The 125,485-nt window shown below is 48.0% G+C and overlaps 5 protein-coding genes and 2 pseudogenes across 37 annotated transcripts; 3 read left to right on the top strand and 4 right to left on the bottom strand.

The window, feature by feature from the left end:
• Positions 1-8,916: 8,916 nt before the first annotated feature.
• Positions 8,917-16,411, bottom strand: EBP (EBP cholestenol delta-isomerase). Of its 3 annotated transcripts, XM_005593461.3 has the most exons (6): positions 16,338-16,411; positions 15,728-15,956; positions 14,179-14,561; positions 10,590-10,626; positions 10,335-10,465; positions 8,917-9,400 (listed from the first exon to the last, which is right to left on the bottom strand). In XM_005593461.3, exons 3-6 carry the CDS (start codon positions 14,501-14,503, stop codon positions 9,177-9,179), a joined length of 717 nt encoding a protein of 238 aa, XP_005593518.3. In that variant the 5' UTR covers positions 14,504-14,561; positions 15,728-15,956; positions 16,338-16,411; the 3' UTR covers positions 8,917-9,176. The 3 variants fall into 3 exon arrangements, with proteins under 3 accessions (XP_005593518.3, XP_073886094.1, XP_005593519.1); XM_074029993.1 differs by lacking the exon at positions 14,179-14,561; XM_005593462.4 differs by lacking the exon at positions 15,728-15,956.
• Positions 16,412-17,443: 1,032 nt separating this feature from the next.
• On the bottom strand, positions 17,444-29,721 carry PORCN (porcupine O-acyltransferase). 8 transcript variants are annotated; one of them, XM_005593463.5, is made up of 16 exons: positions 29,610-29,721; positions 29,048-29,289; positions 28,758-28,930; positions 27,232-27,424; positions 26,783-26,826; positions 26,212-26,393; positions 26,001-26,131; positions 25,868-25,885; positions 24,576-24,590; positions 24,352-24,477; positions 24,093-24,193; positions 22,816-22,892; positions 22,656-22,719; positions 22,464-22,549; positions 21,307-21,417; positions 17,444-17,876 (listed from the first exon to the last, which is right to left on the bottom strand). In XM_005593463.5, the coding sequence occupies exons 2-16, from the start codon at positions 29,218-29,220 to the stop codon at positions 17,775-17,777; spliced, it is 1,596 nt and encodes a 531-aa protein (XP_005593520.2). In that variant the 5' UTR covers positions 29,221-29,289; positions 29,610-29,721; the 3' UTR covers positions 17,444-17,774. The 8 variants fall into 8 exon arrangements, with proteins under 8 accessions (XP_005593520.2, XP_073886082.1, XP_005593524.1 ...); XM_074029981.1 differs by having other exon boundaries at positions 27,232-27,353; XM_005593467.5 differs by lacking the exon at positions 29,048-29,289.
• Positions 29,722-29,808: 87 nt separating this feature from the next.
• SLC38A5 (solute carrier family 38 member 5) lies at positions 29,809-81,704 on the top strand. Of its 16 annotated transcripts, XM_065538664.2 has the most exons (21): positions 29,809-29,994; positions 30,095-30,260; positions 42,396-42,506; positions 57,565-57,747; positions 65,607-65,738; positions 70,363-70,431; positions 71,823-71,876; positions 71,963-72,038; positions 72,673-72,788; positions 72,878-72,951; positions 73,428-73,520; positions 73,657-73,735; positions 76,974-77,056; positions 77,648-77,706; positions 77,795-77,932; positions 78,142-78,221; positions 78,852-78,952; positions 79,174-79,289; positions 80,046-80,190; positions 80,283-80,386; positions 81,214-81,704. In XM_065538664.2, the coding sequence occupies exons 7-21, from the start codon at positions 71,824-71,826 to the stop codon at positions 81,313-81,315; spliced, it is 1,419 nt and encodes a 472-aa protein (XP_065394736.1). In that variant the 5' UTR covers positions 29,809-29,994; positions 30,095-30,260; positions 42,396-42,506; positions 57,565-57,747; positions 65,607-65,738; positions 70,363-70,431; position 71,823; the 3' UTR covers positions 81,316-81,704. The 16 variants fall into 16 exon arrangements, 15 of the variants coding, with proteins under 15 accessions (XP_065394736.1, XP_065394737.1, XP_073886087.1 ...); XM_065538665.2 differs by lacking the exon at positions 42,396-42,506; XM_074029986.1 differs by lacking the exon at positions 42,396-42,506 and having other exon boundaries at positions 73,657-74,881.
• Positions 52,826-62,817, bottom strand: FTSJ1 (FtsJ RNA 2'-O-methyltransferase 1). 9 transcript variants are annotated; one of them, XM_074029991.1, is made up of 13 exons: positions 62,621-62,817; positions 60,985-61,192; positions 60,635-60,704; positions 60,446-60,536; positions 60,037-60,115; positions 57,942-57,994; positions 57,803-57,856; positions 57,617-57,719; positions 57,430-57,513; positions 56,640-56,743; positions 56,352-56,549; positions 56,118-56,159; positions 52,826-53,433 (listed from the first exon to the last, which is right to left on the bottom strand). In XM_074029991.1, exons 2-12 carry the CDS (start codon positions 61,103-61,105, stop codon positions 56,127-56,129), a joined length of 990 nt encoding a protein of 329 aa, XP_073886092.1. In that variant the 5' UTR covers positions 61,106-61,192; positions 62,621-62,817; the 3' UTR covers positions 52,826-53,433; positions 56,118-56,126. The 9 variants fall into 9 exon arrangements, with proteins under 9 accessions (XP_073886092.1, XP_073886093.1, XP_015298770.3 ...); XM_074029992.1 differs by having other exon boundaries at positions 56,640-56,737; XM_015443284.3 differs by having other exon boundaries at positions 62,748-62,817.
• A 1,937-nt stretch (positions 81,705-83,641) lies between the features above and the next one.
• LOC102124830 (ornithine aminotransferase, mitochondrial-like) lies at positions 83,642-94,298 on the top strand (annotated as a pseudogene).
• Positions 94,299-97,417: 3,119 nt separating this feature from the next.
• Positions 97,418-113,462, bottom strand: LOC102124177 (protein SSX3). The gene is made up of 8 exons (XM_065538796.2): positions 112,817-113,462; positions 112,534-112,656; positions 112,266-112,380; positions 111,616-111,711; positions 109,724-109,773; positions 107,626-107,761; positions 98,776-98,880; positions 97,418-98,004 (listed from the first exon to the last, which is right to left on the bottom strand). The coding sequence occupies exons 1-7, from the start codon at positions 112,883-112,885 to the stop codon at positions 98,780-98,782; spliced, it is 690 nt and encodes a 229-aa protein (XP_065394868.1). The 5' UTR covers positions 112,886-113,462; the 3' UTR covers positions 97,418-98,004; positions 98,776-98,779.
• Positions 113,463-115,904: 2,442 nt separating this feature from the next.
• Positions 115,905-118,601, top strand: LOC102122422 (ornithine aminotransferase, mitochondrial-like; annotated as a pseudogene).
• The last annotated feature ends 6,884 nt before the right edge of the window (positions 118,602-125,485 follow it).

Below are 125,485 nucleotides of genomic sequence, written 5' to 3'. Positions count from 1 at the left end.
GCTCACACTTGTAATCTCAGCATTTTGGGAAGCCGAGGTGGGAGGATTGCTCGAGCCGGGGAGTTCGAGACCAGCCTGGGCAACACAGGAAGACCCTGTCCCTACGAAATTAAAAAAAAAAAAAAAAAAAAAAAATTAGCTGGGTGTGGGTGCGTACCTGTGCTCCTAGTGTTCGGGAGGCTGAGGTGAGAGGATTGCTTGAGCCTGGGAGGTCCAAGCTGCAATGGAGCTGTGATCACACCACTACACTCCAGCCTGGGTGACAGAGTGAGACCCTGATTCAAAAAAAAAAAAAAAGCCCACAACATGTTAAGGTTGGTCCTGCTCTTAAACAGTGTATGTCTACTAGATATTGGCTGAATTATTAAATATATCTTAGACTTTTCTGAGAAACTTTATGTATGGCAAAATGCAAAAAGGCAGTCTTCCCACTTAATGGCACAACATCCGTGCGGTCTGGACAAAATACAGGCTGTACTTACAAATGTTAATTTCCAACAAAGGAGTCTTGTAAGATACTAGCACTCCAACTATTGTGTCCGTGTCATATGGATGCAACCCTCAAGGTTAACTTTTTAGGCAAGTCTACAATTCTATTTTGGTGTCTTTTAAGATAACATGTTGCCTTGGTATTAATATTAGATAGATATCTCTACTTTTAGAAGGTATAAATAATGGGGATTTTCTCTGAAAGCCAGAAAAGGATTATTGGCATGTCTCTCTTGCCCCATGTGCTTAGAGTCAAAATCACCTATAGCACTGCTGGATTTTCTGATAGAGACAAGGAGTAAGAGTCTGCTTTTCATTTATCATAGGGTGGGATGTGCAAACCATTAGCCTGGAGTTTGGAATCGATCCTGAGGGCACTGGGGCAAAGGTTTAGACAGGGGTATGATGTGGTCAGATGCCTCTGTCTTGGTCCTGGGGAGAGCCTTGGATGGAAAGATACTGGAAGCAAGAATATCAAAAAGGAGGTCCTTCCCATAGTTCTGGGGAGAACTTTCTTTTTTGTTTATTCATTCTTCCATTCAACAAATACAAAGTGTATGCTAGACAGTCTACATAAATTAATTCTTATAATCTGCATAAAAACCCTATGAGGTAGTATCTTAGTCCATTTTTCTATTGCTGTAACCAAATACCCAAGACTGGGTAATTTATAAAGAAATTTGGGAGGCTGAGGTGGGAGGATTGCTTTGAGGCCTGTTCAAGACCAGCCTCGGCAACATAGCAAGACCCTGTCTCTACAAAAAATTTTAAAAATTAGCTGAGCGTGGCAGTATGCCTGTAGTCCTAGCTACTTAGGAGGCTGAGGTAGGAGGATTGCTTATGCCCAGAAGTTTGAGGCTGCAGTGAGCTGTGATCACACCACTACACTCCAGTCTAGGTGACAGAGTGAGACCCTGTCTCTAAAAACAACAACAACAACAACAACAACAAAAAAACAAAGAAAGAAAAGAAATGAATTTCTTACAGTTCTGGAGGCTGGGAAGTCCATGGTCAAGGGGTCACATCTGGTGAGGCCCTTCTGCTGGTGGGGCCTCTCTGTGGAGTGGCGAGGCAGAGCAGGGCATCACATGGTGAGGGGGCTGACCTTGCTAGCTCAGATCTGTTTCTCCTCTTAGAAAACCACTAATGCCCCACCCTTATGACCTCATCTAATCTAATCCTAATTACCTCTCAAGGTCCCATCTCTCAAATACTGTAGTCGGATTTCCCACCTCCTTAATACTGTTAAAATAGAGATTTAGTTTCAACATGAGTTTTGGAGGGCAGAAACGTTCGAACCATAGCAGGTAGGTGTTATTATTCTAAGCATTCTACAGATTAGAGTACTGAAAGCCAGGAAGAAACAAGCTCAAGGTCAAAGTGGGTAGTGACACAGAGAGTAGGCAGTGCAATGGACGGAACTTGGGGCTATGCCTGTTGTGTCTGAGGAAGAGCAAGGAGGTCAGTATGCCTTTAAGTACAGTGAATGATAGGTGAGTGACAGCAGATGAGGTGAGAATGGAGTGAGATCATGCAGGGCTTTGACCTTAACGGTAAGGCACTTCTCCAGAGCTATATACTGTAGGCCTAAGCAGAGCCAGGATTTGAACTGAAGTCCACAGGTCCTCTTTTTTTGAGACAGAGTTTTGTTCCTGTTGCCCAGGCTTGAGTGCAATGGTGTAATCTCGGCTCACTGCAACCTCTGCCTCCTGGGTTCAAGTGATTCTCCTGCTTCAGCCTCCCAAGTAGCTGGGATTACAGGTGCCTGGCACCACGCCTGGCTAATTTTTTTGTATTTTTAGTGCAGATGGGGTTTCACCATGTTGGCTGGGCTGGTCTTGAACTCCTGACCTCAGGTGATCTGCTCGCCTCAGCCTCCCAAAGTGTTGGGATTACAGGCGTGAGCCACTGCTGCCCAGCCTTACACAGGTCACCTGAAGCCAGTCTATAGGTATCTGTGGTTTTATTATTTATCATTTTCCATCTCTTCAAAACTTCTCAAGTACCCAACTGTTTTATGATGGAGGGTCTATAAGGTAATGATAGACTGCAGGATGAGTGATGGTGGTCTGTAGAGTAAGTGAGGGGTGTCTGTTGGGTGAATGATAGGAGGTCTGTGGGGAGAGTCACGGAGGATCTCTGGGGTGGATGGGAGTCTGGGTGCATGATAGGTGGACTATGAGGTAAGTCATGGGGATCTGAGGGGTGAATGATGGCATCTGTGGGTGAGTGATGGGGTGTATATGGTGGATGGTGGAGGATCATGAATTGAGAGATGGGATGGTGGTGTGAGTGATAAGGGGTCTGTGAGATGAGAGATGGACTCTGTGGGTTGAGTGATGGGTTCTGCAAGGGGAGTTATGGGATGCTTATAGGGTTAGCAAAAGGGCATCTGTAGGATGAGTGGTGTGATAGGGGTTGGTGGGGTGACTGACGAGGGGCTTCCGGGGTGAGTTGTGGGATCTTCAGAATGAAGATTTTGGGGGTGATGGGGCCTATGGGGGTGAGTGATGGGGTCAAGGTCTGTGTGGTAAGTTATGGGGTTTCTGTGGGGTCAATAATGGGCAATCTATGAGATGAATATGTGTTGGTAGGAAGAGTGATGGGTATCTTAGGAGTTGATGGGGTATGTGGGAGGAGTCATGGGGGTTCTGTGGAATTAGTGATGGGATGTCTGTGGGGCGGTTTAGCAGAAGCCAAGAGGCTGAGTGATGGAATGTGTGCGGTAGGAGTGTTGGGGGCTCTGCGAGGTGAGAGCTGTGGCATCTGTGGGGTGAGTGATAGGGAGTGTTATGAACTGAATGATGTCCTCCTACCGAAATTAGGTTTGAAGCCCTAATATCAGGGGGACCAGCCCCCAATATTTCAACGTATCACTATATCTGAAATAGAGCCTTTAAGGAGGTAATTAAGGTTAAATGAGGTTATAAGGGTGGGGCCCTAATTCAATAGAACTGGTGTCCTTATAAGAAGAGGGACACTGGGCATGAGTGCACAGAGAAAGGGCCACATGAGGACACAGCAAGAAGGCAGCCATCTGCAAGCCAAGGAGAGAAGCCCCACCAGACACCAACCCTGATGGCACCTTGCCCTTGGACTGTCCAACCTCCCAAACTGTGAGAAAATAAGTTTGTTGTTTAAGCCACTTGGTCTTTTTGTTATAGCGTTTTGTTATGGAAGCCAGAGCCAACTAACACAGGGGAGGATTAGGGTCTGTGGGGTTAGCGATTGGGCCTCTGGAAGGTATGATCGGGGGACAATAAACTGAATAATAGGGATCTTTGGGGTAGTGACGGGGTCTGTAGGGTGATGGGGAGCCTGTAGAGTGAATGATGGGGTATTGAGTGGCGAGTGACAGGATTCTGTAGGATTAATGATGGGGGCTGTGGGGTGAGTCTGTAGGGGGAGGGAAGGAGGTCTTTGAGGAATGGAAGAATCTATAGACGACTGATGAGGATCTGTGGGGTGATGGGGGCATCTGTGGGGTGGAAGAATGACTGGGGGTCTGTAGGGGTGCTGATGTGCTAGCTTGTAAGGTGAGGGGGCTTTGTGGTGTGACAGATGGAGGGTCTGTGAGATGAGTGGGAGTCACCTGTGGGGTTAGTAATGGGGTGTCAGTGGGGTGAGAGATTAGATCTCCGTGGAGTCAGTGATGAGTGAGTCAGTAGAGTGAGTGAAGTGATTAGGGGCCAATAAGCTGAATGATCCAGGGGTGGAGTCTGTTGGATGAGTAATGTGGCTCTGTGAGGTGAATGACATGAATATGCAGGGTTCACGATGGGGCCTGTGGGGTGAGTGATGGAGGATCTTTAGGGTTTGTGATGGGAAGTCTATAGGGTGGGTGTTGGTGGGGTCCATGTGGCAGCAATGCAGGGGGATCTGTGGGCTGAGTAATCAGGGCATGTGATGAGGGTCTATGGGGTGAGTGATGGAAGATCTGTGTTGGGGAGTGAGTGGAGTGAGCACAGAGCGATGTTACTGACTGAATTATATCTCCCCAAAATTCATGCTGAAGCCCTAACCCCTAATACTTCAGAATGTGACTGTGTTTGAAAATAGGGCCTTTCAAGAGGTGATTAAATTAAAATGAGGTTGGTGAGCACGGGTCCCAATCCAATCTGGCTGGTGTCCCTATAAGAAGAGATTAGGACACCGACATGCACAGGCAGAGGGAAGACTGTGAGGACACGGCAAGAAGGTGACCATCTACAAGCCAAGGAGAGAGGCCTCAGGGGACACTAAACTGGTTGACACCTTGAACTTGGATTTTCCGCCTCTAGAACTGTGAGGACATAAATTTCTGTTGTTTAAGCCACCAGGTCTATGGCATTTTGTTACAGCAGTCTTAGAAAACTGACACAGATTTTGGTCCTGGGAAGTGGAGTGCTGCTGTAACAAATACCTAAAAATGTGGAAGTAGCTTTGGAACTGGGTAATGGGTAGAGGCTGAAAGAGTTTTGAGGTACATGTTAGAAAAAGCCTATGTTGCTGCTATGGTCTTAATATTTGTGTCCCTCCCACCTCCAATTCCTATGTTGAAACCTAATTCCCAGTGTAATGATATTAGGAGGTGGGGCCTTTTGGAGGTGATTAGGTCATTCCCTTATAAGGGATGAAGGGACCAGAGTTCTACCCTCCCACCATGTGAGGGTACAGAGGGAAGGGGCCATCTGTGAGGAGGCAGGCCCTCACTCGACACTGAATTTGCCAACATCTTGATTTTGGACTTCCCAGACCTCAGAACTGTGAGAAATAAATATCAGTTGCCCATAAGCTACGCAGTTTATGGTATTTTGTCAGAGCAGTCCAAACAACTAAGACAATTATCTTGAAGGCTACTGGTAGAAATACGGATGTTGAAGGTGCTTCTGGTGAGGCCTCAGAAGGAAATGAGGAATATGTTATTGGAAAATGGAGGGAAGGCAAAGAACTTGGTTAATTGTGTTCTAGTGTTTTGTGGAAGGTAGAACCTGTGGGAGGTGAACTTGGGAGATTTAGCTAAGGAGATTTCTAAGCAGCGTATTATGCGGCCTTTTCCTCTTTGCTGCTTCTAGTGGAATGCAAGAGGAGAGAGAGAAATTGAAAAAGAAATTGTCAGGCAGAAGGGAACTCGAATGTGAAGATAAAAAAATTCTCAGCCTATCCAATACCGCAAAAGCTGAGAATGTGTTCTGGTGAGAAGACAAAGGGTGTGGCTAAACAATCATGCCACAAAGAGATCATGGGTGTGACTCACTGACCTAATCAGCCATCTTGGCACAAGCCAGGAATAGAGATGGGTAATACCAGCAGGAACACGGCCAGCTGGGACTAAAGAGGACAGAGATGGGACAAAATGAAAGAAGACTGTAGGACTTCTGGGATTCAACAGGACACGACAACAGAGCTTTCTGGCTGTGAACATGCATTATACTTCAAGAAAAAGGGAGAACGATCCCAAAGGTGGAGCTGTCTCCTCCTCAGTTCCAGAGGGCAGAGAGGCCTCCTCTGTTTCAGTGGGCCAGGCTGCCACCCAGGGCTCCGGGAGAGACACCACCTCTCCAGTGAACCAGGAAAGTGGGGCCCCCAATCTGGTGGGCCCAGAGGACAGAACATAGAGCCAAACCGGATTATTCTCAAGCCTTAAAAATCTAATAGAATTTGCCCTATTCGGTTTCAAACTTATTTGGAACCTGCGATCCCTGTTTTTTCTCCTGTGACAGGGTCTCGCTCTATCACGCAGGCTGGGGTGCACTGGTGAGATCAGGGCTCACTGCAGCCTCTACCTCCTGGGCTTAATCAATCCTCCCGCCTCAGCCTCCCAAGGAGCTGGGACTATAGGAGTGTACCACCATACCTGGCTAATTTTTTAGTTTTTTGTAGAGACGGGGTTTCACCATGTAGCCCAGGGTGGTCTCAAATACCTGGGCTCAAGTGACCCTCCCATCTCAGCCTCCCAAAATGCTGGGATTACATGCGTGAGTCACCATGCCTGGCCTGTGATCCCTTTCTTCTTTCTGATTTCTCCTTTTTGGAATGGAAATATCTATCTAGCTTATGCTTGTCCTACCACTGAATTTTGGAAGCAGATAATTTATCTGGTTTCACGGGTTCACAGCTAGAGAATTTTTGCATCAGGATGAATCATACCTCCAGTCTCATTTACACTTGATTTGGATGATATTTAGGTAAGACTTGGGACTTAAAGTTAATGCTAGACTCAGTTAAGTTTTCAGAGTGGCTTATGGCACAGTGACTTATGCCTATAATCCCAACACTTTGGGAGGCCGAGGTGGGCGGATCATCTGAGGCCAGGAGTTCAAGACCAGCCAGGTCAACATAGTGAAACTCTGTCTCTACTAAAAATACATAAATTAGTCAGGGGTGGTGGTGCATGCCTGTAATCCCAGCTACTTGGGAGGCTGAGGCAGGAGAATCAGTTGAACACAGGAGGCAGTGGTTGCAGTGACCTGAGATCGTGCCTTTGCACTGAACCTGGGCCACAGAGCAAGACTCTGTCTCCAAAAAACAGAAGAGAGTTTTGGGCTGCTGGGATGGGGGTGAATGTATTTTGCATGCAAGGACATGAATTCTGGGAGGCCAGAGAGAACAGAATGTTATAGACTGAACTGTGTCTTCCCCAAATTCGTATGTTAAAGCCCTAACCCCCAATACCACAGAATGTGACTATATTTGGAGATAGGGACTTTAAAGGGGTGGTTAAGTTAAAATGGGGCTCATAGAGTGGGCCTAATTCAATACAAATGGTGCCCCCTGCCTTTTTCGAGACAGAGTCTCACTCTGTTGCCCAGACTGGAGTGCAGTAGTGCCATGATGTTGGCTCACTGCAACCTCCACTTCCCGGGTTCAAGTGATTCTCCTGCCTCAGCCTCCCAAGTAGCTGGGATTACAGGCATGTGCCACCATGCCAGGCTAATTTTTGTATTTTTAGTAGAGACGGGGTTTCACCATGTTGGCCAGGTTGGTCTCAAACTCCTGACCTCAGGTGATCCACTTGTGTCAGCCTCCCAAAGTGCTGGGATTATAGGCATGAGCCACTGTGCCTGACTGGTGCCCACCCCCTTCCGTCCCCCTTTTTTTTTTTAAGACAGGGTCTCACCATGATCATGGCTCATTGCAGCCTACACCTCCCTAGCTCAGATGATTCTCCCATTGTGGCCTCATGATGCCCGGCTAATTTTTAAAAATTTTTTGTAAAGATGGGGTTTCACCATGTTGCCCAGGCTGGTCAAATGGTGTCCTCATAAAAGAAAATTTGGGCCAAGCATGGTAGTTCACACCTGTAGTCTCAGCTACTTGGGAGGCTGAGGTGGGAGGACCACTTGAGCCTAGGAGTTTGAGATCAGCTTGGGCAACATAGAGAGATGCCGTCTCTACAAAATATTGAAAAAACTTGCCGGGCATAATCCTGGCATTTTGGGAGGCCGAGGCGGGTAGATCACCTGAGGTTGGGAGTTCGCAACCAGTCTGACCAACACGGAGAAACCCCATCTCTACTAAAAATACAAAATCAGCCGGGCATGGTGGCGTATGCCTGTAATCCCAGCTACCCAGGAGGCTGAGGCAGGAGAATCGCTTGAACTCAGGAGGCGGAGGTTGTGAAGCCAAGATCGTGCCATTGCACTCTAGCCTGGGCAACAAGAGCAAAACTCCGTCCCCCCCAAAAAAAAAAAAAAAAAAAAAAAAAAAAAAAAAAAATTAGGCATAATGGCATGTGCCTGTTGTCCCAGTTACTTGGAAGGTTGAGGTGGGAGGATTGCTTGAGCCCAGGTGTTCCAGACCAGCCTGGGCAACATAGTGAGACTCCGTTGCTATAAAAAAAAAATAGCCGTGTTTGGTACTGCACACCTGTAGTCCCAGCTACTTAGGAGGCTGAGGCAGGAGGATCGCTGGAGCCTGGGAGGTAGAGGTTGCAGTGAACCATGATCACACCACTGCACTCCAGCCTGGCACAGAGTTAGGCTCTGTCTCAAAAAAAAAAATAAATAAATAAAATAAAAAAGTAAATAAAGGAAATTTGGACACACAGAGACACCAGGGATGCTAGTTCATAGAGACCATGTGAGGACACAGTGAGAAGGTGGCCACCTGTAAGCTATGGACAGGGGCCTCAGGAGAAGTCAAACTTGCTGACACCTTGATCTTGGACTCCAGAACTATGAGAAAATAAATTTCTGTGGTTTAAGCCTAGTCTGTGGCATTTTGTTATGGTAGCTTGAGTTAAGACAAGGGGACTGTGGGGCCAGTGATAGGGTCTGTGTGGTGAGTTATGGGGTCTGGGAGGAGGGTCAGTGATAGGGGTTTGTGAGGTCAGAGATGGGAGGTCTATATGATGCTGATGGGGGTCTGGAATAAGTGAATGATGGTGGGATCTGTGGGGTCAGTCATAGGGCATCTCTGGGGTTAGTAATTAAGGATCTCTCAATGTTAAGAGTCAAGGTCTTTTATTTCCTGATTTTAAAAATTGTCACCATCATAGACCTCCTGGCTTCTCTTGTATCTGTGTCCTAATGGCTCCCAGCAGTGCCTTCAAACAGCCCCTTTATTCCCCTTCTTGTGCCCACCCATGAGCCTGAGTGTGAAAGATCAATTAACTTTGTCCCTCCAAACTGTGGGAGCAGGACTAGACTCTTCTGGCAGGCGGAGAGCTCCTCCTCGGCCAGTGTTCGAGCCCGGTCCACCACTCCTCAGTTCTTCTTGCTCTTGGCTTTTGTGGCCTTGGCATCCAGCATGCTCTGGGCATGAGTGAGGTGCTTCACAGCATCAAGCACAAGGACTCCAGGCAGCACCAGCCACAGGGCATTCATGAAGACAAAGTAAAACCAGAAGTAGAGAGGGTGGCCCAGCTCCCCGTGCTGGAATCCGTCACGGTGCTCCGTCAGGAAGTAGAGCACATCCCCATAGATCTGGCCTGTGGGCGGCAGGAGGGGAAAGAGAAGCCCCAGTGAGGAAGGTAACAGTTTCCCCAATTCTCTATTCCAAGGCACTTTCCAAGTCATCATTCAAGGTCTCAGAGTTAAGTATTCTGAAATCATAGAGCTGAAAATCCGAGAAATCAGAAAAGTGAGATTCCAGACACCAGAGAGCTAAGAATTTCAGAACTCAGGAAAGCTCACACCTTCAGATTTAAGGAAGTTCAAAATCCTCGAATCCAAGACAGCTTAGGATTCTGGGACTAAAGATAACTCCTATCTCTAGAACTAAAGAAAGCTAACAATTTAATAACACAAGATGACTGAGGCTGGGAACAGTGGCACACGCCTGTAATCCCAGTACTTAGGGAGGCCAAGCCAGGAGGATTGCTTGAGCTCAGGAGCTTGAGACCAGCCTGGGCAACATGGCGAAACCCCATCTCTACTAAAAATACAAAAATTAGCCAGGCACGGTGGCACATGCCTGTAGTCCCAGCTACTCAGGAGACTGAGGCAGGAAGATCGCTTGAGCCTGGGAGGTGGAAGTTGCAGTGAGCCCATAGCACTCTGGCCTGGGTGACAGAGCCAGACCCTATTTTAAAAAAAGATGACTGAATCTTACATGAAGGGATCTCAGAGTCCTGATCCTGGAGGTTCCAGGGGCTTCTTACCACCCTGGGCCACCTCATGTAACCTTCACAAGAGACTCTGTGATGGAGAAGGAGGAGGAGGAAGAAAAATGAACCCTCCCCACCTGAGAGTACAGGCTCAGAGAAGGGCATGGCTGTTCCAGAGCCTCAGGAGGTTTGTCATTCAGTCTGACTCACCCCTGGAAGGGCACCATTGAGATCCCACCCACAGGGATGCACCTGTGTCTGTGGATTCCCATCAACCCCTCTAGTGCCCAGTGCCCCTCTAGTGCCCTCTCCTTACCCACAGAGACCACAAGCTGTAGAACGAAGCGGAGAGGATGCTGGCGGAGAAAGGCGATCACCACCCACAGGCTGAGTGGTCCCCACAAGCAAGCTGTGATGGTTTCCATGCACACTGTGAAGTTGTCAGCCCTGCAGGAGAAAGCATGAGGGGACACTGGCATCGGCTTGCTCTTCCTACAGGTTACCCCATTAGGGTAACTTACCACTCCACCAAAACCAATGCCAGTCTCCACTGACAGAGGCAAACACTTACAGGATGTATCGGCTGTCTCCTTTGGCATACTCTTTCCCTGAAGAAAAGAAGAGAGAGACATGAAGAATAAAGGCAGGGAAAGGAACACACATTTGTGACAGCTGGGGGTCCCTGCAAGAAGACAGACTTCATAACCTTCCCATGCGTCTGCTTCCTCATCTGTGAAATGGGGTAACTGTTTGGATTCTAGTGGTTTATTTATCTAAAACAAGGTAATATGTGTAAAGCCTGACACAAAACAGTGTGGCTGTGATTGGTACTCAAGAAATGTGTGTGGCATAAAAGGAGGCGAGTGTAGATAATGGAGTGAGTGAAGTAGCCAATGAGAGAGAGAGAATGTAGGTGAACAGAGGAGTGAATAAAAGAGTGAGCAGAGAATCAGTAAGAAAAAGACTGCCGGGTGCGATGGCTCACGTCTGTAATCCCAACACTTTGGGAGGCTGAGGCGGGAAGATGGCTTGCATTAAGGAGTTCAAGACCAGTCTGAACAATATAGTGAGACCCCCATCTCTACAAAACATACAAAAATTAGCTGGACGTGGTGGCACGTGCCTACAGTCCCAGGCTGCAGTGGGAGGATGTCTTGAGCCCAGGAGGTTAAGGCTGCAGTGAGCTATGATAGCACCATGGTGCTCAGCCTGGACAACAGGGTGAGACCCTGTCTCAGAAAAAAAAAAAAAAAAAAAAAAAGAAAGAAAAAGACCATCCAATATAAAAACAGGCAGAAGACTTGAATAGGTTCTTCACAAAGAGAATTTCTAAATGGCCAATAAGTATATGAAAGATGTTCAAACTTCCATTAGTCACTAAGGAAAAGCAAATTAAAACCATAATGAGATAGCACTCACATCTACTGGAATGATTGAAATTTAAGAAACATCTGACCAGCCAGGTGCAGTGGCTCATGCCTGTAATCTTTTTTTTTTTTTTTTTTTTGAGATGGAGTCTCACATGTCGCCCAGGCTAGAGTGCAGTGGCGTGATCTCAGCTCACCACAACCTCCACTTCCTGGGTCCAAGCAATTCTCCTGCCTCAGCATCCTGAGTAGCTGGGATTACAGGCACCTGCCACCATGCTGGGCTAATTTTTGGATTTTTAGTGGAGATGGGATTTCACTATGTTGGCCAGGCTGGTCTCAAACTCCTGACTTCAGGCGATCTGCCCGCCTTTGCCTCCCAAAGTGCTGGGATTACAGGCATGAGCCACTGCACCCAGCCTTGTTTATAATGGCAGAAGATTGAGGGAAAATGCCCATCAATACCAGACAAGTCAAGTAACTGTATAATGTCCATGCTTCAAAAGTTCTTTATGAAATCATGAGGAGTGACCTCATTGAAAAAAGCAGCCGGGTGTGGTGGCTCACGCTTGTAATCCTAGCACTTTGGGAGGCTGAGGTGGGCAGATCACTTGATGCCAGGAGTTGGAGAACAGCCTGGGCAACAAAGTGAGACCCCGTCTCTTAAAAAAAAAGTTGTTAAAAAAAATAACTTGGTGGGGTAACACATACCTATAATCCCCGCTACTAGGGAGGCTGAGGCAGGAGCATTGCTTGACTGCCCAGGAGTTCAAGGCTGCAGTGAGCTATAATCATGCCACTGCACTCTTGCCTGGGTGACAGAACAAGACCCCGTCTCAAAAAAGAAAATGGCTTCTTTGGTTTTCTTGTAAGGAAAGAAAGAAAAAGAGAAAAGATTAGAAGTATATATAGCACATGGCTGGGCGCAGTGGCTCATGCCTGTAATCCCAACACTTCGGGAGGCCAAGGCAGGCGGATCATGAGGTCAGGACGATGGAGACCACCCTGGCTAATGTGGTGAAACCCCGTCTTTACTAAAAATACAAAAAATTAGCTGGGCATGGTGGTGTGCGCCTGTAGTCCCAGCTACTTGGGAGGCTGAGGCAGGAGAATGGCATGAACCCAGGAGTCAGAGCTTGCAGTGAGCAGAGAGTGCACCATTGCACTCCAGCCTGGGCGACAGAGCGAGACTCTGTTTCAAAAAAAAAAAAAGACGTATATATAGCACGTTACCATTTGTGTAAAATGGGGAAAGTGCAAATAATGATAATAATAATAATAGTGAACAGTTACATGGCAACCACTGTTTGCCAAATACTGTTCTAAGTACCTTACATATATTACTATTATCCCCCTTTTACAATTGAGCAAATTGAGACTTATGTGTATAAATAAACTGAAAAGAAACATAAACAACTATCAACAGTGCCTAACAGTATTTGGGGACACTTGGTGGATAGAAAGCAGATTTTCACTGCAAATCTCTTTAAATGTTTTTTTGACCCATGTGAATATATATGCAACAAAAAAGTTAAATAATGCTGGGCACAGTGGTGCGCACCTGTCATCCCAGAATGTTGGGAGGCTGAGGTGGAAGGATTGCTTGAGCCCAGGAGTTAAAGAACAGCCTGAGCAACATAACAAGACCCTGTCTCTACAAAAAAGTGAAAATATTAGCCAGGCATAGAGGTGTGCACTTATAGTATAGTCCCAGCTACTGCAGAGGCTGAGGCAAGACAATTGCTTGAGCCCAGGAGTTAGAGGCTGCAGTGAGAAATCATCATGCCACTGCACTCCAGCCTGGGCAACACAGCAAGACCTTGTCTCAAAAATAAGTTATCTACCAGTTTTGGAGGAGAAGGGCAAAAAAAAAAAAAGAAGAAGAATACAAGAATACATAATAATTTTTTTTTTTTTTAAGACAAAGTCTCACTCTGTTGCCCAGGCTGGAGTGCAATGGCATGGTCTTGGCTCACTGCAACCTCTGCCTCCCAGGTTCAAGCAATTCTCCTGATTCAGCCTCCCAAGTAGCTGGGACTACAGGCGTGTGCCACCACACCCGGCTAATTTTTGTATTTTTAGTAGAGATGGGGTTCACCATCTTGGCCTGGCTGGTCTTGAACTCCTGACCTCGTGATCTGCCTGCCTCGGCCTCCCAAAGTGCTGGGATTACAGGCGTGAGCCACCGTGCCTGGCTAATTTTTGTATTTTTAATAGAGATGGGGTTTTGCCATGTTGACCAGGCTGGTCTCAAATTCCTGACCTCAAGTGATCCGCCCGCCTCGGCCTCCCAAAGTGCTGGGATTATAAGCGTGAGCCACCGTGCCCAGCCTATAATAAATTGTTTAGGCCGGGCGCGGTGGCTCAAGCCTGTAATCCCAGCACTTTGGGAGGCCGAGACGGGCGGATCACGAGGTCAGGAGATCAAGACCATCCTGGCTAACATGGTGAAACCCCATCTCTACTAAAAAATACAAAAAAAAAAACTAGCCGGGCGAGGTGGCGGGCGCCTGTAGTCCCAGCTACTCGGGAGGCTGAGGCAGGAGAATGGCGTAAACCCGGGAGGCGGAGCTTGCAGTGAGCTGAGATCCGGCCACTGCACTCCAGCCTGGGCGACAGAGCCAGACTCCCTCTCAAAAAAAAAAAAAAAAAAAAAAAAAAAAATTGTTTAAAAGGTTAAATAAAAATTTAAAATAAATCAATGGAAGAAGAATAGGTGGATAGGTAAACATGCAAGCCAATCCCTGCCCAGCAAATCCCATCCCACAGCACATGAAAAAACTCAGGACTCACAGAGTTGAGATAAGAAGGCTTGGTCTCCAAGCAGGTCCTCATAGTAGAGAATGAACCAGCCCTCGATCACCAGGTGAATGAACCCACACACTGCAAACCAGCACAGGGACAGTCGCCGCCAAGTCCCCAGTGGGACAACCGCAGCACGACCCGACAACAGCCATGTGGTCACGACTAAGACCCCTGTGACAGAGAAGAGGCCAGCCAGTATATGCCAGGTGGGGTGGTCATTAGGTACAAAGTTGTCCAGTCTTAGGTGCTGAGGCCAGTATGGGTGCAAAGGGCCCGCATTGGTAGTCATGTCTTTGTGGGCTGATGGCTGCATGTGGATAGGCAGGAAGTTGAAGGAAAAAAAAAAAAAAAAAAACAGGGAACAGAAACACCTGGACAAATAGAAAGCACAGAATGAGATAATAAAATCTAATTCAAATAGTTTACTATCATAAGAAATGTAAATGGACCGAATTTACCAGTTAACAGACAGGACTGTAACACTTCTAATTACATTCCGTTTTGTTTTGTTTTCAGATGGAGTCTTGCTCTGTCTCCCAGGCTGGAGTGTAGTGGTACAACCTCGGCTCACTGCAACCTCTGCCTCCCGGGTTCAAACGATTCTCCTGCCTCAGCCTCCCGAGTAGCTGGGACTACAGGTGCCTGCCACCACGCCTGGCTAATTTTTGTGTATTTTTAGTAGAGACGAGGTTTCACCGTGTTAGCCAGGATGGTCTCAATCTCTTGATCTCGTGATCCACCCGCCTGCGCCTTCCAAAGTGCTGGGATTACAGGTGTGAGCCACCGCGCCCGGCCTACATTTTGTTTTAAGACCATGACTAAAGGCCAGGCACTGTGGCTGGTAATTCCAGTGTTTTGGGAGGCTGATGCAGGAGCAGCACCTGAAGCCAGGAATTCAAGTCCAGCCTGGGCAACTTAGCGTAACTCTTCTCTCTAAAAAAATAAAATCAGTCGGGTGTGGTGACAAACGCCTGTAGTCCCAGCTAGTAGGTAGGCTGAGGCAGGATCGCTTTGAGCCCAGGACTTCAAGGCTGGAGTGAGCAGTGACCACATCACTGCACTCCAGCCTGAGACTCTGCCTCTAAAAAAGAAGGCCCGGCGTGGTGGCTCACGCCTGTAATCACAGCACTTTGGGAGGCCAAGACGAGTGGCTCACTGGAGCTCAGGAGTTCAAGACCAGCCTGGGCAACATGGCGAAACCCCATCTCTACTAAAAATACAAAAATTAGCCGGGTGTGGTGGCGTGTGCCTGTAGTTACAGCTATTCAGGAGGCTGAGGCAGGAGAATCGCTTGAACCTGGGAGGCGGAGGTTGCAGTGAGCCGAGATCAGGCCACTGCACTCCAGCCTGGGCGACAGAGCAAGACTCTGTATCAAAATAAAAAAGAAAAGAAAAAGAACATAACTGAAATATAAGGCCACAGAAAGACTGAAAGCTTGTTCCAGCCCTCTAGGAGCCATATTATGATGTGGTAGAAACAGTCCCGGTCTCAGCCCTCAGGGGTCAAAGTCTGGTGGGAGGCACATGGGAACAACACCTGATCCCAGCTCTCCCTGGTCAGTCTGGCGAGGGATATACAGGACCAGTCCTGGTGTCTTCATTCAAGGGTCACAAACTGCTCACGACCACCAAACCCAGTCCTGTGCTCCGGGGTCACGGTTTGGTAAGAGACACAGGAACCAGGCGAGGTCCCGTTGCACAGGTCAGCGTCTTGCACCGTTCAACAAAAAGCTATTCCCTCCCCGACGCAGTTCTGAAAACTGAGGCTGGGGGACAGAGGAAAGAAAACGAATCAGAGCTACAACCCTCGGTGCCAGCGTTTGGAAAGCCAGAGCCTCCCCGCGAGAGCATGCAACGCCGTCAACCTGCACGGAAGAGACGGATTTGGAAAGGGCGGTGTCTGGCGTGCAGCGCTAGAACGGAACACAAAGCCCGAACCAGAACCCTCCAATCCCGCTGCCCAATGAGAAGGCGGATCTTCTGTCGTCCGGACAACCGTGCGGTAGCTGGGGGTCTAGCTCAGGCGCCAGAGGGCGGTGGGGGGGTGGGGAGGGTGGCAAACGGTCTCGCGCTGGCACGCCAAGGGCTGGCCGCGTAGCCGGGGAGAGCTAGGGGAGGGAGCAGGGGGCCGGGTGGAGGGCACTCACCCAGCCGCGCGATGGCAGCGGCCTCCGACACGGGCTCCGGGACCTCTCTAGGCTGGCTCTCGCGCTCTGTCACTTCCCCAGTTCGGGCTCATCCCCTCTTGGGTTCTCTTGCCTGACGGAGCGGGCCAATGGTGAAGCGAAGAAGACGGCCCATGCCGCTCCCAACCAATGGGCACTCTCTGTGTGCCGCTGGCCCCGCCCCCACGCGTGGCGCCATTTTCACCTGAGTCAGGTTTGGGGTGGAGACTGGGGCGGGCCAAGGTTAGTGGGCGTTTTGGATCCGTAGCCACTTTGCATCGAGTCCTGGCTTCAATTTCCTCATTCCCTTATCAGTCGATCAAAACAGGGACTCATTAAGGTGTGTATCCTCTTCTTCCGCTGGTGAAATTAGCGTTGCGTTGCATCCTTTCACCTCCGCCCTTTTCTAAGTAGAGTAACCCTCAGCATGATGCAAAGAAACTGTTACAGGAAGATCACATGCTATACACTGCAACCACCCCCTCCCCAGCTCTTCAGTGCTCAGAACTCCTCAGTCCTAATAGCAGCGGTCATTCTCTCTTCTCCCGACCTCAGGTCAGAAGAATGAATCAGAACCCAGGCCTCTCAGTCCTACTGACCAATTGGCATGAAGACCCTCAATCTCCGTGTGCCAGTTCTAAAAAGCCAATCAAACGCCTAACCACTAGTGGGTCCCCAGATGGAGCAATCAATCAGAATCCAGACCCATCCCAGACCTCCCATCCAATTAGAACCCACAACCCTCAGTCCTAAGGACAAATAGGCACCAACCCTTCATCTCTCTTGCTTTCTCTCCTCTGTGTCCCACTCAGAGCAACCAATCAGACTGGGGATCCTTCAGTTTTCCAGCCAATCAGGCCTCCCCCACATCCAACTATGCAATCTGTCCCTGCCCTAATCAAACCAAGCAGGACCAGGATCCTGCCATCTTCAGGCTCTTCATCTAATCAAACAATCATAAACTAACCATGAACCAATCACAGTCTGCTCTCTCTTCATGGTTTCCAGCTTCCAAACCTTTATCCATGCTGTGCCCCCTTCCTCACTCACTCCTATTCGCCTCTGAGCAGTGAAGAAGAAGCCTACTGTATATTTCCTACTTTTATTTGACAATAACAAATTGTATATAAAAAGGAAGAAGGAAGGCGAGGAGGCCCTGGATCTCCCCCTCTCTGTTTCCCCAAGCATCCCCCACCCCTAGGCCCCAACAGGGACCACCCCCTTCCCGCCTTGTGGTGGGGTGGGGATTGACAGGCATGGAAATGGTGTGATTTGTGTGTGTGTGTGTGTGTGTGTGTTGAGGTGTTGGGGGTCAAGGATGGAGGGGGTCAGGGAGTAGAGAGAGGGCCTTCCCTCATCCCCCATCAGTGGCACCCTGAAAGGGGTCTTAAGAGGGTTATGAGGGTCCACAGATGTGCCTCAGCCTATGAGACGGTAGAAGATCCAGCATCCAAAAGTGACCCAGTGACTGGCCCAGCTGAGCTCTGACCACTTGTGGACAGTGTATGCCATGCCATAGCCCTGTGGGAGAGAAAGAGGTGATGGTCCCACTTAACAAGGACAAAGAAGTTCTCAGGAAAACCCATCCTTTGCCCAGGGACATTTCTGTGACTGCTCTAGGTGAGGCCCCACAGAAGGGCCTAGGTACATATGAAAGGTGACCAGATATAGTTTTTGTCTTCTTCTTTAAAAATCATTTTAAAAACAAAGTGATCCCATTCTCTGACCTGTTATCTCCCTAATATATAAAGAGCTCCTAAAAATCAATTTTTTGGAAAGAAAAATTGCCAGAGAAGGTGAAATAATGGGTCATTCCAGTAAAGGAAAAACAAATGGCTCTTAAACATATGAAAAGATGCTCAGCCTCATTCATAATCTTCCTCATTTTATTTAGTTTCTTTTTGAGACAGGGTCTCATTCTGTCACCCAGGCTGGAGTACAGTGGCACGATCTCAGCTCACTGCAACCTCTACCTCCCGGGTTGAAGCGATTCTCCTGCCTTAGCCTCCTGAGTAGCTGGGATTACAGATGCTGCACCACCATGCCCAGCTCATTTTTGTACTTTTAGTAGAGATGGGGTTTCACCATGTTGGTCAGGCTGGTCTCGAACTCCTGACCTCAAGTGATCTGCCCGCCTGGGCGTCCCAAAGTGCTGGGATTACAGGCATGAGCCACCCCGCCCGGCCATCTTCTTTATTGAAGTGGCAAACATATCCAGGAAGCTTGAGAGGCACTCTGTACTGGTGGGGCAGCAGGCACGTTCAGGCATTGCTGGTGGGAGAGCACAAAAGTACTACTCCATTGAGACTATCAGGAACAGATCCTACAGATCTGTCTGCACCTGTGTGGATCCACGTGGGTACAGAGTTCCTGCTGCAGCATCACTTGCAATAGGAAAGGACTAGAAATCACCTGATGTTCACCAATAAGAGAAAAATTAAACTGTGTCACTTCCTCATAGTGGAAAAAATGAATGAGGACACTATATTCTGATGTGGAAGATTTTCAAAAATTGCAGAACAGTATCATTTGTGTGTTATCTTTAGGGTAAAAACTGGCAAGGGGGTAGAATTAAAATATATTTTTATATTTGTTTGATATGTTTAAATTTTGGAAAGATATTTTAATAAAAGGATAAAAGTGGGCTTGGTGCGGTGGCTCATGCCTGTAATCCCAGCACTTTGGGAGGTCAAGGCGGGTGGATTACCTGAGGTCAGGAGTTTGAGACCAGCCTGGCCAACATGGTGAAACCCCGTCTCACCATGTAACCTGTAAGAAGGTAGCGGGCAGAGGGTGGGAGTAAGTCTTTTCTCTGAATATCTTGAATACTGTTTGGTTTTTGAACCATGTGATAGGCATTCACTATTTAAAAATATTTTAATGAAAACAAAACAAAAACTTTATTTAAAAAGAAGTGGGCCGGGCGCGGTGGCTCAAGCCTGTAATCCCAGCACTTTGGGAGGCCGAGACGGGCGGATCACGAGGTCAGGAGATCGAGACCATCCTGGCTAACACGGTGAAACCCCGTCTCTACTAAAAAATACAAAAAACTAGCTGGGCGCGGTGGCGGGCGCCTGTAGTCCCAGCTACTCGGGAGGCTGAGGCGGGAGAATGGCGTGAACCCGGGAGGCGGAGCTTGCAGTGAGCTGAGATCCGGCCACTGCACTCCAGCCTGGGCGGCAGAGCGAGACTCCGTCTCAAAAAAAAAAAAAAAGAAGCAAAAAGCCAGGTGTGGTGTCATGCATCTCTAGTCCCAGCTACCTGGGAGGCTGAGATGGGTGGATTGCTCGAGTCTGGGAGTTTGAGGCTGCAGTGAGCTATGATTGTGCCACTGCACTTCAGCCTGGGTGCCTGAGTGACAGAGTGAGACCATGTCTCAAAAAAAAAAAAAAAAAAAAAAAAGCAAATCCCAGATTTTGCACACTTAACCTGAATTAAAAAACTTTTTTAATGTCAAAAAACATGAAGTTTTGTTTTCAACTGAAACCTAACTAAAGGAGAAGCAAAAACCTGGATTCTGCAAGAGCCATATGAATAAATGTTATTTTTAAATCGTTTTTAATTTAAAAAGGAGTAAAATCTGGAATTTGCATACTCAACATGAACAAAAATAGTGCATACATTTTAATGAAAAATTTTTAAAGTGCAGAATCCAGGGTTTGTACACTCAACCTAAGTAAAATAAAATACATATTTTTTGGCCGGGCGCCGGTGGCTCACGCCTGTAATCCCCGCACTTTGGGAGGCTGAGGTGGGCAGATCACCTGAGGCCAGGAGTTCAAAACCAGCCTGGCCAACATGACAAAATCCCGTCTCTATTAAAAGTACAAAAATTAGCCCAGCATGGTGGCACATGCCTGTAATCCCAGCTACTCAGGAGTCTGAGGCAGGAGAATTGCTTGAACCCAGGAGGTGGAGGTTGCAGTGAGCCGAGATCGCACCATTGCACTCCAGCCTGGGCAACAAGAGCAAGACTCCATCTAAAATAATAATAATAATAATATATATATATATATTAATTAAATAAAACAAGGTGCTCATGCCTGTTATCCTAACACTTTGGGAGATTGAGGCAGGGGGATTGCTTGAGCCTAGGAGTTCAAGACCAGCCTGGGCAACATAGGGAGACACTGTCTCCACAAAAAAATTAAAAAAACATTAACCAGGCTTAGTGTCATGCACCTGTAGTCCCAGCTACTCAGGAGGTTGAGGCAGAAGGATGGCTTGAGCCCAGGAATGTGAGGCTGCAGTGGGCTGTGATCACGCCACTGCACTTTAGCCTGGTGACAAACCTTGTCTCAAAAAAAAAAAAAAAAAAAATTAAATAAGAAGTCTTGCAAATTCTACCTAAACGATAATGAAATGAAATAATTAACACAAGTAAAACCTGGATTTTCCACTCCATCTCTATAAAATGAATTTTTTTTTTTTGAGACAGAGTCTCGCTCTGTTGCCTAGGCTGGAGTGCAGTGGCATGGGCTCACTGCAACCTCCGCCTCCTGGGTTCAAGTGATTATCCTACCTCAGCCTCCCGAGTACCTGGAATTACAGGTGCGCACCATCACGCCTGGCTAATTTTTTACATTTTTGGTAGAGACAGGGTTTCAAAGGGTTGGCCAGGCTGATCTTGAACTCCTGACCTCAAGTAATCCGTCTGCCACGGCCTCCCAAAGTGCTGGGATTACAGGCGTGAGCCACCATGCCCAGCCTAAAAGTAATTTTATAAGTAAAATAAATAAACATATTTTGCATACTTCATCCAAATAAAAGACCTAATAGTGTGACTCAAGCAGAGGGACTATGGGAAAGGACCGAGGAGCACTGGCTGCCCAGGCGAAGCAGCACAGTCTGAGGAGCTCAGGCTTCAGCTTCCCAGCCTTTGTCCTCATGGTTTCCCCCTGCCAGGTAGCGCCACCCTTGGTTAACCACACAGCCCAGGGCCCCACCTCACCTGCTCCTCTGTGGTGTCGTCCACATCGACATCAAACAGGGAGCCCAGGTAGGCCAGGTGGAAGATGGCCAGGGCTCCAAAGAGCAAATTTAAGGCTCGCACCCCCAGGCCCTGTGGGGGACAGATGGATATATTTGGCAACTGGACCTACTCACTGTGTCCCACCTCCTCCTTCGTGGGGGAGCCCAGGGGACACACAGGGCACAATGGGTTCCAGGACTGAGAATGCCCAGGGTACCCCCTGAGATAGGGAAGAGATGGTTCAGGGAGCCTCCTATGGGAGTACAGAGGCATCCAAGGATGAGGGTACTGTTCACAGTGAGGGCATCCTGGGTTGGGGAGCTTCGAGTCTCCAGGCAGAGGAGGAAGAGTGGCAGGGCTTTGAGTCGGGGCTTTATAGTAATGAACGGGAGTCGGGTGGGAGACAAATATGAGGTTGTCTGTACTTCTTATTGCAAACAGAATGAAAAACACAAAACCAAACCAAACCAAATCCCCACCATGACCTAGCGAGCCCATGCCTCCCACCCATCTCCCCTCCCCACCCTACCTCTGCTCAAGCCACACTGGCTGCCTTGCTATTTCTCAAAGATTCCAGGCCCTCTCCTACCTCAGGGCCTTTCCACTGGGTGTCCCTCTGCCTGGAACGTTTCCCTCTCTCACCTCCTTCGGTTAAAGGCCTCAAACGTCACCTCACCAGGGAGGCTTCTCTGACCTCCCTATTTCAAATGGAAATCACCCCCATAAAGGAATCACCTTTTCCTTACGCATTTTCTCCTTAGTACTACTTGCAATCTGACACACTATTATTAGACTTTACTGACTCATTTTTTATCTACTGTCTGCCAGGTTAAAATGCTTGTCCCATAGTGCTGGGACTTCGGTCTGTTTCGTTCACCATGTCTCCAGCACCTAGAGCACCAACAGGCACTCAACGGATGTTCATTGGGGGAAACAAATGCCAGGTGTGTATACAGCAGATGCTCGATAAATGCCTGTTAGGGAAACAGATGCTAGCGAATAGAGGAGAGGTTATGGGGATGGCTCAGGCACCAAAAGAAGAAGTTGGGCACCCTGAGACAGATACAAGGTAGAGACAGAAGGAACATTTTTGACGGGGAGTGTTGGGCACAAGGTTGCCCAGGCTGAACCCTCACCAAGCGATGCTGGTGTGAACAGTCTGGCGGGCACCGCTTTGACAAGACACAGGCACTGAGGATCCGAGCCAGGCGCTTCCGGAGGACTGGGGCAGTGGGGAGAGGTAAGGGGGTCAGGTTAGCCTCAGGGGAGGCTGGCTCCAGCCCCCGACCAACCTTCTATCCATCGGCTGAGCTGGGCCCTGCACTCACCATGCTCCACGTAAGTGATAAAAGCCAGGGATAGCAGGACCGCAGCCAGGTGGAAGCTGAAGCCCTGGGGGAGTGCAGGGGACAATGGAATGAGTGAGGAAGAGGCCCTGCCACCCACCCCCACCCAGCTTCCACCCTGATCCTGCTCCACCCTGCTCACATGTAGGAGGGCGCTGGCTGCATAGGTGACCAGGACAGCTGAGAAGGTCCCCAGGCGGAGAGCATTCTTGAAAACATCTGGAGGGGAAGAGATGTGGGACAAAATTCTCCTGAGAGTCCCCCAGCCCCTCCTGGAAGGCCATCGGCAGGATGAGAATACCCACAACCTGTTGGAGCCCCCAGGATAAAGTCCTTAGATGGCCTCAAACTTCACATGCCCGAAGCCCAGCTCCTGATCTTCCCCCGAGCCTGCTTCTCCCAGTCTCATCAAGTTCAGTCAATGTCAACTCTACCCTTCCAGTTCCTCAGGGCAAAAACCTGGGAATTACCCTTCATTTGCCCTCCCCAAACTCCCACATCCAAATTCAGCAAATCGTGTGAGTTCCACCTTCAGAATATGCCACAATCTGAGCTCTCCTCTCCACATCCACTGCCGCCACCACCATCACTGGCCTGGTGATGGCAGTGGCCTCCTCACTGCTGCATCCTTGCCCCACCTTCAGAATATGCCACAATCTGAGCTCTCCTCTCCACATCCACTGCCGCCACCACCATCACTGGCCTGGTGATGGCAGTGGCCTCCTCACTGCTGCATCCTTGCCCCCTCCCCTCAGTCTGTCCTCACAGCAGCCAGAGGGATCCTGTTGCAACCTGAGTCAGCCCAAGGCCCTCCTCAGCTTGGAGCCCTGCCGTGGCGCTCGTCTCCCTCAAAGAAAAAGCCAAAGTCCTCTCTGTGGCCCACGAGACCCTCCAGGCCCTCCCTGACCTCACTGCCTGCCACTGGCCCCTGGCTCACTCTGCTCCTGCCCCCGCTGGCTTTCTTGCTGTTCCCCATGCACCAAGCAAGTTCCCACCTCAGGACCTTTGCACCTGCTGTTCCGGCATCTGCTACATTCCTCCCCCACATATCTGCACTCCCTGCTCCCTCACCTGCCTTGCGTCTTTGCTCCAATGTCACCTCCTTGGGGAGACTTGCCCTGGCTAATTTTTTACAATTGCAATATCCCACCCTCCCCACTCCTATCTCCTGCCAGCACTCCTGGATCACCTTTACCTGCTTTATCTTTTTTTTTTTTTTTTTACCATAGCACTTATCAACACCTGAGCTATTATGTATTTTTTTCTCTTATGTATCATCTGCCCCCCAGGAGAACTGCAGCTCCACAAGGGTAGGGATTTTGGGTGCCTAGCACACGGAAGGTGCTCAGTAAATGTTGTATGAATGTATGAAAGGGCCTGGATTACCAACATAGCTGGAGTGGTGACTTGGTGACTCACAGTTATTTAGCCAATAAGACATAGGCAGGTTCCAGCTTGTGACAACTTCCACCATTGACCGAGGCAGCTCCACATTCAGTGGCTTAGACACCGTCAGGTCCCTGTTGGCAGAAGAGATATGCACATCCATTTGGGATCTCAACTCATCTGACCACCACACTTCTGTCTTGGCTGTTCCCTCCCTGGGAGCACCCACCCTCCTCCCTGCAGCTCCTCTAGGCAGCACCCTGTGGGAGAGGGGGTCCCCAAGCCCTCCCACCATTCCAGGTGATCCTTCTTCTCGGTAAAGCCAGCCCCCGCCAACGTGGCTGTGGCCTCGGACAGAAAGCCCACAAAATAGTTGCTGAAGTGGAAGGAGACAGCACTCTCGTAGGCTCGCAGCCACCTGGGGAGAAAGGGGCAGGGGTGAGAGGCATCACGTTCAGGTCCCAACATGATACCCCACCACATGTCAGCATCCTGGGCCCCGCTCTGTAGACTCACCTTACCATGGTGCCCCTAGGGCCCCCAGGGGTCAGGAAGGCAGCAGAGAAGAAAGAAAAGAGAGTCAGAGAGGCCCTGGAGGCTGGTCTGAATTGTTCAGACAAGACAGACGAAATGTAACCGCAAAAAAGGTGAACTATGATGGTCACACACAGACATCCACCCTCAGGCAGTTAGTCTTATGTGGCTCAAACGGATGCATGAGCTGTCCTATAATATGGCATGTCTTATAATATGTCCTATAATGTGGCAGGCTCACATGGCCAGACGGCCAAAGCCAGCCACCATCAGAGGCCCGACTTCACAGACCTGCACCCTCTAACAGCCAGACACAAATATCAGACTCCCAGCCTTGCAGTGCTCTAACCTGACTCAGTGACCATAGGACAGCCAAAAATCCCTGAGCGGGGCACAGAGAACATCAAACACCCTGCTATGCACACACACACACCCCCTACTAGTTGCAATCAGACATGGTCAAAAACAGGCAGCATCTTGCATTGGAAAAAGTATAGGTTCTGAAGTTAGGCCTGGGATTCATGCCTGGCTGCTTAGCTGGGTGACACTGGTCAAGTCACTTGACCTTTTGGAGACTCATTTGGCATTAGACCTAAACAGCAGTCAGGGAGTGGGGCAGGGGCCATACGACCAAAGAGCCCGATCAAACCCTATATTCAAACCAGAGGCAGTCAGTCCTGTAGGCTGGCACAGACCAGAGTTGGGTACAACCCCTCAGCTAGACAACACCAAGCCATTAGGCAAGGCAGACACACAGGCAGAGGTAGCCCATGAACTCCACAGACAGGCATATGACAAGCCACAGTCAGATCCACTCCTGGCCAAAGCTACAAAAAATCACAGATTTATCTTATCCAATGACAGCCACGCACCCTATCATTGACGGTATAGCCAGACAGCCACTCACAGGCTTACATTCTGGGGGTCAGTGGCTAATAGACAAACAACCCATACATATCCCTAGCCAGAGTCACTGACAGGTTAAAGTCACCCAACGAACACATACTTGTCACTCTCCATGACAGTTATGTGACTCGCTTCTAACAGCGAGACAGCTGAACAGATGGACAGCCAGACACATAGTATGTGTTGGAGTGTCAGTCATACAGAGTCACAGAGCCAAGCTTGGTCAGCCAGCCAGCCAGCCACAGTCTCTGTCTAGTCATGGAGTTGACGGTCAGACACACTTGGACACACAGAACCCATTGGTCATGGGCTCTGCCCCCACTCACGTCAGCCCCACTCCACGCGCCCTCACACCTGCCCTCATTTACCTGGCTTTGCGTTTCTTGCTGTAGTAACAGAAGACAGAAAGAAGCATTAAGAGACAGGCTCAGAACTGGGGAAACCGTGGGTTCCTACCCAACCCCCTCATTGCTGGGCAGGGGCCTCAAAGGCTGTGCTCACTTGCGAAGGAGGCGGTCACCATCGAGGGGGATGAAGTACGGGAAGAGGTAGGGACCCACGCAAGTGGACAGCACAAGGCACAGCAGGGCCAGTGCCAGGCTCCGGGCCACCTTCTGCAGCCATCGGCAGCTCTGTAGGGATCAAGGCTCCATGAGTGCTGCCCCAGGGTGGCTCCCACAGTCCCTGCCCACCCATCCACTCAGGACCTCACCAGTGGGCGGCCTTGGACAGCTTGTAGGTAGCTGTGGAAGGATATCCAGGGCCCGAACACGATGGTGCCCACGAAGTAGAGGTAGCCCATGAACTCCACCGGCGAGGGCACCGCACCCACCTCGCCCCGGTCCAGGTCAAAACCCAGAGACACCGCTTTCATGGCCACAATCATCTGGGCCCCTATGTATGGTGCCCATGGTCAAGTGGATGGGCAGAGAGCAGATCAGCATGGCAGGGAGCAGGTGCATCAGGTGAGATGTGGTAGGAAAAGGGGGCACAAGGATGGATAGGTGGGCATGGGACAGATAGGCAGGTGGGCAAGGAAGCCCAGGACAGATAGATGCCCTTACTCCAGAGAGTCAGGCACGTACATGACACGAGACAGACAGACTTTGGGAAAATGCACAGTGGAAAGAGACACGGACCCGAGGGTAATGTGAGGTCTGCATGTGCAGTGGGGTGGGCAGGTAAAAGCAGGGGAGGAAAGGCACAGGGTGGGGGCAGTTAGGAGACACGGAGTGGGGCAGGGGGGTTGGGCAGGTGAGAGGAGCAGGGGCAGGGCTACCTACCTCGCATCTTGTGCCATGTCACGGTGTCTACCATGTGCATCTCACTGAGGAAAAAGGTGCTGGTCTTGGTCCCATGACACTCATGGCCTCTGAGACCACGGGGGATGGGGGAAGGGGGGACCAAGGTGCCCAGAGGGTTCTGCCTCCTCCTATCCTACAACAGTCTCATGGCAGAAAAATTCTCCCAGGCTTCCTCCTCCAGGGGGAGCCCATGCCCAACCTGTCCCTTACAGTCCTGTGAAAGGACAAATCTCCCAGATTCCCTTCTCCAGGGACACTCCACACCTTCCCTGTTCTGTTTCTCCTCATAGGCAAATGATTCTCCCAGACTCCCTTGTTTCTCCAGGGAATCTCACCACCCTCCCTGTCTTGGACAACTTCATCAGGGGCCTGGGGACCCGCCCACGCACTTCAGCCAACAGTGTGAGGATAAGGATGCACACTCATACCCCATGAGTAGGTAGATGAGGATGGTGACAGAGAGGAAGACGCCTCGATGGGAGGAATGTCGGCAGAGGAACAGCACGAGGTAGCACAGGAGGCTGAGCAGCACGACCCAAACCATGTGCAGCTGGAAGAAGTGGTAGAGGCTGAAGAACCCGCCTGCCACGGTGCTTGCATGCTTCAGGTAGGATGGCAACCCTTTGGGTGAAAGGGAGAAAGAAAGGGAGAGAAAGAACGAGAAAGAGAGAGAGAGGGAGTGGGAGGAAGGGAGGAAAGGAGGAAGGGAGGGAGGGAGGGAGAGAGGGAGAACAAGAAAGAGAAGGTTGGTGGGCTGGTAGGAAGGGGAGGATGACCTGGGCAGAGGGCGTAGCCAGGGCAAAGGCCTTCAGGCTGGAATGTAGTGGGATTGGAGGGGCCAAAGCAGGTGTTGGGGAGCTGGAGAGGGTGGCAGGGCCTGGGTTTAAAGAAAAGAAACATCTGTAAAGGGCATTTGGGGGACCCTGGAAGAAATTCAGATATCAATTTATATAGGATAACATTATTGTATCCAGATTCAATGTCTTGGGGGGTGATGGTGGAGGATGTGTTTGTGGGGGATGATGTCCTTGTTCTCAGGGGCCACACACTGAAGGATGTGAGGTACAGTGTCATGATGTCAGCAGGTTATTCAAGCAATTCAGGAAGATGATAGATAGATAGATGGATGGATAGATGGATAGATAGATAGATAGATAGATAGATAGATAGATAGATAGAGCCAGCTAATGTGGCAAGATGTTGACAGAGAATCTGGTGGTGCATACGTGGGTGCTCATTGTACTATTTTTTCAACATTTCAGTAGCTTTGAAATATTTCAAAATAATAAACCTGGGAAAAAATAGAACATCCATTAAAAAAAAAAAGAAAAGAAAAAAGAAAGTGTAGAACCTTCGGATCTCAGATTTCCAGAAATCTCTGCCTCCTATAGGAATCTTGGGGACTTGGAATCTTTCATTAAGATACAGGCCTGCTATGACTGTGGAAACATTTCAGAATCCTAGAATCCAGAAAATGCATCATGCCCTGATTATAGAAATCCACAAACGCCAACATTTCAGAAGTCTAGAATGTGAGAATTTCAAATTGTCAGAATCTCCAAACCCTGTAATCACGGTACTTTGGGATTCCATAACCCTGTGACATCAGCATGGCAATGTCTTATAACCTTGGGATGTAGACATTTCAGAATCCCAAGATCCAAGAATCTCAGCTTTCCGGAATCCCAGAACCCAGGAATACTGAAGGGCATGGCTTGGCATGGCAGGATGTGGCTCGGTGTGGCGTGGCATGGTGTGGCTGGCATAGTAGGATGCAGTATGGTGGAATGGGGTTTGGCCTGGTGGGATGTGGTGGGGCTGAACGTGTTGGGGCCCAGCTTGGACATGCTGGGGCCTGGCAGGATGTGGCAGGGTAAGGTGTGTCTCGATACGGATGAATGTGGGAGGTCTGATATGGCCTGGCATGGTGGCGCACCGTATGGCAGGCACTTACCGAGCCTCCAGAGGAGGCGGCAGGCGAGGCAGATGGCAAGGAGCAGCCAGATCTGGTCAAGGCCCTGCTGGGCAGTAGGCAGGAGACAGCCTTGCAGTAGCTGCTGGAAAAATTCCTGGCGGCTGAAGGTGGCCATTGCGGACCCCCACGGATGGATGGCCAGATGGATAGATCTGTCAAAGCAGGGACACAGAGGGAGCGGGTGTCCGTGGGGCAGACCTCGCTTAAGGGATGGACTCCGACACTCACATTTCAGCTTGGGGCTGCCCAACCCATGTAAAGGCACGTACTGGAGGACTGGGGGAGGGTGTGAGAAGTCAGGTACATCAGACTGAGCCACCAGCTGTGTGCATGTGAGTGTTCGGCATGCACACGCACAGCCTGTGACCTGGAGTGAATGAAGGACCTCTGTCTTTCCAATGCTGTGAACAGTCCAGTCCGATGGTGATGGGATGGCATACATTTCAGGCCCATATATCAAATGGGGCGGGCGACGGGAAGGGGAATCCCTGGTTTCCAAGGTAGAGTCGCTCTGAGTGGAGGGCAGAGAGGGGGATTCTGTGACACTTGGGGGCCGTGTGCATCTCTCCTTGTATGGATGCAGCGGCGCGGGGCGGGGGTTTGTCCTGTATCCTCCGCGCGCCTCATCTCATCCCCACCCGGCGAGAGGCCGCCAACAAAGTCCTGCCCAGGTCTGGGGACTGCAAGGAGGTGGTGGCAGAGGACATAGCCGGAGGGAGAGTCGGAAAGGTGATGGGGAGGGGGTCCTAGCGCTCGCGCTACAGATCCACCCGGGGAGGCCGGCTCAGGGATGGGAGCTGGGGAGCCGCGTGCGCACTACTGGCGACCTACCTGGCAGGAAAGAAGCCGTGGTCCTGGGGACCGAGGACGCGCTGCCGCCGCCGCTGCCTCCTCCGGGCAGCCTCCCCCGCAGGCCGCAAGGCCGGGACCAGCAGCGGCTCCCAGGGCGGCGCGGCGAGCGGGCCCTTTAAATCCCGGGGCGGCCCGGCCGCCGGCTCGGCCAATGGGAGAGCGGGAGGGGGGCGGGGACGGGGACGCGGAGGAGGGGAGCAGGAGGATTGAGGGGAGCCGGGCGCGGGGGGACGTCGGCGCGCAGGACGTTCACGCCCGCACCTTTCCGGCCTGTGGCGGTTCCAGCCCCAGACCGTTTGCATCTGGAGGATTTCTGGCCATCCAAGAACAAACTTCCGAATCTCCAAATTTCCAAGCCTTGGAAGTGAGAAGGGAAGGATGGGGGTGGGAGGAGGGAAGCCGTTGCACCCCGAAATAGTCACCCGCGCAAGTCCTCTAAATACCGTGGTGTCCCTGTTTCACAGATGGGAAAACAAACCGAGATCTCTCCTTCTCCAACCTTTGAAAGAACCGAAGTAACTCCCAACCCTCCCCACCTCCTGGGACCGGCCGGCCAGGAACATTTATAAGTAATGACTGTGTCACCTAGGAACACAAATTAGGCTCCTGTGCTTCCCCTGGGGACGAGCTGTGAGTACTTGGCCTGTCGTCGTTGAGAAGTGATTTGCATGCTTAATTCCCCAGCAGACTCTTTGCTTCGAAGGTGACCCCAGCGACTAGTAAATGTTCTCTGTGAACTAGAGGGAGGCTAGTATGGAGCACTTAAAAGGGGGGGCATTTATAAAGCTCTTAAGGGCCAGGCTTGGTGGCTCACTCCTATAATCCCAGCACTTTGGGAGGCCAAGGGTAGGGGGATCGCTTGAGGTCAGGAGTTCGAGACCAGCCTGGCCAACATGGTGAAACCCCGTCGCTACTAAAAATACAAAAATTAGCCTGGCGTAGTGGCGCACGCTTGTAATCCCAGCTACTCTGGAGGCTAAGGCAGGAGAATCGGGAGGCGGAGGTTGCAGTGAGCCGAGATCGCACCATTGTGGGCTACAAGAGCGAAACTCCGTCTCAAAATAAATAAATAAATAAAGACTGGGAGTGGTGGCTCACGCCTGTAACCCAGCACTTTGGGAGGCCGAGGTGGATGGATCACCTGAGGTCATGAGTTCGAGACCAGGCTGGCCAATATGGCGAAACACTGTCTCTACTAAAAATACAAAAAGATTAGCTGGGCGTGGTGGCAGGCACCTGTAATCCCAGCTACTCTGGAGGCTGAGGCAGAAGAACCGCTTAAACCCAGGAGGTGGAGGTTGCAGTGAGCTGAGATCACGCCATTGCACTCCAGCCTGGGCGACAAGAGCAAAACTCCTTCTCCAAAATAAACAAACAAACAAGAGCGAAATTCCTTCTCTAAACAAACAAATAAATAAAGAAGAAAGCACTTACACTGGCCCCATCTGCATCTCTATCTGCACCAACACTAAAGATTTATGTAGCACCCACCTTCTACCTACCCTACTGCTGCAATTTCTAGGCATTCCACTTTGTACCTAGGCTGATGAAGGGCCTATTTTTCCAAAAGAGCACTTACTGGGCACTTACTGCACTGCATGCTTAGCTGTGACATGGAAGGGAGAAGGAAGCCCAGGTCAAGCTGGACTCCACCCTGACCTGGGCAGCCAACTGAAACAGAATTTAATCAGATTAACAATGGCCTGTATGGAGCTGGGCAAGTCATGTTCACTCACCCGTCTCCAGTGTCCTTTTCAGTTAAACAAAAGAGTGGGGTTGGCAGTTTTTTGCTGGGAAACACCAATGGTAATTGAAGAGAAATGTATGTTTTCTCTCTATTCAACATGAAGTGGAGTTCTAGCTCATAAATTAGTATTCATGTATTACAAACAAAAAATATTTAATACGGTAAGAATATGTATGTATAAGGAATAATAGCTTAGACCAGATACACAAATATCAATTCTTTTCCTTAACAGCAGAATACAGGACGTACATTTTATGAATTAAATTTCATTTTAATTTTTTTCTCAGTTGTCAAACCCACTCAAGTTGAGTCAACAATGACCCACAGCACCTACCAGAAATACTTCCCTCAAATGCAAGACCTGGCATTTAAAACTGGAAGATTCTTACCACATGTGCTCCTGGGCTTCGCAGACTTGACTGTTTCCATCTAGGCTTTTGACGTGTGTCACAAAGAAGTAGGATCTAGATGTTAGGATATATAATGAACATCTACAAATCAGTCAGAAGAGGACAAACAATACACTTGGCAATAGACATTGGGTACAAATAGGTAATTCACAGCAGAAGAAACTTGAGAGATGGTCAATATGTATAATATATGAAAAGATAACCCAATCTCTTTACTTCTCGGGGAAATGTAAAATTAAAACAACAGTGAGATATAATACCATTTTACATCTACCAGATGTTGTGCTTCATATTTTTATCACTGGAGCTTAGTAGAGGGTGGACACTCAACAAATGTCTGTGGTCGTTCTGGGTTGTGGATTCTGGGGTGTTTTAAATGAGCTCTCCATAATTAAAGAGATGCAAATTAACAACAATGATATACTATTTTTCACTTATGGGACTGATAAGAATGCCAAGCCTTATAATGATAACATATTTACTCTCTCTCTGTCTCTGTCCTTCTGGTTTTTTTCTCTCCATATATGTACAGATGTAATTTTTATATATATATATACACATATATATGTGTATATATATATAAAATTTTTCTGAATGATACACAGTGATTTTTCTGAATTATTTGTTAGTGGTTGCAGATATGACACCCTTTTAACTAAATACTTCGGTATGAATTTCCTAAGAGCAAGGACTTTGTCTTTTTTTTTTTTAAGCATTGCTACCAGCATAGTATGAGGTTTCCATTGCTCCACATCCTCACAAATACTTGTTATCTGACTTTTTGGTTCTAGCCACCCTGGTGGGCATGTCAATAGTGTCCTTGTATAAGAAAAGGGAATCATAGGGTCACGAGATACATTCTGTTATCAGGTTTTTTTAGTCTCCTCCAATGTGGAACAATGTCTCCATCTTCACTTAACTTTCATGATCTTGATGTTTTGGGAGAGCACAGACCAGTTCTTTGGAAGAATGTCCTTCAATTTGGTTTTATCTGATGTCTCCTCATGATTAGATTTGAAATCTGCATTTTTGACAGGAATTCCACAGAAGTGACGCTGTGTTCTCAGCGTTATCAGGAGGCAGGAGGGTTCAGTTAGTCTCGAAATTGTTAGCATTGATCTTTTGGTTAAAGTGGTCTTCCAGTTTTCACCAGTATAAATTTACTATTTTTCCCTTTGTAATTTTTTTTTTTTTTTTTTTTTTTTGAGACAGGGTCTTGCCCTATCACCCAAGCTTGAGGGCATTGATACAATCATGGCTCACTGCATCTTCGAACTCCTGGGCTCATGTAATCTTCAAGGACTACAGGTGTGAGTCATCATGTCCGGCTAATTTTTAAATTTTTTGTGGAAACAGTCTCGCTATGTTGCCCAGGCTGGTCTTGGATTCCTGGGCTTAAGCAATCCTCCTGCATTGGCCTCCCAAAGTGCTGGGATTACAGGCATGGTCCCCTTCTGTAATTAATAAGTAGCTTGTTGGGAGATACTTTGAGACTGTAACTCTGCAATTTTTTTTTAAAATCAAACTTTTACTCACTAGATTGATTGTTAGAGTCACACTAGATCTCGAAGAAAAATTATGAGAGCTCAAGGTCAAGAAAGGAAGGGAGGGGGGTTCCAGGTCACTCGCCTGACCTGGGCAAATCCATTGGTGGTTCTTGCCTGAAGCAATAACTACTCTGATGGTGGCCAAATAATGATTTTTCTTTTACACATATACCTGGGATTTTACTGTGAGGAAAAGCTTTATCTCTCTCTCTCTCTCTCGGACTTGTAAGATTCTTATTAAATTAAATTAAATTAATTAATTAATTTATTTATTGAAACGGAGTCTCGTTCTGTCACCTAGGCTGGAGCGCAGTGGCGCAATCTCCGCTCACTGCAACCTCCCCCTCCTGGGTTCAATGGATTCTCCTGCCTGAGCCTCCCGAGTAGCTGAGATTATAGGCACCCACCACCACACCTGGCTAATTTTTGTATTTTTAGTAGAGACGGGTTTCACCATGTTGGCCAGGCTGGTCTCGAACTCCTGACCTGAGGTGATCTGCCCGCCTCAGCCTCCCAAAGTGCTGGGATTACAGGCATGAGCCACTGTGCCTGGCCAGATTCTTATTTTGTTGATTGACTGATTGATTGTTAGGGTCTCACTGTGTTGCCCAGGCTGGAGGGCAGTGGCTCAATCATAACTCACTGCAGCCTACAACTCCTGGGCTCAAGTGATCCTCCTGCCTCAGCTTCCTGAATAGCTGGGGTTTTTAAAAATTCTTTTCTGGCCGGGCGCGGTGGCTCATGCCTGTAATCCCAGCACTTTGGGAGGCTGAGGAGGGTGGACGACCTGAGGTCAGGGGTTTGAGACCAGCCTGGCCAACATGGTGAAACCCCATCTCTACTAAAAATACAAAAAAATTAGCCAAGTGTGGTGGTGGGCGCCTTGTAATCCCAGCTACTCAGGAGGCTGAGGTAGAAGAATTGCTTGAATCCAGGAGGCAAAGATTGCAGTGAGCTGAGATCACCACTGCATTCCAGCCTGGGCAACAGAGCAAGACTCAGTCTCAAAAAAAGAAAATTCTTTTCTAGAGATGGGGTCTTGCTATGTTGCCCAGACTGTTCCTGAACTCCTGGCCTCAAGCCATCCTGCCATATCACAGAGTGCTGGGATTACAAGTGTGAGCCACCATGCCTGGCCCCACACTAGATCTCAAAGAAAAATTATGAGAGCTCAAGGTCAAGAAAGGAAGGGAGGGGGGTTCCAGGTCGCTCTCCTGACCTGGGCAAATGCAGAGGGAAATTGAGAGATGGGAATGAGGTGCTCCTGGTGACAGGGTCTGTGAGGGTGCACACTCCAGGACACAGCAGCTGGACAGGGAAGATGAGGCTCCTTTAAGCTGAGACCTCAGTGCATGAGCCTTCTTGACGGTAGCCCCGGTGTGGGGGTTCCTTTATCCCTCACCTCAGCCTGGGATCTCACTGCCCCATTCTACAGAGAGAATGGCAGGGCAGGGAGAGAATGAGGCCATCCTTCAGAGATGAGCATGTGCGTATCTTGCCAGGTAGTTCTGTGGCCTGTGCAGGGAGAACACTGTTGTAGCCGAGGTGAGCTTGGGGACGGGTTCTATGTCTGCTGGACATACCTCACCTTGGGACCAGCAGCCACAGTTTCCAGTTCCTATCCAGCTGCTAGCTTATGATGGGACTTTGAAGAAGTCAATCTGTCTAGACTTCGGTTTCTCCATCTGTTTAATGGTATTACTGATGCTCTAGACTCAAGGCCACTTAATTAGGAGTCTGTGGACTAGGGGCATGCAGAGATGGAGTTCCAAAGAGTCCTTGAGCTTGCAGCGAACTCTAGGTGCTGTCAAAATCCTCCAGCCAAAACCCCCCAGGAACACATGGGTGGTTGAACAAGTTGGGTTTATTGTCCATTGCAACAAGGGAGGGTGTACACTGTGGGGAACCATGGGGCATCTCAGTAAAAGGGAGTTAGAACTTATTATAGGATTGGGGCTTGTGTTCAGTGATTTGGGGGGTGGTTTAAGGAAGCAGGGCTTTGCTCTGGATAGGAAGTGGGGCTAATTCTATGATTGGATATCACAATAAATTTTATCTAGAAGGAGGACAGACTAACTAAAGTGGAGGCTAAAGTTGTTATTGGCCAAAAAAAAAAAAAAAAAAAAAGTGCATTATATAGCCAAGTCAGGGGATATTTAGTCATTTCTGTGGTGACGTACTGATGACATACTGATCTTGTTTTTGTCTCGATCCATAACAATCAGAGTGGCCTTGTCTGATACTGATGTTTTGTGAAATTGTCCATGTTAACAGGAGGGCACTAAGGCCTAGCTGTGGGTAGCAAGCCAGCTCTGGGATGTCAGGGGCTGCTTGTCTTTCTCAGCATGTTCCTAGGGAGCGGGCTCTCAGCTTTCATCAGATTTTCTGGGAAATCTGGAATCTCACAGGGAATCAAATGTTTAGTCTCTAAAACCACTTGTAGCCAGACAGGTGCCGCCCATTTTACAGAGACTTCAACTGAGGCTCAGATGGGATAAGCAGCTCCTATGGCAATGTGAGGTCGTGTGTGTGTGTGTGTGTGTGTGTGTGTGTGTGTGTGGCGTAGGCAGCAGAGCCTGTGACAATGGTGAAATTAAATCACTCTGTAAAAAACAGTCTTTGTGAAATTAAATCCCTCAGTCTTAAAACCAACACAGACTATTAGATGTCAGCAAGAAAGACTGGTTTCTTTTGCAAAGATCAGCTTTTCTTATTTGTGCTTTTTAAAAAGTTGTTTTTACAACCCTGATGAGGGGGAATTTGACATCTAACAAAAATGCATGTTTTTCTTCTGCACCAGCACTCCCACTTCCAGCAATTTACCCTGAAGATACTCCCCCAAACGGTGAAAATACAAATGCACAAGGTTATTTATTGTGGCATGGTTTATAATTGCAAAATATTGAAAACAATATCACTTCCTATACATAGGCAGTGGCTGAATAAACTGTGGTGCAGTCACACAATGGAGTCCTAAGCAACTGTAAAATGATTGAGGAAGACATCTATGAACTGAGGAGGAATGATTTCCAGGACATACTGTTTTTTGTTTGTTTGTTTGTTTGAAACAGAGTCTTGCTCTGTTGCCTAGGCTGGGTGCACTGGCATGATCTCAGCTCACTGCAACCTCCACTGCCCGGGTTCAAGTGATTTTCCTGGCTCAGCCTCCCAAGTAGCTGGGACTACAGGTGCACGCCACCACGCTGGGCTAATTTTTGTATTTTTGGTACAGATGGGGTTTCTCCATGTTGGCCAGGCTGGTCTTGAACTACTGACCTCAGGTGATCCTCCTGCCTCAGCCTCCCAAAGTGCTGGAATTACAAGCGTGAGCCACTGCACCCAGACAGGACATACCGTTTTTGTTTGACGGAGTCTTGCTGTTGTTGCCCAGGCTGGAGTGCAATGATGCGATTTCAACTCACTGCAACCTCCGCCTCCTGGATTCAAGCGTTTCTCCTGCCTCAGCCTCCTGAGTAACTGGGATTACAGGCGCCCACCACAACGTCCAGCTAATTTTTGTATTTTTAGTAGAGACGGGGTTTCATCATGTTGGTCAGGCTGGTCTTGAGCTCCTGACCTCAGGTGATCCACCCGTCTCGGCCTCTCAAAGTGCTGGGATTACAGGCGTGAGCCACTGCGGCCGGCCAGGACATGCTGTTAAGTGGAAAAAGCAAAGTGCAAAAAAGTAAATATAGGATGCAAGCATTCATGTAAGAAACAAGATGATATAAGAAAACATACATGCATTTGTTTATCTTTACAAAAAGAAACATTGGAAGGATAAAGCAGAAACTATTGAGATTGGTTTCCTAGAGGGAATGGATGAGAGGGATAGAACGGAGAAGTTACAGTGACATTTCTCTGAGTAGACTTTTTGGCCTAGTTCTGACTTTTGAACCCATCTTGTTTCAAATACCTTAAAAATAAATAAAATTAACAAGGATAGGGGAAATTACTATCAGTGGGGATGTAAAATGGTACAACAGCTGTGGAAAACAGTATGGAGTTCCGGCCAGGCCAGGTGGCTCATGCCTGTAATCCCAGCGCTTTGGGAGGCCAAGGTGGGCAGATCACTTGAGGTCAGGAATTCAAGACTAGCCTGGCCAAGATGGTGAAACCCCATCTCTACCAAAAATTTAAAAAATGGCCAGGTGTGATGGCACGAGCCTGTAATCCCAGCTACTAGGGAGGCTGAGGCATGAGAATCGCTTGCATCTGGGAGGCGGAAGTTGCAGTGAGCCGAAACTGCACCACTGTACTCCAGTAGTCTGGGCAACAGAGTGAGACTGTCTCAGAAAAAAAGAAAAAAATTAACCAGGCACAGTGGCATGCACCTGTAGTCCCAGCTACTTGGGAGGCTCTAGCGGGAGGATTCCTTGAGCCTAGGAGTTCCAAGCAGCAGTGAGCTGTGATTGTGCCACTGCACTCCAACCTGAGTGACAGAGAAAGACCCTGTCTCTAAAATAAAATAAAGCAGAAAAAGATCCAGTTTGATATCACTTCCCAGGTCGGGGAGACCCTTCCTACCTCTTGCTTCTGGGATTCCCACACCCTGGGCAGACCCGTCTCCATAAACCTTATCACACAGAAGTGTCTGTCTCCCCACTAGGCAGTGCTGCATCTCTGTGCTGTCTGCAACCTCCAGCACCTGCACTAGGCTCAGCATCTAGACAATGTCTGGCAAGCGTTGACTACAGGACTCTGTCAACCAGTGAATAGCAGGGGTGACGAAGGATTGGGTGCTGGCCTCTCCCTGCCTGGAGAGTGCTTGAAATGGGGCCGCCATAGGACTTTGGGTTTTGGGGGGGTGCTCCTCATCCTGCAGCCCTGTTGTCCTTGGTTTTCTTTCCTTTCTCTCTTCCTTTCTTTCTCTTTCTTTTTCTTTTCTTTCTTCCTCGGAGTTTCGCTCGTTTCCCAGGCTGGAGTGTAATGGCACGATCTCGGCTCACTGCAACCTCTGCCTCCCAGGTCCAAGCGATTCTCCTGCCTCAGCCTCCCAAATAGCTGGGATTACAGGCATGCACCACCACGCCCAGCTAATTTTGTATTTTTAGTAGAGACGGGGGCTTCCTCCATGTTGGTTAGGCTGGTCTCAAACTCCTGACCTCAGGTGATTCACCCGTCTCAGCCTCCCAAAGTGCTGGGATTATAGGCATGAGCCACCGTGCCTGGCCGCTCTTGGTTTTCTACCCTACCTTACCTGCAAACTGCTGCCCTTCTTCCTTCTAGAGCCAGCTGAGGTCTCCCCACAGCTCCTGGCACCCCAGGGCCTCCTGGCATATATCATCCCCTGACCCGATTTCCTCTGGCACCCTAAGATCTGACTGCACTACTCTCACACCAAGCTATCAAGGCTGAGGACTTTTCCTGACCAAGTCTGACACCTGGAAGGTTGGCAGTCCTGGGCAGAGGGATTGGTTCACTACTGAGCCCCATCTCCCCTGCCTGGGGTGTCATTCTTAGGACACATCCTCAATTGTCCTCCTGGCTCTTACTCCCTGTGAAGGACAACATCATTTGACAGAGCTAACCGCACCCAGTGCTCCTGGCAGAGGCCTTGGGATGGTTTCTTAGCATAAAAATTCAGCTACACTCAGGAAAATTCAGAAGCTGCTGCCCTTGAAGAAATTCTTTTTTGTTTTGAGACAGAGTTTTGCTCCGTCGCCCAGGCTGGAGTGCAGTGGCACACAATCTCAGCTGACTGCAACTTTTGTCTCCCAGGTTCAAGCAATTCTCCTGCCTCCTGCCAAGCAGCTGGGATTAAAGGCACCCGCCACCAAGCATGATAAATTTTTGTATTTTTGTAGAGACGGGGTTTCACCATGTTGACCAGGCTGGTCTTGAACTCCTGACCTCAAGTAATCCACCTGCCTTGGCCTCCCAAAATGTGGGGATTACAGGCGTGAGTCACTGCGCCCGGGCCCCTTGAGGAAATTCTTAGAGTCCCGACTGGAAGTGGCTTTGACCTTCTGGTCCTCTTCCCTCAGCAACGTGGCCATGCATCCTGCAAGCCCTTCAAGCGCTTCAGAGCCAGGTAAATTGGGGTGCACATGCCTGATTCCCCTGACCACGTTGTTACCCTGGTTTGTGTTCCAAAAGCGTGCGGTATGGACTAGAATTTATGCTTGGATCTGTACACCCAGCAGACATCTCAGCATCCCACTGTCCATCTGTCCATCCATCTCAGGGACAGTTTCTGTAAATGGTGTTCTTCCTGAGGTCTTTTTCTTTCTTTGAATTGCAGGCTGGGGGTTGGCACATGTGTCTCTTTGGGGCCTGGAGCAAGAGCGGGCTGGCTACCCCATGCCAGCTACTCCAGGCCTCTGACTACACTCTCTGGGTGCTGGCTCTTTTGCTCAAAAGCCATCCCTGGCACCCCGGGGCTAGAAATTAAAGCCCTTGCTCATCTTCCAAGTGCCAACCTCTTTTATTTTATTATTATTATTTTTGAGACAGTCTCACTTTGTTGCCTAGGCTGGAGTACAGCAGCGTGATCTTGGCTCACTGCAACCTCCACCTCCCAGGTTCAAGTGATTCTCCTGTCTCAGCCTTCCGAGTAGCTAGGATTACAGGTGCCCGCCACCATGCCTGGCTAATTTTTGTATTTTTTGTAGAGATAGGGTTTCACCATGTTGGCCAGGCTGGTCTTGAACTCCTGACCTCAGGAGATCCGCCTGCCCCAGCCTCCCAAAGTGCTGGGATTACTGGCATGAATGAGCCACTGTGCCTGGCCCAAGTGCCAACTTCTGTCTCAGCCCTTCATCCACCCTGTGCTTCAACCATACTCATTCTCTCTTACACCTCCCAGGGTTTACCTACGCCGTTACCACTTCCAGGAATGTCCTTCCTCTTCCTCTTTCCTGGCAACACCAACAGATCTGTCAGCACTTGGCTAAAATGTCAGGGTCATAATCAGATGCTCCCTGGGGTAACCACAGCATTGATCACAGAATCATGCAGTGAGATTTGCCTGTGGATGTCTCTCCAGTTGGACTGGGAGGGCTGAAAGAGCAGGAGGGGGTATGACTCATCTCCATGCTCTCAATGCATGGCACAAAGCTGGAGCCACAGCAGTGATCAGTTACGTGGGTGTGCGGATGGCTGGCTAGATAAACAGATGAATGAATAGGTGGGTAAGTGGGTGAATCATGGGTGGATGAATGGGTGCAAGGCTAAGTGAGTGGTTGAGTAGATGAACTGTGGGTATCTACAAGAAAGAGCGGGTCCATGACAATTCTAATGTTCTAACCTGCTCCGTCTGCTTCCCGATCCTCCTCTCTGACCCTCTCACACAGAACTCATCCTTTATGGTTGGATGAACTGACCTCCCTCTGCCAAGAAATCAGTGTTAGGAACAGACGCTCGATGAATATACACCTACACAACAGCTTTGCAGCAGAGCTGAACTGACAGGCTGATAGCTAGACAGACAGGTCCCTCAGAGGAGGGGAGCAGAAGAGCCGGGAGCTCAGATGCGCCTGGGAGGGCCATCTGCTCTGAATGGAGACAGAACATGGGAAGGAGGCTGCTGTCTCCTCCTGGGGCTGCCTTTGAGCTGCCTGGTCCATTGAGTACTTGGCACACTCCCTGACATCTCCCCATCCTTTTGCCACACGGCCCTGAATCTCACTAGAAGATTAAGTCACATCCAGCGAGGCTTTGCCTTCTTCAGGCAGACTCTGCTGCTTCTGGTAGTCGTTGACATTTTAGTATAAATTGCCTTTTAATCTGTCATGGGAGGCAGAATTTCTGAGTTTAGGAGTGATGGGGTAACTTTACAGCATAAAGCTGAGCACCTGAAAGTGGTAGGCAGAGAAGGACTAAGGCTGCCAGTGGTTTTACTTAAGGATTCAGTGGTGGCATGCATTCCCTTTGCCAACTCAGCACCTCTTTCCTCTTCTATGAAAGACCACCTTCTTTCTTTCTTTCTTTTTTTTTTTTTTTGAGATAGGGTCTCGTTCTGTCACCCAGGTTGGAGTGCAGTGGTGTGATCATGACTCACTGCAGCCTCTCACTCCTGGGCTCAAGAGATCAGCCTCCCAAGTAGCTAGGACTACAGGCATGCACCACCACACCAAGCTAGTTTTTGTATTTTTTGTAGAGACGGGGTTTCACTATGTTGTCTAGGCTGATTTTGAACTCCTGGCCTCAAGTGATCCTCCTGCCTCAGCCTCCCAATGTTCTCGGATTACACATGTGAACCATCATGTCTGACCTCCATTTTCTTTTTTTCTTTTTTGAGATGAAGTCTCACTCTGTCACCCAGGCTGGAGTGCAGTGGCACGATCTCGGCTCACCGCAACCTCTGTCTCCTGTGTTCAGGTGATTCTCCTGCCTCAGTCTCCCATGTAGCTGGGATTACAGGCGCGTGCCACCACGCCTGGCTGATTCTGTATTTTTAGTAGGGACAGGGTTTCACCATGTTGGCCAGGCTGGTCTTGAACTCCTGACCTCGTGATTCACCCGCCTCAGCCTCCCAGAGTGCTGGGATTACAGGCGTGAGCCACCGCACCCGGCTCGACCTTCATTTTCTTTTGGCAACCCCCTTCCTCCTCACCTCACTCCAGTGCATGTTGTTCTTGTGGGGCTAACTCCTCCACCTCCCTGCTCCCACCTATATCTTCAGGAGTGGACTCATGACTAGACCAGCCAATTAGAGCAATCTGTCATTGTGACCACAGGGTCAGGCATGGGTGTGACTCAAGCCAGGCCACATGATCTAAAGCTGGAACTGAAGGGGAAAAGGCTTTGCTGCCCTCTGGGACTCCTTGCTGTTTAGGGATAGGTGAGGCAGCCACCACCTGGGAGAGCCTGCTGAGGGCCAAACTTTCAAAGATGAATCAGGCCTCCCAGACAGACAGAGAGAGAGAGAGAGTCCTCAGACACGCTGTGCATGGCCAAAGCTCACTCTGTCCCAGGTCTCTTCTATTACCTGAGTATTCCCTTTTACCTTAAGCTGGTTTGACTGGAGTTTCTGCCACTTACAACTCACAGAACCCTGAAGAATACATACATTTTCCTGCCCTCTCAGCCCACATGGGGTTATCATCCCATTTTGCAGATTGGCCCTCTGAGGTCACAGCATGCCAGCCACAGAGGAGAGTCTGGACTGGAAGGGACCCCACAGGCCACTGAGTCCATCCCCCCGACCCAACCCCCCAAAGTTTCCCAGGTAAGTCTCAGGAGTGGTCTGGCTGCAAACCTCCCCTTCACTGGCCACAAAACTTGGGCAAGTTGACTCTCAACTTGCTGGGCAGCTTCCCATGCTGTGGCGGGGACTGGGTTTTCCCTTTGTGTCTGGTGTACTTTGTCTCCAATGGCAGGGCCTGGACTGGGAGAGGGTCAGCCTCCAGCCGTTACACTCTTGGAGAACATTTGTTCTTCCCCAAAAGGTGGCTGCAAAGGTCTTCAGCAACTCACAGGTCCGAAGTGCCCATTGTGTAGATGGGGAAACCGAGACCCTAAGAGGTGATTTCTCCTAGGGCACCCCACCATTTCCTGTCAGGAACTCACCACTCCTTGTGCTCCTCCTTTGTGCCTTGGGCCTCAGGATCTCCTGGATAGCAACATGGGGGTTCCAGAGAGCAAGCCAGGCCTGTCTTCCTTGACCAGGAGTCTGAGCTCCTTGATCCTTCAACCCGGGGAACACTTGGGTGTTTCATCCAAGGATGGAGCAGCTAGGTCCTGCTAGGCCAGCATCTCGAGGGGGTCCCAAGCATCCCTTCAAAAATGTCCACCACTGGAAGTTCTGCAAACCTAACAGACCTAATGACTAACAGCTGATATATATTGAGCGCTTAATCTGTGCCGGGCAATTTGAAGAGCTTCATGTCCATGATCTCATTTAATCTTCTGCACATCATATAAGGCAGGAACTGGAACTACATTTTAATAGATAAGGAAGCTGGGGCCCAGCAGTTGAAATAAGATGCCTAGAATAAAGCTTTCCTATGGTCACCACCAGCATAGCATTTCAGGATGGCAATGGGGGCATTTAAGCACTTCCCCTGGCCAGGACCACTTGGGGTGGGGTGGACGGCTGGTTGTGTCTTGGGTCTGAATCAAGGCACAGCACAGAGGGTGGGACCTGACAGATGAGCCCCTCATCCCAGAGGGTCACTCCATATCCCCATAGTGGAGGTGTGTCACAGCCCCCCATTCCATTCCACACCCGGGCAGAGCACATCCCCTTCCTTCCGGGAGCAGGGCAGCGCCCAGAGTACCTTGAGTTCAGCTCTGCCTTCCAGTCCCAGTCCATGAGGGTCACTTCAAGCAAGTCCCTTCTCCCCGCGCTTGGTGATCTCATCTGTACTGTGAGCTGGTAGATGCAATTAAAAAATTATGTCCAAAATGGTAACATCACGACTCCTACTAATATAAAGTGAACATGTGTCAAAGATTTTTAGATCATTTATTTATTTTTGAGACAGAGTCTCACTCTGTCACCCAGGCTGGAGTGCAGTGGTGCAATCACAGCTAACTGCAGACCTTGACCTCCCTGGGCTCAGGTGATCCTCCCACCTCAGCCTCCTGAGTAGCTGGGACTATAGGCGCTCACCACCACTCCCAGCTAATTTTTGTATTTTTTGTAGAGACAGAGTTTTTCCATGTGGCCCAGGCTGCTCTTGAACTTCTGGGCTGAAGCGATCCACCCGCCTCGGCCTCCCAAAGTGTTGAGATTACAAGCATAAGCCACCACGCCTGGCCCAGATAATTTATGATTGAGGGAACTCGTAAGATGTTACACTAGGCTCAGAGGAGAATCTGAAGAACAAACATATATAAACTCCCAGAGATACTGCAATGGATTTGCCAATAGATGCAATATAATATCTGGAATAATCTTTTTCTACAGGATAGAGATCAGTTGTATCTCTACAGGACAAAATTCATTTATTATGGACGGGAATTATCAGTCCTGCACAGGTTAACTTCTCTCTCTACAGAGGTGCAAAATGGCCCAGCCAAAGACAAAAGTGCAGCCCGCTATAGAATCAGATAAGCCGTAAGGGGGTCGGGTAGACCATACCCAGTGTTCCATTGAAAGGACATCTTGGAACTAGTTTTGTCCATTTAAAAGGTTTTTAAAATATTTCCTGATAAGCATAGGGCTGCGCTAGACAATGGCTGAGTATTTTTTTCCAGCTCAGAGACATCCCCGGTGAAGGCATGCCTGGCTCTGGGGCCATGTTCATTTTCTGCGAATGTCCAGATTTCCTTTGCCTTTAAAAACCTGGACACTGAGGGGCGCCACTAGTTCACATAATGCCTGTGTGAACTTTAGAAAAGGATGCCCCTTCCTCCTGATGGACACAGCCCCAAGCCACGCCCCAGCGATGCTAGAGGAGCCCAGGCTGCGTTTCTGTTCCCAGTGTCTTCTGTGGCCAGGCAACTTTTGTTAGAGCACAGCCTGCACAACTGTGCCCAGTGGCTTGTGGCTGCCTGACGTTCTGCAGTCAGTATTGTTGACCTTCTGGAGGATCTAAAAAAAAGCCATTGGCTCAGAGCCAGGTGTGGTAGCTCGCACTTGTAGCTGAGGTCGGAGGATCAGTTGTGAGATCAAGGCTGCAGTAAGCTATGATTGTGCCACTGCATTCCAGCCTGGGTGACAGTGTGAGACCCCTCCAGCTCAATCTCTGGAAAAAAAAAAAGAAAAGCCATTGGCTTGGGGTTGAAGTGGGGGCACAAGAAGGTCTTGACCCTGCACCTGGGAGCTTTTAGGGGTGAAGCTGATCAGGGCTGGGGTGCCATTACTGGAAGGGGAGATTTGTGTCCATGTACCCCTAGGGGCCCATGTGTGGGAATGCTCATGTATTCAGCTGTGCCAATGGGCTTGGATCTTGGTGTCTGTGCAAGTACACCCTTAGGGGACCACTCTACATCTGGGCCAGCTTGGAATTCAGGAGCAGCAACATCCTTCTCCAGCTGGGGTCAGGAGGAAGGTTGTGGGTCCCTGTGCCTCCCTTGCTATGTTCAGGTGGGTTGGTGGGGGACCAGGGTTCGTGGTGGAAGTGCCCCCTCCTAGCCCAGGGTTTCAACCCCACCAGGCTTCCCCCATGCTGACTGTCCTGTGGCCATGGCTCCCCCAGCCCATTTCCAAGCTTTGCCTCTGGGGAAGCGGCAGAGGAGCAGGAGGGTGGCCCAATCTTGGGGAGCAGCTGCCCACTGTCCATGGGCTCCTCTCTCAGGCTAAATGCTTCCCGGGGCCTGGGCTGCAGACAGGCAGGCCATGTGACAATGGAGAAGACCGAGGACCAGAAAGGGCAGGCAGTTTACCCTGGGCCCCAGGGGCCTGTGGAATCCTGGACAGTTCTTTTCTTTTCTTTGTTTTTTTTTGAGATAAGAGTTTCACTCTTGTTGCCCAGGCTGGAGTGGAATAGCATGATATCGGCTCAATGCAGCCTCTGTCTCCCGGGTTCAAGCGATTCTCCTGCCTCAGCCTCCCAAGTAGCTGGAATTACAGGCATGTGCCCCCGCGCCTGGCTCATTTTGTATTTTTAGTAGGGACGGGGTTTCTCCATGTTGGTCAGGCTGGTCTCGAACTCCCGACCTCAGGTGATCCACCTGCCTCGGCCTCCCAAAGTGCTGGGATTACAGGCGTGAGCCACCAAGCCCAGCCTGGACAGCTCTTTAAGCCTAAACTGCCTGTTACAGGGACAGAGGGAACCACCTCGCCCCTAGCTCCAAACTCTGGTTCGTCTCTGGGCTCCTCCAAGGCCTGGGTACTTGGTCTTCCACAAATGATAAAAGATCTGGATGCAGCTTCCTGGCTGAGCAAACACTGTTTGCCCACTCCCAGACATTAGTCTTCTGAGTGCCCCTTGTCGTCTGTCCCCCTACCCCACCCCTGCAGTCCAACTCCTCTCCATTGCTGTGGGCCCCTTCACTGCCTCTTCCTACCCCTCCCCTCTAGGAAGCCTCCCCTGAGCCTCCAGGTCCAAGTGTTTTCTCCCTAACCCTAGCCCTAATCCCTGCTCCCAGGGGCTTCTTGACCCGTCTGCTTCCTATCATGGTGGCTCACAAGCATTGCTCATCTTCCCAGCCCTCTGGAGCCTGGCCACATTGTCTCTGGGGGCTGAAAGAAGGAAGGGGTATTTTCTAAGCTCTAGCTTTGTCTCGGATAACAAGGTTTGAGACAAGTAAAATGGTCCTAAATTTCATTCCCTTAGCTCTGCTGAAACCAGGATTCATGGAGGTAGCGCATCCCTTGGTTTTCTTTATGATCCCCAGCCAGGTGGAGGTGGAGGTAAATCTGTACACAGATCCCCCCATGGTGCTACATATGCATGCATGAATGCCATCTCTGGTCCCCCAAGGGTACACGTACACAGGCACCAAGATCCAAGGCCATTGGCACCACTGAACACATGAGCATACTCACACATGGGTTCCTAGGGATACATGTACACACATGCCCAGACCCAGGTCCTTGGACACACTTGAAGCCATGTGCACACACATGCATGGGCGTCCAGAGTTACACATGCATACATGCACACATACACACACACACATACACACACACACACACACACACACGGGCACCCTGAGGTACCTGTACACAGATGCCGAGGCCTGGGTCCATGGGCATACCTGATCACATCCACACACCCATGCATGTTCATACAGGGTATATGTTCACAAATACCCAGACTGAGGCCCATGGACAAATATGCACCTGCAGTATACACTCACACCTTTATGGGCATCCAGGGGATATATGTACACAGACAGCGAGACCTGAGCCCATAGGCACACATGCACTTTTGCACACACATATGCATGGTGCCCAGAGGTACATGTGTACAGAGACCACAATCTAGGTTCCTGGGCACTTGTGCATCTGTGCACACACACACGTGGGAAATCCCTGCAGCCATGCATACAGCATGCCCATGCACAGGCTCCTAAGAGTACATGTGCACGGACATCTACGCCCAGGCCCGTGTGTACCTGTTTACTCACACTTGCACAGGGGTAGGTGCCCAGGGGTATACATGCATAGATACTTGACTTACCAACTTGGGCCAATGTGCTTCTCCCCACTTACGCACTCACACACAGCCATGCATGTGCACCCTGGCATACACGTGTATACACACAGACACAAACACTCAGTGTAGCACCCACGGACTTTGCACATAGACTCTCACACATAAGTACACCCTCACGCATATGCACAATTGCTTTTCACAAACACCCTTGTCAGGGAACAGGTCCCCATGTGCCTGCTGCACCCTAGCATCTACATGAGAATGCACACTTGAACTTGTGTTGCCCACATGCACTTATAACCATACCTGCATTCAAAACAGCAAAGCGTGAATGCACACGCATGTGCCATGTATGTATGGATGCACAAAAGGACTGTCAATGTGCACACACACGGGCATAAGCACACCATGCACTCCTGCATAACTTCACACGTGCTGGTACGCACACACCTATGTGCAGGCATGCATACCAATTGTCCCAAGGCTCTTCTTCACCAACGCTGCATAACTGCTGATGGCTCCCAGCTCTGGCATTGGGCAGAACTTTCTTGTGAGGTACAGGCTGTGACTCATAATTCACTCCAGCTTTCCTCAGCTCCTTTGTCATCTAGAGAGACTCAGAACACTTGCCGCTTCCCTCGGGCTGCCACCGAGCCTGAGATGACACCACACCTATTCTCCTGAACCAAGGCATCGATGGCTCTAAAGCTGCATACGTGTTCTGCAGGGGGAGCAACCTGGCATGAGCCAGGTGTGGGTGGAGTGTTAGAGGAAGCCTCGGGGCAGTTCTGAAAGCTTCCCAAGCAATTGTTAGTCATTTTGTAATGTGGCGGAGGATATTCCATGGACACCACCCCCAGAACCTGTAGGAGTGCCACGGATTTCATCCCAGGCTTGCCCTGGGCCCCTCCTGCTGCCCCAGAGCCCCCTTCACCTAGACGAGGAGGATGTACTGAATTTTCCTTCACTTGAGCACTGGCTCCCCTCACAGCTGGCCAACATGAGTCTCCTGAAATCAGCCTTGAAGCTGAGAGGCAATTAGCTGCTTGGACTGCCTTAACAAAATACCTCAGACCGAGTGGCTTAAACCACAGACGTTTATTTTCTCACAGATTTGGAGGCTGGAAGTTCAAGATCGAGGTGCTGGTAGGGTTGGTTTCTGGTGAGGCTTCTCTTTCTAGCTTGTAGGCAGCCACCTTCTTTCTCTGTCCTCACGTGGCTTTTCCTCTGCGTGCCCACAGGGAGAGAGGGAGGGAGCTTTGGCGTCTCTTCCCTCTCTAATGAGGACACCAGTTCTATCAGATTAGGACCCTGCCCTTATGGCCTAATTTAACCTTAATTACCCTCATCTCCAAATACAGTCACATTGGGGATTAAAGCTTCAACAAAGGAATTTGCTGAATTCACAATTCAGTTCACAGCAGACAACAAAGGGAGCGCTACCTTGAGCAGTTGAGGGAGGCCCCGGTACCGCCTTTTCCTCAGGTGCATTCCTGAGATGCGTCTGTGCAGAAAGGAGAGGAGTAAGGACAGGCATGAGCACAGACTCTCTTGCAGAAATAGAAATCTTTATTGCTTGCAAAGTACTGCACGTTTTATTTGTTTTGTTTTGTTTTTTGTTTTTTCTTTGCGACAGGATCTTGCTCTGTTGTCCAGGCGCGAGTGCAGCGGCATGATCTCAGCTCACTGCCGCCTCAATCTCCCAGGCTAAAACTATCCTCCCACCTCAGCCTCCCAAAGTGCTGGGATTACAGGCATGAGCCACCATGCCTGGCCAGTACTGCACATTTTCCAAAAGTTGTAACTTAAATTTAAAGAGTTATAATTTACATACAATAAAGTTCACCCTTTTGGCATACAGTTCTCTGGCTTTTGACAAACAATAACAGTTGAGTAGCCAACACCACAGCAGCCAGAGGGATCCTGTTGCAACCCGAGTCAGCTCAGGGCCCTCCTCTGCTCAGAGCCCTGCCGTGGCTCTCATCTCTCTCAGAGAAAAAGCCAAAGTCCTCTCCGTGACCCACAAGGCCCTCCGGGTCCCCCTTGACCTCACCGCCCGCCACTGGCTCCTTGCTCACTCTGCTCCTGCCCCGCTGGCCTGTTCCTCAAATGTGCCAGGCACATCAGGGCCATTGCCTTAGGGCCTTTGCCTTTCTTTCTTTTTTTTAGACAGAGTCTTGGCCTATCATCCAGGCTGGAGTGCAGTGGCACAATCTCAGCTCGCTGCAACCTCCAACTCCCAGGTTCAAGTGATTCACCTGCCTCAGCTTCCCAAGTAGCTGGGATTACAGGTATGCGCCACCATGCCCGGCTAATTTTTGTATTTTTAGTAGAGATGGGGTTTCACCATGTTGCCCAGGCTGGTCTCAAACTCCTGACCTCAGGTGATCTGCCCACCTTGGCCTCCCAAAGTGTTGGGATTACAGGTGTGAGCTACCACAGCCGGCCCTTCGCCTTTCCCTGGATCACTCTTCCTCTAGATACGCCCTTCTGGCTCACACTGACGGGGAAGAACACACTCCTGGGTTTACACTGACTGCTATAGGGACCTTCCCAAGGTCACACAGCCTGGGCTGTGGATCCTCTTGGAATCACACAGGTGAGGGTGGTGTAGACACTCATGATGTTACTAGATTTTGGAGTAAGAAATCCTGGGGTCATGCTGATTGTGGTGTAGCCACTCTTGGGGTCACGGAGAGTAGGGTGTGGCCACTCCTGAAGCATCACAGACTGGGATGTGTTCTCTTAGGGTCATACAGATTGGTGTGTGGGCAACACTGGAGTCACGCAGACTGGAGTTAGGGTAACCTCTTGGATCACCGAGTTTGGGGTGTGGACACTGGGGTCACACAGTCTGGAACAAGGACACGACTGAGGATACATAAACTGGGAAGTCGGCACCACTGTGGTCAAGTGACTGTGATGTGGACACTCCTGGATTCCCATAGGCTTGGCTGGGGACACTCCTGTGGTTACACGACTTGTGAAGCAGACTCTGCTGGGGTCACACAGACCTAGCTGTGGATATGCTTCATCTGCGTGATGGGGGGGTGGTGAATGCCCCGAGTCATAAAGATTGGGGAATGAACACTCCTGGGCCCCCAAGACTTGGTGTAGATCCTTCTAGACTCACACTGACTGAGGGGAGGGACACTCCTGGAGTCACACAGACTGTGTTGTGGACACTGTTGGTGTCACACCCACTGGAGTACAGACACCTCTCAGGACGTGCAGATAAGTGTGGATACTCCTGTGGTCACACACTTTGGTGTGAACATCCCTCTGGTCACACTGACTGGGAAATTGACTCCTGTGTGGTCACAGATACTGGGGTGTGAAGACTCCTATGGTCACACAGACAGGACTGTGCCCTCCCCTGGGTCACCCAGACTGGAACGTGGACCCACCAGTAGTCACTGGCACTGGAATTTTACACTTCCGTGGTCACAATGACAGGAGAGTCGATAGTCTTTTGGTCATACAGATGGGGGAGTGCACCTGCCTGAGGCCGTCAAGATGAGTATAGACACACTAATAGCCAGAGACTATGGGGTTTGGACAACACCAGGGTCACATACGCTGGGAACTGGACATTACTTGTGTCATAAAAACTTGGGTGGGGCTACTCCTGAGGTGGCTGGACTGGGGCAAAACCACTCCCAAAGCACCATAGACTGAGCTGTGGACACCCACGAGGTCACCCAGACTAGAGTATGGCCTCCTCTGCGGTCACAGTTTGAGGTACACATTTATGGCGCTACTAAGATGGCTATGGAAACTCCAAGCCATTGCCACTGCTGGACTCACAGAACCTGGCGTGAGGACACTCCTGAGGTCTCACAGGCTCTCGTGTGAACGCTGCTGAATTTGCACTGTAATGGGTATGGCTACACCTGTGGTCACATGGCCTTTTGTGTGGACACTTCCGCCATACATTGTTGGGCCGTGCATATTCATCGATTTGGGGTGTGGACATTCCTGGGGTCACACTGACTTTGGTGAGAAGACTCCTGGGTTAAGTCACCATGGTGTGGACATTCCTAGACTGACACAAACTGGGGTCTGGACATTCCTGAAGTCACACGGACTGGGGTGTGGTTATTCTCGTGGTCAGAGACTAGAGTGTAGGCATGCCTATGAACACACGCTCCAGAGTTGAAACACCATTTCTGACTGCAGATTGGACGATGTTTGTCCCAGACTTGAGTGTGTATACTCCTGGGGTCACACACAGTAACTGGGGTGAGTCACAGTCAGGTGTGGAAACAGCTGGGGTCGCAGACTGGTATGTGGATACTCCTGAGGTCACTGGACCGCGGCGTGGATAGTCCTTGGATCACAGAGTACGTGAGTTTCTAAGGACACAGGATTAAGCTGTAGAAAACAGTTCTGTTTGTCTGGTTGGGGAGTTTTTGTCAGCTCCTGTTCATTAAGTTATAGAAATTGAGGACTGCAGTCCAGGTAGACTTTCTGACGTTGCTTTTTTTTTTTGAGACAGAATCTCACTCTGTTGTCCAGGCTGGAGTGCAGTGGCACGACCTTGGCTTACTGTAACCTTCATTTCCCGGGTTTAGGTGATTCTCCTGCCTCAGTCTCCCGAGTAGCTGGGATTACAGGCATGCACCACTACACCCAGCTGATTTTTGTATTTTTGGTAGAGACGGGGTTTCACTATGTTGGCCAGACTGGTCTCGAACTCCTGACCTCAAGTGATCTACCCGCCTCAGCCTCCCAAAGTGCTGGGATTACAGGCATGAGCCACCGTGCCTGGCCCTGATGTTTCTTTAAGACAGGTTCTTAACCTAAAAAATTTGTTCTGGAGGCCAGGCGCAGTGGTTCACGCATGTAATCCCAGCACTTTGGGAGGCCGAGGCGGGCGGATCACCTGAGGTCAGGAGTTCAAGACCAGCCTGGATAACATGGTGAAACCCCGTCTCTACTAAAAATACAAAAATTATCTGGGCATGGTGGTGGGCGCCTGTAATCCCAGTTACTTGGGAGGCTGAGGCAGGAGAATCGCTTGAACCTGGGAGGCAGAAGTTGCAGTGAGCCGAGGTCGCACCACTGCACTCCAGCCTTGGCGACAAGAGCAAGACTCCGTCTCAAAAAAAAAAAAAAAAACAGGCCGAGGTGGGCGGATCACTTGAGGCAAGGAGTTCAAGCCCAGCCTGGCCAACATGGCAAAACCCCATCTCTACTAAAAATATAAAAAAATTAGCTGGGTGTGGTGGTGCATGCCTGTAATCCCAGCTACTCAGGAGGCTGAAGCAGGAGAATCGCTTGAACCCAGGAGGTGGAGGTTGCAGTGAGCCAAGATCACGCCATTGCACTCCAGCCTGGGCGACAGAGCAAAATTCTGTCTCAAAATAAATAAATAAATTTGTTCTGCGGAACCCTTTGGCATCTGGTTAAATCTGTGAACCCCTTCGCAGAGTATTTTTAAAAGTATATACACACACATACACACACACACAGATGACAATGGAAGCCAATTACATTGAATTACAATTATTACTATATATTAAATTGAAACAAAATTGAGCTGCAGTCATATATGGGCTTTTTAATTAATACATCAACTTATAGGATCTGCTGTCATTCCAAGAGGTGACAAATATGAACAATACTTCAAGATGCCCTTTTTATGCTACATTACAGTTGTTGTAACTGGTTTGCATTGGTGGGAAAGTCCCAGGTACTGCTTTTACTATTGTGATTTGTTGCCAGCATTTATAATTTGGGAGTAAGGCTAACGTTGTTTTATTGCTGAAAATAAAGATGTAACATTTTCTTCCATCAAGTTTATGGTTACCCCTGGCTTCTATCCAGGTTAAGAATCCCTGCCTTTAGGGAAATTTCTGGATATAATCAGGACACTCCTGAAGAGGTTTAAAGAAGAGGTAAGACCTCACTCAAGAATTCCCACTGCAGTGCGGAGAGACTTCTATGCTTTCTTCCCTTGTTGTCTTCAGGGTTGTTGCAGATCCCTCCTCAGGGCTTGTTTGTCCAGGCCTCGTTGATGAGATGATATTTTGAAAACAAGTTCATCAACAAGTTCTGGTTTTCCTGACACTGAGCAGTTTCTGAGTTGTATCAGCTTGCCAGCTAACCAAAAGTCAAAGAAAGTTTTTTGTTTGTTTTGTTTTTTTAGAGACAGGGTCTTGCTCTGTCACCCAGGCTGGAGTGCAGTGGAGCTCCATCATAGCTTACAACAACCTTAACCTCCCAAGCTCAAGTGATCCTCCCGTCTCAGCCTCCCAAGTAGCTGGGATTACAGACGGGGCATGTGCTACCACACCCAGCTAACTCTGCTGCTAACATTTTTGTGACATTTCCTCCTACTTTTATGGTGAACCATGACATACAGAAAATGCATATATATTCAGTTTAATGAATAACTACAAGGTGCTCTTTGGTGTAATTGCAGGATGTTCACTGTCATTGTTGTACAGTTCTCTATAGTGAATGTACCACGATTTAATGGGCATACTACAGATAGTGCTGCTAACAACACTCTAGGACTCATTTCCTTTTTTTTTTATTCAGACGGAGTCTCATTCTGTCGCCCAGGCTGGAGTGCAGTGGCACGTTCTCAGCTCACTGCAACCTCCACCTCCCAGGTTCAAGTGATTCCTGCCTCAGCCTCCTGAGTAGCTGAGATTACAGGCGCCCGCCACCAGGCCTGGCTAATTTTTGTATTTTTAGTAGAGATGCGGTTTTGCCATGTTGGTCAGGCTGGTCTTGAACTCCTGACCTCAGGCGATCCACCCACCTCGGCCTCCCAAAGTGCTGGGATTACAGGTGTTGAGCCATCACGCCCGGCCTCTAGGACTCACTTTTTAGGAGTGGAACTGGCACACATGCAGCTTTAGTAGGTAATGCCTAAGTTTTCCACAGTGGCTGCACCATTTTACCTTCCCAGTAGCGTGTATGAGGCTTTCAATTGCTGCATATCCTTCCAAATACTTAGTGTTGTTGATATTTTGAGTTTTCATTTGCATTTTCCTGATGAGCAGCTTTTCATGTGCTTACCGGTCACTCTCATTTTTTTCCTTATTGATTTACAGGATCCTTTAAATATTAGAAATTGTAAATCTCTTTCACACAATGATTTGCTGTTTCAGTTTCCCTTAAGGTGGCTTCTTGTGGCCGGGTGTGGTGGCTCACGCCTGTAATCCTAGCACTTTGGGAGGCCTGAGGCAGGCAGATTTTGTGAGGTCAGGAGTTCGAGACCAGCATGGCCAACATGGCGAAACCCTGTCTCTACTAAAAATACAAAAATTAGCTGGGTGAGGGGGCAGCATGCGTCTGTAATCCCAGCTACTCAGGAGGCTGAGGCAGGAGAATCTCTTGAACCCGGGAGGTGGAGGTTGGAGTGAGCTGAGATAGGGCCACTGTACTCCATCCAGCCTGGGCGACAGAGCAAGACTCCATCTCAAAACAAAACAAAAAAGGCAGGGTACGGTGGCTCATGCCTCTAATCCCAGCACTTTGGGAGGCCAAGGCGGGTGGATCACCCGAGGTCAGGAGTTTGAGACCAGTCTGGCCAACATGGCGAAACCCCGTCTCTACTAAAAATACAAAAATTAGCCATGCATGGTGGCGGGCACCTGTAATCCCAGCTACTCGGGAGGCTGAGGCAGGAGAATCGCTTGAACCCGGTAGATGGAGGTTGCAGTGAGCTTACGTCACCGCACTCCAGCCTGGGTAACAGAGCAAGGCTCCGCTTAAAAAAAAAACGGTGACTTTTTGTGATGGCTGACTTAGTCTGAATAACCTGCTATGCCATTGTCAGAAAGGGCCATCCTCTAACATTGTGGTTTTAGCACATTTGGCTATGGATAAACTTTCCTCCCATACCACGTGCAGTTCCACCTTTGGGACTTGGCTATTTCCTTTACCTGGAATGCTCTTCCCTCAGATAAACACACAGCTTCCCTCCAGCAATGCCTTTAAGTCTTTGCTCAGATATTACCTCTGAGGAATGTCTGAGGCCTTCTATGACAACCCTTTTAAAAAGTGCAAACTGGCTGGGCACAGTGGCTCATGCCTGTAATCCTGGTACTTTGGGAGGCCGAGAATGGCAGATTGCTTGAGCCCAGTAGATCGAGACCAGTCTGGGCAACATGGCGAAACTCCATCTCCCCTAAAAATACAAAAATTTGCCGGGCATGGTGGTGCACGCCTGTAGTCCCAGCTACTCAGGAGGCTGAGGTGGGAGGATTTTTTGAGCCCGGGAGATTGTACCACTGAACTCCAGCCTGGGCGACAGAGTGAGACCTTGTCTCAAAACAAAAACACCAAAAGATGAAAACTGCCATGCCTAGAATTCCTGATTCTCTTCACCCTGCTTTACTTTTTTCTATTTTTCATATCCCATATTACTCTTACTTATTATATATATTGCAAGATATGTAAATTGAAAAATGCAAGCTATATAGTATATGTGTGTATGTAAACTCTAGAACTTATAGACTGTTTTATTGATTGTTGCCTCTTTTCCAAACTGGAAGTACTGTGAGAGCCAAGATATTTCTGTTTTGCTCCCCGCTCTATCTCCAAACCTAGAACAATGCCTGGCACACAGTATGTGCTCAATAAATGTTTACTGAATGCTTCAAATGTAAAATGCTTAAAGCAGTTCCTGTCATACAACAATAGATGTTTAGAAAAGGGTTTGTTGATTAAAATCTTATCAGTTGACATAAAAATTTCAAAGGTGAAATTTTACTGAGGTTTTTCATAAAGGTTGCCCTTACTCAAACCTTTAGATAACAAGGCAAACTTACCATAATGGGTTAAGGTGAACAACTCATTTCATTGTCTTCCATCTACTCAAGAAAAAGAAAAGTGACTCACATATTTGGTGAAATTTTTCCATTCATTATGCTTGGTTTCACCAATTTTTTTATAGCTATTAGGAGGCAGGAAAGGGAATTTTGGCCCCAGAAACCATGAGATTTGGGTCAGAAAGAGGCACACAGGGAAGGGGTCAATGCGGGTTGAGAGTCACATTTCCAGACCTCAGGGGCCAGCAGGCTGTGGCGCTGAGGGGCGACCAGGGGCTGGGGAAGCGTGTCTACTCTGCTGATGGGGCAGTCCTGGGGGTGGATCTCCTTGGCCAGCTGCCCCTTCTTCTTCAACGTGCAGGCCTCCTGGTATGGTGGCGAGATGGGGGGCTGTGTGGGTGGAGTGTACTTGTACTTTGAGCCGCCCTCTAGCTGCAGAGACAGAGGGGTAGGGAGATGGTGAGGACTTGGGAATCTAGGACAGCCTTGCTCCCACCCACCTAGTGTTGGTTGGGCACTCACGTCCAGTGGGTAACTGCGGTCCGAATCATAGGAGCTCAGGTCCCCACAAGTCACAAAAGGTACAATGATGCGGGTGGGACCATCCAGCTGGTTGAAATCTGGGTCTTAGGAACAGGGGGAGATAACTGAGGACAAGGTCTGGATGCCTGGGGCCAGTCATGACACAGGCGGCAGTACGGTTGCTAAGCCCTCCCCTCAGATCCACCAGCTACTCTCTTCCCACCCCACCAGAAATCCTTCATTTGGTTCAGATCACCTCCTTGGGGAGGCCCTCCATAATCACGCCTTCTAAAACTTTGGTGCCCTGCTCTTTTTCCTGCAAATATATCCACCTGACATTGGATTATATGCTGCCTGGATGACGTCTCCCTCACTCAAATGTCATCCCAGGGGCAGGCTCTGTCTCTTCCTGCTAGAGGCTTAAGGGGCAAAAGTTTCACACCAAGGAGGCTTCCACCTGGGGGCGTGACTGGATCTTCCTAGGAGAGAATGTCCTTAGGCAGGTGGAGCCTCCACTGGGGCAGGGCGCAGGATCCTCCTGGGATGGAATTTTCACCAGGCCCAAGAGTTACCACTACAGGACTGCCTGGGCTGAAGCTCCTCCTGGGACAAAATACCCATAAAGGGATGGGATTTCCACCAGAAAATGGGGCTGAGGATCCCCTTGGGAAAAAAATTCCCATGAGGGGACAGAGCCTCCACCAGGGGGTGAGGCTGTGGGCCCTCATGGGACCTAGATTGCATAAGGTGTGGCAGAGTCCCCCAGGGTGACCCACGCTCCAGCTCTCACCGTAAGAATGGTCCAGCAGGGGTTTGCTCAGGTCCGGGATGAAGCCCTCGGGAGGGTCATAGCCCTGACAGACAGCGAAGGCCTCTGTTGGGGGAAGGTGGAATGAGGTGTGACTGCCGCTTCCTCCTTGTGCAGGCGGAGTCCCAGAAATCCCGGTCTGCCTGCCTGGCCCCTCCACCCCACTGACCGATGCTGGAGTTCCGGCTGCTCCTGGGCTTGGCACACAGCACGCTGGAGAAGAAGACTCGCAGCTGGCTGTAGAGGAGCGTCACATCCCGGCCTCGGAATATCTGCAGGGTGGGAAGGCAAAGACAGCGGGTGAGGTTGGCCCTCAGCGATCTTTCTCTACTCCACCAGGTTCCTTGAGACTTACCTTGGCCACAAAGCAGCCCCCTGGCTTCAGGACATGTGTAGCAATGTTCAGAGCCTGTGGGCAGGACAGACGGCTGAGGCTGAGGTGGAGACAGCCAGGAGGGGGCCAAAGTGGGTCAGGGGTGGCCAGGGTTACTCACAGCTAGGAGAAGCTGGGCCTGCATATACTCATCAACATCATGGAGGCCGGTTACTGTGGCAAGAGGAACAGCGTTAGGGGGGCCTATCCTGCTCTGTGCATCTTCTTGTACCACACAGATCAGACACTAAAAACATTTTCCAGGCTCTCTTACTGCTAAGGTTCTGGATGCAAATTACTATCTGCCAACTAGATGCATATTCTGAGCTCCTAACCCTTAGGAACTCATTTCAATTCTAAAATGACCTCATGTATAAGCATCATTATCATTTCCACCTCCAGCCCAGACTGCTCCTCTGAACTCCAGATTCACAAATCAGATTCCACATCTCCAATACTCCTGACCTCCAAACTCCTGACCTACCTCCCAAACCTGCTCCTCCCACCATCCCCACCATCTCATCTGAGCTTTCTAGTTGCTCAGCTCCAAAACCTTAGTCACCTCTGATGCTCCCCCTGCATCCTCTCCTCACACCCACATTGAAGTCATTAACACATCTACTTTCAAAAGATCTGACTTGATCTTCTTCTCTCCACCACTGCCCCCACCCGTTATCACTTGCCTGGACTACTCTACCCTGGAGCCCCTGCTTCTGCCCTTGGGCCTCACACAGCTCATAGCAGCCCAAGCCCAGCACAGTCCTCTTCTCCTCAAAACCCTCTCATGGTTTTCTTCAAGCTCTCATCTCGGTGAAAATGCCAACATCCTCACCATGGCCCACGAGGCCCTATAGGACCTGTCCCCTGTCACCTCTCTGATGTTACCTTTTACCACTCTCCCCCTCACTCTGTTCCAACCACAGTGATCTCCTTGTCATCACTCATACATAGCAAGTACCCTCCTGCCTCAGGAACTTTGCATAGGCTGGAATTTTTCCTGGATTGCTCTTCCTTCAGACATATCCATAGCTTACTCCCCCACCTCCTTTAGTCTCTACTGTTAAGTCAGTGAGGCCTTCCCCATCCACTTCATTTAAAATTCCAACAGGTACTCCTGCTTTCCTCCTGCTCAATGATTTCCCTATGGTACCTATCCCCCGCCCCACCTTTTTTTTTTTTTTTTTTTTGAGACAGAGTTTCGCTGTTGTTGCCCAGGCTGGAGTGCAATGATGCGATCTCGGCTCACTGCAACCTCTGCCTCCTGGGTTCAAGCGATTCTCCTGTCTTAGTCTCCCAAGTAGCTGGGATTACAGGCACATGCCACCACACCTGGCTAATTTTTGTATTTTTAGTAGAGACGGGGTTTCATCATATTGGTCAGGCTGGTCTCGAACTCCTGACCTCAGGTGATCTGCCCGCCTCGGCCTCCAAAAGTGCTGGGATTACAGGTGTGAGCCACTATGCCTGGCCTCCCCACCCCATTTTTTAGAGACAAGGTCTCACTCTGTTGCCCAGGCTGGAGTGCAGTGGTGCAATCAAAGTGTACTGTAACCTCGACCTCTTGGGCTCAAGTGATCCTCCCACCTCAGCCTCCTGAGTAACTGGGACTACGGGCATATGCACCACCAAGCCCAGCTAATTTTTTAGACAGGGTCTTGCTATGTTGCAAGGCTGGTCTCAAACTCCTGCCTCAAGTGTTCCTCTCACCTCATCCTCCTAAAGCACTGGGATTACGGGTAGAAGCCACCATGCCTGGCTGCATCCCCTTTTAACGATACAAAGCTCAATCATTTATTTTCTTTCCCATTTGCTCCCACTAGAACATCAGCTCCATGAGGTTAAAGATTAATGGAATTTTATTCATGAATGTTTTCTCAACACAATAGGTGCTCAGTAAATGTGTGTTGAATGGCTGACCGGCTGAAAACAAATGAACAGTGCAATGGAATTGGACAATTGCAGAGAGATGAGAGCAGGGAAAGGTAGACAACAGACATGAAACTCAAAGGGTGGGGTGCAAGTGGGAGGAAGAGAGAGGCAGAGAGAGAGCAGGCAGCAGAGGTAGGGAAAAGTTGCCAGATGTGGGAGAAAGCTGAGAACAGAAGGGAGAGGCAGGGAGTAACTGAAGAGGTGAGTAAGTCAACCAAGGTAGGAGATACAGAGAAGGACACGCACAGGGGCCTCTGCCTGGCCTCCCACTTTCTGTTGCTATTTACCATCAGGAGCCCCGTCACACACCACTAGGTCCGCAGGGCAGCCCTTAAAGTGCTGGATGATCTCCTTGGCAGTGGACAGCTATGGAGAGAGGGAGGATGAGTGGCCCCACGGCCCTCCACTGCTGCCCTCAGATCCCGCCTGCCCATGGTCCTGGCCCACAGACCCTGGGTCAGCCAAATTCCCAGGCTTTGCCTCTCTAATACTGGACTCCATCTCTGGGGACCCAGCATCATCATTTTCTGCTGTGTCTGCAATGATGACCCGTTGGCTGTTTCTCCATGGTTACTCTCTCATTCTCTTTCTCTCTCTCTGTTTCCATCACCTCTCTGTTGCTCTTCCATTCTGCATAGACCCCAGGTAAGGGCCTTCACCCAGGATATACCCCAATACCCTCAGCCATGCTCTTACCTGGGTGATGTCCCCCTGGATCTGTACCACACCTGGTAGTGGAGCCATAGCCTGCAGGTCCACAGCCACCACGTGGCCGGACCCTTGGCCCCTGTGGACAACATGGCCCACATCAGCCTAGTTTCACTCCTGGGCCCCTCCCACCCAGCCGGCCCTCCTGGGTCTCCCATCTGGGACCCCCACACTTACCCAATCTTCTGGCTCAGCACCTGGCTCCAGCTGCCCGGGGCTGCACACAGGTCAACTGCCCGTGTCACGCCTGGGCATACATAGTGAAAGCATCCTGGTCAGCTGCACCCACTTCTCCAACCTGGAGACCCCTGCAAAGTTCACCCCTCTCCCCTGGGGAGCACCCACATATCTCCACTGCCCAGGTGCCCAACTCCTCTCCAGTATTCTGCCTATCTTCCTGCCTGTCTCCCTGTCCCAGAGACCCTCTGAGTCAGCCCACCTACCATAGGGAGCTCTGCAGACCTAGCTTACTTGTCTACCTCCTGTGCCCACCTCACCGCCCAGTGACCTGCCCACCAGTCAGGGACCTTGGAAGAGTTGGAATTCCTTATCCAGCTGTAGCAGTTTGAAGGCGCTGCGAGCACGCCAGCCATTCTCCTTAGCCAGGCGGTAGTAGACATCCCGCTTGTCCTTCGACGTCCGTCCCATTTCACACACCAGTTGCCCAAGGACCTGCCGACAGTCAGCTGATGCTGGCCAGTATCAGTAACCAGATGAGTGGGCTACCACCTACCTCTGTAGGGCGGAGAGAACCACACAAACTAAACTGGGCTCATCTGACTCACATGATAGCTCACACAGAAGATGGGCTGACTGAAGCCCTGGAACTGACCCCACTGACCTTATAGGGTCCAAAGGACCCTATCACTGAACTCTCAGGCTCCATTGCTTATCACACAGACCCTCCTCGTCCCCATCACTTACCCCCCAGTTCCTACAAAAGACCCCATAAACCCAACATTAATCCCATAGATGGCCAACTTGTGAGCCTGTCCACCTCCCATCACTGTCACCCACACTCCACACATTAAACCCTGTAACTGTCACTATCAACCCTTCTGTGCCCACGTCATGCCCATTAAAATCTCACTGACTATATCCCCAGTTGTCCCCATTGCCCCTAGATTCATATAGTCCTATCAGCCTCCATTAATCCCTTGCTTTCCACCTTTATCCTAATACTACTTCATTGTACCTCCCACTCCCTATATCTCTCTCATTTCACCCCATTCCCCATTAATCCCTTAGACGATTAGGCCCACTTTATTACTACATCCTTATGAACCTCTAATAATGCCTGGAGAATCATGGTCTATTAGCTCCCCATTGAGCATTCAATTACTGATTTATCAGCCCCCATTAACTCAGTTTTCTCCAATAGACCCTTTATAGATCACAGCACTAGGCCCCTGCCCTGTAACCCTTTCATTAACAAACACGTTACTCCCTGATGTTCACACATCAGTTCCCCATTCTCCCCTCACTGTCCACCCTGCTCTCCGTGGATCCATCACTGGATGATCACTCTAATAGTTTACTATTCACCTACTATGTATCAACAAAAGTTAACCCCCCAACCCTAGTTTACTATACCCTCTCTTTGCTCACTCTGTCCCCTAATTCCTTGATGGTCATGCCACCACAGCCCAACTATTGACTCTGACTACAACACCATCAGCCTCTCATTATCTCTTCTTTCACCACAGCCCCTTGATCATGACCCCCATTCATCTATTATTCCCCCCACAGCCTCACCATCATCCTTGCCATTACTATGTCCCATCACTTTCCATTAACCCGTTGAATATCATACCTCCATCAATCCCTGGGGGATCACGTTCCTATCCACCACTCCTTATATTATAGTTGCTTACTCTGCCATCCCCTCATTAATCAATCAATGAACAACACTTAGACTAAAATATTCTTATTAGCCCCCATTGATTCCCCAGTAACACCCCACCCTCGCGCTCCAACCAACCTCCCATTAAACAGCCTTCTGACCACACTCCCTGTCTCTCCTCATCAATACCTCAAAGATCATAGCTCCATCGGGGCCACCGGGTCCCAGGTGGCTCTGACCGCTGCGTCCCATGTCCCCACCTCGAACCCACCCCGTCTACGGGTCCCCTTCTGCAGACAAACCTTGGGTCTAGAACCCACCCGGTGCCAGCCGCCCGAACCATACACAGCTGCGGCGCCCAGGGCGAACCTCCTCCTTTCCCCGCAGTCAGCACAGTTCCTCAACAGTCTCCGCCCGCATCCCTGTCCTCCGCGCCCCAGGGCCCACCTTAGTTTTCGGAGCAGGGTGGTCCGCGAGCAGCCTGTGCCTCGGCGAGAGCGCAAACGGGCGACAAGTCGTAGAGCTTCAGTTTGCGTTCGTAGTTCACCAGAATGCCCGGGGGACAAGCCTATGAGCTGTCGCAGCGTGGCAAACTCACCATCGTGGACCGCCCAGGCTCCGGCGTGCCGGGACCTGATGTGAACGTACAACGTGAGTCCCGTCATCTATTGTCGACGTATCCGGGGCTCGCGAACTGCGTTTCCCGGCATGCAAGCGGCACGGCCAAAGTGGCTGAATCCACGCACTGCGTGGCTGAAGCGTCGCGACGCGCAAACTGCCGGCGATTCTTTGTTCTTTTTATTCCGAGGCCAAGATCGAATTGCTCCCCCGCCCCTCCCTTCTTGGACCATGCTTGTCATTGAGCCTGTAAACTACATTTCCCAAGATGCCACGCGCACGATGCCACCCATTCATTTTTCGCGTGCAGGGCAGCGAAATTACCGCTGGGGGCATAAACGTGATAGGAGAAATGCGTTCTTGAAGTGAGCGAGCGCGCGGAGGCTGCTCGGCTGCAATTTCAGATCGCACTACAGATAATGGAGGCGCTGCCTGAGTTTTACCGCCTCAGAACTTCAGTTTCCCTGTCTGGAAAGTGGGGATAATCAATAGTACAGACTTAACAGCATTATTGGGAGAGTTAAATAGGTGTAGCTTAGCCACCCTCTGGCCTTTTGTAATTCTGTGATCTTCAAACATTTTAAATTCCAACCCAGACACAAAAAAAGACTATACATCCTGACCCAGTGGACAAACGGGAAAATAATGAGAACGTTTATCATAGTGTTTACCATGTGCTAGGTTCTAAATGCCCTCAGTGGTGTGCTGGTAAATGGTTAACCACTGGCTGGGGCGGGGGTGGTGGCGGGAGGGGCGGGGGGAAGGGAGGCTGGTTGCTAGCATTTGCCAATTTCCATGGCTTAGGTACAATCTTCTTGTTAGATTTCAAGGTACCGACCTGTGGTCACTGAACAGGGAGTTCAAAAGAGGTGCAGTAGCGCACTATCATGTATTATTTTTACCATACAGATAAAATGGGGGTAAATGACCTCAAGAGCATATAGAATAGTGGAATGTGGTAAAATTAGGAAGTTACCAGTTTTGAGTACGTTTATATAATTTCATTTTTAACCATAGCTGTTTAGCTTTAGGAGGCTGAGGTGGAAAGGTCGCTCGAGTCCAGGAGTTCAAGACCAGCCTGGGCAATATGATGACATCCTCGTCTCTACAAAAAATAAAAATAGCCAGGGGTGGTGGTGCGCGCGAGTAGTTCCAGTTACTCGGGAGGCTGAGGTGGGAGGATTGCATGGGCCTGGGAGGTCAAGGCTGCAGTGAGCCTTGATTGTGCCACTGCACTCCAGTGTGGGTGACAGAGTGAGACCCTGTCTCAACAAACAAAACCAGTTGCTAAACCAGCTGTTTATTATTTTATTTTATTTTATTTTGAGACAGAGTTTCGCTCTTTTTGCCCAGGCTGGAGTGCAATGGCGCAATCTTGGCTCACCGCAACCTCCGCCTCCCGGGTTCAAGCGATTCTCCTGCCTCAGCCTCCCTAGTAGCTGGGATTACAGACATGTGCCACCACCCCGGCTAATTTTGCATTTTTAGTAGAGATGGGGTTTCTCCATGTTGGTCAGGCTGGTCTTGAACTCCCGACCTCAGGTGATCCACCTGCCTCGGCCTCCCAAAGTGCTGGGATTACAGGCGTGAGCCACTGTGCCCAGCTAAACCAGCTGTTTAACAACCAGTTTGCAAAATTCTTGAAAATTGAACAGTTCCTCCCAACCTGTACAAGTTGGCTCCAACATGTCCTTCCCTTTGTTCGTTCATTTTAATCCTGACAACATGCATATGAGTATTAGCCAGGGGCAGCAGCATGCACCTTTAGTCCCAGCTACTCCAGAGGCTGAGGTGGGAGGATCCCTGGAGCCCCGGGGGTTTGAATCTAGTCTGGGCAACATAGCAAGAACCCATGTCTCTTTAAAAAATAAAATGGCTGGACAGAGCGAGACTCCGTCTCAAAAAAAAAAAAAAAAAAAAAAAAAAAAAAATAAATAAATAAAAGGGCTGGACGCAGTGGCTCATGCCTGTAATCCCAGAACTTTGGGAGGGCGAGGCGGGTGGATCACTTGAGGTCAGGAGTTGGAGACCAGCCTGGCCAACATAGTGCAACCATGCTACTAAAAATACAAAAATTAGCTGGGCATGGTGACGTGTACCTCTAGTCCCAGCTACACAGGAGGCCAAGGTGGGAGGATCGCTTGAACCCCACTCCAGCTTGGGCGACAGAGTAAGACCCTGTCTCAAAAAAAAAAAAAAAAAAAAAAAGGCTGGATGCTGTGACTCACGCCTGTACTCCTAGCACTTTAGGAGGCCAAGGTGGGAGGATTGCTTGAGGCCAGGCGTTCATGACCAGCCTGGGCAACATAGTGAGACCTCATCTCTACAAGAAATAATTTAAAAATTAGCTGGGCATGGTGGTGTTCATCCATAGTCCCAGTTACTCGAGAGGCTGAGGCAGGAGGATCGCTTGAGCACAGGAATTTGAGGTTACAGTGAGCTGATTGTGCCACTGCACTCCAGCCTGGGCAACAGAGTGAGAGACCCTGTCTCAAGAAAAAAAAAAAAAAAAAAAAAGAACGGAATGATTGATTCCTTAGCACAAGAACTTCACCAGGCAGGGATTCCTGTTCTGTCATGTTCACTGCTGCCTCCCAGTGCCTGGAACGGGGTGGCGCACAGTTGATGTTCAATAAATGTTGTTTGAATTCATCCTTTTGTTGCTTCATTCCTTCATTTTTTCCCCAGTGGTGTGTCCTGCATTTCTGTGGAACCCTGGATGGAGGCATAGAGACTCTGACAACCAGGGAAGAAGCCAGAGCTTTGTCAGCAGAACTCAAGGGCATTGTGAGACTGTGGGAACATGACTCCCCTGCAGAGGTGAGCGAGTGTGAGAAAGGAAGGGTTCGAGCCACCAGGCCTCCGCTCCACAAGAGAGGAGGGGGTGCCAGGCATTGGGGGCCCATGTTCACCCTGTGGGACGCTTCCCACGTCCTGTTTTCTTGCGCTTACGAAGAGGATGTTTAACTTTTAGCAAAGAAACTTGCTTCCTCCAGCAGGGCCGGGGGTTTGGGGGACAGGAGCCAGGCTCTGAACTCTCCAGGCTCTTCCCGAAGTAGGGTGTCGGCCTGCAGCTCCCACCCGGCACCCCACTGAGTGTAAAGGTGTCCTTCCCTTGGCCTCCTGGAGGGGTCAAGGAAGGGGGAGCTGCCAGGCCAGCTCTTTCCCGGAGGGGGCATCTTAGCAGTGTAAGGGAACAAGGGGGGTGGCCCAGGGGCAGGGGACTAGGACTTTGCTGCCCATGGGGCTGCTTTGAGGAAAGGAAGTGACTGGAAAGAGTTACTCCGTGGGGAGCCTGCATGAAAGGACAGATCGGAATCCCATATGCAGCCGAGCAAGTGGGACTTTGCTTTCACAGAGAAGAAATCATTAATTCCTCCCACAAATATGTATTGAGCAATTACTATGTGTAAAGCATTGTCTTAAGTGCTTTGCCTGTGTTAATTAATTGTCTCAATAGCCCAATGAGTTAGGCGTTATTAGGCCCTTGAGGAAGCTGAGACTCAGTGAGGTTTAGGAATTTGCTTGTTTAGCCACACAGCTAATAAGTGGCAGAGCTGAGAAAGCTTTTGCTGTTAACTGCTTCACCGTGTCCCTCCCTCCCCTGGATGCTACCGGGCAGTGAGCTGTTTTAATCAAAGGTCTCCTTAGAACTGACGATAACCCAAAGTGACTTTTAACAGATTTCACGGGACTCCCATGTGTCACACAAGGGTCTGCTTTACTGAACCAACACAAACCTTAAATGACCCTGAGAAGGAGCCCTACTTTGATGAACTAATAAAGTTTTCTTATCCCTGGCACAGCCTCAAGGCCTGGGTCCTGCTTAAAGACATCTGTTCCTTCTAAAGCAGGTTCCTCTACGCAGCCAGATCACACTTTCCCTTTGTTTTCCCACTGCCATACCGGCTTATGTTGAGCACCTGCTATCTGCAGTGCCCTGAAACTTACGGGAGCTGTGGGGTTCTTAGAGCTGGCTGGAGGCTCATCTCTCCCCTAGAAGAGTTCCTTTGGCAGAAATAAAAGTAATGATACTAATACGACATTGGATAAGTGGCCTTTGTTGAGCACCTGCTGTGTGCCTGGTAGCCCTGTGTTGGTCCATGTTGGAAGGCCAGTGGGGGCAGGCCCTGGGAGGGAAGGGGAGCAATCAGAGCAGGAGGCTGTGGCAGGGAGGTGGCAAATGGATGCAGAGGGGAGGGGGGTTGCCTTTTATTTTTTAAATCCAAATAAGGTATGCTAGTTATTTGGACGGGACACTTCAGACTTGAAATATGGATACCTGCATCCCCGCCCCCCACCTTTAGCCACCTGGGTCACAGCCTCTGGTGACAGGTGTCTCTTTCCCTGGCCAGCCGGTAGCACAGATGTGTAATGGCTCTGGGTGGGGGAGGGGTATGAGGGGAGAGAGAAATCAGAGTAGATAGGAAAGGAGACGGAGGCTGGAGGAGGCTGGGCAGAAGTGTGTGTATGTGTGTGTGCACGCGTGTGTGTGAATATGCTAAGTGTATCTCACCTGCCTGTTCTCAGCCACAGCCACATATATGTGAGCTGTGCCTGCGTCTTCCTATGTAACTTGTCTGGTGCTGTGTTCTGTCTACAGTCGCCTGCCCAACTTGTGCTTTTTTTTTTTTTTTTTTTTTTGAGATGGAGTCTCACTCTGTCACCTGGGCCGGAGTGCAGTGGCGAGATCTCAGCTCACTGCAACCTCCGACTTCCAAGTTCAAGCAATTCTCTTGCCTCAGCCTCCCGAGTAGCTGGGATTACAGGCGCCCGCCACCACGCCCAGCTAATTTCTTTTTGTATTTTTAGTAGAGACGGTGTTTCGCCACGTTGGCCAGGCTGATCTCGAACTCCTGACCTCGTGATTCACCTGCCTTGGCCTCCCAAAGTGCTGGGATTACAGTCATGAGCCACTGCGCCCGGCCCAACTCATGCTTTTTTTTTTTTTTTTTTTTTTTTTGGCAACCGTGTGCATTGGTAGTGTCTGTCCGCACAGTTTATCTATATGTTGTTGTGTGCGTGTGTTGCTTGGGTGTTTGTCTCCTTTGTAATAGTCATGGGTGACGAGTGTGTCATCAGAGTACTTGTCCCTCCTATGTGTGTATCTGTGCGCACGTGTCTTTCTTTGTGTGTCTGCTGCTGTATTTGTGTCTCTCCTTAATGAGTGGCTGCAGGTATGTGTGCCCTCGGGGTGTTTCTTCTGGTGCGGTGGTATGAGTACTATCTGGTTCTCCTGTTTCTTCCTTGTGTAGCTTTCCATGTAGTTTCTGGATTTTTTCTTTGCAACGATAGTAAGCGTACTCTGCATTCCTGTGCTTTGTGTTGGTGTGCTGGTATATGCTTTCCCTGTATGTTTCTTTTCTGACTTGATTTGTGACTAGCTGTGTGTGTACACGGCTGTGTGCAGCCATTTGCTGAAATGCTGTTGTGTGTGTGTGTGTGTGTGTGTGTGTGTGTGAGAGAGAGAGAGAGAGAGAGAGAGAGAGAGAAAGAGACTACAGCTTTTCTGTTTGTACAAAATTCATGTCAGCCTATGAGTGCTTCTGTCTGTGACTGGAGCTGTATGTGGTTACATGTGGTCATAAGTGCACATTCAAGTTCACATACACAGAGATATGATTTTAGGGCTTGGACCTGGAAGTTTGTCTCCAGGGTCATCTGAACCTGGATTCAGGTTCAGATCCAGGGCCATCTGAAACTGGATCGTGTGTGTGGGAAAGACCCAGGACCCATGAACGACGTCATCAGCTGTGTGTAATCGTCTGTGTGCTCTGTGTGCGGCTGTGAATCTGTGTGTGTGATTTACCTGTTGATTGTCTTTGGCATGGCTGTGGGTCCAGCGGCAATGATGTTCAGGAGTCTAGAGTGTCTGGAAATTGGCATAAGCCAATTTGTGTTAGTCTGTGCTCTCTGTGAGCGGCTCTGAGCCTGTGGGTATTGATAGTTGTAAGACTGTCATCACTCCGTGTGGCCACGTGTGTGACTGTCCCATGAGCCTGTGCTCTTAATGTGAAGTGGTGAGTCTGTATGTGTTCATGTCTGTCAGTCTTTATTCTCTTGTGTGGCTGTGAGTCTTTGTGCACTTCTGTGAGTGATGGTGAGTTGGCCCCTGTATCTGAGCCCCTTGATGGGGCTGTGATGGGGCCTGTTGTGTAGCTGCGATCCCTGAGTGCACAGGAGTCTCTCTCCTGCTGTGGGGAAGTAAACGCCCCATCCCTTGTCCTCCTCCAACTGCGGGTGGGGTGAGGGCATCTAGGCCAGCTTTGAAGCCCCAGCCAGCTCCTGGCCTTTCCGGGAATTCTGTGTTCCCTGTCGGGGGTGGGCAGGTGGGCAAGGGGCCCAGACAGAGGCCTCTTGTCCACCTGGGCTTCAAGCAGCCCAGTCGAGGTGGGCCCAGACCCCAAGTCCACCCTGCCTGACATCCTGTAGCAGACATGTGCCTTGCCTGGGACAGGCATGCCTGTCATATGCCTGGAGGGGAATGAACAGACGGACTCCCATAGAAGACAGACGGACAGACAGATAGTGGGACTTCTCAGGGCTTGGACAAGCCCCACCCCACGCTTGGGGTGGGGTCCAGGACTACAGTGCCCGCCCAGTTTGCAGGCAGTGTGAGTTCACAGTCCACATTCCCCACCCAGCCACGAATGCCCTCCCTGCCTCCCTCTGGGGGCCTCCAAGATCTAGGGTCCTCTCGTGACTAGGCTGTCTGCCTGAGGTCTGCCTGGAATAGCCTGGCTACTATCCCTGCACCTGTTCTGCTGCTGTCTCCAGGCCTCTCTGCCTGAATCTGCCTCTCTCTGCCTATTTTCTTCTCTGCCTCAACCACTCCCTCTGTCCCTTTGTCTCTCTGAGCTGGTGTGTCTGGTCCTACCCTCTGTTTGGGGAGCTGTCTGGCTCTGTCCCCCACCTCTTTGCCAGTCTGTGTCTCCTGTCTATGACTGAGCCCGACTGCCTGTTGCCTTTCTGCAGGGTTTCCACGAGCCTATCCCTACCCACCTGTCTGTTTCTGAGTGTGCCTGTGCGTCCCTTTCTCTCTGTCTCTGCCTGTCTACCAAGATCCCCTAGCATCCCCTCCTCCCACCCATCTGTCTTTCTGTTCCTTCTGTGGTCTGTCTGTTCCTCTGCTGTTTCTCATGGCTGCTTTCTTTGTAACTTCGTTTCTCCTACTCTCTGTCTCCTCTCTGCACCTTTTTCTGCCATCCATCCCATCTTGCTGTCCGTCTGCTCTGTGAGTCCATCCCCTCTGTCTGCCTGTCACTCTCTCTAGCTGTGGGTCTACACCCGCAATCTTTCAGGCCATTCCCCGCCCCCACCAACACACAAACAAACCTCTGTCTCCCTCCAAGTGGGTCCAGATAGGGGGCGCCCCTTCTCCACCTCTTCCCCCGCCCAGGGCCAGAAGGAGGGAAACGAAATTAAAATTAACATTTCTTCTCAGAAAAAAAAAAAAAGTACCGCCCAGAGCAGGAGTCTGAGTTGCGGCCACTTCAGGAGCTGAGAGGAGCAGGTAGGTGAGGAGGAAGCGTGGGCTGCGGGGATGGTGTTCCTGGGGGCCTGAGATATGAGTAGGGGTCCTGGGAAGGGGCTTGGGGTTCCTTGGAGACATTTTAGCACTAGTGGAGAATGGAATGGCGTGACTGTGGGGGGGTCCTTTTGGTACCTTGATCCCAGGAAGTGAATTCAGGTGTGGGTGGGAGGCTCCGGAGGGCGCTGGTGGCGGGGGATGGGACTCCTTGAGACCCCTCCGTGTCCCAGGAACAGGATTCAGGACTTGGGAAAAGGATTTCCTGAGCCAGTTTGAGCTCTAATGGGGACCTTGAATGGGGATTTCTGAGATACCTCCTTCCCAAGGAGTAAGCGCGGGAGGGGGCTGGGGTTTCTTCAGAGACGCTCTACCCACAAGACAGGGACTCCAGGCTCGGGTGGGAATTGCAGAGACACCCCCACCCCAGGAAACTCATTAGGCCACAAGAGGGGGTCTTTAATGGTCTCAGAGACTGCTTTTCCTCCGGAGGGGAAATGAGGGCTCGGGCCAGGTTCCTGAGACACCCCACACCCCACACCCAGGAAGTTTCTCAAGTCTGGAAGTGTCTCCAAATTGACTTCTGTCAGAAGACGAGTGTTTAAGACTTGCTAGGGGTTCTGGAAAATACCTCTAGGCCCTAGAATCAGGGTTAAATGGGAGTCCCTGGGTCATTTCTGTCCCTGGGAAGGGGCTCGGTTCGGGGACTTGTCTTTGGCTTCTAGTGAAGATATTCAGAGTCTGCAGCGTCTGGGGCAGGGGTCTCCGAGTCTGTCCCCCACCCTCAGCTCACTCAACAGGTTGCATCAGCTCTGGGCTCGGGCTTGGGGGCCCAGGCGGGAAGGAGGGGGGTGAGGGCATTAGGAGGGGTGGGGCAGCCAGGCCGACACGTGTCCCTGCAAGGAGTGAGCCGCCTGGCCACGCAGTGAGGGTGGAGGGAGGGGGGGGGTGCGGGGGACCGGGGAATGAAAGACACAGATGGCAAGAGAGACAGCGTGAGTCTGGGGTCTGGGAGGAGAGGCTATCCCTTCTCCACGTGGTCGGCTCATCTGCGCTGGGGTCCGGCTGTCTCTGTTGCTTTCTCTCTCTCTCTCCCCAACTATTTCTCTCTCACTGGCTCTTTCTCTGTGTCTCTCTGAGTAACTAACTAACTGTTGGCTTCTCTCCTCTGATTCTTTTTCTTCTCTCTCTCTCATCTCTTTCTCTGTCAGCCTGCCTCCATTTCTGTCCCTGTCTGTTCCTGCTCCCCTGTCTCATCTCTTTCTCCGTCTTTCTGTCGGTCTCTATGGGACTCCCCTCCCCCTTCCTTAGCTCCCCTCACTTTGAAGCACCCTCGTTCTGTCTCTGATCCCCCCACCCCATTTCTCTGCCCACAGGATGGAACTGCAGGATGCAAAGATGAATGGAGCCCTCCCTTCGGATGCTGTGGAGTGAGTCAGGGGTCCAAGGAGGTGGGCTCGGGGATCGGGGGTCAGGGTTACCCTCTTATTGGCCCCTATTTCCCTGCCCTATCCAGCTACAGGCAGGAACGTGAGGGCTTCCTGCCCAGTCGTGGTCCTGCTCCTGGGAGCAAGCCGGTCCAGTTCATGGATGTGAGTGGCCCCACAGGATCTGTCCCGGTGGCACATTCCCCAGCTAATCTCCTCCCGCACTGCTCCCTCTTCCCCACTCCTCCTCCTCCCTGCTGTTCCCCTGCCCAGCTATCTCCCCACCACAGCTACGCACTCCTCGGTCGCTCCCCTCTCCAGATACTCCTCTTCCCCAGATATGCCCTTTCCAGCTCTCTCCCTGGCTTTGCTTCTCCCCACCCACGCTTGGGCCCAGTGGCTGCCCTCCCTATCTGCTCCCCTCCCGACCTGCCTTTCTCCTCCAGCTGTTCTTCCTCCTCCAGCACTCCCCATCCTCAGCCGATCCCCACCCGCAGTGTCTCCCCTCCCCAGCTGTTTTACCTCTGGTGGCTGCTTCACCCTCCCCTGGTCCTCTCCACTTCCAGCTGCTCCCTCCAAAATTTGTCCTTCTAGTTTCCCCCTTCCTAGCTCTCCCCTTCGCAGCTTCTTCCGTCTTCAACTCTTCTTCCCTGCTAGCCTCTTCCCTCCTCCGATGGTCTCTCCTTGGCTTCTCTCCACCCCGCTTGCTTCTTCTTCAGTCTTTCCCTGGCCCTGGCATTAGTCTCCTTACCCGGTGCCCCCTCCCAATGTGTGCCCGGGCTTTGCTCCTTGCATGCAGTTCGAGGGGAAGACATCATTTGGAATGTCAGTGTTCAACCTCAGCAATGCCATCATGGGCAGCGGCATCCTGGGGCTGGCCTATGCCATGGCCCACACAGGAGTCATCTTCTTCCTGTGAGTCCATAGGTGGCCTTCGGGGCCAGGGGTGTTGCAGGGCAGGTGGGAGGCCCGGGACCAGGTCTGAGCTGTGCCACCTGCCGCAGGGCCCTGTTGCTGTGCATTGCGCTTCTGTCGTCCTACTCCATCCACCTCCTGCTGACCTGTGCTGGTATTGTAGGTGAGACCCAGAGCCTGGATCCCAGTCCCCACTCCACCCCTTTGGACCCCAGACTCTGGACCCACATCCAGAGCTCAGCATAGACCTTGAACCCCAAACCTCAGACCCAACTCCCTGAATGCAGACCCCAGATCCCGGACCCAGCACCCCAGAATCCACCTCCAGACCACTACACTCTACCTCTAACCCCCACCCCTCAGTCCCCAGTTCCCCAGCTCCCACCATGGTCTCAGTCTATAGTCTGGCTCCAAGACCCCTACTCTCACCTCCAGCCCTCATCCTTTTCCCTGGCCTCAGATCCCACCTCCCAGACTCTGCCCCCAAACTCAACCCCAACTGCTTAACCCCCACCTTCAGCCTCCGTCAGTCAAAGCCTGTTCCCCCAAGCTCCAACTTCCCAGCTCCCGGGCCCTCTGGCCTGCACCCCTGGCCTGGCCTCTTGGACCTTCAACCCTGTTCCTGCCTTCCCCCGCTAGGCATCCGAGCCTATGAGCAGCTGGGACAGAGGGCATTCGGGCCTGCGGGGAAGGTAGTGGTGGCCGCAGTCATCTGTCTGCACAATGTTGGGGGTGAGGACTCTGGGAGGTGGGGGTCAGCTTGGGGGGAGAGGGCGGAGTGAGGTGGGCTTCCCCAGGCTGGGCTGGGGAAGACAGGGTGGGGGCATGAAGAGAATCTTTCTGCTTACACCTCCCCCACCCGCACCAGCCATGTCCAGTTACCTGTTCATCATCAAATCTGAGCTCCCCCTGGTTATCGGCACCTTCCTGTACATGGACCCCGAGGGGTGAGTGAGCAACACCCCTTGGCTGGCCAGCAGCTCCTTGACTCTGCCTGCGAGGCCCGGTCGGTATCTTCAGCGCTGTTTGTGCAGCTGACTTCCAGGTGTTCCAGTTTGAGACTGCTGGGCAGGTCACTTGGGTCAGCATGATTCCTCTGCGTGACTGTTGCTTTGACCACAGGAGCCCAGTCGACCGTGTGCTGATTTTGTGACTTATTCTGGCTGCTTCTGGCTGGAGGCTGACTCTTTACGTCCGGTTTACTCTGCTGCTGACCATGTGTGTGTGAATGTACATAGCCAATGGACTCAGACTCTGCCTGTGGGTTTGACTCTGTCTGCCGGCCTGGCTGATTCTCTCTTGGGCTGGCTTTGTGATTGACTACAGCTGTGTCCCGTATACTGTGATTCCAACCATATGTGTCTGACCTTCGATCACTGTGACTTCCCCTGTCCAGCTGATTGTTTGAGCTTGATTCTAGGTTCATCTGGCTGAATCTGTCTAGCTGTAAGCGTACGATCGCTGACTCCAGCAGTGTGTCTGTGTGCATGTAGTACGCTGTGGTACCAACTATGTATGACTCACTCTGACTGTATGTGTCGAGCCAACTCCATCTCTGTGTTTGATTTGGTGGCTGTTCTGGTAAATTCTCTCTGGTGTGTGTGTGTGTGTGTGTGTGTGTGTGTGTGTGTGTGATCCCTGACTGTGACTATGTGTCCTCTGTATTATGGTTGCAACCATATATGCTGGACTGTTCTGATTATGCATCTGGCTGCCTGTGTGTGAGTCTGGATCCGCTGTGATGGCTCGGTATGTGTGGGGGGCATGTGCACGATGGGACTCCAGCAGGGCTAGTGTGTATGTACAGGGTGTTGCAGTGCTTGTGCTCCAGCTGCACATGTGGAGCTGCCTCTGTGTGTTTCATGAACAGCTCTGTGTGTCCAGTGGCTAACTCTGCCTCTGGTCCCATGGGCTTTGCATGGTGTGTAGATGTCTCTGGTTTTGTCAGTCTGACTCTGGTCTGTATGACCTTTTTTTTTTTTTTTGGATGGAGTCTCACTCTGTCGCTCAGGTTGGAGTGCAGTGGCATGATCTCAGCTCACCATAACCTCTGCCTCCCAGGTTCAAGCGATTCTCCTTCCTCAGCCTCCTGAGTAAGTGGGATTACAGGCATGCACCACCATGCTTGGCTAATTTTTAAATTTTATTTTTTGAGACAAAGTCTTACTCTGTTGCCCAGGCTGGAGTGCAGTGGTGCCATCTCGGCTCACTGCAACCTCCGTCTCCCAGGTTCAAGTGATCCTTCTGCCTCATCCCCCATGCCCGGCTAATTTTTGTATTTTTAGTAGAGATGGGGTTTCACCATGTTGGCCAGGCTGGTCTTGAACTCCTGACCTCAGGTGATCCGCTCGCCTTGGTCTCCCAAAGTGCTGGGATTACTGGCGTGAGCCACCACACATGGCCAGTCTGACAGTTTTAACCGAGTGCTTGATTTTTACTCTCTGTGTGTATCATTTTAGATTTTTGGTTTGATTCTGAGAATACTAGATAGCTGACTGTGTGACCAGAGATGTCTCATTATTATAGTTAGCTCCCATTGGTTTATTTCTGTGTAACTGTGTATGAGATAGAAAGAGACCGTGTGAATGTCTAGAACACAGGCATTCAATCAAGTTGTTTTGAATGCATGAGCAGTTGTTCAGCTGATTCTGTCTTAACTGACTGTCTTGCCTGGTCACCTTCCTCCAATATCTGTACAGATCCCACCTTTTCTCAGAGCTTGGTTCCAACAGTGTGGCCAGCTGGATGATTTCGTTTCTATTTCAGTCTTTCTTTGACTGTGCGGCCAAGTCAGTCCACAGGCATACTTTTAGGCATCCAACAAACCTTGAGCTGTTCAAACAAGCATGCATGTGTGTTTCTGACTTTTTGATGGACTCTGCATCATGGCTTGTCTACTGGATCATCAGACTGTTGATGGATCATCAGACCTGTCAGACATACCACGATCGTGACTCACTCTCTTTGTGTCTGGCACCTTGTGTTGGACTGATTTTCTCTTTCTTTCTTTCCTTTCTTCCTTCCCTCCCTCCCTCCTTTCCTTTCTTTCTTTCTTTCTTTCTTTCTTTCTTTCTTTCTTTCTTTCTTTCTTTCTTTCTTTCTTTCTTTCTTTCTTTCTTTCTTTTCTTTCTTTCTTTTCTTTCTTTCCTTCCTTCCTTCCTTTTTTTCTTTCTTTCTTTCTTTCTTTCTTTCTTTCTTTCTTTCTTTCTTTCTTTCTTTCTTTCTTTCTTTCTTTCTTTTTCTTTCTCTCTCTCTCTCTCTCCCTCCCCTCCCTCCCTTCCTTCCTTCCTTCCTTCCTTCCTTCCTTCCTTCCTTTCTTCCTTTCTTCCTTCCTTCTTCCTTCCTTCCTTCCTTCTTTCTTTTCTTTCTTTCTTTGCTTCTTTTTTTTTTTTTTTTTCTTCAGGGTCTTGATCTGTCACCCAGGCTGGAGTGCAATGTCGCAACCTTGGCTCACTGCAACTTCTGCCTTCTGGGTTCAAGTGAATCTCCTGCTTCAGCCTCTTGAGTAGTTGGGATTACAGGCATGTGCCACCATACCCGGCTATTTATTTATTTATTTTGAGATGGAGTCTCACTCTGTCATCAGGCTGGAGTGCAGTGTCGCGATCTCAGCTCACTGCAAGCTCCGCCTCCCAGGTTCACGCCATTCTCCTGCCTCAACTTCCTGAGTAGCTGGGACTACAGGTGCTCCTCACCATACCCGGCTAATTTTTTTTGTATTTTTAGTAGAGACAGGGTTTCACCATGTTGGCCAGGCTGGTCTCGAACTCCTGACCTCAGGTGTTCCGTGTGCCTCAGACTCCCAAAGTGCTGGGATTACAGGCATGAGCCACTGCACCTGGCCTGGACTGATTTTTACATTGAGTCTGACTGATTTGGGGTGTTTGACCATCTGGTTGTGCATCCACTTGCGAAATCTGATGGCAAGTTTTGTTCAGCTGTGTATGTGTTAGCTGTGTCCCACCAACAGTATCTGACAATCTCATAATCAGCCTGACTATTTTTGTCAACCCTGTTGTGCCGTTTGTCACTGTAACCACCTGAATGACTTCTCATAGCTGAGGCTGTCAGCTTAACTCTCCTGACTTAGGGCAGAAAGCTGCCTGTTCAACTGTCTTCTGTGAGTGTCGGCCTGACAGTTTCCTTTGACTGGCGGCTAGGCACTGTGTCTTCCTGTCTCTCTAGGGACTGGTTCTTGAAGGGAAACCTCCTCATCATCATCGTCAGTGTGTTAATCATCCTGCCCCTGGCCCTCATGAAACACTTGGGTAAGAGGCTCCCTGGGTTGGCCATTGGGTAGTAGGGTTAGACAGAAGAAGCCAGACTGAGAAAACCCCTATTCATTTTCAAGGGCTGCAGAACACCAGGAGAGCTTATTTGATGTGGGCTTGAACAGATTAGCAGGAGTTTGCTATGGAGGGGAGGTTTTTCTGGGTGGAAGTAGAAGCTTATGCAAAGGCAACTGGGGTGGGCAGACCTTGAAGGCCAGACTGGGTGTTTGTAGTTCACTGTACGGGGTTCCATTGATTTTTTTTTTTTTTGAGACTGAGTCTCGCTCTGTCACCCAGGCTGGAGTGGTGCAATGGCGTGGTCTCGGCTCACTGCAACCTCTGCCTCCCGGGTTCAAGCGATTCTCCTGCCTCAGCCTCCCGAGTAGCTGGGACTACAGGTGCGTGCCACCACACCTGGCTAATTTTTGTATTTTTAGTAGAGATGGGGCTTTGCCATGTTGGCCAGGCTGGTCTCGAACTCCTGACCTCAGGTGATCCACCCACCTAGGCCTCCCAAAGTGCTGGGATTACAGGTGTGAGCCACCACGCCTGGCTGATTTCTGAGACTCTGTATTTTGCCCCTCTTAGGCTACCTGGGGTACACCAGTGGTCTCTCACTGACCTGCATGCTGTTTTTCCTGGTTTCGGTGAGTCACAGAGAAGCGGGGAGAGAGTTTGGGACATTGGGACATAGCCTCCCCCATGACCTGGCTTCCCCGATGCCCCCATCCTCAGGTCATCTACAAGAAGTTCCAGCTTGGCTGTGCTATAGGCCGCAATGAAACAGCAATGGAGAGTGAAGCTCCCGTGGGACTCCACAACCAAGGGCTCAACAGCAGCTGTGAGGCCCAGATGTTCACAGTTGACTCACAGGTGTGTGTGCAGGCATGTAGGAGATTGCAACACACTCAGGCCCTCTGGTTCTGTCACACGGTGCATCCTGTTCAGAGTGGAGCTGGATATTGGACACTGGGGGCTTCTGTGTGTCTGATATGGAGGGCAATTACAGGGCGGGAGGGGGATGGGAAGAAGGGGATGGACCCCTGTGGGCTCTAATCCCATGTACTCGGGCATTCCCCTAGATGTCCTACACAGTGCCCATTATGGCTTTTGCTTTTGTCTGCCACCCTGAGGTGCTGCCCATCTATACGGAGCTCTGCCGGTGAGTGGGCAGGCAAGTGGGCCTGCATGATGGGCCAGCAAGTGGGGCGGTAACCGGAATGTCTGACGCTCCCTACAGCAGTCCTGGGACTGTCACTTGGTGGAAGCTAGGTTGTGCCATGGGAGGGGTTTGGGGTGGTCAGGAAGTCTTGGGGGATTCAGGCTAGTGACGGTTTGCTGATCGGGGCTTAAGTATTCTCCTATTTTAATATCCAGCACAAATGTGGATGGACAGAGTCAGGAAGCAGAGATCAGATGATCAGATGGAGGGGGTGATATGCATGGCTGGTGGTATGGGGATGGGGAGGTACGGACAGACAGGCGGAGGCAGGGATGATATGATGGGAGATGTGTGGATGATCAGACAGAGGGACAGCATGGATGGTCAGATGGAAGAGGCAGTGGCAGTCAGATGCAGGGGAGAGGGAGATGGTCACATGGGGGGGAGATATGGATGGTCAGAGAGGGGGTTTTGGCTAGTCACAGGGGAGGCAGAGACGGGTGTCCCCATGTGTGCCAGCTGAATGTCAGTCTGGGAGAAGGGGACTCTGGAGGGCGGAGGCTGGCTTTGAGGGACCTGGGGCAAGTCCCAGGGTCTGGGCATGACAGTTCCATGACCTCTACACCTCAGGCCCTCCAAGCTCAGGATGCAGGCCGTGGCCAACGTGTCCATTGGGGCCATGTTCTGCATGTATGGGCTCACGGCAACCTTTGGATACCTCACCTTCTACAGTGAGTGGGGCTGCGGCTAGGGCTGGGGGGAGGGGGAAGGCCTGGGGCGGGAGCCTCTGAGCTCTTTCCTTCTGTGACCACGGACCTGTCAGTTTCCAAACAGAAGGTGTGCCTCACTTATGTGGATTTTGTCACTGTGCATGTATGTATGGGTTTCTGGGGCATTGGTCCTGGTGCTGTCTCCACATCCTGCATCCCGTACCCCCTGTCTCATGGTCCAGGCAACGTGGAGGCAGAGATGCTGCACATGTACAGCCAGAAGGACCCTCTCATCCTCTGTGTGCGCCTGGCCGTGCTGCTCGCGGTGACCCTCACTGTGCCAGTCGTGCTGTTCCCGGTGCGTGGGGCCCATGGCTCAGAGGGACATGGAGGGATGGGTATAGGGTGTAGGCATGGATGTGTGGGTCGAGGCTGGAGACAGGAGTGGATGGATGGATGAAGGAGGCAAGGATGGACAGATAGAAAAGGGCAGCATTTTCAGATGGACAGAGATGGCAAAAATCGATAGAAGTGGGAAGGACATAGATAGCAGGAGAGAGAGGGTCAGGGGACAGGGTAGTCAGTCAGAGGGAGGAGGCACAGATGGATGGCTAGAAAGAAGAAGGAGTCAGGAAGGGTCAGTTGGAGGGTAGAAACCAGGATGGACAGAAAAAGGGTGGAGGCTGAAGTGATGGGATGTAGGAGGGTCAAGGCTCCGAGATGGGGAGGCGGAACTAATTAGACAGAGGAGGGAGGTAGAGGTCAGGTGGAGAGAGGCAGGTCACACAGGGTGGAAGGACCGGTGGATGGTCAGACAGAAGGAGAGGCGAAGATGGTCAGCTAGAGGAGGAGGCAAGGATTTCAGACAGTGGGTGCGGGTGCCGATGGGTGTTCAGACAGAAGGAAGAGATGTGGATTGTCAGAGGATGGAGGCAGGAAGCCCATTCAGAACATGGAGACACAGATGATGGGTTAGGCAGGGTGAAGCCATGGATAGTCAGAGGGAGGGGAAATCAGGGATCTCAGACAGAGGGTGGAGCTAAAGACAGATGATCACGTGGAAGGGGGGCAGCACTAGGGTCCTGACTTCTGTCCCACCCTACTCTGGCCACAGATCCGCCGGGCCCTGCAGCAGCTGCTTTTCCCAGGCAAGGCCTTCAGCTGGCCGCGACATGTGGCCATAGCTCTGATCCTGCTTGTTTTGGTCAATGTCCTTGTCATCTGTGTGCCAACCATCCAGGATATCTTTGGAGTTATCGGTCAGTAAACCTCACCCCAGTCCCATATCCCATCTAATGTGGGCCTTGTCCCCAAGTCAGGTTGACTCCTGTCCCTCCTTCTTGTCCTCCAGGGTCCACCTCAGCCCCCAGCCTCATCTTCATCCTCCCCAGCATCTTCTACCTCCGCATTGTACCCTCTGAGGTGGAGCCTTTCTTATCCTGGCCCAAGATCCAGGTAAGCATTCCAGGGCAGAGCTAGGGAGAGAGGGAGCACTCCAAGGAGGGAGTGCTCACTCCAGGATGGTTGGAGGTGAAAGGGACATGCATAGGAGGGGGCTGGGAGAGCATATGAAAGAATGGTCTGGAAGAATGAAGGTGATTGTCGGCCGGGCGCAGTGGCTCAAGCCTGTAATCCCAGCACTTTGGGAGGCCGAGACGGGCGGATCACGAGGTCAGGAGATCGAGACCATCCTGGTTAACACGGTGAAACCCCGTCTCTACTAAAAAATACAAAAAACTAGCCGGGCGAGGTGGCGGGCGCCTGTAGTCCCAGCTACTCGGGAGGCTGAGGCAGGAGAATGGCGTGAACCCGGGAGGCGGAGCTTGCAGTGAGCTGAGATCCGGCCACTGCACTCCAGCCTGGGTGACAGAGCGAGACTCCGTCTCAAAAAAAAAAAAAAAAAAAAAAAAAAAAAAAGGTGATTGTCTTAGGAAGGGGCAGAGGAGACAGAGCACCAGCAGGGTCCAGGAAGACAGGGAGCACTCAAACAGGGGCTGGCATAGAGGGAGCATTCTCCAGACAGATGGAAGGAGCACTATTGGGAAGAGAGCTGGAAGCACCTTCAAGAAGGAGGATGGAGGAACGTACTCTCTATGGGTCCTGGGAAGGTGGAAGGAGGACTCGCAGAAAGGGGCTGGCTGTAAGGAAGGAGAGGGCACACAGAGGAGGGTCAGGAATGGATGAAGCACTCTCTGAAGGAGGTGGAAGACTTGAGGAATATTCTCAGAAGGCAATTGGGTGAGGAGTCCCAACCAGCCCCATCTTGTCTCTCTGGCCCGCAGGCCCTGTGCTTTGGAGTCCTGGGAGTCCTCTTCATGGCCGTCAGTCTAGGCTTTATGTTTGCCAACTGGGCCACAGGCCAGAGCCGCCTGTCTGGACACTGATCAGGCCCTGCTGGCCCAGGTCCCTGTGCGAATGCACATGGAGGGGTCGGGGCCGCTCCCTAGGGTCCCTCCTGCCCAGCATGTGGAGGCGGCTGGTTCCCATGAACATGGTTGTCAGAGGCGGGGGACAGCAGAGGCTGCAGACTGGCCCACTTCCCTCCTCCCCAGGGATGCCAAACTTGGATCATGGCCCTAATCCCATCCCCAACCCCATGGGAGGAGGAGGAGGAGGAGGAGGAGGAGAAGGAGGAGAAGGTGGCGGAGGAGGAGGAGGGCAGGTCCTGGCGGAGCCTTTGCCCAGCCCAGTCCTCTCTGCCTCCTCCTGGCTGAAGCTGTTTGTCAGGATTACCCTCGGGCTAAAGAGGAAAAATAAAGATGTTGAGCTACCACTCTGGACTCAGCCTTCTGATCTTTCTCTGAGTCTTGCTGGGGGAGCCTGCCGGAGTCCAGGCTGGAGCAAACTGAAGCCCTACGAGTGGGACTGTGCCTGCTCATGCGTTCACTCACTTCACTCTTTCAGTAACTTGCTACTCAACTTAATATTTCACTCACTTGGCCAGGAGCAGTGACTCACACCTGTAATTCCAGCACTTTGGGAGGTTGAGGCCGGTGGATCACCTGAAATCACGAGTTTGAGATCAGCCTGGCCACCATGGCAAACCCCATCTCTACTAAAAAATGCTAAAATTAACTGGTTGTGGTGGCGCATGCTGTAGTCCCAGCTACTTGGGAGGCTGAGACAGGAGAATCACTTGAACTCGGGAGGCGAAGGTTGCAGTGAGCTGAGATCGTGTCACTGTACTCCAGCCTAGGCAACAGAGTGAGACTGCATCTCACACACACAAAAAAAGACTTCACACATTCACTCAGTAAATATCTACTGAAAGCCTACTGGGTGCCAGGCACTATTGTAGGTGCTGGGGATATAGCAGTGAACCAAGCAGACAGTAGTGCCCTGGAGTTGATGTTCTGACACATGAGTGGGCAAATCCATCCTGCTGCCTATTTTGGTATGGCCCTTGAACTAAGACTGGCTTTCATATTTCTAAATGATTGAAAAAAGGTGGACCCAGCACAGTGGCTCATGCCTGTGCAGTACTTTGGGAGGTTGAGGCAGGAGGATCATTTGAGACCAGCCTGGGCAACACAGCAAGACCCCATCTCTACAAAAAATATTAAAAGAAATAGCCGGGTGTGGTAGTGCACGCCTACAGTCCCAGCTACTTGGGAGACTGAGGTGGGAGGATCTCTTGAGCCCGGGAGATTGAGGTTGAGGCTGTAGTGAGCCATGATCACACCACTGCACTCTAGCCTGAGTGATAGAGTGAGACCCTGTCTCAAAAAGAAAAGGGGCTGGGTGTGGTGGCTCATGCCTGTAATCCTAGCACTTTGGGTGGCTGAGGCAGGTAGATCACCTGAGGTCAGGAGTTCTAGACCGGCCTGGCCAACATGGTGAAACCCCGTTTCTGTTAAAACTACAAAAATCAGCCAGGCATGGTGGTACGCGCCTGTAATCTCAGCTACTCAGGAGGCTGAGGCAGGAGAATCGCTTGAGCTCAGGAATCAGAGTTTGCAGTGAGCCGAGATCTCACCACTGCACTCCAATCTGTCTCAAAAAAAGAAAAGAAAATGAAAAAATATTATTAAAAGAAATAATATTCTGTGACACTTGGAAATTATATGAAATTCAAATTTCAGTGTCTAAATAATTTACATATCAATTTCAGTGTCTGTAAATTATTTACATATCATTTACAGTGTCTTCTTCATTTACATATTGTTTGTGGCTTTCTCGTGCAGAGCTGAGGATTTGCAACAGAGACCATATGGCCTGCAAAGCCTGAGCTATTGACTCTCTGGTCCTTTTCAGAAAATGTTAGCTGACCTCTGACCTAACAAAGAGAAGAAAAGAGAAATAATTCCTCATAAAGATGAGTGCAATGAAGAAAATGAGCGATGTGAGAGTGGTGTGGGGAGGTGATGGGTGAGGAGGCGTTCAGTGAGACCTTGCTGAAGAGGGGACAATGAGTTTGGTCCTAGGTTGGCTGAAAGGAGCAAGCCTCACGGTTATTTTGGCAAAGGGTGTTCCAGGCAGAGGGAGCAACAGGTGCAAGGACCGCGAGGTAGGAACGAGTATGGCTGGTCCAAGCAAGAGCAAGGAGAAGCCAGCATGAGTATGTGAGTGCCATTTTCACCACAGCCTTGTCAACAGCCTGAGCAATGAAACAGATTTTTGTCAACCTCACAGAAAAAATGGTATTGCCATTACAATTCACGTGTGTGTGTGTGTGTGTGTGTGTGTGTGTGTGTATTTCTAATTCTTTAATTTTTAATTTTTAACTTTTTTTGAGACAGGGTCTTCCTCTGTCACCCAGGCTGGAGTGCAGTGGTGCCATCACAGCTCACTGAAGCTTCAGCCTCCCAGGCTCAAGCTATCCTCCTGCCTCAGCCTTCTGAGTAGCTGGGACTACAGGCATGTGCCACTGTGCCTGGATAACTTTAAAATTTTCAGTAGAAATGGGATCTCTCTCTGTTACCTCGGCTGGTCTCAAACTCTTGGGCTCAAGTGATCCTCCCACCTTGGCCTCCCAAAGTGCTCGGATTACAGGCAAGAGCCATATTTATGAAAGAAGGTTTTTTTTTTTTTTTTTTTTTTTTTTTTTTTTTTTTTTTTTTTGAGACAGGGTGTCACGCAGCCCGGAGTGCAGTAGCAAGATCACGGCTCACTGCAACGTCAACTTCCCGGGTTCAAGTGATTCTCTTACCTCAGCCTCCCGAGTAGCTGGGACCACAGGCATATGCCACCACACCCGGCTTATTTTATTTTATTTTATTTTATTTTTTAGACGAAGTCTTGCTCTTGTCTCCCAGGCTGGAGTGCAACGGCGCGATCTCGGGTCAGTGCAACCTCTGCCCCCCAGGTTCAAGTGATTCTCCTGTCTCATCCTCCCGAGTAGCTGGGCCTACAGGTGCGTGCCACCACACCTGGCTAACTTTTTGTATTTTTAGTAGAAACAGGGTTTCACCATGTTAGCCAGGATGGTCTCAATCTCCTGACCTCGTGATCTGCCTCGGCCTCCCAAAGTGCTAGGATTGCAGGTGTGAGGCACCGCGCCCAGCCTGAAGGAAGCTTTTAGATGTTTGAGAGACATTTGCTTATCTTCCCAGATAATTTTTATGCATTTGTGAGCTACTACACATATATATTATTTCCCCACTTCTATTTACAAATAGGGCAGTTGACTGTAGTTGATTAATACTATACGCTCCTTGTTTCACTGTTCTTTATCCCTTACTGCCACTAAACTTAAGCTCAATAAGCCATTCTTTTTGATAATAACAGTAACCTGAAATTCCAGCACCGGGCCTTAAAAATGCAAGTCTTGGCTGGGCATGATGACTCATGCTTGTAATCCCAGCACTTTGGGAGGCCAAGGCAAGAGGATGACTTGAGGCCAGGAATTTGAGACCAACCTGGGCAACAAAATGAGATCCTGTCCCTACATTTTTTTTTTTAATTAGCTGGGCATGGTGGTGTGCACCTGCAGTCTCAGCTACTCAGGGAGGCTGAGGTGGGAGAATTGCTTGAACTCAGGAGTTCAAGGCTGCAGTGAGCTGGATTGGATCACTGCACTCCAGCCTGGGCAACAGAGTGAGACCTTGTCTTAAAATGCAAAACACGGCCGGGCGCGGTGGCTCAAGCCTGTAATCCCAGCACTTTGGGAGGCCGAGACGGGCGGATCACGAGGTCAGGAGATCGAGACCATCCTGGCTAACACGGTGAAACCCCGTCTCTACTAAAAAATACAAAAAAACTAGCCGGGCGCGGTGGCGGGCGCCTGTAGTCCCAACTACTCGGGAGGCTGAGGCAGGAGAACGGTGTGAACCCGGGAGGCGGAGCTTGCAGTGAGCTGAGATCCGGCCACTGCACTCCAGCCTGGGCGGCAGAGCGAGACTCTGTCTCAAAAAAAAAAAAAAAAAAAATGCAAAACAAAACAAAAAACAAAACAAAACAAAAGAAAACCAGCAACCTCATACCCATTCATAGTAACTCCCCACTCCACCCAGCCTTCGGGAACCATGAATCTACTTTCTGTTCCTATGGGTTTGCTTATTCTTGGCATTCATACAAGTGGAATCATACACTGTGGCCTTTTGTGTCTGGCTTCTTTCATTTAGCATATTTTCAAGGTTTATGCATGTCACAGTATGTATCCGTACTTCATTAAATCTTCTGATCCATGAAAAATGGGCTACCTTTCCATTTATTTAGGTCTTTAATTTCCTTCAGCAATGTTTTGTAGTTTTCAGTGCAGAAGTCTTACACTTCCTTGGGATGCAAGTCCTACTTAGGGGATTTTAGTAGTCTTTTAGTGCTGCTGTGACAGCATACTTCAGACTGGGTAATTTGTATAGAACAGACATTTATTTTCTCACAGTCCTGGAGGCTGGAAAGTCCAAGATCAAGGCACCAGCATCTGATCAGGGCTTTTTGCTACATTCTCATATGGCAGAAGGCAGAAGGACATGAGAGAAGCAACTCCCACCATCTCATTTATAAGGACACCTAATCTCATTTATGAGGGAGAACCCCTCATAGCCTAGTCACTTCTTAAAGACCCTATCTTTTAGTACTGCCACATTGACAACACCTGAATTTTGGAAGGGACACATTCAAACCATACTAGCGATTAAAAACAACATCTTAATTTTTAGCGATCTAGTTCAGATTAATACCAACTTAATTTCTATACAAAACATTGCTCTTATATAGCTTTGTCCACTCCCTTTACTGCCACTAAACTTAAGCTCAACAAGTCATTCTTTCTGATAATAATGGTAACCTGAAATTCCAGCACCTGGCCTTAAAACTGCAAATCTTGGCTGGCATGATGACTCATGTCTGTAATCTCGGCACTTTGGGAGGCTAAGGAAGGAGGATGCCTTGAGGCCAGGAATTTGAGACCAACCTGGGCAACAAAGTGAGATCCTGTCCCTACATAATATTTATTTATTTATTTATCTATTTATTTAGAGACAGAGTCTTGCTTTGTTGCTCAGGCTGGAGTGCAATGGTGCGATCTTGGCTCACTGCAACCTCTGCCTCCCAGGTTCAAGCGATTTTCCTGTTTCAGCCTCCCGAGTAGCTGGGACTACAGGCATGTGCCACCATGCCCAGCTAATTTTTATATTTTTAGTAGAGACAGGGTTTCACCATGTTGGCCAGGCTGATCTCAAACTCCTGACCTCAGGTGATCCGCCTGCCTTGGCCTCCCAAAGTGCTGAGAGTACAGGTGTGAGCTCCCGCGCCCGGCCCCATTTTTTTTTTTTTTTTTAAATTAGTTGGGCATGGTGGTTTGCATCTGCAGTCCCAGCTACTCAGGGAGGCTGAGGTGGGAGAATTGCTTGAACCTAGGAGTTCAGGGCTGCAGTGAGCTGTGATTGCACTGCTGTACTCCAGCCTGGGCAACAGAGTGAGACCTTGTCTAGAAAAAAAAGCAAGTCTTCTTATTTAACAGAAAGCACCCCAAAAAGAGATGAGGGCGATGTCCCTACTCCTCGCACCAGCAGAAGATGAATTTTTCATTTTGGTTATTACACTTTTAAACTCCAGAAATTTCTATTTGGTTCGTTTTTTATATTTCTATGTCTGTACTGATATTCTCTATTTGGTGAGATATTGTTTCTATACTTTAGTTCTTTAGACATAGTTTCTTTGAGGTTTTTGGACATATTTTAAATAGCTCATTTAAAGTCTTTTTATTAGAAAACCCAGCATCTGGCTGGGCGTGGTGGCTCACACCTGTGATCCCAGCACTTTGGGAGGCCAAGGCGGGTGGATCACTTGAGGTCAGGAGTTCAAGACCAGCCTGGCCAATATGGTGAAACCCTGTCTCTACTAAAAATACAAAAATTAGCCAGGTGTGGTAGTGGGTGCATGTAGTCCCAGCTACTTGGGAGGCTGAGGCAGGAGAATTGCTTGAGTCCGGGAGGCAGAGATGGCAGTGAGCCGAGATCGCACCACTGCACCCCAGCCTGGGTGACAGAGCGAAACTCTGTCTCAAAAGAAAAAAAAAAAAAGTAATAAAACATTAAGAGAAAACAGGAAAACCCAACATCTGGGCTTTCTCAGGGACGGTTTCTATAGATGGTCTTTTTTCTTTATTCTGTGGATGGGTCATATTTTCTTCTTTTTTTGCACGTGTCATAATTTTTTATTGAAAACTGGACATTTCAAATAATACAATGTGGCAACTCTGGAAACCAGATTCTGTCCCCTCCCTAGGGTTTCTTGTTGCTGTTTTGTTTGTTTGTTTTTAATGTTTGTTTAGGCTGAGCTTGGTGGCTCATGCCTGTAATCCCAGAACTTTGGGAGGCCAAGGCAGGAGGATCATTTGAGCCTAGGAGTTTGAGACCAGCTGGGGCAACATAGTGAGACCCCATCTCTAAAAAAAAATAAATTAGCTTGGTGTGGTGCACATGCCTATAGTCCCAGCTACTCATGAGGCTGATGCCGGAGGATTGCTTGAGCCTGGGAGATCAAGGCTGCAGTGAGCCATGTTAATGCCACTGTACTCCAGCCTGAGAGACAGAGCAAGACCCTGTCTCAAAACACAAGTTTGTTTAGTTTTTTCCTGAACAAATTCTGTAGTCTCTATTCCTTGTCCTCTGTGGCCATTGAAGTCGCTTGGTTAGCTTAGTGGCCACTAATGATTGAATAGAGATTTCTTTATGCCTGGAACCAGTATGTCTCCCAGTCTTTGCCAAGGGGATCTGTGTGTGTGTTGGGACATACCTTCTGCACTCAGCCTGGCGGTTTACAATGTTGCCTTATCTTTCTCTTCCTGCTTGCTCAGAGCCTCAAGAGGTCTGTCAGAGGTGAGAGCTTAAAGCCTACTTAGGTCTTCTGTGGGCATTTGCCTAGCTGCAGCCCAGGGCATATGTGTGTGGCCTTCTAGATTCCGAGGCATATGTTGGAGTTATTCAAGCCCCAATAGATACCCCATTTTCCAGCCTTTCTTTCTTTTCTTTTCTTTTTTTTTTTTTGAGATGGAGTCTCGCTCTGTCACCAGGCTGGAGTGCAGTGATGCGATCTCGGCTCACTGCAACCTCAGCCTCCAAGGTTCAAGCAATTCTCCTGCCTCAGCCTCCTGAGTAGCTAGGATTACAGGTGCACACCACCATGCCTAGCTAATTTTTGTATTTTTAGTAGAGACTGGGTGTCTAGTAGAGACCATGTTGGCCAGGATGGTCTCGATCTCTTGACCTCGTGATCCACCTGCCTCAGCCTCCCAAAGTGCTGGGATTACAGGCATGAGCCACTGCGCCTGGCCTCCAACCTTTCCTTTTAAGCTTGTTGGTTGATGTATTGTTTTCCCCAACTGCTATTCACTACCCCAGGTTGTAGTGTCAGTTTGAGTGAAGTCAAGTGAAGACAAGCCTTTCAAGTGGGTTCTTCCAGGGAACCACCAGATAAGTCAAAACAAACAACTGTAATTCTTTGTGAAAGGTCCATTCTTTTCTCTCCGGTACTGGTACCTGTACTGGGAATGCAGATCATTATCTTCAGGGCTACCACCAAGCTGGGAGCAGGAGATGGGGCGAGGGTAAGTTAAAATACCACAAAGCTTACAGTTCTTACGGAGATTCAGCTGGTTTTTCTCCCTTCCTTCCTTCCTCCCTCCCTCCCTCCTTCCTTTTTCTTTCTTTTTCTTTTTTTCTTTGACAGTCTTGCTCTGTTGCCCAGGCTGGAGTGCAGTGGTGCCATCTCAGCTCACTGCAACCTCCACTTCCCGGGTTCAAGCTATTCTCGTGTCAGCCTCCTGAGTAGTGGAGATTACAGACGCGTGCCACCACGCCTAGCTAATTTTTGTATTTTTAGTAGAGACGGGGTTTCACCATGTTGGCCAGGCTGGTCTCGAACTCCTGACCTCAGGTGATCCGCCTGCCTCGGCCTTCTGAAGTGCTGGATTACAGGCGTGAACCACTCAGCTGGTTTTTCTTGATTAAACATTCCTCTGCTTGTTACAAGCTTTCGGTTAGTTTCCACAGTTCTGAAAAAGTTGATTCTGACAGTTTTTGCCAGTTTTTTCACTGATTTTTATAGAGGCATAGATTTTTGGAGTTCTCTATTCCACCATTTACTTTGTGTTAGCAACATTAAACATTTTAAACATCATTACTTGACTTTAAAAGGTTTAAATTGGATTGATAACTTTAGTTTTCATTTTCACACGTCCTTTGATTACTTTAATCTCCTTCTCTTTCAATGTTTGTGTTATTGTGGCCTAGAACTTTATTTTTGTTACTTTTTCTTTCTCCACATGGTCTATTGCGGCCTAGTATTTTAGCACCACTTCAAATTTATGATCCTCAAATGCTCCCAATCAGTATTTTTCCAAATGACATCATCTTAATGAACACTGGATTATAATTAAACTACATTAAAGCAACATGCGTTTTAGTAAATAATTCCTTAAATAATAAAGTAATAGGTCTGGGTAAGCTCACATAAGGAGCATTGGTGCTTTTTACCAAAGCTGGAAAATTCTCAGCCATTATCCCTTTGAACATTGTTCTCCATAAATCTTTCTATTCTCCCTTTCTATAATTTGTGTTCAATATATGTGAGCTCTTTTCATTCTATCCTCCATATCTTTATATTTTCCATTTCTTTTTTGTTTTTGTTTTTGACACGGAGTTTCACTCTCGTCCAGGCTGGAGTGCAATGGCGCAATCTCGGCTCACTGCAACCTCCACTTCCTGGGTGCAAGCAATTCTTGTGCCTCAGCCTCCTGAGTAGCTGGGATTACAGGCATGCATCACCATGCCTGGCTAAGTTTTGTGTTTTTAGTAGAGATGGGGTTTCACCATGTTGGTCAGGCTGGTCTGGAACGCCTGACCTCAGGAGATCCACCCGCCTCGGCCTCCCAAAGTGCTGGGATTACAGGCTTGAGCCACCACGCCCGGCCTATTTTCTGTTTCTTTATCTCTAATTGTCTGTTTTCCTCAGAGCTATATTTTAGTTCACTAATTATTTCTTCATTTGTGTCTCATCTGCAGTTTAATACGTTTATTAATTATTTAAATCACCATTTTCACTTCTAGAAGTTGTATTTGGTTATTGTGCAGGTATTCACATAAGCCTCTTGTTTCTCATCCTGATCTTTCATTAAGAAATGTATTTTTAGCTTGGGCAACATAGTAAGACCCCATCTCTAAAAAACAAAATAGCTGGGTATGGTGGCATGTGCCTGTAGTCCTAGCTACTTGGGAGGCTGAGGCAGGAGGATTGCTTGATCCCAGGAGTTCGAGGCTGCAGTGAGCTATAATTGCCCCACTGCACTCCAGCCTGGATGACAAGGTGTCAAAAAAGATTATATGTTTTACCCTTTTTACTTGGGAATAATATAGATTTATGGGAAATTGCAAAAATAGTACAGAGATGTCCCATATACCCTTTACTCAGTTTCCTCTATACTATAGCAGTGTAAAAATACTATAGTACAATATCAAAACCAGGAAATTGACATTGGTACACTAGTGTGTATAGTCCTATGCCTTTTTATCCCATGTGTAGACTCCTGTAACCAACACCATAATCAAGACACAGAACATGGCTGCACTTTGTAGATGTCGCATGTCCCGGGTGGTCCTCAGGCACTGTCAGATTTTGGACTCTCTGAAGATCGTCCCTGGATCTTGGGTTAAAAATCTGTATTCTAGTCTGAACCATGGGAAGAAAAAAATAGTCGATCTGTGGTTTTTCTACTTGAAGGACACAATGTTTTCCAAACTAGCACCTTTGCAGAGGTTTGCTGAACTTAGTGGTGGAGCTCATTCTTCAGTGGCTTCTGCTATATCTGTTGCAACTAAAAAAACAATCCAGACTGTGCGCAGTGGCTCACGCCTGTAATCCCAGCAATTTGGGAGGCCAAGGCGGGCAGATCACCTGAGGTTGGGAGTTCGAGACCAGCCTGGCCAACATGGAGAAACCCCCATCTCTACTAAAAGTGCAAAATTAGCCCAGTACTGTGGTGCATGCCTGTAATCCCAGCTACTTGGGAGGCTGAGGCAGGAGAATTGCTTGAAACCGGGAGGCAGAGGTTGCAGTGAGCCGAGATTGCGCCATTGCACTACAGCCTGGGCAACAAGAGTGAAACTCCGTCTCCAAACAAACAAACAAAAAAACCCCAAAGAAAACAGTCCAAGGACCTCCAACTTCTGATTACATTTTTGAAAGGGAATCTAAGTGTGGTGCACACAATTACCCTCCTTTACCTGTAGCCCTGGAGAGAGGAAAATGTATTTACTTATGGGATATAGAAGGCAGAAAATATTTTGACTTCCTGAGTTCTTACAGTGCTGTCAACCAAGGGCATTGTCACCCCAAGATTGTGAATGCGCTAAGAGTTAAGGGAACAAATTTACCTTAACCTCTAGAGCTTTCTATAATAACGTACTTGGTGAATATGAGGAGTATATTACTAAACTTTTCAACTACCACAAAGTTCTTCCTATGAATACAGGAATGGAAGCTGGAGAGACTGCCTGTAAAGTAGCTCATAGGCGGGACTATACAGTGAAGGACATTCAGAAACACAAAGCAAAGGTTGTTTTAGCAGCTGGAAACTTTTGGGGTAGGACATTGTCTGCTATCTCTAGTTCCACAGACCCGACCAGTTACGATGGTTTTGGACCATTTATGCCGGGATTTGACGTCATTCCCTGCAATGATCTGCCTGCACTGGAGCGTGCTTTTCAGAATCCCAAAGTGGCTGTGTTCATGGTAGAACCAATTCAGGGTGAAGCGAGTGTGTTGCAGATCCAGGTTACCTAATGGGAGTGCGAGAGTTCTGCACCAGGCACCAGATCTATATATTGCTGATGAAATACAGTCAGGATTGGCCAGAACTGGTAGATGGCTGGCTGTTGATCATGAAGATGTCAGACCTGACATAGTCCTCCTTGGAAGGGCCCTTTCTGGGGGCTGATACTCTGTGTCGGTGGTGCTGTGGGACGATGACATAATGCTGACCATTAAGCTAGGGGAATATGGGTCCACATACGGTGGCAATCCACTAGGCTGCCAAGTGGGCATTGCAGTCCTTGAGGTTTTAGAAGAAAACCTTGCTGAAAATGCAGAAAAATGGGTATTATCTTGATAAATGAACCCATGAAGCTACCTTCTAATGTTGTAACTGCCGTAAGAGGAAAATAATTATTTTATTTATTTATTTATTTGAGTCAGAGGTTCACTCTGGTTGCCCAGGATGGAGTGTAATGGCGTGATATCGGCTCACTATAACCTCTGCCTCATGGGTTCAAATGATTCTCCTGCCTCAGCCTCCTGAGTAGCTGGGATTACAGGCACGCGCCACTATGCCTGACTAATTTTTGTATTTTTGGTAGAGATGGGATTTTGCCATGTTGATCAAGCTGGTCTCAAACTCCTGACCTCAGGTGATCCACCTGCCTCTGCCTCCCAAAGTGTTGGGATTACAGGCGTGAGTCATTGTGCCCGGTGAGGAAAAGAATTATTAAACGCTATTGTTATTAAAGAAACCAAAGATTGTGATGCTTGGAAGGTGTGTCTACAACTTCAAGATTATGGACTTCTGGCCAAGCCAACCCATGGTGACATCATCAAGTTTCACCTCTGCTGGGGTCAAGGAGGATGAGATTTGAGAGTACAGTGAAATCATTAACAAGGCCATCTTGTCGTTCTGAGGGTAACAGCTGTTTTCAGTGGTCCCTGGGAGCTGGCTGGAGAGAGGTGGTCTTGTAGAAGCTCTGCTCTTAATGCGGGCACATTCCACTCCCATGTGTCTTCAAAACCGTTTTTTGGAATATATATTTTTTTCCGTTGATACATAATAGAAGAACGTTTATGAACCTGCTGTTTGCTTTGTAATGTAAGAGAATGTAATGGCATCTATACTCAGTAAAAGTGTTTTGATGTGCATGTGTACTTTCTAAGGTGAAACGCATCTATGTATACAGACAGCCTTTAAATCACATCCTTCAGTATACTTTATATATGTTTTCATAATTTCCTTGCTGGTATAAATGTTTTGTATTTGAAAAAGTTATCTCTAGTGTATTACATAAAAGGCTTTACCTTATAAAGTCAAATCATTGTTATCATTGAATTTTAGGAAGAATGAATGGTTAAGCATACATAAAATACTAATATTAAGTAAACGTCATGTTGGCCAACATCAGGATGTATTCTATGGATGTCATTATTTTCAGTTAAGAATTAGTGTTTAAAATTCCTAAATTGTTTGAGTGCTTGATTATAATTTGTAAAAAAAAGTTTAACATTTCTTTGAATTTAAAATAAAGCTTATATTAAAAAAAAAAAAAAAAAAGGATACAGTACATGGCCGGGTGCAGTGGTTCATGCCTGTAGTTCCAGCACTTTGGGAGGCCAAGGTGGGCAGATCACTTGAGGTCAGGAGTTTGAGACCAGCCTGGCCAACATGGAGAAATCCTCTCTCTACTAAAAATGCAAAAATTAGCCAGGCATGGTGGCACGCACTTGTAATCCCAGCTACATGGGAGGCTGAGACAGGAGAATCGCTTGAACCCGAGAGGCAGAGGTTGCAGTGAGCAGAGATCGTGCCACTGCACTCCAGCCTGGGAGACAGAGCAAAACTCTGTCTCAAAAAAGTTACAAACCATTTTCATCACCACAATGTTATCCCTTGTGCTACTCATTTTTAGTAATACCCACTCTCCTCCCATCCACCATCCCTAATCCCTGGCAACCACTAATCTGTTTTTCATTTCTAAAATTTTGTCTTTTCTACAATGCTGTACAAATGAAATCTTACAGTATGTAACGTTTTAGGGGCTTATTTCACTCAGCATAATTCCATGGCGATTCATCCAAAATATTGATATTTGTTTATCAATAGTTCATTGTTGTTGTTGTTGTTGTTGTTGAGACGGAGTCTCACTCGGTTGCCCAGGCTGGAGTGCAGTGTCTAAGCTCACTGCAACTCTTTGCCTCCTGGGTAGATAACATTTTAGGGGCTTATTTCACTCAGCATAATCTCTGGAGATTCATCCAAGACATTAATATTTGTGTATCAAGGCCGGGCATGGCGACTCATGCCTGTAATCCCAGCACTTTGGGAGGCTGAGGTGGGCGGATCACAAGATCAAGAGATTGAGACCATCCTGGCTAACATGGTGAAACCCCGTCTCTACTAAAAACTACAAAAAATTAGCCGGGCATGGTGGCGGGGACCTGTAGTCCCAGCTACTCAGGAGGCTGAGGCAGGAGAATGGTGTGAACCCGGGAGGCAGAGCTTGCAGTGAGCCGAGATGGTGCCACTGCACTCCAGCCTGGGCAACACAGCGAGACTCCGTCTCAAAAAAAAAAAAATTATGTATCAATAGTTCATTCTTATTAGTGAGTAGTAATTCATGGTATGGATGTACCACAGTTTGACCATTCCCTTATTGTTGGACATATTGATTATTTTGAGCTTCTGGCTATTACAAGTAAAGCTGCTATGAACAATTACGTATAAGTTTCTGGATGGGCATAAATTTTAATTTCTCTGAAGTGTCATTGTTGAATTGTGTGCTCATTGCATGTTCAGTTTTATAAGAAACTACTAAACAGTTTTCCAAAGTGGCTGTAAGATTTTACCTTCCCAGCAGCATTTTACAAGATGTCCAATTTCTCTGCATCTTTGTCACCATTTCGTGTTGTCACTATGTTTTTAATTTTAGCTGTTGTAATAAGTGTGTAGTGATACCTCATCATGGTCTTAATTTGCATCTAGTGATGCAAATTAGTGTTGAACATCTTTTCATGTGCTTATTTGCTTATTTCCTCTTCAGTGAAATATATGTTCATATATTTTGATCATTTTCCAATTGGATTATTTATTTGTTTTTTACCTTTGAGTTTTTGTTTGCTTGTTTGTTTTTGAGAGAGCCTCTTGCTCTGTTACCCAGGCTGGAGTGCAGTGGCATGATCTTGGCTCACTCCAATCTCCGCCTCCCAGGTTCAAGCGATTCTCATGCCTCAGCCTCCCACGTAGCTGGGATTACAGGCACGAACCATCATGCCTAATTTTTGTATTTTTAGTAGAGATGGGTTTTTGCCATGTTGCTCAGGCTGGTCTCAAACTCCTGCCCTCAAGAAATCTGCCCTCCATCCACCTCGACCTTTCAAAGTGCTGGGATTACAAGCGTGAGCCATGGCCTACCATTGAGTTTTGAGAGTACTATACATATTCATTATACATTCTGGATGTATATATGATTTGCAAACATATTCTCCCATTCCATACCTTTTTTTTCATCCTTTTAACAGGGTTTCTTGCAGAGTAAAAGTTTTAAATTGGATGAAATCTAATTTATTTTTTTCCTCATGGATTATGCTTTTCGAGCTGTTTACTATGCCCTAGATCTCAGACGTTTCTCCTATGTTTTCTTGTAAAAGTTTTAGTTTTAGTTTTATATTTTAGATTTAAATCTATGGTCCACTTGAGTTTTTTTTTTTTGTATAAAGGTATGAAGATTAGGTCATTTTTAAAATTGGCCTATGGCTCTGCAACTTCTCTAGTACCATTTGTTAAGCAGACAATCCTTCCTTCTCTTTGTCTCTTTGTAAAAAATCAGTGTGGAGATATTTCTAGGTTCTCTATTTTGTTCCAGTGATCTATGTGTCTATTCTCCCAATACTACGCAGTCTTGATTCCTGTAGCTATATAAGAAATATTGAAATATGGTAGAGACATTCCTCCCACCTTATTCTTCTTTTTCAAAAAGTGTCTTAGCTACATATATATTTTTTTGAGATGGAGTCTCACTTGTGTTGCCCAAGCTGGAGTGCAGTGGGGTAATCTCGCCTCACTGCAACCTCTGCCTCCCAGGTTCAAGCGATTCTCCTGCCTCAGCCTCCTGAGTAGCTGGAGTTTCAGTCGTGAGCCACCACACCCAGCTAATTTTTATATTTTTAGTTGAGACATGGTTTCTCCATGTTGGCCAGATTGGTCTTGAGCTCCTGACCTCAAGTGATCTGCCTGTCTCGGCCTCCCAAAGTGCTGGGATTATAGGTGTGAGTCTTAATGGTCTCCATTCGCACACAATGATTTAAAAATAGACTCCCCTCTGCCCTTCCCTTCCCCACAACTGTTTCCCCTCTGCACTGTGCAGTGGTACCTGTGAGAAAGAACTGACGCATTCCCAAATCATCGTCCCCAACCCAGCACCCAGGCCCTTGGTTGGTGAGACCCTTGATGGGCAGTCTCATGCTTCTGTCCAGGGGACTTTCCAACCGTTGCTCCCCTGCATGGAGACTAAGTGGACTCTTCTATTCCCTGTCCATCACAGGGTCTACCATGCACCCATCTTCCTCATTCCTCCACGTTCCCCAGATGATGATTTCATCTATGTCTCCTCCCACATACTTCTAAATAGACCGTCCCAGCCCTTGAACCCCAAAATCATGCAGAGAGCAAAGGCCAAGATGCCCAACCACCTGCTGCAGAATCCTGCTCCAGGAATGAAGTGTATAGTCTCTATCAAAATAAAAACTGGAGGCCAGGCACAGTGGTTCATGCCTGTAATCCCAGCTCTTTAGGAGGCCAAGGCGGGAGGATCTCTTGAGCCTAGGAGTTCGAGACCAGCCTGGGTAACATAGCGAGACTCTTGACAAAACCTAAAAAAGTTAGTGGGGTGTGGTGGTGGGTGCCTGTAGTCACAGCTACTTTGGAGGCTGAGGAGGGAGGATCGCTTGAGCCCAGCAGTTCAAGGCTGCACTGAGCTATGATCATGCCACTGCACTCCAGCCTGGATAGAGCAAGACCCCGTCTCTAGAAGAAAAAAGCAAACACCCAGCAACCGGAAACATCCTCCTCTAGAATGGTGGTCAGCAACATCTGCCTGCCTTGTTCCCTGATGTCTCTCCAGCACCTAGAACAGCGCTCAGCACGAGGACGCACTCATTAGGGTTTTGTTGAATAAATGACTCCTTTGATGCAGCAATTCCACTTCTAAGAATCTCTCCTAAAGAAATATTCACACACGTGCACAGAGCTGTGTGTACAACAGTGAGAGGAGCAAACAACTGGGGAACGTTTGCAAATGTTTATTAACTGTCAGTGACTGATACATGGGAATCGGATAAGGGGAATGCATGCTGAACAGGAAACAGTGAGCGGGGCTTGACCAGGGCGCATGGCACTGGAGAAAAGCAGATGGGAGATGCTTCTACTGGTACTTAGTGTGTGTGTGTGTGCGAGTGTGGTGTGTGTGTAAATGCAGAGGAAAAAATCGGAAATTAAACACTCAGACCTGACCTCAGTAGTCACATCTGGGGAGAAAGGAGGGTAGTTCTGTTCTATGGAGAGAATACCTGACAATACTTGTTTTCTGAGGTAGGTGCATGGATACACAAACCGAAATATGCATTAAGTATGTCTTACTCATCAATGAAAACACTAGTATCTAACAGAATGGCATACTGCAAGAAAATACAACGGAAATGCTAACATCGAACTCTTGGCACACTAAGAAAAATGATGCTCAACTTTTCACTGTTGTGAACACTTGCTTTGACTTGCTATACACCTGATGACGAGGGGTCCACAGCCATGCCCATGTTCGTGAAAGGTCACCACGTTCTGCTTCTCATTGTGGGCATGTGTCATATCCCTGAGGCTGAGGCAAGAAGAGAGAAGGAAAGTAAGTGGCAGTGAGTTCCCACTGCCCGATAACTCAATCTCAACTCCTCCTGACCTGCAGACCCTGCACACTCCGATTCTGCCCTACCTCAGGACCCACACAGGCCTTCCACGGTTCCTTGAAGTGAACCATCTGCACATGCCACAGTGACTTCCTCTCCTGGGTTATCAATTCCTAGGCTAGAGGAAGGTGTGGCCCGCGTATCAGGGCTGACCTGGGGTTTGGGAATCCACAGCATCCTGGGTAGGGAGCATCCCTGGATGTACAGGCCAGGGAGTAAAGAGAGAATGTGAAATCGGCCGGATGCGGTGAATTATGCCTGTAATCCCAGCACTTTGGGAAGCCGTGGTGGGCAGATCACGAGGTCAGGAGACAGAGACCATCCTGGCTAATATGGGGAAACCATGTCTCTACTAAAAATACAAAAAAATTTAGCCGGACATGGTGGCAGGCGCTGTAGTCCTAGCTACTGGGGAGGCTGAGGCAGAATAGCGTGAACCCGGGAGGTGGAGCTTGCAGTGAGCGGAGATCATGCCTGAGCGACAAAGTGAGACTCTGTCTCAAAAAAAAAAAAAAAAAAAAAAAAGAAAGAGCATGGGAAATTTATTCATTCAGCCTCAATGCTGTACCCTAGAAAATTATGAGAAGAGAATGATTTCGGGAACAAGTGATAAGATGGGATACCGGTACCATAACAGAATAGCACATCTACAAAGATGTGGGGTGGTGGGCCGAAGGTTCACTTACGGAGTTACTCGTCGTCTTCCTCAGGGTCGCTGATCTCTTCGTAAATCACCAGCTGCTTTCTCTCACGCAGTCTGTGTGTCCAGGCATGTTTCCCCCTTTTGGGTCCTATGATGGAGAAGAGTTGGAAGATGAGGGTTGGGTAGGTTGAAGAGTGTTAGGCTCTGTTTTCTCAAAAACAGGAGATGCCTCCCTGCTCCCAAGTGCCCATGGGCCTTCTTTATCCAGTTTTTCACATTCTCTGGCTAGAGAGGCTGAGACCTTAGACCCACACCAATACAGGTCAAATGCCCATTAAAGTTTTAACTTCTGGCTCCGTTCGTTGTCAGGTTTAAATTCCCAACCTCTTTACTCACAGGAACGTTCATGGATACCTCCTTTCATTCAGCACGTATTTGTTAAGGGCACACAGGCATACCTTGTTTTATGGCACCTCATTTTTATAGTGCTTCGCAGATACTGCAATTTTTTTTTGAAATTCTCACCAATTTTATACTTTTTCATTATTATTATGTCTGTTATGGTGATCTGTCATCAGTGAGCATTAATGTTATTACTGCAATTGTTTTTGTTGTTTTTTAGTCTTTTAAAATAATTTTGTTTTTTATTTTTGTGGGTACACAGTAGGTGTATATACTTATGGGGTACGTGAGATGCTTTGATACAGGCATGCCATGCGTAATAATCACATCATAGAAAATAGGGTCTCCATGCCCTCAAACATTTATCCTTGTGTTGCAAACAATCCGTTTACACTCTTTTAAAGATTTTTTAAATGTACAATTAAGTTATTATTGACTATAATCACCCTCTTGTGTGTAATTGTTTTGGGGGTACCAGGAACTGCACCCATAGACAATGACAAACTTAATCGGCCAATGTTGCGTGTGTTCTGACTGCTCCACCGATGAGCTGTTCCCCATCTCTCCTCCTTTTCTTGGGCCTCCCTATTTTCTGAGACACAGCAACACTGAAATGAGGATTATTAACGACCCTACAATGGCTGCCAAATGTTCCAATGAAAGGAAGAGTCGCATGTCTCTCACTTTAAATCAGAAGCTAGAAATGGCTAAGCTTAGTGAGGAAGGCATGCTGAAAGCCAAGATAGGCTGAAAGCTCTGCCTCTTGTACCAAACAGCCAAGCTGTGAATGCAAAGGAAAAGTTCTTGAAGGAAATTATAGTATATAATGCAAAGGAAACGTTCTTGAAGGAAATAATAGTATATACTGCAAAGGAAAAGTTCTTGAAGGAAATACTAATACTAATACTCCAGTGAACACAAGAATAAGAAAGCAAAACAGCCTTACTGTTGAAATAGAGGAAGTTTGAGTGGTCAGGATAGAACATGAAACCAGTTACAACATTCCCTTAAACCAAAGTCTAATTCAGAGCAAGACCAGAACTCTCTTCAAGTCCATGAAAGCTGAGAGAGGTGAAGAAGCTGCAGGAGAAATGTGTAAAGCTAGCAGAGGATGGTTCATGAGGTTTAAGGAAAGAAGCCGTCTCCATAACATAAAAGTGCAAGGTGAAGCAGCAAACCCTGATGGAGAAGCTGCAGCAACTTACCCAGAAGATCTAGCTAAGATCACTGATGGAGGTGGCTCCACTAAACAACAGATTTTCAATGTAGATAAACTAGCCTTCTATTGGAAGGAGATGCCATCTAGGACTTTCATAGCTAGAGTGGATTGACTCCAACTGTGAAAGTTCTACTGTGGGCAAAATGCTATCCAATAGCATCACATACTACAGAGAAATCCTTCAAGAAAGGGAGAGCTAATTGATGTGGCAAATTTCATTGTGTTATTTTAAGAAACTGCCACAGCCACTCCACCCTTCAGCAACCAACACTTTGATCAGCCAGCAGCCATCAACACCGAGGCAAGACCCTCCACCAGCAAAAAGAGTGTGACTCACTGAAGGCTCAGAAGATTGTTAGCATTTTTTAATCAATGAATTATTTTAAAATTAAGGTATGTACATTTTTAGACATAATGCTATTGCACAATTAGTAGACTGCAGTGTAGTGTAAATGTAATGTTTTTATGCACTGCGAAACCAAAAAAGCAATGTGTGTGACTCACTTTATTGCAGTGGTCTGGAACCGAACCGACAATACCTCTGAAGTACACCTATATTGGGTATCAGGCATTGAGCTGAGTAAGATATGATCCCAGGTTATCACAGATAGAATTGCTTGAGCACCTTTTATGTCATCAGGCCTTCTAGATTAAATTTAATGCCTCCTAACAATTTATGAACTATGATTCTGTATTTCCATCTTATGGACTAGGAATCTGGAGCTGGAGCTGAGAAATTTGGAAGAGTTGCTCCAAGTCTCGTTTTTTTTTTTTTTTAAATTACACTTTAAATTCTAGGGTACATGTGCACAACGTGCAAGTTTGTTACATATATATACACGTGCCATGTTGGTGTGCTGCATCCATTAACTCGTCTTTTACATTAGGTGTATCTCCTAATGCTATCCTTCCCCCAGCCCCCCATCCCATGACAGGCACCAGTGTGTGATGTTCCCCACCCTGTGCCCAAGTGTTCTCATTGTTCAATTCCCACCTATGAGTGAGAACATGTGGTGTTTGGTTTTCTGTCCTTGTGATAGTTTGCTCAGAATGATGGTTTCCAGCTTCATCCATGTCCCTACAAGGGACATGAACTTATCCTTTTTATGGCTGCATAGTATTCCATGGTGTATATGTGCCACATTTTCTTAATCCAGTCTGTCATTGATGGACATTTGGGTTGGTTCCAAGTCTTTGCTATTGTGAATAGTGCTGCAATAAACATACGTGTGCATGGTCTTTATAGTAGCATGATTTATAATCCTTTGGGTATATACTCAGTGATGGGATGGCTGGGTCAAATGGCATTTCTAGTTCTAGATCCTTGAGGAATCTCCATACTGTCTTCCACAATGGTTGAACTAGTTTACAGTCCCACCAACAGTGTAAAAGTGTTCCTATTTCTCCACATCCTCTCCAGCACCTGTTGTTTCCTGACTTTTTAATGATTGCCATTCTAACTGGTGTGAGATGGTATCTCATTGTGGTTTTGATTTGCATTTCTCTGATGGCCAGTGATGATGAGCATTTTTTCATGTGTCTGTTGGCTGCATAAATGTCTTCTTTTGAGAAGTGTCTGTTCTGTTCATATCCTTTGCCCACTTTTTGATGGGGTTGATTTTCTCTTGTAAATTTGTTTACATTCTTTGTAGATTCTGGATATGAGCCCTTTGTCAGATGGGTAGATTGCAAAATTTTTCTCCCATTCTATAGGTTGCCTGTTCACTCTGATGGCAGTTTCTTTTGCTGTGCAGAAGCTCTTTAGTTTAATTAGATCCCATTTATCTATTTTGGCTTTTGTTGCCACTGCTTTTGTTGTTTTAGTCATGAAATCCTTCCCCATGCCTATGTCCTGAATGGTATTGCCTAGGTTTTCTTCTAGGATTTTTATGGTTTTAGGTCTAACATTTAAGTATTTAATCTATCTTGAATTAATTTTTGTATAAGGTATAAGGAAGGGATCCAGTTTCAGCTTTCTACATATGACTAGCCAGTTTTCCCAGAACCATTTATTAAATAGGGAATCCTTTCCCCTTTTCTTGTTTTTGCCAGGTTTGTCAAAGATCAGATGGTTGTAGATGTGTGGTATTATTTCTGAGGGCTCTGTTCTGTCCCATTGGTCTATATCTCTGTTTTGGTATGAGTACCATACTGTTTTGTTTACTGTAGTCTTGTAGTATAGTTTGAAGTCAGGTAGCGTGATGCCTCCAGCTTTGTTCTTTTTGCTTGGGATTGTCTTGGCAATGTGGGCTCTTTTTTGGTTCCATGTGAACTTTAAAGTATTTTTTTCCAATTCTGTGAAGAAAGTCATTGGTAGCTTGATGGGGATGGCATTGAATCTACAAATTACCTTGGGCAGTATGGCTATTTTCATGATACTGATTCTTCCTATCCATGGGCATGGAATATTCTTCCATTTGTTTGTGTCCTCTTTTATTTCGTTGAACAGTATTTTGTAGTTCTCCTTGAAGAGGTCCTTCACATCCCTTGTTAGTTGGATTCCTAGGTATTTTATTATCTTAGTAGCAATTGTGAATGAGAGTTCATTCATGATTTGGCTCTCTGTTTTTCTGTTATTGGTGTATAGGAATGGTTGTGATATTTGCACATTGATTTTGTATCCTGAGACTTTGCTAAAGTTGCTTACCAGCTTAAGGAGATTTTGGGCTGAGACGATGGGATTTTCTAAATATACAATCATGTCATCTGCAAACAGGGACAATTTAACTTCCTCTTTTCCTAATTGAATGCCCTTTATTTCTTTCTCTTGCCTGATTGCCCTGGCCAGAACTTCTAACACTATGTTGAATAGGAGTGGTTAGAGAGGGCATCTGTGTCTTGTGCCAGTTTTCAAAGGGAATGCTTCCAGTTTTTGCCCATTCAGTATGATATTGGCTGTGGGTTTGTCATAAATAGCTCTTATTATTTTGAGATACATCTCATCAATACCTAGTTTATTGAGAGTTTTTAGCATGAAAGGCTGAATTTTTTTGAAAGCCTTTTCTGCATCTATTGAGATAATTACATGGTTTTTGTCTTTGGCTCTGTTTATATGATGGATTACATTTATTGATTTGTGTATGTTGAACTAGCCTTGCATCCCAGGGATGAAGCCAACTAGATTGTAGTGGATAAGCTTTTTGATGTGCTGCTGGATTCAGTTTGCCAGTATTTTATTGAGGATTTTTGCATCGATGTTCAACAGGGCTATTGCTCTAAAATTCTCTTTTTTTGTTGTGTCTCTGCCAGGTTTTGGTATCAGGACGATGCTGGCCTGATAAAATCAATTAGGGAGGATTCCCTCTTTTTCTATTGTTTGGAATAGTTTCAGAAGGAATGGTACCAGTTCCTCTTTGTACCTCTGGTAGAATTCGGCTGTGAATCCGTCTGGTCCTGGACTTTTTTTGGTTGCTAGGCTATTAATTATTGCCTCAATTTCAGAGCCTGTTATTGGTCTATTCAGGGATTCAACTTCTTCCTGGTTTAGTCTTGGGAGGGTGTATGTGTCCAGGAATTTATCCATTTCTTCTAGATTTTCTAGTTTATTTGCATAGAGGTGTTTATAGTATTCGGTTTAGTCTTGGGAGGGTGTATGTGTCCAGGAATTTATCCATTTCTTCTAGATTTTCTAGTTTATTTGCATAGAGGTGTTTATAGTATTCGGTTTAGTCTTGGGAGGGTGTATGGTCCAGGAATTTATCCATTTCTTCTAGATTTTCTAATTTATTTGCATAGAGGTGTTTATAGTATTCTCTGATGGTAGTTTGTATTTCTGTGGGATTGGTGGTGATATCCCCTTTATCATTTTTAATTGCGTCCATTTGATTATTCTCTCTTTTCTTCTTTATTAGTCCTGCTAGCAGTCTATCAATTTTGTTGATCTTTTCAAAAAACCAGCTCCTGGATTCATTGATTTTTTGAAGGGTTTTTTGTGTCTCCATCTCCTTCAGTTCTGCTCTGATCTTCGTTATTTCTTGCCTTCTGGTAGCTTTTGAATGTGTTTGCTCTTGCTTCTCTAGTTCTTTTAATTGTGATGTTAGGGTGTCGATTTTAGATCCTTCCTGCTTTCTCTTGTGGGCATTTAGTGCTATAAATTTCCCTCTACATACTGGTTTAAATGTGTCTCAGAGATTCTGGTATATTGTGTCTTTGTTCTCATTGGTTTCAAAGAACATCTTTATTTCTGCCTTCATTTCGTTATGTACCCAGTAGTCATTCAGGAGCAGGTTGTTCAGTTTCCATGTAGTTGAGCGATTTTGAGTGCATTTCTTAATCCTGAGTTCTAGTTTGATTGCGGCGTGGTCTGAGAGACAGTTTGTTATAATTTCTGTTCTTTTACATTTGCTGAGGAGTGCTTTACTTCCAACTATGTGGTCAATTTTGGAATAAGTTTGATGTGGTGCTGAGAAGAATGTATATTCTGCTGATTTGTGGTGGAGAGTTCTGTAGATGTCTATTAGGTCCCCTTGGTGCAGAGTTGAGTTCAATTCCTGGATATCCTTGTTAACTTTGTCTCGTTGATCTGTCTAATGTTGACAGTGGGGTGTTAAAGTCTCCCATTATTATTGTGTGGGATTCTAAGTCTCTTTGTAGGTCTCTAAGGACTTGCTTTATGAATCTGGGTGCTCCTATATTGGGTCCATATATATTTAGGATAGTTAGCTCTTCTTGTTGAATTGACCCTTGTACCTTTACGTAATGGCCTTCTTTGTCTCTTTTGATCTTTGTTAGTTTAAAGTCTGTTTTATCAAAGACTAGGATTGCAACCCCTGCTTTTTTTTTTGTTTTCCATTTGCTTAGTAGATCTTCCTCCATCCCTTTATTTTGAGCCTATGTGTGTCTCTGCACATGAGATAGGTCTCCTGAATACATCACACTGATGGGTCTTGACTCTTAATCCAATCTGCCAGTCTGTGTCTTTTAATTGGAGCATTTAGCCCATTTACCTCTAAGGTTAATATTGTTATGTGTGAATTTGATCCTGTCATTATGATGTTAGCAGGTTATTTTGCTCTTTGGTTGATGTAGTTTCTTTCTAGCATTGATGGTCTTTGCAATTTGGGATGTTTTTGCAGTGGCTTTCCATGTTTAGTGCTTCCTTCAGGAGCTCTTGTAAGGCAGGACTGGTGGTGAAAAAATCTCTCAGAATTTGTTTGTCTGTAAAGGATTTTATTTCTCCTTCACTTATGAAGCTTAGTTTGGCTGGATATGAAATTCTTGGTTGAAAATTCTTTTCTTTAAGAATGTTGAATATTGGCCCTCAGTCTCTTCTGGCTTGTAGAGTTTCTGCCGAGAGATCTGCTGTTAGTCTGATGGGCTTCCCTTTGTGGGTAACCCGACCTTTCTCTCTGGCTGCCCTTAACATTTTTTCCTTCATTTCAACTTTGGTGAATCTGACAATTATGTGTCTTGGAGTTGCTCTTCTCAAGGAGTATCTTAGTGGCATTCTCTGTATTTCCTGAATTTGAATGTTGGCCTGCCTTGCTAGGTTGGGGAAGTTCTCCTGGATAATATCCTGCAGAGTGTTTTCCACCTTGGTTCCATTCTCCCCATCACTTTCAGGTAGACCAATCAGACGTAGATTTGGTCTTTTCACATAGTCCCATATTTCTTGGAGGCTTTGTTTGTTTCTTTTTACTCTTTTTTTTTCTCTAAACTTCTCTTCTTGCTTCATTTCATTCATTTGATCTTCAATCACTGATACCCTTTCTTCCACTTGATCGAATTGGCCACTGAAGCTTGTGCATGCATCACGTAGTTCTCGTGCCATGGTTTTCAGCTCTATCAGGTCATTTAAGGTCTTCTCTATGCTGTTTATTCTAGTTAGCCATTTGTCTAACCTTTTTTCAAGATTTTTAGTTTCTTGGCAATGGGTTCAAACATCCTCCTTTAGCTTGGAGAAGTCTGTTATTACTGATCATCTGAAGCCTTCTTCTCTCAACTTGTCATTCTCCATCCAGCTTTATTCCGTTGCTGGCGAGAAACTGTGTTCCTTTGGAGGAGAAGAGGCACTCTGATTTTTAGAATTTTCAGCTTTTCTGCTCTGGTTTCTCCCCATCTTTGTGGTTTTATCTACCTTTGGTCTTTGCTGATGGTGACATACAGATGGGGTTTTGGTGTGGTTGTCCTTTCTGTTTATTTTTCCTTCTAACAGTCAGGACCCTCAGTTGTAGGTCTGTTGGAGTTTGCTGGAGGTCCACTCCAGACCCTGTTTGCCTGGGTATCACCAGTGGAGGCTGCAGAACAGCAAATATTGCAGAACAGCAAATGTTGCTGCCCGATCCTTCCTCTGGAAGCTTCGTCTCAGAGGGGCACCCGGCTGTATGAGGTGTCAGTCAGCCCTTACTGGGAGGTGTCTCCCAGTTGGGCTACTTGGGGATCAGGGTCCCATTTGAGGAGGCAGTCTTACCATTCTCCCATCTCAAACTCTGTGCTAGGAGAACCACTACTCTCTTCAAAGCTGTCAGACAGGGACTTTTAAGTCTGCAGAAGTTTCTGCTGCCTTTTGTTCAGCTATGTCCTACCCCCAGAGGTGGAGTCTATAGAGGCAGGCAGGCCTCCTTGAGCTGGGGTGGGCTCTACCCAGTTTGAGATTCCTGGCCGCTTTGTTTACCTACTCAAGCCTCAGCAATGGCAGATGCCCCTCCCCCAGCCTCGCTGCCACCTTGCAGTTCAATCTCAGACTGCTGTGCTAGCAGTGAGTGAGGCTCCTTGGATGTGGGATCCTCTGAGCCAGGCGCAGGATATAATCTCTTGGTGTGCTGTTTGCTAAGACTGTTGGAAAAGCACAGTATTAGGGTGGGAGTGTCCAGATTTTCCAGCTACCGTCTGTCACAGCCTCCCTTGGCTAGGAAAGGGAATTCCCCAACCCCTTGAGCTTCCTAGGTGAGGTAATGCCCCACCCTGCTTCGGCTCACACTTCGTTGACTGCACCCATGGTCCAACCAGTCCCAGTGAGATGAACCTGGTACCTCAGCTGGAAATGCAGAAACGCATTGCTCACACTGGGAGCTTTAGACTAGGGCTGTTCCTACTTGGCCATCTAGGAACCTCTCCTTTGTCATGTGGTTTTTTTATACAGATGCCAACTCCACTCTGTGTTTCTGGAAGTCAAGTCTAACATCTCATCTGGAGCTGGGTGAGCTCCTCAGCCCAGCCTGGACCCAGGCTTGTCTGTGGTCCATGCCACACACCCAGTCCACACACCCAGTCCCCACACCTGAACATAGCCAGGGAAGCCAGAGGGGTTGTTCCCGAATTGTTTCCTCTTACCAGATCTCTTGTTAATCTTCTCAGAGGTACTTGGTTTTCCCGGGGGGCACAGCTGCTTCACATCATTTTGAGGGCCAGATGCTTCTGGGACTCCCTTTGAATCATTTCCTTCCTCTGCTGGCTTCTCGGGCATGATCTTTATAATGTGAAGGTCACAGATAAACAGTATCAGTGACATTTCTATAGTGCTTTAGAGCTAACAAAGCGTCTTCACATGCATTACCTTAATTAATGTTCTCAAAAACGCTGGGAGAGTTACACAGGCCTAAATTAGGAGAAATCTGAGAAGGGGAAGGAATGGCCTAAATGAATGGGCTTTCCAGGGATAGAATGCTTATCTTCACATTCTTTTAAGACTGACATTCTTGCAAACAGCAAAAATCACCATGTAATTGAGAGTTTGGTATACAGAAGATTTGGAGAATAGCATTCTAAGAATTCAAAAGGTCTACAAAAGGAAGAGCTTCTATAAAATACAAGAGATCCCATATAAGCTTGTAGACAGCTACTGGGAGAGTAAATGTGAAAACATAGAGAGGGACAAAACACTGCTGGTAAAGATGGTGTGGGGAGATGAATACAGGAAAGGGAGAGGGAAAGAAATGGTTTGCTGAAATTAATCTAGGCAGCAAAGAAAGCAGTACCAGATATGGCATACCACCCCACAGAGGCACCAACATTGAATGTGAAATTAAGTGAGGTGGTACCCATACCAATTCTGGTTGCATTGGGATGTGTCACTGACCAACAATCTTAAGCTACTTTTTTTTTTTCTTTTTGACACCGAGTCTCGCTCTGTCACCAGGCTGGAGTGCAGTGGCACGATCTTGGCTCACTGCAACATCCGACTCCCACGTTCTGGCGATTATCCTGCCTCAGCCTCCAGAATAGCTGGGACTACAAGCAGTCGCTACCACGTCCCGCTAAGTTTTGTATTTTTAGTAGAGATGAGGTTTCACCATGTTGGGCAGGATGGTCTTGATCTCTTCACCTCGTGATCCACCCGCCTTGTCCTCCCAAAGTGTTGGGATTACAGTAGTGAGCCACCGCACCCAGCCCTTAAGCTACTTTTTATTCAGCTTCCTCACTTATGAAATAGTGAACAATACATGTAAAACAGGCTAAGGGAAAGCCCTCTCTGAGCTTGTAAACACTGTTTAAATGTAGTAATAATAATAATTAATACCTTTCATGATGCTTCTTTGAATTCAGTCTCCACACTGGCAACCCAACTCCCAGATCCCTTTACCCTCTAAACCAGACGTTGAACCAGCACTTGTAGGGTCATTCATTCAGGGGCCTACAAGGATCCCCTGGGCTGGGACCGAGGCTTTGCAGATGCCCCAGGGGCAGACAAAGACCTCAAGGAGCTCACAGTAGGGAGGGGCCAATAGTCAAAGGGATTCCTAAGCCATTCGAGTGGCCCCAGTAACAGAGCAGAGATCAGCTGGTCCTTCCTGTTGCGAGAGTGGGTGTCTCAATGGAAGCACCAGCAGGCTTTATGGGGTAAAGCCCTAGTGAGCAACATCTGAACTTCATAAACAAATGCAAAAGTGAATGAGCTTTAAATGGCTTGGAGCTCTGGATTAGAGTACCACTGCCACTGTGCCTCAGAAACATTCTTTAACATCTCTGTACTCCGATAGCCTCATTTTATTATTATGTTGCTGATAACTAGGATCTATAACATGAACTATCATTCTTTACTTCCATTTCATGGACCAGCAATCTGGAGCTGAGAGGACTTAGAAGATTTGCGCCAAGTCACATGGCTTTTATATGGATGAAAACTGAAGTGTGTGACTCGTTATTATTTGGAGATAATAATAGAAACGTCATAGAGGTCTTCTTAAGGATTAAATAAATGAATCCATGTGAACTGCTTAAAATAGTATCTGGCATCACTATGAAAACAAAAGAAGTATTAAGAATCACAACTCTTAGTATCATCAAGCCATCGATGCTACATCAGTTGTTGTGATAGACATGGGGAGAAGGAGGCAGTGAGGGCATTTTTGATATTCTCCCACTCTTACCAGTGTTCGCATCCGTGGAGGGACAAAGGTTCTCTGGTCCTTTAGATTTGAGAGATACTCACCTTCGGGAAGATTCCCTGGAGCCTGCCGGAAGTCATCTGAGGATGTTCAACTGAAAGAGAATACATCAGAATTTTTCTTTGTTGGTAAAGATTTCCAAACTCTAGAGAGACTTCTGTCGCATGAGGGCATTCTGCAGCAGAGGGTTTTCCGTCCACTCACTGTTGAGGAGTTATTTGAGATTTGCTTCTGAATTATGTTCAGTAATGGTTGGTGCATTTATCTGTGGCATCAATTCAGAATTTTCCATCTCATGGTTTATCAAATGGGGCTTAAACCCCGTCACAGTCTCATCTTATTTCATTACATATCTTTTACCTTTTCCCAAATAATTAAATTGAATGGTTAGGAATCTGAACCGTATCCACTCAAGATGCGCAACAACTAAAAATCACCGTACACTTGAAATAGGTGAATCTTATGGTATGTCAATTAAGCTGTTAAATGTGTGATGAACCCATGGATGATTTATTCCAGTGTCTCTGAAATATTTTCAGTATAAAGACACTCCTTTAATGTCAAAAACTTGGCAGATACTCAAGCACTGAATTTTCAGATCTCTTATAGTGATTGTGGGAGATGGTAGAATCTGGCCTGTTTGTTGGGGAGTAATAGGTCTATTGGAGACAGTTTGGACTTTCTAACCTTGTCTTATAATTGTTTTGTTAGAGCAGAAGAGCAAGTAAACACATATGTCCCCTTTATATTCCTGAAATGCACAAAGATCTCTAGGCAAGAACTTGTCTTTTTTCACCCTATGTTATCTCTGCTCACTGACAAGTGGGAAAGCTCTCTGTGTTGGATGAGGGATCACTCTTTCAAACTCACTTCTGAGCTCATCAGGGAGAATCGGGGTTGTTTGGGAATGAGAAGACTATTTGGTTTTGATAAAATACAGAAAAACAGCGATATTTATTACATAGTGTGTTCATCACTCTCACTCCTAAGAAACTTATCCAATACCTACATACTGTTAATGAAACAAACTCTGGAAGTTTTTGGCAGATTCACAGTTTTAATAGTTTCTTTCTTTCTTTTTTTTTTTAACTTGTAACATTTTCTTAACTGTCTTTTGATTCAATAACAGTGCTTAGGAAGAGCAACATGTCCTTTAAAAAAGAAATATTTCAAACACACAGAAAATTATGGGGAATAATACTGAGTCCAGTCAGGTCTCAACATTACCCCACAGCTATGCTATGTCTTATTTATTTATTCAGAATATTAGAAATATTACAAACAGGCTGGGCATGGTAGCTCACACTGATAATCCCACCACTTTGGGAGGCTGAGGCAGGTGAATCACCTGAGGTCAGGAAGTTTGAGACCAGCCTGGCCAACACGGTGAAACCCCGTCTCTACCAAAAATACAAAAATTAGCTGGGTGTGGGGGCGGGTGCCTGTAACCCAAGCTACTCAGGAAGCTGAGGCAGGAGAGTCACTTGAACCCAGGAGATGAAAGTTGCAGTGAGCTGAGATTGCCTTATTGCACTCCAGCCTGGGTGACAAGAGCGAAACTCCATCTCAAAAACAAAAACAAACAAAACACACTATCAACAAGTCATGGCTGAAGTTGTCTGTGCAGCACTCACCAAACCCTGCCCTCCCTCCTCCACTTACAGCCAGTCACCTTAATTTGATGACTTTTTATTCACATTCATGTTTGTATACATTTACCATTTACTTATCCATAAAAAAATATATTCTTGTTTTGCATGTTTTAAAATTTTATATGAATGGCCTCTGTAGTTAACTTTCTGCATGCAATTTTTTTTTTTTCACTCAGCCCTGATGTGTATGAGGGAACAAATGCCTGAGGATCTTTCCCGGGTAGCTGAACTGAAAAGCAGTTGGGCTTCAGGAGACCCTTTCCAGCCCCTTTCCATCTACTCACCCTGATTCCCACGGTTAGGGTCATTATCAGAATCATTCCCCTGGAAGTCTGTGGCCCGTTTATTACGCATGAAAGGTGGGAGGGTGACCTTGAAACCTAGAAAGAAGCAAAATGTTTATTCCTTAAGAGACAAGCTTAGGACTGGCATAGTGGCTCATGTCTGTAGTACCAGCACTTAGGGAGGCTCAGGCTGGAGGATTGGTTGAGGCCAGGAGTTTGAGGCTGCAATGAGCTATGATTGCACTACTGCACTCTAGGCTGGGTGACAGAGTGAGACTCAGACTCAAAAAAAAAAAAAAAAAAAAAAAAAAGAGGGAGAGAGAGAGACAAGCCGAGAGAAAGTAGGGGGTGTGTGTGTAAAGGAGGGTATGGGGGGGCCTGGGATGCCACAGAGACACTTGGACTCATCAGAACAGACGCCTATGCGTGAGAAACGTGCAGGATCCAGGTATGAGCTCCACTGTTGCCAATCCCTGCCCTCAGCTCTGTCAGGAACACCCAGAAGAACAGAACACCCAGAAGCTGCCTTGCGATTTTTCCCTGCGTAGAAGAAAATGTGGGGTACTTTCTGCAGTCTAAGAAGTACCCTAGGTAGGAGAAGGGATGCTCATGTGTCCCCAAACTTGTCTGTACCTAGAACTTTCTATTACCTAGTTTACTCATGGCCTCATACTTTCTCTTCTTATACACATAGACGATTTTCTCTGAGACTTTCATCCTTTCCCACTCTTTCTTAGAGAAGTATTTGGCAATATCATCGAAGGCCTAGAAAAAAAAAAAAGAAATTCTGGTGGTGACTCAGCTAGGCATGTCTGCCATTCAGCTGGAGCTGCTTCCTGTGTGCTGGATCTGGGAAGTGGGGATGATAATCCGTCCTGGTTGATGCCATGGCTAACTGAGACAACATCGGGGACCTACCCTAGCTTCTCCCCTGCCACACAGTAGGGCTTTAACGCTGCTGGCTGGCTCTCTTCCCACCTTCCTGAATGGAGTGAGAGTCACCAAATGTAGTGCACGGTCACAGACTTGTCTCCAGGGATGCTAGGTGATGACAGAGTGAGAGTGGGAGGCTCCCAAGGGTCCAGATCTCCCCCGAGACCCTGCTCCTTGTCTCCAGTACCTCTGTCCTCCCCTCCTCAGAAACCTAGTCACCCCACACTGTCCCCTGGGCCACTACTCTGCCCCCTCCAGGTCACCTCACCTTTTGTATCTTCTCTGGTATTTGAGCCCCAACCCTAGGTCTCCTTGCAAAGGCGTCGTCTCCATTCATGGTACCGGGACCAGTCTGACCTGTAAGAGAAACAGTCTGAGTCTTTCCAGCTGCAGGACCTTTGGTGAAACCCTGCCAGTCAGTCACCTGGAATCAGGTGCTGCATTTCTCCATCCGGGGCTTATCAGTCCCTGAGTGAGGACTTGGGGAGAAGTCAGATGAAAACAGGGAGCCAGGGGTCTGTGGGAGAAATATCGACTGAGGATGACAGGTTTCCTATGGGCAAAGCAGCCTTGAGTCTTTGGGAGGGGATTGGCTAATGTTGTTAGTAGTTTCCCTGGGGCTAGTCTTACCCTGAAAGATACACAGACCCTTGTTGGGGAGGCAGGAATGTGACTATGTAATTCAGTGGGGACATTCTGACACCTCCACTCAATAAATAAAGGAAGGGAAGTGAGTCCCAGAGATAACATGGTCTCTCTGGTGATGGATCTGATCAGGCAGAGGGATGGGGGGTTCTGTTCTGTTGAAGAGAAATGAGCATCACTACAATGAACGTGTTTAGAGGCTATTACTGGGTGATCTGTAAATTATCAGAAGGAAGAGAGCCTGAATTTCTGAGACCACAAGAGCCCGCCGTCACTTAGAGAGAATGTGGGGCATTTCAAGATGCAGCAATCAGCCAGGCGCGGTGGCTCACTCCTGCAATCCCAGCAGTTTTGGAGGCCGAGTCAAGCAGATCACTTGAGCCTAGGAGATCGAGACCAGGCTGGGACACACAGCGAAACCCCCGTGTCTACAAAAAATACAAAAAATTAGCTGGGGGTAGTGGCACAGGCCTGTACCATCCCAGCACTTTGGGAGGTCAAGGTGGGTGGATCGCTTGAGCCCAGGAGGTTCAGACCAGCCTGGCCAACATAATGAAACCATCTGTACTAAAAAACCAAAAAAAAAAAAAAAAAAAAAAAAAAAAGAGCATAAGCTGGGTGGTGTGCACCTGTAGTCCCAAGGCCTAGGTGAGAGGATCGCTTGAGCCCAGGAGGAAATATTTTAGTGAGTTTTTTCATTTTTTTTTTTTTTTATACAGGGTCTCACTCTGTTGCCCAGGCGGGTGTGCAGTGACATGATGATGGCTCACTGCAACCTCCGCCTGGTGGGTTCAAGTGATCCACCAGCTGTGGCCTCCAGAAGTGCAGGGATTACAAACGTGAGCCACTGTGCCCAGCCCAAATTTCTTAAGTTACTATAGAGTTCCTAGGAAAAATCCCAAACCTGAAAAAGTTAGAAACTGACAGGAAGGATTTGAGATGGTGGCCTGCCTCATATGCACTCCTTATTAAAACTAGATAACAAATGCACCACAGAGGAGGGGAGGAGTAGGAAGAGTGGAAAGAGAAAATCAGCGCATGCTTACTCTGAGTGTGGAAGAATGGAAAGGGAGAGAAAGTCAGAGCAATCCCAGGGAACGCTTTAGGCGGGAAAATCAGAGTCTCCACCCCCACTTTGAGAAGGTTCTGTCCCTGGAGCCTGGACTGATACAAGCCACATCGGCCTCGCTTGTTCTCCCTATTGTTCTGACTTCTGATTGGCCAGGTGGAGTTCACTAACTGCCCTGATTGGTGCATCATCTGTGGGCAGTGATATTGCTGAATATTGTTTCCTTCTCCGGCCACACTTTGTACGGTAAAGTGGGTGGTCGTCAGGCACCGTCAGGAGATTTTGATCTCTCTGAGGACCATCCCTGGATCTTGGGTTAAACATCTGTATTCTAGTCTGAACTGTGGGAAGAAAAAAATAGTCATCTGTGATTTTTCTACTTGAAAGACACAATGTTTTCCAAACTAGCACATTTGCAGAGCTTTGCTTTACTTAGTCACGGCGTTCATTCTTAAGTGGCTTCTATATCTGTTGCAACAACAACAACAACAACAACAACAAAACAGTCCAAGGCCCTCCAACCTCTGATTACATTTTTGAAAGGGAATCTAAATGTGGTGCGCACAATTACCATCCTTTAGCTGTAGCCCTGGAGAGAGGAAAATGTATTTACTTATGGGACGTGATTGTGGTGTTGGTTACATCTGCCTTGGCCAATCCTCCTGCCTCGTTCTCGGGACTACAGGTGTGAACCATCCCACCCCCACTAATATTTTTTATTTTTTGATTTTTCAGTAGAGACATTTTCGCTATGTTGGCCAGGCTGGTCTCGACCTCCTGGCTCAAGTGATCCTCCATCTCGGCCTTGGGAGTACAGGCATGCACCACCCTGCCTGTGCTTTTTTTTTTTTTTTTTTTTTTAAAGAAACGTGTTTCGCTATGTTGACCAGGATGGCGTCAAACTCCTGGGCTGAAGGGATCCTCCTGCCTCAGCCTCGGGACTACAGGCTTGCACCACTCTGCCCACGCTATTTTTTTTTTTTTTTTTTTTTTTTTTAGTAGAAACCAGGTTTCACTATGTTGTTCAGGCTGGCCTCAACCTCCTGGGCTCAAGTGTGGCTCAACCTCACCGTGGCCTCAGGAGTACAGGTGTGCCATTTTGCCCTGATAATTTTTAATTTTTTAATGCTTTTATTTTTATTTTATTTTATTTTATTTTATTTTATTTTATTTAGGAGAGACAGGCTTTCGCTATGTTGGTCAGGCTGGTATCGACCTCCTGGGCTCAAGCAATCCTCCCACCTCAGTCTTGGAACTACAGGCCTGAGCCACCCGGCCCATGCTATTTTTGTTGTTGTTGTTGTTGTTTTTGCTAGTAGAAATGGAGTTCCGCAATGTTGGCCAGGCTGGCCTTGACCTCCTGGGCTCAAGTAATCCTCCTGCCTCAGCCTCGGGACTACAGGCTCACACCACCCTGACCCCACTAATTTTCTCTTTTTTTTTTGAGACAGAGTCTCGCTCTGTCGCCCAGGCTGGAGTGCAGTGGCGCATCTCGGCTCACTGCAAGCTCCGCCTCCCGGGTTCACGCCATTCTCCTGCCTCAGCCTCCCGAGTAACTGGGATTACAGGTGCCAGCCACCACGCCTGGCTAAATTTTTTGTATTTGTTTTAGTAGAGATGGGATTTCACCGTGTTAGTCAGGATGGTCTCGATCTCCGTGAGAGTTGACAACGTGCTAGCAGCCCTCGCTCGCTGTCGGTACCTCCTCAGCCTCGGTGTCCGCTCTGGCTGTGCTTGAGGAACCCTTCAGCACTTGGATGCACTGTAGGAGCCCCTCTCTGGGCTGGCCGAGGCCGGAGCTGGCTCCCTCTGCCTGTTGGGAGGTGTGGAGGGAGAGGCGTGGCAGGGAACGGGGGCTGCGTGCGGTGCTCATGGGCCAGTGTGAGTTCCGGGTGGGCGCAGGCTGGGTGGGCTCTGCACTCTGAGTGGCCGCCCCTGGGCAGTTAAGGGCTTAGGACCCGGGCCAGCAGCTGCAGAGGGTCCACCGGGTCCCCCAGCACTGCCTGCCCACCTGAGCTGACTCGAATTGTCACTGGGCTTTAGCCGCCTCCCGGCAGGGTAGGGCTCAGGACCTGCAAACCTCCATGCCTGAGCCCCGCCCCCAGTGGGCTCCCACCCTGCCCGAACTTCCCCGACAGGCACCGCCCCCTGCTCCACGGCACCCAGTCCCATGGACTGCCCAAGGGCTGAGGAGTGCAGGTGCCCACGCAGCACTGGTGGGCAGCTCCACTGGCAGCCCGGCCCGGGATCCACTAGGTGAAGCCAGCTGGGCTCCTGAGTCAGGTGGGGACTTGGAGAACTTTTATGTCTCACTGAAGGTTTGTAAACGCACCAATCAGCACCCTGTGTCTAGCTCAAGGTTTGCAAATGCACCAATCAGCATCCTGTGTCTAGCTCAAGGTTTGTAAATGTACCAATAGGTGCTCTGTGTCTAGCTAATCTAGTGGGGACTTGGAGAACTTTTCTGTCTAGCACTCTGTGTCTAGCTAAAGGATTGTAAACACACCAATCAGCACTCTGTGTCTAGCTAAAGGACTGTAAATGCACCCATCAGCACTCTGTGTCTAGCTAAAGGTTTGTAAAGGCACCAATCAGCACCCTGTCAAAATGGACCAATCAGCTCTCTGTAAAATGGACCAATCAGCAGGATGTGGGTGGTGTCAGATACGAGAATAAAAGCAGGCTGCCCGAGCCAGCTATGGCAACCCACTGCGGTCCCTTTCCATGCTGTGAAATCCTTGTTCTTTTGCTCTTCCCAATAAATGTTGCTGCTGCTCATTCTTTAGGTCCATGCCACCTTTATGAGCTGTAACACTCATTGCGAAGGTCTGCAGCTTCACTCCTGAAGCCAGTGAGATCACGAACACACTAGAAGGAAGAAACTCTGGACACATCTGAACATCTGAAGGAACAAACTCCGGACACACCATCTTTAAGAACTGTAACACTCACTCTCAGGGTCCAGGGCTTCATTCTTGAAGTCAGCAAGATCAAGAACCCACCAATTCCAGACACATCCTGACCCTTGTGTTCTGCCTGCCTCAGCCTCCCAAAGTGCTGGGATTACAGCTGTGAGCCACCATGCCTGGCCAATATTCTTAGTGCTTCTAGTAGAGACCGTTTTGCTATGTTGTCCAGGCTAGTTACTGGTCTCGACCTTCTGGGCTCAAGTGATCCTCCTGTCTCAGCCTGGCACGCATGCACCACCCTGCCTTTTGTTCTGTTTCCCAGGCTGCACTCGACCTCCTGGGCTCACTCAACGATTTGAACCCAGGAAGCAAAGATTGCATTGACCTGAGATCACACCACTGCACTCCAGCTTGGGCGACAGAGCAAGACTGTTAAAAAAAAAAAAAAAAAAGGAAAGAAGGAAAAGAAAGAAGAAAGGAAGAAAGAAAGACCAGTTGAATCTCCATAAGAACAGCAAGCTTTGTGGTATATTAACTTACCTTCGTCCCATCTCATGCTCCCAGCTTGGTTCTGTTCATTGCTGAAGAAATACAGATAGGATTAGCCAGAACTGGTAGATGACTAGCTGTTGATCATGAAAATGTCAGACCTGATATAGTCCTCCTTGGAAAGGCCCTTTCTGGGGGCTGATACTTTGTGTCGGTGGTGCTGTGGGACGATGACATAGTGCTGACCATTAAGCCAGGCAAACATGGGTCCACATATGGTGGCAATCCACTAGGCTGCCAAGTGGCCATCCCAGCCCTTGAGGTTTTAGAAGAAGAAAACCTTGCTGAAAATGCAGAAAAAAATGGATATTATCTTGAGAAATGAACCCATGACGTCACTTTCTGATGTAACTGCCGTAAGATGAAAATAATTATTTTATTTATTTATTTGAGTCAGAGGTTCATTCTGGTTGCCCAGGATGGAGTGTGATGGCGTGATCTTGGCTCACTGCAACGTCTGCCTTCTGGGTTCTAGCGATTCTTCTGCCTCAGCCTCCTGAGTAGCTGGGATTACAGGCACGTGCCTCTATGCCTGGCTAATTTTTGTATTTTTAATAGAGACGGGATTTTGCCATGTTGGCCAGGCTGGTCTCGAACTCCTGACCTCAGGTAATCCACCGTTTAGGCCTCCCAAACTGTTGGGATTACAGGCATGAGCCACTGTGCGCAGGAGGAAAATAATTATTAAATGCTATTGTTATTAAAGAAACCAAAGATTGTGATGCTTGGAAGGTGTGTCTATGACTTCGAGATAATGGACTTTGGGCCAAGCCAACCCATGGTGACATCATCAGGTTTCTCCTCCACTGGTGGTCAAGGAGGATGAGATTCGAGAGTCCATTGAAATCATTAACAAGACCATCTTGTCGTTCTCAGTGTAGCAGCTGTTTTCAGTGGTCCGTGGGAGCTGGCTGGACAGAGGTGATCTTGTAAAAGCTCTGCTCTTAATGCGGGCACATTCCACTTCTATGTGTCTTCAAAACTTTTGTTTTAGAATATATGTTTTTTTTTCAGTTGATACATAATAGAAGAACATTTATGAACCTGCCATTTGCTTTGTAATGTAAGTAAGAGAATGCAATGGCATCTATATTCAGTAAAAGTGTTTTGATGTGCATGTGTACTTTCTAAGGTGAAACACATCTATGTATACAGACAGCCTTTAAGTCACGTCCTTCAGTGTACTTTATATATGTTTTCATAATTTCCTTGCTGGTATAAATGTTTTGTATCTGAAAAAGTTATCTCTAGGGTATTACATAAAAAACTTCACCTTATAAAGTCAAATCATTGTTATAACTGAATTTTAGGAAGGATGAATGGTTAAGCATATATAAAATACTAATATTAAGTAAATTTCATGTTGGCCAACACCAAGATATATTCTATGGATGTCATTATTTTCAGTTAAGAATTAGTGTTTAACATTCCTAAATTGAGTGCTTGATTATAATTTGTCAAAAATGTTTATTTTTAATATTTCTTTAAAGTTTACATAAAGCTTATATTAAAAAAAAAAAAAAAGATACAGAACATGGCTGGGTGCAGTGGTTCATGCCTGTAATCCCAGCACTTTGGGATACCGGGGTGGGCGGATCACTTGAGGTCAGGAGTTTGAGACCAGCCTGGCCAACATGGAGAAACCCCATCTCTACTAAAAATACAAAAATTAGGTGGTCGTTGTGGCACGCCCCTGTAATCGCAGCTACATGGGAGGCTGAGCAGGAGAATCACTTGAACCCGAGAGGCAGAGGTTGCAGTGAGCAGAGATTGTGCCACTGCACTCCAGCCTAGGTGACAGAGTAAGAATCCCTCTTTGGGGGGAGGAAGGTACAGACCATTTCCATCACCACAATGCTATCCCTTGTGTTACTCATTTTTTAGTAATATCCACTCTCCTGCCATTCACCATCCCTAATCCTTGACAATCAAATTTCTACAATTTTGTCTTTTCTACAATGCTGTACAAATGAAATCTTACAGTATATAATGTTTTAGGGGCTTATTTCACTCAGCATAATTCCGTGGAGATTCCTCCAAGATATTGATATTTGTTTGTCAATAGTTCATTGTTGTTGTTGTTGAGACAGAGTCTCACTTAGTTGCCCAGGCTGGAGTGCAGTGTCTAAGCTCACTGCAACTCTTTGCCTCCCGGATTCAAGCGATTTTCTTGCCTCAGCCTCCCGAGTAGCTGTGACTACAGGTGTGCACCACTACGCCTTGGATATTTTTGTATTATTACTAGAGACACAGTTTCAACATACTGGCAAGGCTGGTCTCGAACTCCTGACGTCGTGATTCACCTGCCTCGACTTCCCAAAGTGCTGGGATAACAGGGTGAGCCACTGCGCCTGGCCAATAGTTCATCTTTATTATTGAGTAGTATTCTATGATATGGAGGTACCACAGTTTGATCATTCACTTATTGTAGGACATATTGATTATTTCCAGTTATTGGCTATTACAGTTAAAGCTGCTATGAACAGTTATGTACAAGTTTCTAGATGGGCATAAACTTTGATTTCTCTGATGTGTAATTATTGAATTGTGTGGTCATTGCATGTTTAGTTTTATCAGAAACTACCAAACTGCTTTCCAGAGTGGCTGTAAGATTTTACCTTCCCAGCAGCACTTAATGAGATGTCCAGTTTCTCTGCATCCTTGTCACCATTTGGTGTTGTCACAATGTCTTTTATTTTAGCTATTGTAATAAGTGTGTAGTGATACCTCATCGTGGTCTTAATTTGTATCTAGTGAAGCAAATTAGTGTTGAACATCTTTTCATGTGCTTATTTGCTTATTTCCTCTTCAGTGAAATGTGTGTTCATATCTTTTCATGATTTTCCAGTTGACTAATTTGTTTTTTAACTGTTGGGTTTTTTATAATTATTATTATTTTTCTTGAGACAGAGTTTCATTCTGTTACCCAGGTTGGAGTGCAGTGGCATGATCTTGGCTCACTCCAACCTCCGCCTCCCAGGTTCAAGCGATTCTCGTGCCTCAGCCTCCAGAGTAGCTGGGATTACAGGCAGGCATCATCATGCTGTTTAATTTTTGTATTTTTAGTAGAGATGGGTTTTTGCCATGTTGCCCAGGCTGGTCTCAAACTCCTGGCCTCAAGGGATCTGTCCTCCGTCCATCTTGACCTTTCAAAGTGCTGGGATTACAAGCGTGAGCCACCATGCTTAGCCTACGGTTGAGGTTTGAGAGTACTATACACATCCATTATATATTCTGGATGTGAGTCCTTTGTTGGATATATGGTTTGCAAACATTTTCTCCCAGGTCATACCCTATTTTTTTTATCCTTTTAATAAGACTTCTTGCAGAGCCAAAGTTTTAAATTGGATGAAATCTAATGTATTTTTTTCCCTTATGGATCATGCTTTTTGAACCATTCAGTATGCCCTAGATCTCAGACGTTTCTCCTATGGTTTCTTGTAAAAGTTTTTTTTTTTTAGTTTTATATTTTAAATCTAAATATATGATCCACTTGAGTTACTTTTTTATATAAAGGCATGAAGATTAGGTCTTTTTGGTTTTTTTTTGCCTATGGTTATGCAACTCCTCCAGCACCATTTGTTAAGTAGATGATCCTTCCTTCTTTTTGTTTCTTTCTAAAAAATCAGTGTAAGGCTATTTCTAGGTTCTCTGTTTTGTTACAGTGATCTATGTGTCTACTCTTCTCCCAATATTACACTATCTTGATTCCTGTGGCTGTATAAGAAGTATTCAAATATGAAAGAGCCATTCTTCCCACCTTATTCTTCTTTTTCAAAAACTGTCTTAGCAATATAAATATTTTTTGAGATGGAGTCTCACTTGTGTCGCCCAAGCTGGAGCTCAGTGGGGTGATCTCGGCTCACTGCAACCTCTGCCTCTCGTGTTCAAGCGATTCTCCTGTCTTAGCTTCCCGAGTATCTGGGATTTCAGGCGCGTGCCACCACACCTGGCTAATTTTTGTATTTTTAGTAGAGAAGGGGTTTTGCCATGTTGGCCAGGCTAATCTCAAACTCCTGACCTCAAGCTATCCGCCCATTTCAGCCTCCCAAAGTGCTGGGATTACAGGCATGAGCCACCGCTCCCAGTGTTGTCTTAGCTGTTGACAATTTGTTACAGCAACAATAAAAAAATGAATACACATAGAAACAGATTTATTAGTGAAAATAGAAAGTCAAGAAACAGACTAATTTATATACAAACTTCAGCATGCATTTCCGAACAGTGGGCAACAGATGGGTTGTATAATAAAGGATTGTTGATAAGTGTCTAACCATTTGAAAACATAAAGATGAAATCCTTACTTTGAACCACATAAAATAATAAATTCTAAAAATTCAGAGACTTAAATGTGAAAATGCGAAGTCACAAAGAACTAAATGAAAATTTAGGAAAATATTACAGTGTAAGACATCTTGAGTTGGCATAGGCACTTCCTGACATTACACCAAGGCCATAAACAATGAATCTGACATAAAGATGTAAAAGCTAAAGTATCATCTAATTCAAAAAACACCATAAACACTGTTTAAAAAGGCAAATTTTGGGGAAAATGGTGAAGCATCCACAATAAACTAAAAGTAACCATCTCTAATATACAGCAAATCTTTTGCATATCAATAAGAGAAACTGGAACAACCCAATGAAAAAATGTGTTCAGGCATGGCACTACTTCACTGTATAGCAGAAAAGTATTATGAAATAGAAAATAGGAAATGAAAATAATAAAGGAAATGGAGAATAGATCCCAGAAGTTTCACTCTTCATCCAATAGAAGTCCCAGAGTTAGAGAATAGAAAGTCCCAGAGTTAGAGAATAGAAAGACTGGGCCAGGCGCCACTACTTTGGGAGGCTGAGGCAGGCAGATCACCTGAGGTCAGGAGTTGGAGACCAGCCTGTCCAACATGATGAAACCCTGTCTCTACTAAAAATTCAAAAATTACCCCGGTGTGGTGGTAGGCGCCTGAAATCCCAGCTACTTGGGAGTCTGAGGCAGAAGAATCACTTGAACCCAGGAGGTGGAGGTTGGAGTGAGCTGAGGTTCTGCCACTGCACTCCAACCTGGGTGTCACAGCAAAACTCAGTCTCAGAAATGAAAAAAAAAAAAAAAAAGTAATGACAAAAACAACAAAACAATAGAAAGACTGGAGAGAAGGCAGTACTTGAAGAAATAATGTTCTCGAATTTTCTGAACTGAACAAAAGACATGAATCTTCAAACCGAAAAGAGCCACCTAGTTCTGAGTCTGATTAACACACATGTGTACACACACCTGCCCACGCACACACATACACACCCTCAGAGTAAATTTCTAGGATAAAGATAAAATCCTGAAAGGTCCTAGAGAGACAGAAGAGAGAATGCAATGGAGAAGTTTTTCAAGGAGCTGATTAAAAATAAGTTTGGACCAGGTGCAGTGGCTCACGCCTGTAGTCCCCGCACTTTGGGAGGCCGAGACGGGAGGATTGCTTGAGCTCAGGAGTTTTGAGACCAGCCTGGCCAACAAGGCGAAATCCATCTCTACAAAAAATGCAAGTAACCAGGTGTGGTGCCACGTGCCTGCAGTCCCAGCTACTTGGGAGGCTGAGGCAGGAGAATCACTGAGTCCAGGAGGTGGAGATTGCCATGAGCCGAGATGGTGCTACTGCATTCCAGTCTGGGTGACAGAGCCAGGCACTGCCTCAGAAAAACAAAACAAAAAAAAATGAAAAAAGTTGAACCTAGATATCTATATACAGCCAGGATAATCCAGAATGAGGGAAAAGATAGTTCAGAAAATTAATGACACATATACCCTTCAGAAATCATTATTGGTATATAGTCCTGTGAGAAGAGAAAAGTAAATTTAAGAGGAAGGTGATTTCAATAAGCAATTGTGAGAAGAAAAATAGTAAAATTTATTAAACAGTGTAAACTTTTGTTTGTAAACTTAAAAAAATTATAGTGTTGAAATAAAATTCCCAGTATTATAAACATGGGAGATGGGAGGAGGGACAGGAAAAAAAAAGAGAAGTTCTTTTGCTGTTCAAGGAATGGATACCAACACTAATGAATGATAGAATGGTAGAATGGCTAAAAGCACTAGCATTTCATTTGGTTTTATTTTAGACAGGGCCTCACTCTGTTGCCCAGGCTAGAGCTCCATAGCACAATCATGGCTCACTGTAGCCCCAACCTCCTCAGCTCAAGTGATCCTCCTGCCTCAGCCTCCCATGTAGCTGGGATTACAGGCGTACACCACCAAGCCTGGCTAATTTAAAAAAAAATGATTTTGGTAGAGAGAGTGTTTTCCTATGTTGCACAGGCTGATCTTGAACTCTTGTCTTCAAGCAATCCTCCCACCTCTGCCTCCCAAAGGGGTGGGATTACAGGAGTGAGTCACTGTGCCCAGTTAACGCTAGTATTTTAGAGTACAGGCTCTGGAACCAGACAGCTTGGGTTCAGTTTCTGGCTTCTCGACTTAGTAAGCTGTGTGACCTTGTGTAAGTCATATAACCTTTCTGTGTCTCAGGCTACTTAAGAGTGAACTGGGGATAACCACATTATCTAACTCATTTGATTGCTATGATTAAATGGGTAAATACATGTAAAAAACTTAGAATAGTGCCTGTCATGTGGTTAAGTGGTATATATATTTTAGTTGTTGTCAGTAATGACTTCACATTACTTTCAAAATGTACAAGCATATCTGGTTCCAGAAGAAGATGGTGAACCAGCAATAGCTGCTGGCTTCCTTCCCAAACCCAACCCTGCAGATGCCACAGAAGAGGTGGGAAGTGGTTGGAGTTCAGAACAGTTCCCAGTAACAAAACCCTTGATGTTTGGCCCCACTGAAGGATGAGATAGCTTAGAGTGGGAAAAGGTCAGAGGCCACAGATGGAGGATCAGCCCAGGTGGAGCTTTCTAAGTTGCATTCTTTTTTTCTCCTTGAAGCAGGAGAATTGTTTTCTGGAAGGCTTATTACCTGTTCTGTAAACACAATAGGGCAGACTCTTGGCAGGGCTGGCCCAGTGCTAGCCCAAAGTGGCGTGATAACATTAAGGAATAGGGGGCTTGGAAAGCTCCTAGAAAAAGTGCAGACTCATCAAAGCTGGCCAGTAACTGAGCATTCCTTTCCTACCTCTCCCTCTGCCCTCTGAGCTAGACAGTTAAAACCAATATCATTCACCTGTAGACTCCCTTCACACTGTAAAACAGAAATCCTGTAAGCGTCTCTGGGGGCTCATAGTCTAGGGACTGGAAAGAATTGTCTCAGCTCAGCTCTAGAGGCTCCATATCCAACGACCTATCAATCCAGAAACACTGAAACTCACGTGGAGTGTCTGGGCTTACACATCTTCCCAGAAAGAAAGGGTTATATAGAAAAACTATCGGATAGGCCAGGCAGGGTGGCTCATGCCTGTAATCCAAGCACTTTGGAAGGCTGTGGCGGGAGGATCACCTGAGGTCAGAAGTTTAAGACCAGCCTGGCCAACATGGCGAAATCCCATCTCTACTAAAAATATAAAATTAGTTGGTCATGGTGGTGCAGGCCTGTAACCCCAGCTACTCAGGAGGCTGGGGCAGGAGAATCACTTGAACCTGGGAGGTGGAGGTTGCAGTGAGCCGAGATCACATCATTGCATTCCAGCCTAGGCAAGAAGAGTGAAACTCCATCTAAAAATAAATAAAAAAAGGCTAGGTGCGGTGGCTCATGCCTGTAATCCCAGCACTTTGGGAGGCTAAGGCAGGTGGATCATCTGAGGTCAGGAGTTCGAGATTAGCC

The sequence above is a fragment of the Macaca fascicularis genome, chromosome X, assembly GCF_037993035.2.
Source record: "Macaca fascicularis isolate 582-1 chromosome X, T2T-MFA8v1.1".
In the NCBI taxonomy this organism is placed as follows: Eukaryota; Metazoa; Chordata; class Mammalia; order Primates; family Cercopithecidae; genus Macaca; species Macaca fascicularis.
Note: the sequence above shows the minus strand (reverse complement) of the source record. Positions and strands in the feature narration are given on the sequence as shown.

What these genes read in the sequence shown, in the direction of transcription:
- EBP (XM_005593461.3), bottom strand. Translation starts at nt 14,503, where the DNA reads ATGCAGCCATCAGCCCACAAAGACATGACTACCAATGCGGGCCCTTTG. An exon ending in AGCCTTCTTATCTCAACTCT is followed by an intron (nt 10,627 to 14,178) that starts GTGAGTCCTGAG and finishes TCTTTTCTTCAG; the next exon opens with GGAAAGAGTATGCCAAAGGA. An exon ending in GGAGACAGCCGATACATCCT is followed by an intron (nt 10,466 to 10,589) that starts GTAAGTGTTTGC and finishes TTTCTCCTGCAG; the next exon opens with GGCTGACAACTTCACAGTGT.
- PORCN (XM_005593463.5), bottom strand. Translation starts at nt 29,220, where the DNA reads ATGTATGCCATCCCATCACCATCGGACTGGACTGTTCACAGCATTGGA. An exon ending in CCGCCTCCTCTGGAGGCTCG is followed by an intron (nt 27,425 to 28,757) that starts GTAAGTGCCTGC and finishes TTTCACCCAAAG; the next exon opens with GGTTGCCATCCTACCTGAAG. An exon ending in CTGTCCAAGGCCGCCCACTG is followed by an intron (nt 26,132 to 26,211) that starts GTGAGGTCCTGA and finishes TGATCCCTACAG; the next exon opens with AGCTGCCGATGGCTGCAGAA.
- FTSJ1 (XM_045383900.2), bottom strand. Translation starts at nt 61,105, where the DNA reads ATGGGACGGACGTCGAAGGACAAGCGGGATGTCTACTACCGCCTGGCT. An exon ending in GTGCTGAGCCAGAAGATTGG is followed by an intron (nt 60,537 to 60,634) that starts GTAAGTGTGGGG and finishes TGTTGTCCACAG; the next exon opens with GGGCCAAGGGTCCGGCCACG. An exon ending in CAGCCGGAACTCCAGCATCG is followed by an intron (nt 57,514 to 57,616) that starts GTCAGTGGGGTG and finishes TTCCCCCAACAG; the next exon opens with AGGCCTTCGCTGTCTGTCAG.
- SLC38A5 (XM_065538662.2), top strand. An exon ending in GGCCCTCATGAAACACTTGG is followed by an intron (nt 77,057 to 77,647) that starts GTAAGAGGCTCC and finishes TGCCCCTCTTAG; the next exon opens with GCTACCTGGGGTACACCAGT. An exon ending in TGCCAGTCGTGCTGTTCCCG is followed by an intron (nt 79,290 to 80,045) that starts GTGCGTGGGGCC and finishes CTCTGGCCACAG; the next exon opens with ATCCGCCGGGCCCTGCAGCA.
- LOC102124177 (XM_065538796.2), bottom strand. Translation starts at nt 112,885, where the DNA reads ATGAATGGAGACGACGCCTTTGCAAGGAGACCTAGGGTTGGGGCTCAA. An exon ending in TACCAGAGAAGATACAAAAG is followed by an intron (nt 112,657 to 112,816) that starts GTGAGGTGACCT and finishes GTCATCACCTAG; the next exon opens with CATCCCTGGAGACAAGTCTG. An exon ending in TCCAGGGAATCTTCCCGAAG is followed by an intron (nt 107,762 to 109,723) that starts GTGAGTATCTCT and finishes CACATTATAAAG; the next exon opens with ATCATGCCCGAGAAGCCAGC.